Genomic DNA, 144,179 nt, shown 5'->3' with positions numbered 1-144,179 from the left:
AGTTACTGGCCTCAAAACCTTATAAGCAAATGCAAATAGAAATTCTATGTAAAGGAGAGCATCTATGGTGTGCAGATTTGCAGAGAATGCTGCAATGAACAACAGAGCTTTACACTTAGTGAAACTTTGTTAGTGAACGTGGATACCAATTCCATGTAAGAAAGAACATCTATGGTGCCCGGATTTGCAAACAATATCAGAATGATCACCAGGGGTGTTGTCAATAATTATCATTCTGTTAGTGCAACACACATACATAAATGCATGGATCTCACCATACCCAATAGAACTAAGACGCTCTTCTCAAAAAAAAGGAAGCCAATCTGGTGGTCTCCTGCCATAAACAAACTCTACAACAGAAGGAGAAAACTGATGCGGAATAAGGTGAAGTCCCAAGACTGGAAAAACTCCCTTATCAGCCTCAACAAAAAGCTGAGATCCCTCATCAAATCCTCTAAAGTTAGCTATGAAAACAGAACTGTAGCAGATAGTAAAGACAACCACAAGGCCTTCTATTGTTATGTAAAGAATCTCCATGGCAATACCCGTATTTGCTCTGAGCTACTGCACAATGGTACCTCCTATACCGAGCTAACAGATATTGCCAGTATACTGGCGGACAAATTCAGTGGCAACTTTACCCCTCTCTCCCCCAAAGGACCAATCACAATGCCAGTAGATTGCCAGGCAACCAGTATTACTGCTGCACAGGTTAAAACAGCACTGTCCAAGGCCAAGAATACAGCTTCTTTGGGACCTGACAATATCCCTGGCTGTGTTATACATAAACTACAGAGTGAACTGGCACCTCACCTGTGTGCTCTCTTCAATCACAGCCTCTCCTCAGACGTTGTCCCTACTGAATTGAACACTGTTACAGTCATCCCTCTCCACAAAGGAGGAGTGACTAAAGACCATGGGAGCTATCGCCCCATTAGCCTGATGAGCCTGATATAAATAAATAAAAATGCTGGCAGGCAGAGTTTCACAGGCACAAATCACTCAGGTGATGATAAACCAAAGGTGTATCATTACCTCAGTGATTTTGCCTGTGAAACTGCCTGCCAGCATTTTTATTTATTTAGTTTGTTTTGCTGCTTCTGTTGTTTTGATGAGCCTGATATGCAAAGCTATGAAACGCATCACCATGGACCTAATAAACAAGGATATAGGGACTCTCCAAACTCTGGATCCCACTCAGTTTGGTTTTGTGAAGGGTAGATCATGCCTGCTCAACTTGGTTGACTTCTTTAAGTCAGTCACCAGAGCTGCGGATGAAGGCAAGGTGGTTCTTACAGCCTACCTTGATTTAGCCAAGGCTTTTGATACCATTCCCCATTCAGGAATCATAGAAAAACTCACTAAGCTAGGCATCAATCCCTATATCACTAGGTGGGTTGCAAACTGCCTCACAGATAAAACCCACAGTGTGAAAGTAGCTGACTCCAAGTCAGACTGCTGACTAGTCATGAGTGGAGTCCCACAGGGTTCAGTCCTGGGTCCTCTCCTATTTGGTATCTACTTCTCTGAAGTCTAGGCCAACACAAAGGGACTCTGGCTGACAAAGTTCGCAGAAGATTGCAAGTTGGGAGCTATTAGTAACTCCCCAAGTGATGTCGACATCCTACAGAATGGCCTCACTGAGACCGACTGGTGTCAGAACCATGGCCTTAAGCTCAATGCCAAAAAGGTATAGTCATCCCCTTTGGGAAAAACCCAGTTCCCATGAATTACCACATTGATGGTATTCCACTGAACCCAGAAGGAGTTATAAGATATCTGGGAACACAGGCTGACAGCAACCTCTCTTTTGATCACCACATTGCCAGTGTGGTTAGAAAGTCCTTCTATGTGGCACATCTATTACTAAGGATTTTGCATCCAGGAAGAAAGAGGTCATTGTTTCCGTCTACTCTTCCCACATTAGACCAATCATAGAGTACAATGCCCCATTTGGCATGTACCTCATTAGACACCTGCAACAACTGGAAAGGCTGCAAAGGTACCTCACAAAAAGTATCCTAGGCCTTAAACACTTGTCCTATATGGACAGACTCAAAAAACTCCAACTATTCTCTTTCTCATATCGCCTACTTAGAGGCTATCTCTGCTTGACTTACAAAGCCATGTCTGACCAAGCTCTGTTAGAAATGCTACATCTAAAGAAATCCCAATCCCTCCACACCACACACTCCAGAGACCTCAACCTCATTACCACATTTAACAGAACATGCTGGAGGGACAGGTTCATAACAGACTTCCCATATATATCAAGCAGAGCACCTCGCTGACCCTCTTCAAGAGTGATGAGTGGATGGGAAGCAGAAAATTCACCACGGGGATAACTCCAGTGGATATACTAGACAAAGGCACTGGGAACTAAGGTTGGGTGGCACTATGCCAGAGTAATCCTATGGCTAGGCTTGTAAAGGCCCCAGGGCCATTAGCCTAGTACACACCTATGAACCTATGAACATCTGCACAGAGGCCAACTTAATTTGAGGAAAAATAACCAGTAATAACCAGTAATAGGGACATATTTGGCATAGATGTCATATAGGAATGTATTAGAATGTAACACTCATAACCTGTTAGAGCAACACATGTGGGCAAAGCCATAATAATGGGGGGATAAAGAGCCAGAATTAGGGACAGATTTTTAATATTGCACTGACAAACATAAGAAGTCGATTATATAGGTTGCACATTAGCATGACCTTTCTGAAGAGCATGAAGTTTGAAATTCAAATGTCAATCATCAGTTTCTGACTGCAGTCTGCAATGGCATGCCAATGATTTTCCAGGAAAAAATTGTTATGAGAAAAAGATCACAAATATAAGACAAAATCTGGACATTCTGCACAGATCAGGACATTTAAGAGGTATGCACTCAAATATATGTAATATTGAGTCACATCAGTCCAGAGATCATCCCAATGATATGACAGAAAGCCACATATTCTTTAAGGAAAACATCTGGACATCCTGGGAATAGCTGGACAGTTGAGAGGTATGAATGTGAAGTATATGGTCCAAACACAGTACAGGACAGTGTACTAAAGTGCAGAGTTTTGTGATACCCCATTTCTGGCATTCTGTAATGTGTAAATGAAATGTAACAGGACAGGGGACTGCCATGTAAAATGGTCACCCAGGGGAAGTGTGTGTATTGAATAGGGACACACAGATGAATTTTAAGAATGAACACAGGGAAAGAGGACAGGTGAAACTCCTGCAAGTATAACAGAGGAGGGCATGTCAATGGAAGATGGTTGTAGCAGCAACACCAACCATATATCTATATGATACAGTATGAACTGTACATTGCAAATGTGTCTATGACTGTCACATAAGGTGACATAACAATGGGGAGGATGTTTGTGTGAGATAAGCATCCTTACATGAATAATACAGACAACATCTATCAGAGATCTGACATATAATTTGGGTAGGATGCATATTGGGAAGCTGTGCAAAATGACATACCTGAATACGAGTGTACTCTTAGCAGAAGTCTCCAGGAAGATGGCCACAGGTAAAGGATCATGGCAAACATTACAAGAACCAACCAGAATTATGGACAATATCAGAATAATACCACCATGAATCCCATGCCTCTGACATAACATATGTGGTATGGAGTGATAAGAGATGAGTCTGCATACACACACATACACACACACACACACACACACACACACACACACACACACACACACACACACACACACACACACACACACACACACACACACACTTGATAACTATTATGACACAACTACACTTTATGAGGGCAACCACATACATTATCCTGGTACTGTAATGTCTGCAGGAGGTGTTAGGAGGGACACTGCTATATCTGTACATGACAGTATGGTCAATGCAGGCTACTTGCCTTATGTGCATGGCATATATAATCCACTCTGTCACAAATGATAGACATGCCATTAATATTGTCAAACACCTATATATGCAATGTGTGCATAAGCTAAACATGTAGCACACATGCATCTGGTGTAGCAACTTTCTAAGGCCAAGAACACTGCATCAGTGAGCCCAAACAATATCCCAGGATGCCATCTAAATAGCATGAAACATGACCTATCAAGCCGTCTGGAATTGCTACTTTACACTGTAGCCTCCAAACAGCCTTCATGCCTCATGAATAGAGAACAGCAACAGTCATCCCTCTGCACAAATGTGGTCCATCTACAGACCCTGGAAACTACAGACCCATAAGTCTCACTAGTCTTATATGTAAAGCCATGGAAAGAATTATCATGGAAATGATCCACAGTGGTATGGTAAACTTCCAGACACCGGACCCAACCCAGTTTGGTTTCGTCAAGAGTAGGACATGCCTAATTAACCTGGTGGACTTCTTTGAGAAGGTCACCCAAGTGATGGATGAGGACAAAATGGTTCACACTGCCTACCTTCACCTGGCCAAGACATTTGACACAATACCCCACTTGGGCATTGTTGACAAACTAAAGAGGTTAAGTACAAACCCTTATATCACCCAGTGAATAGCCAACTGCTCTCTGAAGTCAAGGCCAGTGTCGATGGTCTCTGGCTGATGACATTTCCAAATGATTGCAAATTAAGAGCTGTCATTGAATCCCACACTGAAACAAATGTTCTCCAGGAAGGGCTGTCACAGACAAACAACTAGTCTTAGAGCCATGGACTAAAACTAAATGGCAAGAAATGCGTAATAGTATTCATCAGAAATCATCTTCCCCCTGGTAACTATCATACTGACAACAAACCCATTAGAGTTGACTCAGTAGTTTTGGACACTCAGGTAATATAGCCTTTGACCATCACACGTCTACAGTAGTGAGGAAATCATTCTGCATTGTGCAACTTATAAACAAGGGCATGGCATCTAGGTCCAAGGAAGTCATTGTTCCACTGTGTTTTGCATTCATCAGACTTATCATTGAGTACAATGCCCCCTTTGGTATATACCTAATCAGGCATATCCAACAACTGGAACATACATGGAAGTTCCTCAATGAAAGAGTACAGGGCATAAATAAAATGTCCGATGTAGACTGTCTCATGGCCCTATCCCTGTATTCTGTCTCCTACAGGCTTTTGAGGGGAGATCTATGCCTGACATACAGGGCATTGTCAGACCCCACTCTGATGGACCACCTGCATATCCACAAATCAAACAGCACCAGAATTACCCATTCTAAAGATGTAAACCTTGTCTGTGATACAAATAGGACCTACTGGAGAGACAGGTATATATCCCAGAGACAACCCTATCTCTGGAACAGGCTCCCCATCCATGTGAAGCCAAGTTTCTCCCTAAATCAGTTCAAGTGCAACTTGGAAAATTGGATGGAGAACAGGAAATTCATCCCTGGTTTGGCACCCATGTCTCTAATGGACACAGGCAACCTGTAAATGGTTCATCTCCCAGGCCCTTCCTTATAAATGTTTAATCTCCCAACCCCCTGCTTACACTTATCAAGGGTATCAGAACTTCTCAGAGATTCGAGATGCATGGCTAGGCGTGCCTTGTGGTCATTAGCCTAATAAACACCTAAGAACCTATTGTTGTTACACACCATCAGGCAGTCATGTATGTTCCCCAGAAAGAATACCTAGGTAGGGCCAATAAGTGTGTGGTAGCACACTGTAAAATAGGTAGTACAATTCAGTTACACATCACTGGAAGATGTGAAGTATGGTGCATTGTACACATTTATTGATGTGATGAAGTCTGGGAACCATGAAGTTATTATGGTCCCTGATGTGCATGTCCTTCACATACCCAGTACTTGTGTTACATTCAAGGGAGTAGTCAGCACTGTGACCACAGGCTGGTGGATGTACCAGTTACCCTGTAACCCAGGACATAGGTCACATACCTATAGGTCTGATTATAGGGTGTGATGTCCACATTATACTTGGGTGGTGTGCCAGTTTCCTGATTCAACACATCCATCCATGTGTATTGTCAATACAGGTATTGTCATGGCTGTGGTAGCAGTCTCTGGTATGTGTTGATACTGTCTGTATTATAAAAATATCACAGTTGGAGTCAATGATTGCAGACAAGCTGTAGTCCTTCAGGCAACTGTTTGGACACAACATGTGCATGTCATCTGTAATGTCTATCACTGGCAGAAAAGGGTATAGCAGAAAGCCTTGATGTACTGACCTGATCACTGGACCTGAAATATCTGTCAAATCACACATTTCAACATAGTGAGATGCACGCATTTCATACACTGGTCTACCCATTTGGAGATATAGCTATTTATGCCCACATATGACAGTGTTAATTGAATACCACATTGTAACTTTTTGTCAAATGCCTTGACCTGTTCAAGTTCCACATGGTGATCCTGTCGTCATCATGCATGCCCTCAAAAACCTCTTTGAGGACATCTATCAGATGTAACAGACCTGATGTAACAGTAATAACTCACACACATCTGTTGCATACACTTGGAGTATCACTAGTGTACATGTAGAGGAGGTCTATGATGGTCTACATCACAGTCAAGGTGAGTCGTGATGTCTCTATTCATGCATGTATCAGGTGCTGTCCCCCCAACTCAGGTGGATACATGTTGATGTACACCATTGTATGGGAACATAGGCTGTGTGGAGGGTGTGTTGAACTGTGTGTTCAACCATATCTGAAAGGCGTATGTGCTAGGTCATGCCATAGGTGATCTGTGATGTTGTCACAGCACTTTGATTCCATATGATGGACCTGGAAGTTAAGGTAAGACAGGGCATATTGCTTATTGTGATCTGGTGTAGGGTTTTGACACAATCACACATGCAGGTATCATTGAGAAAAAACCCAAATTGCGCATTACACCTTACCTCAGTTGATGGGAACACAGTTGGCTCAGTGACAGAACATGTGAAAGTTGGTGAATCAACCTGTATCACTAGGGCTGTCACCACTAGCAAACCCCAGGGATCTGTGCTTGGCCCTTCACTGTTTAAATTGTATTTCTTGACAGTTCAGGATAAAATATATAGTCTTTGCCTTATCAAGTTTGCTGATTCTTGCATATTGTGTGCAATCAGTGAGTCCATCAATGGTGATAACATTGTACAGGAGGAGCTAACACGCACAACTGCATGGTGCATAGGCACATGATCTACAAATAAATGCAGAAATGTGCATTTGTAATGTCCATCTGAAAATTGGAGTTCCATGTTAATCACAGCATTGACAACAGTCTTGCAATGCAGAAAACTAGTGATGCAAGCACTGGGAATGCATGTAGATAACAATCTGAACTTCGACCACCAAGTCTCCACACTGGTATTGAATGTTGTGCACATTGTAAGTCATGCCATCATAGTCAAGTCTTAGAATTGTATGACAGCACTGTAGTTGAACCTCATCAGAACACTAAAAGAGTATAATGCTCTCTTTTGCATGTACCTTACCAGAGACATGCAGCAAATGGAGAGACCACAGGGCTTTTTCTGCAAGATAACACAGGGCCTACACACCATGCCATGATGTATGTGGATAGAGTGAAGGCCATGTCACTGTAAACTTTATTGTACAGGATTAAGTGGCTTCTGCCTGGCTCCCAGGCCAAGTCTCTGACCCTGCCCTGGTGGAAGTACTGCATATCCAAAAATGTGATATAGCTGATGACATAAGCAGTGTCTGTTGAGGAGAAGATGACAGTGTCCCACATGCTGGTATAAAATGTTCTTTACAATGTCAACAACAGCTCACACAAAACCACAAACACACACACACACACACACACACACACACACACACACACACACACACACACACACACACACACTTGACTGCATTGAGAACAGAGCTCCTACATATCTAAGCACACAGACAACAGAACACACTATATTATGCAAGTGCCACAGCACAAGTAACTGCAGTATACACACATCTGCTCTGCTGTCTAGACACACACACAAACGTACACCCAGTCAACTGCAGGGAGAACAGAACCCCTACCTATCTAAGGTATACAGACTGCAGAACACATACATAAAGTGGAAGAACTACTCATGCCAGAACACAAATGCCCAGAGATTCCTTCATTTTGTCAATGTAAATGATTTTGAACAGCTAGTCGATACCCCCAAAAGAGGTGACAATATTTTAGACTTGGTATTAACCAACATGAGTAACCACTGCATCATTCCTACAGTATCATCCTCCCTGGTGAGGTCTGACCATAAAGTGGTCACTTTCAAAGTCACCATCTTCCCAAACCCCCATCTAGCTAGGATAAAACAAAAAAAAAACCTTCTCCAAAGCTGATTATAACCTCCTGAGGGATGGTATAAACAGTTTCACAGCCCTCTCCCCCTCTATAGGAACTGACACCAATGTCCAAATCTACACCAAAGTGCTATACAAGCATTTGTATAGATGCATGGAATCAGGAATACCCAACAGGATGAAATCATACTCTGCAAGGAAGAGTAAACCTGTCTGGTGGACATCTGCAATAAATAAACTCAATAACAAAAGGAAACAAATTGCTGTCCAGGACCAAGAATGAGCAGGTGCCCAACTGGAAGAAATCTCTCCTTAGCCTGAATAAGAAAATAAGAGCACTAGTGACATCCTTCAAAGCAAATTTTGAGCCCAAATTGGCCACATCTACTAGAGACAATCATAAGGCCTTCTTTACATATGTCTGTAGTCTCAAAGAAACCATTCAGATCTGCTCAGAACTGATGTTTAAGGACACCACATACACAGAAGTCTTAGATATAGCCAACTTGCTGGCTGACAGATTCAGTGAAAACTTCACCCCCGCTGTCCCTCAATCAGTAAATCAGGACTTCCCCAGTTCCTCCTTCTTCTCCTTATCTCTAGAGAACAGGTCATCACTCCCCTCTCAAACACAAAAAAAAAACAGCCTCCATGGGACCCAATAACATCCCAGGCTGCATCCTACATGAACTCAGGCAGAAACTTGCAGCACCATTAGGCAACCTATTCAACCAAAGTTGGAGCACTGGCTTCATCCCAGCTGAGTGGAGGACAGCTACTGTCATCCCTCTGCAAAAAGGTGGACCATCCACTGATGCAGGAAATTATAGACCCATCAGCCTAACTAGCCTGATATGCAAGGCTTTGGAACGGATTATCATGGACCTCATTAAGGAGGACATTGGCAACCTCTAAACACTTGATCCCACTCAGTTTGGCTTTGTCAAGGGGAGGTCACGTCTGTTACATTTGGTCAACTTCTTTGAGACAGTCACCAAAGCCATGGACAAGGGGAAGATGGTGCACACCACTACCTTGACCTGGGTAAAGCCTTTGACACTATTCCACAGTTGGGCTTAATAGATAAACTCTCTCAACTAGGAATCAATCCATATGTTACCAGATGGGTAGTAAACTGGCTTATTGATAGAACCTACCTAGTCAAAATAGGGGAAGCCACCTCAAGTAGTAGACCTGAAATGAGCAGTGGTATACCCTAGGGATTGGTCTTGGGGCCTTTGTTATTTGGGATATACTTTTCTGAGCTGCAGGCCAAAACCAATGGGCTATGGCTGACCAGGTTTGCAGATGATTGCAAGCTGGGCACTGTCATCAATTCCCCCAGTGATGTAGACATCCTCCAAGAGGGTCTCACCCACCCAAATGACTGGTGCCAGAAACATGGCCTCAAGCTGAATACCAAAAATGCATCATCATCCCCTTTGGGGAGAGTGATGTCCCCACAAATTATCACATTAATAACAACATCCTAATCATGAAATCAATGCAACCTGACTTTTGACCACCATGTTGCTTCCGTTGTACAGAAAGCTTTCTACATGGCCCACCTTATATGTAACCATATCTAATCCAGGGACAAGGAGGTCATAATATCCCTGTATTCTTCCCTTATAAGGCCCATTATTGAGTACAATGCCCCTTTCAGCACGTATCCCACAAAGCACATGCAGCAGCTGGAAAGACCACAGATGTTCCTCACCAGGACAATCCAGGGTCTCAAACATCTATCCTACACAGATAAGCTAAAAGCCCTGTCCCTCTACTCAGTTTCATACAGGTTTCTCAGAGGTGACCTCTGTCTGGCATACAGAGCAATCTCAGACCCCACATTGATGGGACTGCTGCATATCTGCAAGTCAAGCTCCATTAGAGTAACCCACAGGTATGACTTTAAAGTGGTCTGTGACAGCAATAGGACTTGTTGGTGGTACAGATGTGTGCCCCAGAGACTCCCCCATCTGTGGAAAAGACTCACTGTCCATGTCAAGGATAGTACCTCACTATCCCTTTTTAAGTGTGACCTGGATAATTGGATGGGAAACAGAAAATATACCCTTAGGATTCCATCTGTGTCCCTGGCATCAGGTGCTGACTTGTGTAAACATGGGCTAAACTCTTGGCTAGGCTTATAAGGATCTCAGGGCCAATAGCCTAGTAACGTCCTATGATTCTATGAACACACCAGATTATGCAAGCTCCACAACTCAAGTGCAACTTGGAGTGTGTCAGACAACACTTTATAGCTGATGACATCAGAAGTGTTGGGTGAGGAGAAGATAACAGTATCCCACATGCTGGTGTAAAATGTTCTTTGTAATGTCAAGCAACAGTTGTCACACACATTTGACTGCAGTGAGAACAGAACCCCTTCTTGTCATAGTACACAGACTACAGAGTATAGTATGCTACTCAAGCACCATGGCAAACGTCTGTTTTATACAAGAGTGCATGTGAACTTATAGTAGATGACATCAGCAGGTCATGTGGTTGACAACAGGTTGTGAGGCCTTCATAGTCACATAGCTTCATATGTTAATTTAAGGCTACTAGCCTAATAATACTAGGGTCTTCAGAAGCCTATCTGTGTAAAAACACAAGTACCATTATTGAGCATAGTTCGATGTTTTTTTTAGCAAAGCAGGTTTGTGAGCAGTACCAACTGACCTTGTCCATGAGTGACATAAGTGCCATCCCAGAGGTGAATTTACAATCACCCAACCAGTAGTCAAGGTTGCACTTGAACAGGGTCAATGAAGAGCACTGTTTCACATGCAGTGGGAGCCTATTACTGAGGAGTGTGAATTATTGTGGGATATAGCTGTCTCCCCAGCATGTTCTGGTTATGTCACAGGCTAGGCTGAGAACCCTGGGGCAAATTATAGGTGTCCCATTTGAACTGCAGATGTCCATCATTTACAGAAGGGCAGGGTCTGAGACTGCTCTGCAGGGCAGCCATTGGTCACCTCTTAGCACCCTCCAGAATACCGAGTACAGAGACAGGTATGTCAGTCTTTCCACATATGTCATGTTTGGAGACATGGGAGTCTCCCAAGCACAACTGTGTGTTCACTCCAACTGCTGCAAGTATCTGTTGAGGTAAAGAGAGATTTGAGCATTGTACTCCTTTATTGGTGAGATAGGAGTAGAGTACAGCAGGGGTATGACTATACTGGTGCTGGATGTGATGTCCATATAAATAATGTGTGCAATGCAGATTGTGTGTGTCACCACTATGGGCACATAGTGATGAAAGTGTAGATTGCTATCAACATGTGTTCCCAAGTCTCACAACACTATGTTTGAGCATAGGGGTGTGCTATGTATATCATAATTAGCTGCCGTACATCATTGACAAAGGTGACAAAGAGTCATTGTATGCTTAAGGTTCAGTCCATGAGTTTGTCACCAATCAGCACTCTGTGATAGCACCTACTGTAATATGGTACCATAATAAGGGGACTTTATATATTTGCATCCAGTTAACAATCATGTTCAAACTTGGTAAACCACAGACCATCTACTGTTGATGGTGCTTCATTTGAAGGCCCAGGACATATCCTTGTGGTATTCCACTGTTGAGTGGGCTAGTGGTGGAGGTGCAGTCCCCAACTTTGAGTGTTTGTGTTTTGTTGTTGAGCCAGTTAGCTATCCATCTAGTACTGTATGGAACAATTCCCAGATGGGAGATTTTCACTATAAACCATGAATGGAGTATAGTGTCAAAGGCATTGGGTAACTCAACATAGGCAGTATGTCCTGTTATCCCTTATCCACATCTTTGGATCAGTATGCAAGAAACCCACAAATGTCAATAAGCAAAATCTACCATTGCCAAACACAAAATGGGTAGGGTCAAATGTGTTGAAGGTCACCTCTGTCCCTGTGGATATGGGTCAGGCTGATCATGCAGTAGCTGTGCAGATAATGCTTTTTAGGCATATGGGTCAGTAGTTGTAGTTCTGTATGTTACCAGATTGATATGCATCACATAGCACACATCATTTGATATCACATTTTGTAGTGTGGTTGATATACGTGTGGAAATGGTACTGTGACCTCAGGGTTGTAGTGCTGGGGGTGGTACCAACACATGGATATATTTTAAATATATGGCATTCAGTTAGATAGGGCCCTCAGTTTGTAATCTTTCTACATGTACTTTCATGTCATAAAAGGAAGTGGACAGTAAACAGCTGAAACACAGCTTAATATATATATTTCCATACGGTCAGAAGCAGCTGGTTTGCGTGATGGTTAGTAAAGTGTATACACGTGAAATACACCTGTTTTTACATTGCTAAGCACTGTGCAAATGTGAGCTGCATTGATAAAGGCTGATAGTTAGTACTGAGTCTGTGGAATACACCTGCTTATATTACTCTGTGGCAGTATGTGTTAACGCAGTGAGAAAGTAATGATATTTTTGTACTGGAAAATCATTAAAGAGAGAAGTTAGAAAATAATGATACAAATTGTAGTTTCTGACTTCACAACCATCACAAGATCAAAAATTGGCAGGACACAAAACAGGGAGAGTAACAAGAGGAATATATTCTTCTTTGTGCCATAGCAGTGACATACCTTTGTTCTCCACAAAAGAACAGTCCATTCTTGTTTGTGCCATAACTGTAACTCACCTTTCTCCCCCAATAAAGCATTCTATGCATGTTTGTGCCATCCAACCTGCCCTTCAGTTGTTGGCAAATGCATATCATATTATTATTACCAGTTAATACCCTCACACATTTTAAGGCCAATGATATAGAATGGCTTATACAATGCATGTGTTAGAGCACTGGTCAGATAACTGATGAATGACCAAGAAGCGCAGAAAGGTAAAACAGAGCTATATATTTGCAAGCAATAATCATAACAAGTTGTGTGATCACTAAGTGCACTACGTCCAAATGTAATAAAAGTACAAATAACAGTTTATGGTTTGATATCAGTGTACATTCTGTTGTAGTTGGTTGTGTGAAGAATGACTTCCATTATTTGCTGCAAAGCTGTTTGTGTGACAAAGCAGGATGAGGCACCCATCCTGTTTTCTTAAGGTACACTGGAGTAAGAGTTGAAATCCAGATCTATGCAGAAATATATCATGTAACATTTTCTACTGTGCATGTCATAGATACCTTTTCCTCATTGCAAGAATTCCTCCCTTTTTTAGTGGATAAGTAGACCACCTATTAAGCAGACAGTCAAAAATAAAAAACGGATACATTCAATCAATGCTATTGCCTGTGGCAGCAGTTTTAAGTGTAGGGCTAGAATAAAGATGGTATTGGGTTCTAGTACAGTCTGTGCAACCTTTGTTTTACTGTTGTGACACTGCAGTTTTTAGCAGTGAACTGAAACATGAACAGCTGTTATTTCAGCTCTCCTGTGGCAGCAGGTATTACTGTATGTTTGTCACGCACGGGTCTTGCATTCAAATATAGCATGTTACATACGCTTTTACTGTAGTTCCACTTTCCATTATAGTCACTCTCATTTATAACACTTTAAATAGTGTACATGACATTAATTACATGTACGAGGGCTGAGACACTAATATTGTGTCAGTTATTTATTTATTTATTTATTTATTTATTAATCTATGTATCATCACATTTATCATCGGATGAATGACTGGGGGTATACTGCATACTATATTCCTGTAAGTATATTTCTGGACTAGCAGGATATTTGAAAACACATATACACAACTGCCTGTACATCAATTAACCTTAAAATTGCATTGCTTGCTGCTGTTGTGCACTGCTTACCATTGCACAATGTGTTTGTGCGATGGTGCACAGTGCACAACAATTTCAAATAGTGTGCACACTCCCAGTAAATAAGATAGCTGGAACTGGTGGGAAACCATCTCCATCCATCCCTCTGATCCATGATATGATAGACATGGCAGGGGAGAGGGGGAATTTAGGGCTAGAAATGGGGTGTCCAGGGGTCAGTCCAGGATTTGTTGGACTCCTAGTAAACAAATGCCAGATGCAGCAGGGCCTTAAAAGTTAGAGATAGTGTGTTTGGTATTTTATACAGTTGTATCAAATTGTGCATGCATATTTCAACTGTAAAAGCAAGTATGCATGTATTAGTCTGTAGCACAAACCAAGAATACAATATTAGATTTTAGTCAGTGGTGATGGGTTCAAATACCACACTTTCCAATTATATAATGCTGTTAATTCTTCACTTATGTGTAACTTAAAGGTTTAAAGTAAAAGTCCTGCTGTAAACATTAATTGGTATAATTGTAATATGCATATGTGCAATATATGCACATGTAAAGCAGTACTTGCTGCAATCTGTATTACAGTGTCCATCTGTTAGGAGCTGATAGTCTTAAAAGTAATAGTTATCTGTTAGGGGGTGGTAGTCTTAAGAGTAAAGGTTAAGATACTTGAGTCAAATAAGTGTATTAATACATTGTATGTTACATATGAAGCTACTAATTTTATATTTCTTCCCTCTCACTCCAACCCTTATCTCTCTCTCTCTTTTTTATTTTCTTGTTTGTTTTATATAGGTTCATAGGTTCATATGTAGGTACTAGGCTATTGGCTCTAGGGCCTATATAAGCCTAGCCAAAAAGGTACCGTGGCTTTTGCCACCCAACTAAATTATTTTCCTGTGTCCCTGTCAAGCAGAGACCAATCCATCATCAAGATTTTTCTTGAAGAGTGCTAATGAGGAGCTTTGTTTGATATAGATAGGTAATTTATTCCAGAGTATGGGAAGTCTCTGGGACAGGAATCTTTCCCTCCAGCATGTTCTGTTTATTGTGGTGACAAGGTTTAGGTCCCTAGAGTGTGTAGCTCAGAGAGATTGGGATTTCTTTAAGTGGAGCATGTCCAACAGCTCTGGGTTTGACATAGCTTTGTATGTTAGGCAGAGATCGCCTCTGAGTAGGCGATATGCGATGGAGTAAGGCTGGAGTTTTTAAGAAGGTCTGTGTAGGGCATCTGTTTGTGGCTGGTATTCCTCTTTGTGAGGTATTTCTGTGGCATTTCTAGTTGTTGCAGATGTCTTGTGAGGTACATACCAAAGGAGGCGATGTACTCTGTAATGGGTCTAATGAGTGATGAGAAGAGGGGAACAATGACCTCTTTTTTTCCCGGATGAGAAACCTTATGTGATGAGGTGTGTCATGTGGAAGGATTTCCTGACTACTGTGGTAATGTGATTATCAAAGGAGAGACTACTGTTCGCCTGTGTCTCAAGGTCTCTTATCACACTTTCGGTGTTAAGTAGACTACCGCCTATGTGGTAGTTCATGGGTACAGAGTTTTTACCAAAAGGGATGACAATGCACTTTTTGGCATTGAGCTTGAGGCCATGGCTTTGACACCAGGCATCTGTCTCAGTGAGGCCCTTTTGTAGGATGGCCACATAGTTAGGAATTTTGATTATGGCTCCTAATTTGCAGCCATCTGCAAACTTCATTAGCCAAAGACCTTTTGTGTTACCCTGTACTTCTGAGAAGTATATACAAAACAGTAGAGCTCCCAGGACTGAACCCTGTGGTACTCTACTTGTCACTGGTCTGAGGTCATATTTGGAGTCTGCTACTTTCACAGTGTGGGTTCTGTCAGTGAGCCAGTTGGAAAACCCTCTTGTGACATAGGGATTTATATGTAGTTTAGTGAGTTTATCTATAATTCCAGAGTGGGGGATGGTGTCAAAAGTCTTGGCAAGATCGAGGTAGGCTGTGTGAACCACCTTACCCTCATCTACGGCTTTGGTGACCGCTTCAAAGAAGTCTATCAGGTTTAGGAGACATGATCTGCCTTTTACAAACCTGAACTGGGTGGGGTCCAGAGTTTGGAGATTACCAATGTCATTGTTTATAAGTTCCATGATGATATGCTCTATAGCCCTGTAGACCAGGCTCGTCAGGCTAATCGGGCAGTAGTTCCCAGGGTCCGTGGTGGCTCTCCCTTTGTGGAGTGGGATAACTGTCACTGTGCGCCATTCAGTGGGCACAAAGCCTGAGGTGAGGCTATGATTGAACATGGTACTTAGGTGGGGTGCCAGTTCGTTCTGTAGTTCGTATAGAACGCAGCCTGGGATGTTAACAGGTCCCATGGATGCTGTGTTCTTGGCTTTGGAGAGTGTGGTTTTTACCTGTGCAGCTGTGACTACAGTAACTTTGCATTCTTCTGGTATAGAGATGGGCCTTTTAGAGGGTGAGAGGGGAGTAAAGTTAGCACTGAACCTATCTGCCAGGATATTGGCAATATCAGTTGGTTCTGTATATTTAGTGCCATTTTGCTGTAACTCAGAGCAGATCTGAGTGTTGCCATTGAGGTTCTTGACATAGCTATAGAATCCTTTGTGGTTGTCTTTAGAATCAGTGGTGATTTTGTTTTCATAACTAGCTTTGTAGGATTTTATGAGGGATCTCAGCTTTTTACTGAGACTGACCAGGAAGTTACTCCAATCATGGGATTTTACTATTTTTTTGCAACAGTTTCTTTCTTCTGTTGTAGAGTTTGTTTATGGCAGGGGACCACCGGACTGGCTTCCTTTTTTTGGAGGATAGCATCTTGGTTCTGTTAGGGATTGCACGATCCATGCACTCGTGTAAGTGCTTATAAAGTGCATTTGTGTGGGATTCAGCAGTCATACCTCTATTATCCATCTGCATGGGTGTCGTGAAGTTTCCCACTTCTGTCTTAAGAAGCATGAAATTGGCTTTGGAGAAATTTTTTACAGTGGTTTCCCTAATGGGGGATGGGGGTAGGATGTGGATGTCTAGGGTGATTAGCTTGTGGTCGGATCTGACCAATGAGGAATTGACCTCTGGTGTGGAACAATGGTTGCCCATGTTGGTAATGACCAGTTCTAGGATATTCCTGCCCCTGGTTAGGGTGTGGATAAGTTGATCCAAGGCTTTGGAATTTATGAGTTCCAGAAAACATTGAGCAAAAGAGTTGGTACATGGGTAGTTTTCCCAGTTAATGGTGGGATAGTTGAAATCGCCCATTATTGGGGTATTAGGTTTTACACTAATATTTTCCAGTGTATCAAGAAATGAGGAGTGGGAGTCCTGGGGCATGGTGGAGGATCTGTAGCAAGCTACAATTTGGATTGTGGTCTTGCCCAGAGCTAGTTGCACTTGGATAATCTCGGATGCATTATGCTGAGCAATGTGCCTGGAGGTGTGGCTATCCTTAATGAATATGGACACACCTCCGCCTTTAGTGTTTCGATCCAGGTTAGGTGGTCAAAAGGTGTGGTAAGAATTATAGCCTGGTAATGCAGGGGTGCTCTCTGGAGCCTTGAACCAGATCTCTGTCATTGCACAGATGTTGATGTTCTCCATTTTAAGGAGTGCCTCGATTGAGTGCATTTTGAGGTTTAGATTTCTAGCATTGAGTAGCATTACCCTCAGATTTTGCTTGCTTGTACCTATTACAGTGGTGAGTTTGTCATTTAAACCTTGCCTAAAAAATGCACTATAGGAGTGGCAAGAACCTTAGCCAGTATCCGGAATCCCAAGGGCGGCAGGTGTAGGCCATCTCTTGCAAAGCATTGTGGTCTGTCGATCATGTCATCCCAGGCAGACAGATACTGGATCCCCTTAGAATGACACCAGTAGCTTAGCTAATTGTTGAAGTCAATCATTTTGCCCTTGTACTGCAGTATCATCTTGGGTGATGGCAGAATGCTACTCAGGGCTAGGGTCATACCTGACTGGGCTACAAGATCGGACAGCTCCTTCATGTCTTTTTTCATGTATCCAGGGAGGTACATTTCAGGTCATTCACACAAACGTGGACAATGACATAGTCATATTTGTACTTTTTGTGGAGTGACCTGAGTGCATGCGTTATGTGGAGGATCCCGGTACCGGACAGGCAGTTGACAGTAACTTTCTCCTTGTTTAGCCAGGTGAGTGGAACATCAGTGTGCCTGACTATAGAGTCACCTATGACTAGAGTTTTGGGTATGTTGTTATGTCTTATGGGCTGTGGTTGAGTGGCACACTGAGTTTGTGGGCTATGTGTCATTTGGGTTGTGTTGCGGGGTGGAGGTTGCTTGCGTTTCTGCTTTGGATGTCCTTGTTGCTTGGGCAGATTTTTATTGAGAGCCTCCATGAATGCAGGTGTGTGTTTTGTGTTTCTATGTGTGTGTTTTGGTGGTGTAGGTTTTGAGGGACTATGTGATGAGTGTGGTGTGGTACAAGTGTTTACCCTCTCCTCTTGACTGTCTAGTCTAGTCTTGGGTGAAGAGCGCTTTGCTTCCAGTTTGGCTGTATGAGTGCATCTCTCACAGGTTGTAGTATTGTGTGGTAGGAGGAGAGGGTTGTCTGTGTACATGAGGCAATTGCTGCATTGCCCCAATATGCCCAGATTCATCAGGTAGACAGGAGAAAACACCGGGAGCTGACTCTTAGACATGCCTGGATAGGTGCTTATTTATTAAGTACTAAAACCTGTTTTCCTCTAGACAAGCTAGAAAAGTTGAGTGCTGTAGTAATTTGTAGCTTATTTAGTGCTTACAATGAGTTCTGTACAAGTGCTGAGCTCAAATAAACAGATTTGAGTGCTAAAACTAAAAATCTGGCTAGTTCTAAGGGAAAATTTGAAGAGCAGACTTTATGGTGCTGGGAATAGTTTAACCCTAGCTAAGCGGCGGGGGCTCAGAAACTTACAAACAGTGTTGGATACAGCAAATCTGCATCTGGACTAGACTACTCACAGGAAAGGCAGGAAACAAGCTTTGAATTTTTTTTTTTTTGTAAAGTGGAAATGGAGTAAGGAGGAGGTGATATTATTATATGTCATCAGAATGTGTCCATATCATCCATGTGTACCACATCATAAAATACTCCACAAAACAGGGGGGGTAGGACTTCCCCACAGGATCTGCCTTCCCCCACTCCATCGACCTGGGCACCATTACAAGGCACATCTGGGAGCCAACCTGGCAGCACTACCTTTGCTGCCTCTGCACTACCTGCCACCTCAGGAGTGATTATAGTGCTGTTGCTGGCAATGATAAAGAAAGTGGTAGTGGAGAAGGCTCTGGAGGGTTGGAAGATGATGACTTTGTTTTCTTTTTGCGTTAAGTATGAGCTGTGAATCTGGTAGCTAAGATTCTGTTTCAGAAAAGGACTTTTTTTGTGATTTGCCACAGTTGTTGAAGTGTTGGAGCATGGCATATAAGGGTAGATTCATCTGTATACTGGATAATAGTTGCTAGTGGGCTAGCAGTATTTAGATTATTAGTGAAAATGCTGAACAGAAGTGGGCCAAGAGTTGTACCTTGTGGGACTCCTATTGTGACTGGGAGAAGGGTGGAGAGGCTATGTTGACATATTACTGCTTGCTGGCATTCGTTCAGGTAACTTTGGATCTACAGGACAGCAGAAGGATGTAGGTTCAGGTTAGAGAGAACATTTAACAGTTTGTGGTGTGAGACCATATTGAAGGCCTTGGACATGTATAAGAAGACTGCAGACATAATTTGCCCTTATTACAGAGTTTATTGATGGTATTGGAAAAGTTAAAGAGTGTGGTAACAGTGCTGAGGTGAGATCTGAAACTGTAGTGGGAGGTGGCAAGAAGGTTATTGGAGATGAAGTAGGGAATGAGTTGAGTATGAATACATCTTTCAAGGATTTTAGATAGAAGGGGTAAAATGGCAATAGGTCTGTAATTAGTGAGCTCTGTTGAACTGCCACCCTTGTGTATGGGGATAATATTTGCGATTTTCCATAGTTTTTGGAGATATTTTTCTGATCTGTTGATTAGAATTGATGCAGGGTAGGAAATAGCTTCTTTTATTTTTAATTATTCTGCAGATAGGTGGTCTGCTGCAATGGTGGTGGGTTTGTTTCTTTAGTAGTTTTTGTCTGTATTTTTTGTGGGTATAGGATGAAAGGAGAATGATGTACTATTTGGATTAGGGAAGTTGAGAGAGATATGTGAGTTGAGGTTCTTGTTAATTAGAGACAGTATACTTTCTGTGAATAACTTGTTAAATTCCTTTGCAATAGTACCAGATGGATTTGGAATACTGGGGGGAGGAGTTGTTATTTGGTCTGAATGAAGGATGGATTAAATTGTGCTCCAGAATTTTTGGGGGTTATGTTGGTGCTTTGACTGCAAGTTATTGTAGGAGTTCATCTTGTCTAGGTTAATCTGACATTTGGTCTTATTTCTAAGTTGTTGTAATGAGAGTCAGTTATTATGGGTTTTACAGGAATATCATAATTGCCCCATCTTATCTCTTTCCTTTAGGAGGGTCCTTGTGTCTTTGGAGAGCCATGGTGTATAGTTAGATTAACAGAGAATTGTTCTTGGGGGTGCTAACCTGTTAAGAATATTGAGAAAGGTATTATTGAAATATTCTTCTGCTGTATCAAGGGGCATGTGTTTCAGGATGGTCCCGTTGCACATTTTTAGGGTCTAGGGAGGTAAAGGTTTACTTACTATATATTTGGTAAAGCATGTTGTGTTTGATGAGATTAGAATGTTGCCTTAGTAGGTAGGTAGGTAGGCATATGGTCACTAAGACTGTCAGGCAGATACCCACAGTGTTGGTAGTAGTTAGGTTTATTGTTAAACATCCAATCTAGTGTAGATTGTTCATTTGATTTTTTTGTATCTATCCTGGTGGGTCCCTGGATAAGTTGGGCAAACTCAAATAGGTTAATGAAGTTTTTAGGGATGGCTGAATTGCAGGAGGACTTACACATTAAAGTTAATTATGATAGTTTCATGATCTATGGTGTTGGATATGGTTTAAAGGATAAGCTCAATAATAGAACAGTATTACCAGGTGGGATGTAGATGACTATAATGGTAATGTGTTTATTCTGGTTAAGTAGGAGCTTGGTTGATAAGATATCTATACTGCCTAGGTTGGGTACATTGAGATTCACTGGTACTGGTGAGAGGTTGCTCTTGTACATTATAGCCATAACCTCCACCTTTTCTTTCTTTCCTGTCTACTCTAAATAGGCTGAATCCAGTTGGGGTTATTTTATTGTCAGATATATGTGGCTTAAGCCAAGTCTCACTGAAGGCAGCTATGTCAAAAGAGTAGTGGGATAATGTTGCATGTAGTACTTGGATTTTGTTTACTATGCTTCTAAGGTTTAGGTTAAGGAGTAATATGGTTGAGCCTTTATGGAATAGATTGAATAATTTTCGTACTTATTGGTGTGTTATAGGGTGCTGTTTGGTCTGGGATTCGGATGTATATCACCACTAATTATGAGCCTAGAAGTGAAAGTAGCTAGAGTATGTAGTAGTTTGGATATATATTTATGTTGTTTGAAGAGAGATGGTTTGGAGTTTAGTTTTGGGTAGGTTAGTTTACAGATGGTTAGATTTTTTTTTGTAATATTTGTGATAGTTGGTGAGATTGGCAAATGAATGGACTTGGATGGTGTTGACTGAATAGAAATAGATTTGTGTTTGGTGAGGGGGGGAACTGGGTTAAGATGGTATGATGTTAGGCGGACAGTTATGGATAGTGTGGTGAGGGTGATTGCATATATTAAATGAGCTGTCATAATTAAATAGTATTAGAAAAAGACAGGAATATATTTGAATTTGTAGGGGGAGGTAGGATTTATTGTGGAGTACTCTTTTGTAAGAGGTGTATAACTAGTGTTAGAGATGTGAGTAGTTGTACTAGGAGGGTGTGTTAATTTGTGCTGATACTATTGTCTGGGTAAATGAATTAGCTGGGTATTCATATTGGTTGGCTGTTGGGAGTGGGAGTGGTTCAGGTAGAGTTAAATGTATGTGATTCTGGGGTGGGTGGAAATAGGGGTAGGGTAGAAGGGTAGTGTGGAGCCCGAGTGGAGCGAGGGCGGAATGAATCAGGCTGAGCCATGGACAATCGTGCCCCAGAAACAATTTATCTTACACATTTCAGTCAGGCACTTGTAAAATGTATTGCCGGTCTACTTCAGCAGGATGTTGCAGTCCTTAACAGAGTAATTTGAATAAACGCAAAAAGTAAGGGAAGGAAAGGAGATTGGCTTGTGACTGAGGGAAGCAAGTTCCATGAAAGCAGCTGAAACAGTGGATTAAACTTACCATGTTGGAGGAAAAGCTGTTGCTGAAGGGAGACGGGGGGATTCCAGTAGTGCGCTGTGTAGAATAAAGGATAAGCCAGTGTGTTACAGAATAACAGGAGGAAAGTAAAGTCATAAAACTTAAACATATACTGCAGTCTTCTAATTTATGAAGGTTTTATAATAAATTCGGCCATTTTTTGAGATGTGCAGTTGCAAGGTTCTTTAGAAGTGGAAGATACCACTTGTTGATAGATACTTTGTAACACTCACAATATACATGTGGGTGATTCAGGGGCTGGAACAGACAAAAAACACAGGAATTAAGTATTGCTAAAATATAATAGTGGTCATGACAAACAAAGAAAGAATAAATTATAGCAGTGTAACAGTTAATAATTGCAGCTAGAGACCAAGTGCAGTAAAATCCTTCTGTCACATTTATACCACAGACTCATGATATTTAAAAGCTGGTCTCCAGGTAGCTATATAACAGGAGAACTATCAGTATTGATACAGCAATGTACTAAAATTAAGGACTAGCACCCATGCACAGTCATTAATTTACATTTTTGATAAAGACTCCATTCGTTACTAGTCTTATCAAATTCTCCATTAATTTACCAATTACATTACAGTGGAAGTATTCAAAACACTTTGTAGCACAGGCCAAGTAATTTAAGCATTACAGCAGTGCCCAAGATGAGTATGTCATTCCAACAAGGCAAACAGCTGATAGGCTCATTAACAATCAGCACCACTTCATGTTACAGCTAAGCTGCTGCTCCAGTTTCATTAGAAATTCAGCTGCAGGCAGAGTTTTACAGTGGAAGCAAGATCTCTACTCAGTGAGAATTTCATGTTACAATTGTTATATCCTAGCAAGAACATGCTGTCTTAGGTACATACCTTAAAACTCCTTTTTAACAGTTCTGCTAACCAAGATACTATGCTATCAATACATAATAAGAAACCAAGGACTTACATTATTATAACACATTGCAAACACTACAAGAACACTACTGAAACACTGGTGATTAAACAGTGTTGTTAGGGCTAGTGAGATTTAAAAATGGTGTCGCTTGTGGCAAGGAAATTTAAAGTGTAGGTTGCTCTGCAAGTGGAGATTCTAGATAAGTGGGGCTAAGATAAGCAATTGGAAGAGACAGAATCAATTCTGAGGGAACATGGTTAAGACTACAATCTTTTAGAAAAAATGGTGGAAGAGAAAAATAGTGAAAGGGGACAGGGTAAAGTGATGCAAAATAAGAAAGATTAAGGCAGTGGAAGCTGAGATGCAGACGACTGTGTCTCAAAAACAATCTATCACACATCTTTCGGTCATGTACATGTAAAAGTTATTGCTAGCCTCCTTCAGTAGGATACTACAATCCTTAACAGAGTATTTTGGAGAAAAACAAAAAGTAAAGGAAGGAATAAGCTTGGGCTGTGACTTAAGGAAACAAGGTCCTGGATAGCAGCTGAGACAGTGGATTAAACCTAACAGGTTGGAGGAAAAGCCTTTGCTGAAGGGAGACGGGAATTCCAGTAGTGTGCTGTCTAGAATAACAGATAAGCCAGTGTGCTATAGAATAACACGAGGGAAGTAATGTCATAAAACTTAAACATACATTGCAGTCTTCTAATTTATGAGGGTTTTATAATAAATGCTGCCCTTTTCCTTGGGAGATATGCAGTTGCAAGGTTCTTTATAAGTGGAAGCTACCACTTGTAGCTAGGTACTTTGCAGCTCTCACAATATACACATGGGTGATTCAGGGCACTACAGTCTTCTAATTTATAAGGATTTTATAATAAATTCTTCCCTTTTCCTTGGGAGATGTGCATTCACAAGGTTCTTTATAAGTGGAAGCTACTTCTTGTGGCTAGGTACTTTGCAGTACTCACAACATATGCATGGATGATTAAGGAGATTATTAAAACACATTACAAGCACATTACTGAAACCCTAGTAACTAAACAATATTGGGGCTAGTAAAGATTTAAAAACATTTAAATCAATTTAAGAAAGAATTAATAATAATTTAAGAAAGCCTTAAAAACATGATATTCCCTAATGTACTAGCCATACTTAAGGTCTCCCTTTTGCCCATCTTGCAACGCCGCACAAACAAGATAAGCACAGCCAAACCTTCCATTCATTTCTCAGCTGCCCGTGATTGTGCTAAGCACCTCATAGCACAAACAATGGCCAAATATAATAAAATAATAATTAAAAACTAACAGAGAAAACACAATTTCCACATACATGAAGAGGAGGTTGGATGTTAATGAAACAGAAACTGTGAATTGTGCACTGTTTACTTGCATTTCCATATTTTGACAGACGTACATGTAACACTTTATAAGTCTAACCTGACAGACCTCCCTGATGTAAGCATTCACAGTTGCCATCCATACACTGAGGGAGTGGCTGCATGATGTAGCCAAGGATTTGAGATTCAGCAATTCTAATGAGTTCAGACCTCATTTGCATCTTCACCATGCTGGCAGCCCTGAATCTACACCTGAAGGCAAACGTGTAGCTAGGGAAACTGAAGGCAAGCCGAATTGTTTTTGTGTTGAGCACAGAAGAGAGGATATTACTTTGGGATATGTCTGCAAAGAGCAGTACTGATTTTAAATGATATGCCTGCATTTCATCAGCTACATATTGCATATGCTGACATGTAACTATGGATAGCCTGTTTAATGTTTTTTATACGTCTGCTTTTCTTACAATTGTGCTGTTCATTTGGGGGTGGGGGAGCAAAGCTGGATTTGTCTTATTGCATAAAAAAGTATTATGTTGGTATTGTTACTCTCCTTTTATTGCATCCAGCCTACTGTCACATGTTAAGGCTAGTTCTGTACAAATTTCATACAGTTTACTTTTTATTCTGTCCATGTAGATTCTTTTCTGTGACTGTATTCTGAACGTTTTGGAATTCAGAAGAAACACCAGCACAGAGTCTACTCGGGCACTTAATAGCTTGTTGAATAGCTCCAACATATTGCCTTCATTGATTAGTGTGCAGTCCAGCTGATTATGCAGGAATTAGCACGCCATGGCATTTACCTTGTTTGCATGGGGGTGTGTGCTGCTACACTGCGCTTATTAAATTTAAATGTTTCCATGCCCGTGTAGGCTTTATCGAATCCCATAGCTTATTTGTATTAGGATGATGAATAATTCATTTAGCTGCTGAATAAAAGTTATGCTGCATATTCATGTGTACTCAGATGATAAGCTTATTACTCTTTTCTTTAGTGAAATTATGAATGTCTTTTACTTACTGATTTATTTTTATTTTTGTTTCCTTTGGACATTGGAGTTTATATGTATGGCTGCATATGTTACATTTTCATTCATACTTCACTTACTTCCTCTTCTGTACATTTCATCATTTATTCTGTGTTAAAATAATTAGAATCTTATTTTGAAAAAGGATCAGTGCTGTTCCATCTTGCATGAGCACTTCTGTTAGATCTTGAAGTGTCCCTTTCAATGAGTATCTTATATTTTTGTAACAAATGCTCCATGGCACTGCTGTGATAACTTCTCTAATTAAATCCCTCTACAAGCAACCATGAAGACTGATTATGAAAGGAATCAAGCTACTTCTGTGAGAACAATGTCAACAAGTGTGCCATGTTGTACGTCGACACATTTTGTAAATAAAAACTTAGGTGCAGTTCCTTCTGTTTTTTTTTTTTTCACATGCAGTTTCTATGTACAAAATTTGCTTTCCATTCTTTAAACCATTTTGCATTGCATTGCCTAATTTTACTTTGGGTCATGACTATTCTAATTTATGTCATGATTAAAAGACAAATGAAATTAGGTTCTGAAGAGAGAATAATAGATTTTTTTCTGTGAAATGGAGTGAACATCTTCAATGCCTTATTGGAAGTTTAGACCTCTGATGTTATATCATGGAGGAGCTAATCTGAGGACTATGAGTGTAATTACACTTGCTGCAGTATAACACATTTCAACGTATGGAATGCTGTGAGTTATACAGAGTTATATCTAATGAATGGTGCTGTAGCAAACAAGCAACCCTGAATTATTAGGAACATTTATAGGGCACCTATAAAACATTATGAACCACAAGAATGACAACTAAATGAGATCATGTTATGCATACAACAGCGACAACAGACATATTTCTTCCCATTTTAATATAACCACAAAAACATCCTTAACAGTGAGACACTGCAAAAATATAAATCATAGTATTTCACTCAGTCTCTCACCCCCAAGCAATGGATGACTGCTTTATTCTTTGATGAGCTGATTAGCAATTTGTTTTCCAAACATGTTGTTTTGTATATGAACTCAGACTTGTACTTTGTCTTGCTTTAGCTCCCAATGCCATGTACCAACATTACTGTTTCATTAGTATATTAAAATAAAAATTCTAGGACATAAGCATACAGTACATTCCACTAAGGTAGACTAAGCTATGGGATGCAGTTGCTCTGTTCACCCTTTATGTTTAAATACACAGCATAGGTGTCTAGGAAAACTAAGCATTTAAGTATAGAGTAAGCTGCTTTTTGTAACAAGATTCCATTGTCAGAACAAGGGCTGTGCTAGATGGAGAGAAACACTCCTAATACAGTTTCTTTTCTACAGTTCTCTTGGTTTGTTTTCAGTTAGATCAAAGCAATATTTAAGCGGACCCAAGGCTTGAGGTTGTACTGCTTCTGAAATAGCACAGCATATTCCTTTAGATGCACAGTAAATTATGTGTGAAGAGCACACTGCGTGGTCTGAACAAAGGTACGCAGTGTAAAGGTCATTCTGTAGTAGACAGGCAGCAGGCTAGTGGGACCAGTCATGTGAACAGTTACTACATGGACATCCTTTTATGTCCTTAACAATGATACTCATTCAAGCTATACTTCCAAAGGTATGTAGCAGTGTCAGTAATGGCATAATTTACAGTATGAACAAACAATACCATTGTCTTATTCATAGATAACAGATATTGTAATTTAAGAATTTTATTTTAATTTAAGAATCTCTAAAATAAAGCATGACTCTGGAATACAACATATATATGTGTGTGTGTGTGTGTGTGTGTGTGTGTGTGTGTGTGTGTGTGTGTGTGTGTGTGAGTGTATGCATGTGTGTGTGTGTGTGTGTGTGTGTGTGTGTGTGTGTGTGTGTGTGTGTGTGCGCACGTGTGTGTGTGTGTGTGTGTGTGTGTGTGTGTGCGCGCATGTGTGTGTATCTGTGCGTGTGTGTATGTATCTCTGTGTGTGAGTTTATGTGTGAGAGAGAGAGACATGTATGTATGTGCATACCCATATTCATAGGAAATTTCAATTCATTCCACTGTAACAAATGATAGATCGCATTTAGCTACTTTTTTGGCTAATAAATTTGACATTATTGTAGAACAAGAAGTAAGGGTGACATATCTAAACATTTCAGATGCCATGAGGAAAAATATGCTTCTTCAGTCCTTGTTCTTAGCTGCTTGGTATGATACTTTCAGGTTTCCATGCTACTACAGCTTAGCCAGGTTGATTTACTTTTTGCATCAATTTCTATACATTAACACATGCCAGTCATTGGACCGACTTGGCTTTATTTTTATAATGTACAAATAAAAAGCAGTTTTATTTCAAAAGTTTTGAACCTATGGATGCCATTTGTCAGTACTGGAGTGCATCTTCAGCTTTAGAAACATTTGACAGGAAGACCTGTAACCCCTAAAGATAATCAACATGTGGTTGACTAAAGGCTCCTAGCAGGAATAATACTGCAGCAAACCAGGATGGCTTGTTTTTCCAAATTTAAAATGTAGATAAATGTTCATTGAGTGTGTACATACTTCCTTCAGACTTCACACTGTATATGAAATGTAACCATTTCTACTTTCAAGTGAACTGCAATCTAGATTCTTTCCTGTCAAAGTTGGCTGAGATGAAAATGTCCAGAGCTCTACAGCCAACACTTAAGCAAATGTGTGCTAGCTTTGCAGCTCAGTCAGTCATTTCTGAAATTCAAAACTCTTATTGCCTCACATTGGAAGGAATTGTGACCCTATACCACTGGTGATTCAAAAACGTCTCTCACTATCAGCAATTTATCATATACGATAACTACATTTCATGTTGAGACAATGCACCACAGTTGACTGCAGAACACTGATAATATCCTTGCAGTATGTGATTTTCCCTAGCACTCATTCCAAAAGTTGGAGTGCTTTAAAAAGTCCAGGATGTAATGCTTTGGTCAAAATGTTGCAGCAGTCAACATATGTGCATTATAAAATATTACACAGGATTGTACGTCATGACATTTTGCACATGGATTATGAATAACAAGGTGCACAACAGAAGGTGCTTTAAATAAACGGAGGTTTGATTTTATAGATACTTGATTACTATTTTCATTCAGTCCTCTGAGCATCCTACTGTGCACATCACCAGTAAGTGATCAAATGATTATCAAATGTTATTATCAAATTTACATTACCGTAGTTATATCTGAGAGCATACTGGGCTGCTAACACAAGGATATTATCTAACATGTTTTTCCAAGTTGTTGGTTCTAGCTCCTGCACAGCTGCCCTTTCTATGCTCTGCCTTCTTTGCTCTAGTGTTTGGTCTTAGTCATCTGAACCAACCTCATTCAGAATTCCATTAACCCTTCTGCCAAGGCATCCCTAGCATGCATTACTCTTTCCGTGAAGTAGTTTTGAATCATGAAGAGCCTGATTCTTCACTCTATAATATCTTCCCCTTCACCCAACATTGCCCTTCTCCTAATGTCACCTTCTCCTCCTAAAAACTCACATCTTTTCTATTCATTCTGTCATTCAAAATTAAAATGTTTGCACCTTAGCCTTTCTTGCAGCTCATGTCTTTCATTAATCCAATTCACCACACACAGTGCTCATTTTGCACTGTGTCTTCTGCTCATTAATAGTAACCAAAACTGGATACAGGATAAATATGTGTCATTACTAGGGTCCTCTAGTGTTAGAGGATTGTATGACACTTCTTCAGTTTGCACCTTTAGTTAGACATCCCAGCATCCTGATGACATTTGATAATATGTGTGTGCATTAATCCACATGACACATTCTAGAAAGCCAATAACCAGACTTTCTTCCACCCCTTAATTTTAGCTCACCTGTATTGTATCTGCGTCCCTGAACCTTCCCATCCCACAAACTAAATCACTTAATTTCATGTTGTTATCCTGTTTTTCTGCAGCTGCAATGTATTACCCCAGGCAGAGAGCTTCTAAGTAACCTTTCTAAGATTTGCTTTGCTGCATACGCCTACAACTGTTATTATATATCACATGCAAGAAGGGTTATAATCCTGCATTCCAGTCTTAGCCTTTTGAGTACTACAAAAGTCCTTTAAATGAATGGCTCAAGTTCTGAGCCTTGTGGTGCTGCTCTGGCCACAGTTATTGCATTACTGCTATAGTGCTGAATGTGGCATTCGTATCAAATTGTTTAACTAATTCAATAAAATATTTGTTTAGAACACAAGATAATAGAGAATAGCACTGACTTACATACATGACAGAATATGACCTCAGACATTATTCATAAAACAAATTTCCTTGTAATGAGTATTTTTTTTTAATTTAACGAAATGACACCTTTCAAAAAAGTACAGCAAATGAAGGGTTTAAACAAGGTATCTAAAATAACATAATCAAAAGCACTCCATAATAATATTTGTCAAAAACAAAAGTGTGCACAGATGGTATACAGAACTATAGGTAAGGTACTAGTTAGAACAGAATTCAGTGCTCTAACATCAGACAAGACATGCTTGCTTGAAACTTATTTTGCCCATATGGATTTATTTTCTTAGTTATCCATATTTGTTAATCAGGGTAGATCACTGATTCCCATGGGCTTATTTCAGGTTCAATTCAGGCATAAAGGAGCCTACACCGAAAGAAAAGAAAAAAAAAAGAAAAGAAAAAACTAATGTATATGTAAAGAGACACCCTGTGTGCAAAGGGATAGTGGCAGATAAAGGAAGAGTAAGTGAACTGTAATGTTATGTTTGGGGGTGTAGTAACGTTATGAGTGGCATTTGAGAAATGAAAATGAATAAGTAGTTAGAAAAGGGGAGCAGTCATAGTAGAAAAATGTAGTAGCAATATGGAAAGAAAGCTGAGTGCATAGTTGTATTCAGGTTGTATCATTGTTAAGAAAGTAATGTCATTTGGCCTCTAACCAAGTGATCTTTAAGAGATTTTCTGAAGTGCAGGTAACCCCTTGAATCCATGATGCCTGAAAGTTTGGCGTACCAAATGTTAGGACCTAAGAATGAATGCTATATGGAATATATGGACATGGACATGGTATAGTTGGGCCTGAGGTTGTAGGTTCTTTCCACAGTAGTGAATCTGAAAACCAAGTCTGAGAAGTCATTAAGGTTAAGAATTTTGAACAGGTGGGGGGCAGCAGGAGAGATCAACCCTTTGCTGTGTGGGGAGCATGTTAGTTTTTGTAAGAACTGTACAGGGGTGTTTGGTTGCAGAATCAAGGGTGATGAAGTACATTTTGCTGGAGAGGGATTGGTAACATTATAAGATCTTCTTTTGAGGCTGAAAAAAGGGCATATTGCAGTTGTGAAAGAATACCCTTTCATGTGGCTCTTCTTCCTGAAGGAGATAAAAGTGGGAGACTTTCCACACCAAGAAAAGTGTTTGATGTATTTCAATTTTTCTTTTTGGAGTATGCAGCTCGTAGTATAGGTCCTGGTCAAGCCAAGAGTCCTAGGTGCTTAGATGAGGGAGTAGTTTCTAATGGACCATTTTTACTGTCAATAATTTTTAAGTCTGTTGGATTAGATTTCAGTTTTTGTGAGGTACTAAAAAGAATTACTTTGGTTTTATTTGAATTGTGAAGAAATTTTCTGGAATTGACTCAGCTGAAAAGGGATAACAGGTCTTGTAAGAGTTATGATTTAATGGCTTCCCTGCAAGAGTTGGCACATAGGTGTCAATGTCATGTCATACATTAGGATTAGAAATTGGAAAATGTCTGAAGGAACTTTGTTAATGAATAAGGAGAATAGCAAGGATGACAGGACTGAGTCTTGGATGAGTCCTTTGAGAGATGGACTTCTGGTGATGGGGAAGAGCCCATTTCAGTTGGAGATGATAGGTGAATGTGGCTCATGATGAAATGTTAAAGGAAGAGATCTGGAAAAAGAGCTGCCAGAACTTACATATACCAGTAACAAAGAAAATGAAAAAAATGACAGATGAGAATAATATGAAAGGAAAATTAATGTTACTATGACATAGATTTAATAAACCAATGGAAAACATGATTATATAATAAAAGAGTCAAATAAACAGATAATTAAATGTTGACTGCTTCGGGAAATTTTGAGAACAGTACACTTTGTTAGATTGTTTGTTCATTTATTCAGTGGATGAAGCCAGTCCTTTAGTGAACATGTTCGCACATAAACACACACACACACACACACACACACACACACACACACACACACACACACACACACACACACACACACACACACACACACACACACACTTTCTCACTTATATGCACATCGCTTATATCTATGGGTAATTTACAGTTTTAGCAAGGCTTTAAAACACGAGGAGATGGAACCCCATTCAAAATCTACATGGACATGAAGGTCAAGCAGACTCCACACAGAAGTCATCTATGCAGAGAATCAAACTGGAGAATGAATTGCTATGGGACAAGTGCACTACATACATCAGAATCATTGACCTGAAGAAACAATAGGATGGTGCTATGAGTGTGAAATTATCTGCTTCACGTGTGTGTGAGTTATAGCTGTGTGGAACTTGTCAAACGTATTCCAAAAGGTAGCTTATTTAATGTTGGAGTGCTGTTTGGGGAGAAACGTGCAGATGTTTCAATAAAACATGCACAGAAAATGTCTAAAGGTTTGAAACATATAGCAGGCTATATGGTTCTTGGAGAAAACAATAATGTTGTCATTTGAAACAATTCAGATATGGTGAGTTTTGACGAATCCAAACAGCATTCAATGTAACTTATTTTATTAGATTTAACAAAGATTATGGCTAAACTGTCATATTGTCAAGGAGCCAGATGGTGAAGAAAGTCATGATACTGAATGATTTCTGAGTGAACTGATACCATTTTTCCCATTGAAGCAGAAAAGCAGTGTAGTGAGGAGCAATCTATGGACCCTGATATGGAACTGGACCTGGCAAAACATAAAATTGGTTGAGATTGACTATAAGACTGGAGAAGGAGTAGTTTGCAAATTTGGGAAGTGCCAGAGATGGTAGAGGGATTGAACCATGATGTGTACACGAAAACCAGGATGGCAACATAGACTAGTTTTCTAATATATTAAGTTCACATTATGAAATATTATCAACAACTTTTGGCAGCTTCAATTATAGCAGTTGAACATCCTATATTTTTTGTAGTACAGAATGAGAACTGAATGCTCAAAGTACAAGTAGCAACTCGGTTATGGAGGCCAGGTAAAATATGTTTGATAGATGGCACACATTATTTAAGTGGTTTGAGATACAAATTGTTGTATTTTGCCATCTTGATTTTTTTTTCCAGATGATGTGAGACTGTCTGTGGAATCACTGAATACATGACAGGGTGCTTGCAAATTTAAAGTTGAAGAAGTTGGTGACATAGAGTTAACTGTGGCAGATGATGAAGAGTAAAAAGTTGTTAGTGGATGAAAATGGACATTCAGTCAACCGAAAGCTTAAGTAGAACTCTCCAGAGTGTATGCATATGTGTATATATATATATATATATATATATATATATATATATGTATGTGTGTGTGTGTGTGTGTGTGTGTGTGTGTGTCTGTATGTGTTTCTGCAGATGGAACAATGCACTGTCAAGATGCTCTGATGATTGACAACCATTAAAATACCATTTAAGATATGCAGTTTAAATGGGTGGGAGTTTTTAAATGTACACACTGCAGTGACAAAATAACCTTGTTTAAGACTGAATGCAGTTTTTTTTTACTTTTAGATGTTTGATAATTACCTCATTTAATATAGGTGATTAAACTATTAAAAAGGTGAAGCCAAGCAAATTACTTTATGTTTATATCTATCTATCTATCTATCTATCTATCTATCTATCTATCTATCTATCTATCTATCTATCTATATATCTATCCATCTGTCTATAAGAGTATTATTATATTTGATTATGTTTATGTTTATCATCTATGTAACTTCACACTTATTTTATTTAGATGATCTGCTTGGTTATGAAGGAGCAGAGAGAAATTAATAGAGTATACAATGGATGATGATTGAAATTATTAATTTGATTGATACCAATATATATAATGAAAGAAAGGAGATGCAGCTGAAATTTGTTAAGAGGCACAAGGTTTGTTTAGATGTCTAGGAGGTGCTGCTAGATTAATAGAGGGAATGAGTCTAGCCTTATGCTTTTTAGATTTTTATCTAATAAAATTGACTCTGCTAAGCTGTTATTGTGGACCTTGAAAAGAATGGGTCCCCCATTAAATTTGACTTTACAGAGTTTTGTAATTGGTGTTTTTGGCCTCAGATGGGTCCATGTGAGCATATTGCCTTTTGCCCTGATCAGGGAGTCAAATTGCCTGCCTCCATTGGGGATGCATGAACCAGGACCTGCCTGGACAAAGAATTTGTAGCTAGTGCTCTGTGGATATTGGAATGGAAATGCAAATGGAGTGATACAGTTGCAGTTATAAAGAATAGTATGGAAATAGTACGTAAATTATATTGTGGCTGAAAGTGTTCAGAAACACTGAAAAAAAAGCTAAAGCTAAGTATTGAATGATACTAGACTTAATGCTTTCCAGTGGGCTAACTTGGCATAAAGTGTATTTAGTAATGGATTTTACTGGGCATCTAAGTGTAGTTGAATGAGAAAGTTAAAATAATACTAATTTTTACTCTAAATGAGTTCCCCATGACATTTGCTGATTTTATGAAACAGAAGGATTGCTATTTCAGGCTTCAGATGTTTTGACCCTATTAGCTTCTTCAATTGTTAGGGTCCTGCAATCTCCTGCCAAGACTGTGCCAAATGGTCTAGATCTTATATAGATGGGAACTGATGGCTAGTGACCATAAAGCTTTTCAGTGGAGTGGTATATGGGGTAAACTGGTTGTGATTGTACTGCACACTAAGAAACATTGTGGAGTGAATCTTTTAGCACTGCACACTGGAGTTGCAATAAGTAATGCTGATAGTGTGTGGAGTGAAAAGCTTTACAGAGGAAAGTCATCATGATCATCACCATCAACCCCTTTTCCCATTTTCTTCATGGGGTCAGGGTGCCTAAAATGTGAAAAGGGGGATGATGGGAAATTCAACTGGACTATATTTGTTAGTTGTTAGTGATTTTTTTTTCTGTTGTCTTATTGCAACAAAACAGGAAAAGAATATGTCCATGATATCTATTTATATTCCACTTGAATAACAATGGTGATTTTCCATGCTTGGGGGAAACAGGGAGCTTGGACATAATAGGTACTTATATAACTGTAAGTAGTGTAGCTAGTGTGATGCAAAGGAGGTAGCTACCTAGGGTGCAAGATGTTAGGGGGTGCTATTGGTAGATCCTGATTGGTCTTCAATGCAATACTGGCATTTAAGTACCAGTATTCCATTTGCAGTCTTAACTAAAATGCTTTAGCACTCCATGTGTGGCAAAATCTGTAGCAGCTGATTGCTGCAGTTTAAATGAAGAAAGATTTTTTTTCAGAAAGTCTAGTTCCCATACTTCAGAATTTAAGTGTTCTACGTCTTTATTTATGAACTGTTTCAGCAGTCAGAACAATTTAAAAAATAGAGAAGAGTTCCCCTAGGACTTCAAAACTGAAGTGTGACATCCAAGCATCTGAGGTGTGGACCTTTTTAGAAATGATTGAGTTGCCAGATTGGGTGATGGCACTAGTCAACAAAATAAGTAGCTACACCTCTGCCTGTGAGGAATTTCAGGAGTTTATGGCTATTATTGTTCTAGATCCTATTACCTCATGATCTCATGAACATTATTGAATCCTAATTTATTTAAGTTAACAGTAGCAGGTTTTTGTTTTTAATTTGTTGTTGCAACATTGAACCCTATTAAGTGGGCTGTGTATGTATGTTGGGTTATTAAGAAGTTTAAATTTAAGTTACCACGTACATGCTAATATTCCATTTGTCTTATTGTTATAGGAGAGCTGTCAATAAATCAGTTGTGTTTGATTTAAAAGGCTGGGGTTTGATGACTAGCCAAAATGCCTACTACTTGTTAAAATTTGTAAAATGCTAAGTCTGGAAATGTATGTTTACACAATAATCAGTTGGCATGACTTGTTATTCAGGCAACACTTTGTAAAACATGATGCTAGCACAGATTTGAAGTTAGAAGTGGAAGGATAAAATGATGCCTGAATTATTATGAGGTGCAACAGTCATTTTTTATGATTGTCAAAACTGGCAAGGAATTGTTAGCTGGATGTGAATCAATGTTTTGTTGAAAGATGAATAAAAATATGATAATCAAATAATCAATAACCCAAATAGATAGAAATACCACTTTTAATAAGATAATTTCAAAAGAAAATTAAGTAACTACATAATTTCTAGTCATATATGCAGAATCAATGTTTCCAATGCATTAATCATTATGGTTGTGCAATTTCTTACTGCAAAGCAGTTTGGTATTATCAGTTTGCGGTTTACTTAGAGGTGTAGCACTGTGAACAATGATTCACAAGGATGTTCTACTTTGCCCCATATCAAGGGGTCATCTTAATGTTGAACCTACTTGAAGCAGCAGCAGCAACAGCAATACTGTGCTTGTTAGAATTAAAACTTATTTCTTTCTCAATACTATGGGTGGCATTCATGTGTATTAGTCACTCTCGAAGAGGGCCTCTACACTTAGATGCAAATACAGCATCTGGAGTTTATTTGCACAGAACAAGTAAATGTAAAGGTGTTTTAAAAATCTGTCTACTTATGACAAATCCATAAAGTAGCAGAAGTTAATCATTAAGTATGTGCAAAGTACTACATGAAAACGTTAGTGTTCAAATGCTTTCATATGTTTTCAGATATTGTGGATGAACATGGCTATGAAGTAGTTAAAGCAAGCAGCACACAATGCAGCTTTTATTATAAAGTTCTTAAAAATATAAAGGGTTTTGTATATTTTATATTGGATATCCTTATGTGGACACCCTGCTTGTTTCTTTAAGGAGCAAAAAAGGGAAGATAGGAAAGATTTAAAAAGGGAAGGCATAACAAAGAGAGAAGAACAGAAGGGAAATATCAAGAGGTTTGTGCTGGAGGAGGTAGGAGAGGAGGGGTACTATTTTTCGGCTGGGGATTGATGATAGACTCCACTATTAGGAAAAATTTAGTAAAAAATGGGTAAGATGATGTAGGAGAGAGGAGGGATGTGAAGAGAAGTTGAGCTCAAGACAAATCTTGGTCCACAGAACCTCACGTGTTTCTGCTACTTGATGGTTTTGAAGTGGATAACTCCGATATTGAGGGGCAGTGAGTCTTCAACCTACTGAAGAACATCCTGGAATAGCTAAAGGTGTTATTGTACTAGATACTCCACCACATCCTCAACCTAGTCCTAAAGCCCACAGCCTGTGACACCAAACATTGTGAGAATGTTCCTGAAAGGTTAAAAGGTGAATGTTCTCTGAACGATGATGAATGCAGATGGGCTGCTCTTAAGGGTTCTGGACCTGTGGAAAAAGGAACAGTTGTGGTAGAGAAAGAAAATAAAGAAGGAAAAAGAATGCATAATTAAAATAAGACAAAGACAGAGGGATGGTAGAGAGGCAAACAACAAATGGAGACAATAAATTCAGTCATAATGTCATACATCACCATAATCTTAACACTTATTTTTTTATCTTCATTAAAACTTTATTAATATATAAAAAAAATTCTGGGAAATGATTCTAGAAATATTGGAACAATCATTACTTCGCTATGAAGTGATGGCAATTTTCACATTTGCCGTCTACTCATTCTAATGACATATGCAGGTTTAATATAAGAAGTGTTAGAGAATGGGCAACCTGTAGATTGTACCCTGACTGGAGAAAGAACATTCTAGTGCAGGGTGTTAATCTACAGGTAATGCCCACTGAAAAACAAGTCCACTTCTTCATGGCAGGATATCAAGCTGCCTTGGAGCTTGGACTGAAAAAAACCTAAAGGTCATCACTATTTTACACTCGCTAAGCAGCACTTTTGCTGTTTAGCGAGTGTAAGATAAAAAAGAAAAAAAAAGAAAAAAGCATGTGTTTGTATGTGTTTAGTTTGTGTGTGAGAGTGTATACATATATGACAGTAAGAGAGATCGATCAAGCTATTATTTTGCATTCACTAAGCAGTGTTTTTGCTGTTTAGCCAGTGCAAAAAGATAAATGAAAGAAAAAAGTGTGTGCAAGTGTTTCTGTCTGCATGTGTGAGTGAATGCATGCAAAAAAGCAGAAGAGACGGTCAGGGGTATTCAATAAACCCTACATGGTTATTTTCAACCATATGCCTGTAACGTTCAGTAAGCCCTGTGTAAAGCCACCTACTACTGCACAGACAAGGTAAACGCTGTGGCATGCTAATTACAGCATACGCAGCTTAATTGCATGCTAGTCAACCAATCTAACATGGTACAGCTATTCAAAAAGCTATAAAGCAACTATGTAGACTTTGTGCTGGTTTTCCCCTGCAAATTCCAAAAACTTTTGGAATACAGCCACAGAAAGGAGTCTACACAGAAAGAATGTTAGGGGCTGTTGCTGCTGCTGTAATTCATTTGTATGTGCTACAGGCTGAAGCTAATGCTACTGCTGCTGCTGCCAATAGGCCTAGAACAAGAAGTAGAAACGTTTTCAGGCCCTGGTTAACTTTTCACAACCTACATGATGTGGAAATTGTAGAGTGCAACAGGATGGGTAGGGACAAACTACAGGAAATCTACAATGTCTGCCATCCTTAACTCAGAGCCAGGGCCAACTGAGGGGAACCCATCCCAGTGGAGACAAAGGTATGTGTAGCACTTAGAATCTAAGCTAAATGTACCTTTCACAGACCAACAAGGGACATGGTGAGGATATCACAGGCATTAGCATCTAGGACCCTCCATCAATTCCTGAATGCTATGCTCCAACATGTCAGTGACCACATATATTTTCTCCATAGTCCTCAGGAGGGGGCCAGAAATATGCAGGAGTTCTACCCTGTAGCACACTACCTTGAAGTACTGGGTGCCATAGATTGCACACATATTAAGGCACCACAAAGGGAACAGAGTAGGCTCCACATAAATAGAAAGGGATGCCACTCTATAAACTGTCATGTGTAATGCCAAGGGAATCATTCTGAATGTGTGATGGCAACCCTGGCATTTATAATGAGTCATATAAATGGCACACCTCCCAACTGTACCAGATGTTTGCTAGGTGGGCTGTCCCACAGGGTCATTTACTGGGGGATGTAAGCTTTACTCTAGAACCATGGCTGATGACACCCATCAAAAATGCATACACACCCATGGAAGAATGCCATAATGAGGCACATGCTCAAACCAGAAATATCATAGACTGTGTGCTTGGGCTGCTATAGACACAGTTTTTGTGCCTAGATACATCTGTGGAGCCCTACAGTACAATCCATGGACATGTAGAGAAATATACACAGTATGTGCCATGCTACACAACATCATCCTGAGAAAACAACTTTGGCAGGATCAGCAAGGGTTTTCTTTTTTGAGAAGTCACTTAGTGAGACTGAGAATGCTGCATTCTGTCTTGGGCCTGACAACAAGAGGGACCATTTACCACATCATCTGCCTTGCTCTATTAAGTAAGTTATTAGGGGATAATATAATTCTCTCAGATTCAGTCAGGAATATAGTGAAGCTTAGTTTAGATATCATTTTTCTTTATTTGTCTGAGCATGTCCTTCAACGTTATTTTAAATTATTTCTGTGATTTGAACTCTGATGTCACTGTGAATACATACTTAGTATTTTCTTTTTCTTTTATTATTTATTATTAAAAACATTTAAACATTTCATTGTGGCTGTTCTTTGTAGAGATATTTAAGTTTTGAGAGTACTTTCATATTTATTTAGTGACACTGTGTGAGCCACTCCTAATAGCATTGCACTTGGTCAAACTACCATTTGTATTAATATTAATTTCAGTCAGTAAAATTGGACACCCTTTGTTAAGGGCCTTAAAGTAGCTGGCAAGAGGTTGTGGTGGCAGTGATAACTAACTTATAGTCTTGGCAAGAGGGAGCATAGCTATTAAACCTGTGCCAGCCTTTGCCAGGTGTGTGTGTGTGTGTGTGTGTGTGTGTGTGTGTGTGTGTGTGTGTGTGTGTGTGTGTGTGTGTGTGTGTGTGTGTGTGTGTGTGTGTGTGTGTGTGTGTGAGTGTGTTGAGAACTTGGCTTGGAACAGTAGCTAAAAACTCGACTCTATAGCTGTGCCAGTGTGGAATCAATCTTACTGGGGTTCTGGAGAAAGAGAGAGGAGCCATTCCTGGACTGACTGTGTTCCCTGTGTGCTCTTAAGGGAAATTGTGCTTGATTGTGCTTGATGCAGAGAGTTGCATCTGTAGATACTGTGTGTGTACCTGTTATCCTTCCAATAAACATTCCCCACAGGTGCCTGTGGTGAGGATTGAGGCTTCCTAATTACTGGCCCAGAGGTGGAGGGTTGTCACATATTGATTGGCAGTGGTAGGATATCTACTTCACATACTGGTGCACATCCCACCAGCAATGATAAGGTCACCACAGCCACAGGCAAATGAAGAGTAAGAGGGGGAACCACCAGCTGCCGTGTGTGTAGGCAGACATAGGTGCACTCAGTATGCACTTACATTGACTAAGAGAGAATGCATAGCACACTCACTCACCACCTAGGGAGCTAAAACCTTCCTCCAAACCACACACATATAATAATATTGAGGACAGGAAACTCACACAATCTTTACTTCCCCATGTATTGGATGTGTACTGCTTGCATCAGACAGAGTCAGACCTGAACTAAAACCATGTTGACTGCTGCATTTACTAGGTAAGTCTTGAACCTGGAGTGTATTGTGTAATAATTTGAAAGAGTAGCATATACTTGTATTTCACTAATTGGTACTATAAGCAAGAAAAGGGTGGAAGATTGTTACAGAAATGATCTAACATGTGACAGCAGAGACTTATGTGACACATGAGTCCAACAGTAAGTAGTAGGCCTCACACAACAAAAATTCACACAGTCATATCTCACAAAAGTACTATTGATCACTGCATGCTTTCAGTTTAGAAAGATACATTTGTACTAGAAAATCTTTAAAGCGAGAAGTTAGAAAGTAATGATACACATTTCAGTTTCTCACTTCACAGCCCTCACAAGATCATTAACAATAGAGTTGGGAAATGTTGATGCTGTCAACTGCCTAACTTTCTAAGTCCAGTATAAGTCAAAGGTAATATTATCAGTTCAACTCCACAAATATAGATATACTAAGCAGTAAGTCAGCTGTGCACCCTGAGCATCTAACACAAAGCTTATATATCACTGAATCCAAAAGATAAAAAGCAGAGATATAAAACAGTTATCATCGCTTGAGCAGGGTGTTGTGTGGAGTGCAGGAGGTGTAGGTTGCAACAAAAGGTTGGTGAGTGTGCATGAGTAAGAAGGATAAGCAGGCAGACATTTGAATAAATCAAGAAATGGCTAGTGAGACAAAGTGAGTTTTAAGCTGCACATCTGAATCATGTAACTTTGTGTGTGTTTTGTAGAGGTTTCCCAGGTGAAATTGTTTTCTGAGTGCCTTCATGAAAACAGCCAAGCTCTGGGCTGCCTCTACATCTTGGCATGTTGGACAGATGTGAGCCATGCATGGTAGAGGTGGCAATTCCTTGTTGTCATCCACGACCAAGAGAACTGGCTCTACCAGGAGGTGAACTGGCACATCCACACCCACAGTCAGATGCAGTGCTGCTACCTGAAAGTGACTGATGTCTGCTGGATGAGCTCTCTTCATGGAGTTGCCCAGGACCATAACCCCCTGACCTGCCACATCTGGGTGTGGACAGCACACTCACTGATGGAGCAGTGGATTCACTGCCACTATTAGAGCATGATTGCACAAGGCCACTTTGGCTAATAGCAGATTATGTGGCTGACCTATGCCCATGAGGATGCCGTTCCCTTCCCAGCAGATGTTCCATCACAGACAATGCTTGTTCCATGAAATACACTTGTGGTTGCATCACAGATATCCATTATTCCAATGTGTCATTCACTCTATCCATTCAGCATGGTAGAAGCAGTCATGCATGTCAGCCTGTGGACATCTACAATGCTGACCATTTGCCTGGAGCACATATGGGAACATCCCTGTGCCTCCATAATGGCCTTAAACATACATTGAGTGGAACAGGAACAGACAGCTGGCCCAGATGCAGGAATGACAGCAGGCCTCCTCGGAGCACCCCTATCAACTCTCCTGAGTGGCACCTCATCAACACTTTGGCTATGGCCAGCATCAACTGGCACTGAAGCCACAGTACACACACTTCCCTGATCAACGGCCTTGCCCTCCACATATGCAGTATCTGTGGGGTCACTGAAATGGGTAGGCATAGGCCTACAGGCTGCATCTGATGGAATTGCAGGAAATGGCTGTACGTCAACCTCAGTGTCAAATTCAGCCTCTGCATCCCCTGACTGTACCTGTGTTTAGGCACCACCATCATCAGAGTCTGCTGATATACTGACATCAGAAGACATTCAGCCCACACTTCCACTGTCATGATCACCTATGATAAGAAGCAACAAACACAGGAAAAAAATAATACCTACACTACTCTAGTCCAATATATGCTGACAAACTAACAATGGTGCCACTAATACAGACAGTACAGCAATGCACACAACAGGCCTGACATCAACAGCACAAACTAGAATATTTATTTAAATTACTCAACAGTACTTACATAAAAATGTCTGGCTTACCACTTGCAGGAGAGATTCTCCTCTGTAATCCAGATGGCCTATGAAGGCATTAAGCAAATGGTAAGGGAAACATCATCACAATTAGCAGTAACACAGCGGGTAATACTTTCACCCCTTTATATGTCCATTAACTATACTTTCAACAAGAATGTGGCTAACAGCTCCAATAACTGTAGCAATCTTCAACCCCCAAAATACAATTCATGTGACACAAAAGTAACTCTTCAACTGTTGAGATATAAAAGACTACCTGGAAGCTCCTCCTGGGATGTGCTGGCTATCCCTGAAGCTGCTGCAGCAACACCAGGGCATGTTGTACTGCACTTTCCTGGGAGATGTCTGGATCCCTGATATTGCCAGGAACTCTTCATTGGGTGTTAGTGGTGGTTCCATAGCAGGCCTTCCACAGTAACCATCTGGTCATGGCCCACTGCAGCTAATATCCTCCATACAGATGTGATCATGTCAGTTGTCCTATGGTGCACCTGCTCAAATGCCCTGTAGTGAAATCCCACAGCATTAACATCATCCACAATCAGACACCAGACGTGTGTTTTGAGTGCCATATCATGTTGCCTAAAGACAACATGATATGTTGGCTAAAGGCATCCACTGTGACCTGATTCTCAGCATCAGTGAATGTGGGTCTCCGCAGAGTGACACACCTCAGTGGGATACTCCTAGGTGTCCTAAAAGACAAAAGAAGGATAATACACATAAGTATCACAAAACTAAAAAAATAATGGTTCCCAGATGAAATAGAAAAGGTAGCCACTCAGTATTACCCACTGAAGAAACATAAAACAGTGTAGAGATGTAAAATACAAACAACAGACTGGATGCAAAACAAGGAGATAACAATATCCTTTTTCATGCCAGAACAGTGACTCAACTTTCCCACCCTCCAAAGAAAAGCACAGTCTATCCTTATTTATGCCATAGCAGTAATTCAGTTTTGCTCCCCTCCCAAAAGAACAGGCAAGTTACACATCTTGTTAACAAACCATCTTTCAAATGCTAAAACTGCTATCAAAGGAACGGCCCCTGAAACAGACCATTCCATTCTTACCTATTGGTAATTATGTATACCCGTGAAATGGCTTGACAAACATGCTCATGTTATCGGTACATTTCTAAGTAATGCATACAGATAAAAGTGTAAATGCCTTTGCTTCATATTTTTCTTAAACAAATCCCACCATATGCAGTACATTGCTGACAAAATGCAAGCATACCTTCTGAAGTTCAATAATCATCTACAAAGATATATCCCAAACAAATAGTGTATGTGCAGTCTTCCCAACATAAACAAGTATCCTCACCATCAGTTTGCCTAGCTACACAGTTGCCTTTTTCTGTGGTGTAGATTCAGGGATGCTAGCATGGTGAATATGCAAATAGATGTAAAGTCATTAGAATTGCTAAATCCCAAAGACTTGGGTTCATGTAGGAGATGTAAACATAGTGCAGGCACACCATGTTTGTTTTTAATGGAGCTTAGCTGTGAATGATTACTTGTTGGGAGAAGGAAAACACAACAGCACTGCAGGCTGCCTTATTACCATGAGATGTGTCAGGTTAGATCTACAAAGTGTTAGATGTAAGGGTGGAAATGTAAGTAAGCAACACACAACCTGCCCTTCATTTGTTGGCACCTGCATATGATATTAATTCCACTTAATACCATCACACATTTTAAGGAAATTTATATAGAATGGCTTACACATTGCATGTCTCAGATTACTGGTCAGATAACTGAAGAATGACCAACAAACACAGAAAGGTAAGACAGAAAGAGCTGTATATTTGCAAGAAAAAATGATAAAAGGTTGTGTGATCACTAAGTGCACTACATCCAAAAATAATGAATGTACAAATAACAGTTATATGGTTTGATATCACTGTAGATGCTGTTGCAGTTGGTTGTGTGCAGAGGGTTCCTGTTATTTAATCAACCATCCTAAATGTCGAGTCTTGGAAGATCAAACGGGGAAGTTCGAAAAATAGAAATATTGAAGCCAAGGAAATTTGAATTCTTTCCTAGGGAAAGAATTCAGTTGGCTGTTTCCGTGGCTTCAACATTTTCTGTACTGTGGTGTGAATGTTTTGGATTGGGTTAAAGTAAGTGTGTGAGTGTGACGGACGTTGGGGTTAGGGTGCGGGTAAGGTAAGTGTGCAAAAGTGATGGACATTAGGGTTAGGGTGCGGGTAAGGTAAGTGTGTGATAGTGATGGACTTTAGGGTTAGGGTGCGGGTAAGGTCAATGTGCGATAGTGACTGACTTTGGGGTTAGGGCACAGGTAAGGTAAGTGTGTGATAGTGACGGACTTTAGGGTTAGGGTGAGGGTAAGGTAAGTGTGCGATAGTGACGGACCTTAGGGTTAGGGCTTGGGTTAAGGTTAGTGCATAGATAGTTGTGTATGTAAGGTGTAGTGTAGGTTTATTAGGTGTTTGTTGTGCTTGTGTTGTGTGTGTATTTTTCGGAACAGCAAATTTTTTCCCTGGGAAAAAATTAGCTGTTCTGGGTTTTGTTGTTGTCATATTTCAAACTTCCAAATTCGAACATATGGTGTTCGAAATTTTGGAAGTTCGATTATATGACATAGACCCATGTGCAGAATGCATTCAGTTCTTTGCTGTAAATTGGTTTGTATGGCAAAGAGGAATAAGGCACTCATCCTGTGTTCTGAAGGTACATTGGAGGGAGAGTTCAAATCCAGATCTGTGTAGACATATTGCACGTGAGCCATCTTTTTCTTGTGTGTAAGTCATACATTGATTTTCCTCATTTCAACCACTTGCCTCTTTTTCTTTTTTTTCCTTTTCTGTTTTGTCAATTATTTATTTATTTATTTATTTATTTTTTGAGGGGAAAGTATTTGCATGATATGGTGTCTATTGCAACCAAGGGAACAGTGGAAATGAATGGCAGCTTTGGTTGTGCTTATCTCATGTGCACAAAGTGATGCTCTGCACAAACTGGACAACTGGACCACCCATGCAGTAGACAGGACCCAGATAGCCAAAAATAGAAACCAGATAAATTCACTGAATTATCTTGGGCACTGCACAAACCCAATAAGCAGTGTTGATTGGTGGCATCCATCTCATTTGTGTGAAGCATGGCACTACCCAAACTGGACAACTGGACCATGCAGGCAGTAGACTGGACCCATACATCCAAAAACAGAAACCGGATACAATCAATTAAGTCTGATGGGCACAATGCAAACCCGCTAAGAGGTGTTCTGCTGTAGTTAACACAGAGACCTTAAAAAAGATTAGTAAATTATGGAAGGTCATGTAACTAGACCTGAGGCAGCAGGTGTAATTGTAGGGCTGAATTACAGATGGTGCTGTGTTCTAGTACAGGGTGTGCAATAATTTTTAATGTGGTGACACTGCAGTTTATAGCAAAGAACTGAACAAGTGCTACTTCAACTGTCTTGTGGCAACAGGTTTAAGTGTAGGAGTGCCATACAAATCATCCTAGGTTCTGATACAGGATATTCCATACACTTTTACTGTTGTTCCACTTCCTATTATATTCACTGTCAGTCATAACATTTTAGATGTATGAGGGATGTCACATTATTTTTGTTTATTTATTTCTGTATTATCAGATTTATTATCAGATGGATGACTGAGAGTATACTGTGTAGCATATTTCTGTTAAGTATAATTCTGCTATCTGGACTTACATGGCCTTCACATTTGCCTAAGACACATACACAACTGTCTGTATGTCCAATAACCTAGTCAGGTCACACACATAGGTTCATAGGTTCATAGGTTCATAGGTTAGTACTAAGCTAACTGCCCTTGCGAGCCATTTTAAGCCTAGCCAATTATCGCTTGTGAGACTCAAACCCTGCACCTTGTGTTTGTAAGGCAAACATCTTAACCATTAGGCCACCCTCCCAACCCTTAAACATTTGTAAAGCATCACAGGTGTTGAACCCTGGACCATGCACACTATAGTTATGGGACTTACCACTAAGCCATCTAAGGTGTATACATGCAACAGAATATACTGTCATCTGCATTTATATATGATGCCTGACTATGCTTGAGCAGGACTTCTTCTGGGGCTAAGATGTAAAATCAACACTGTATAAGTAAATATTTTGTCCCTTATGCCTAGGTTTGAATCCCAACATGTAAAAATCAATTTTCTCATTCCTCACTGCTTGCCACTTCTGCTGTTCGCACACCATCATGCAAATGCATTGAGCAGTTGTGTACATTACATTAAATGCAATGACTCGAATTGGTGGAAAAGTATCAGTCTCCATTGCTCTAGAGCCACTGGTAGATAGAAATGGAAGGCATTAGTGGGGAAAGTGCCAGGTTGAGTGCACAGGAGTTGGGGTGTCAAGGAGTCCAGGATATTCACTGGACTCATAGTTAAGCACAACAGCCAAAGTCTCCTGCAGGGGGACTATTCTGGGTCCCAGTAGAAGTCTGAAGCATGGGATAGTTTAGCACAGGCTGCATCCAGAGCCACTGGTATCCCGCGCACTGGACAGCAATGTAGGCATCATTTCAATGACCTACATAGGAGGAAGAGGGATACTCTTGACCATTGGATTGAGGAATTTAGACTCAGGACATCCCACATCTATGTAAGTATCAACTCAAGAGAGTACTTGTAAGACTTAGAAAGCTGAATATAGGCAAGACTGCTATGCGTAATGATCTCCTGTTCTGTTCTGTTTTTTTCTCCAGCCACCATTCATAGAGAGTGCTATGTACAAGTCCGCGGGGTAGACTGGTGAGCCTGAGGGAATCAAGTGGTATATATATACAGCAGAAGAGTACTGTTATTGTAGCATTAATAGTTAAAGATAGCTTTTTAAGTATTTTACAGAATTGTATCAAATTGAACATGCATATGCCAACTGTAAAAGCCAAGCATGCATACATTAGTCTGTAGCACAAACCAATGTAAGAGTCCAATATTAGAATTTAGTGAGGGGTTGTGTGTTCAAATAGCACACTTCACTACTATGCAATACTTTTATTTCTTCAATAATATTTACATTAAATTAAAACCTCAGTACCAGTGGCACAAATGCCCTGCTGTAAACTATCAGTATAATTGGACATGCTATGTGCAATACATGCACATTGCAAGGATTACTTGCTGGAATCTGTAGTATACTGTGCATCTGTTAGGAGGTGGTAAACTTAAATATGTAAAAATTAAGATAACAGAGTTGTATAATTGTATTAATGCATTATATATCAAACATGAAGGTACTAATCTTATCTCTTTTTTCTCTCACCACAACCATTAGCTCTCTTTTTTATTTTCTTTACTTTTATTTTATTTCTAAAATATTTTTTATTTTATTTTATTTTATACATTTATTTTATTTTATTTTACAAATATTTAATGTTTTTTTTATTTTATTTAGTTTATTTTTTTATTTCCTTTTTTATTTTTATTTTGTGTCATCAAAATGTGTTCATGTCATCCATGTGTACCACATCACTAAAAGCTCCACAGCACAGCAATGTAGGCCTGCCCCATTAGATTAGCATACTCCCACTCCACTGGCTGAAGCACCAATTCCCAGTACATCTGGAACCCAACCTGGCAGTACTGCCTCTGCTGCTCCTGCACTACCTCCACTCTCAAGTAGTCCTGCCATGGAGTCTGGTCCAGAGGTACACTCTGGGACCAGTGGTGGAAGTGGTGATTTCATCATATGCAGCAAGCTCCCAGCAATGGTGTATAGTGGGGTGTGCTGCACTGTTGGTGCACACCTACAGTGGCTGGAGAGGCTGCTGTCCCTCATTTTTTCTAGTACTAGAAGGAGAAGATGTCATGGACTCAGCCATCAGTGGAGTGAGGTGACAGTGATGACAATCCACCTGGTGGGGACTTGAATCTGATTGTCAAGCAGCCTGATGACCATGGGCTCAGTATGTCTCGACCTTCACCCCAATCATGATGCCCCCCAATGTTTTGTGTCCATCACCATCCTTCTCTCTTGTCCTGTTTATCTTGTCTGTCTGAAATTGATTCCTCACCTATTCAACTTACTTGACCCAGACATACCTATGTCCCTACCCCAACATTCCTCTCTCTCTGAAATAAAAAATACATGAGAACCTGCCCCACAAAAACAATGTCCCATACATAGTTCTCCATTTCACAATTGTGTCGTCTTAACACACTTGATTTGGTCCAATTGGCTATACAACATGATTGTGTTGTGGTCACAACCAGTGGTGGCTGGTGACTTCAAATCAAAGGGGGCTTCAGGAGACAGCTAAATGGGTGGAGTCAATGGGAAGTGGTGTGGCCAACTAGAAAGGGGTAGAGCTATGCTCAAAATCACAAAAACTGGGACTTTAATTAAATACGCTGCCTGGGTGCCAAACTGTCATTATGAGAGTCCAATCAAGACAAAATGAAGTGGAGAAGAAAAAAAAAGATTTCAATGCATTGGCTACATGACAACATACTTACTATCCAAATGGAAACAAAAAGGTTGTGAGGCATGGAAAAATAAATTACTTTTTCAATACATTACTGGAATGCCAGTCAAAATCAAGAATAAAAAAAAAAAGAAGCACTCAACTCAAACCACTTCTCCTTGCACTGCAGTTCTAATTATAGTTTATATTCAGCTTTATAAAAGTACCAAGTAACATGCTGAAAATAGCAGTCTCTGTGATACCAATTACCCCCACTAGTAAAAATGTTTCTTATCCAAAAAAAGACCTGCTGCCGGACAACAATAATCTACTTGTTTCATGGGGGAAACATGATCAGAGTAAAAAATGAACAGCAAACAACAAACAAGCTCAAGATAAATTGCTTAAAGAATTACTGCATAGGTTATGGACCACACATGATAGATTGAAATTCTGTTTAGTTTATGTGTAAAGCCTGCAAAGATGACTGCAAGTGTCCAACAAATGTAATGAGCTTCTGAAAATACTATAATCCTGTCCTTTATTACAAATACTGTCATATGCATTTCAATACCTAAGGCTTATGCGTTATCTAGTTATGTAAATATTCTCTGCATGGCATCAACAAAAAGGCTTTCAATGTTCATAATTCTTTAACAGTATGCTTATTAAAACTTACTTGCATCTTACAATCTCAGACAGGCTTACCTGATGGTCATTAAAGCATTGCTACTTAAACACAGAGCAACAGGCACTGCAATAACATGCATTTTCTGAATAATAAGAAGCATAAATCAACAGTATAAAAATATGAAAGAAAACCAGAACATTCTGCAAAATCTAGGATAGATGAAAAGCCACTATAGGACTTATGTCTACCTTCGATAGGGGGATACTTTGCACACTTACACTACATAACTGCTCCTTGCCTTGCCTGGACACATTCAGAGTCACTACATGGGGGAGTGGGATGCAACAAGTAAGTCACAATTAGAAACGTCTCTGGCTGACAGTGATGGCCGTGACACCCTTGTCATACCTCTCAACCTCAGAGCAAGAAATCTGGAAAAGGCCATAAATAGAAGTGGGACAAAGGCCCAAAAATAAGGACAAATTTTAAACAGTGCTCTTATAAACTTAGAAAGACAATAGAATAAGAAGTTATGTACTTACCATAATGTTCCATGTTTGTTGTCCATCTCGCCTACATTCTTGCAGGTTGAGTTCAGAGCCGATCTCAGCTCGGAAATGACCAAATACTAAATCTCAAGGGCTTCCATTGGCTCGAGGCAAACCCCTATCCCATGATGCTCTAGCTCACATCCCCAGATCTTGTTTACAAGTGAGGTTTAGGCCAACCCAATCAGTATACCAGAAAAAAAAATTATAAATATATATATATACATATATATATATATATATATATATATATATATATATATATATATATATATATATATAACCAGACCCAAAAAGAAAGGTGCACGTATCCAAACTAGGTTAGGTGCAGGGAACCCAAAACAAAATAGAAAGTCCAAAATACTTCCAGCACTCTGCAAAAATACAAGGCCACACATGAGTTAAAGGCTTTATTTAGCCACGCAGTCTGCCCCACAGACCGGTTTTGCTTAACAAAGCATCATCAGTGTAATCACAACACGCAAGTACATCTGTTTTAAACACTTCTGCCCTTAAAGAGACAGTACAATTTATACACATACATACATGCCAAATCCTATAAATAGACTGCATATATACAAATATGAGCATTGCCAAAATCACATTCTAATTGAATGCCATTTGAGGTGAACCTAAAACCCAAATATTCATACATCCCTGTATTAATACATAACAACTGTTGTTTATATATACACACATGTATAAATATATAAAAAAATAAATAAATAAATAATAAATAAATCAATCAGCCCACAACACTTGTGTCAATATCACACAACACTAATCACAATTATGGCAAAAACACAAAATACACCTTAATTACCAAATCACATTCTTACAAACACTAGAATGATATAGCTCCATTTAATTAGAAAATACAAAAACCTACCCATGGTCATTAAGACCAGGCTTAAATAAAGCCCCTAAAATGACAATCCATCTACGTTCCTTAGTAGTCAAAATGTTATGTCGAGCAACCTCACTATTAACTGAGGTATTAATTTTATCAATCCCTATGAAAACAAAATGTGCCGTAGGATGTACTAAAATATGTTTATATAGGGCACTGCGGGTCCTTTTGCATTTTATATTGCTAATATGAAGGGCTATCCTTTGCTTTAATATGCAAGAGGTCTGTCCTACAAAAAATGCCCCACACTGGCATATAGCCATATAGACCACCCAGGAACTTGTACAAGTAACAAAACATTTTATGCCATATACTTTTCTAGTTATGATAGATGTAAATGATGCAGTTTTAGACATTAATTTACAATATTTACAATGACCACAATATGTACTGCCTTTAATCTTGGGTCCAACTTCCTCTATTGGACCAAGCCCTTTCTTGAAAGATGATAAATATTGTCCTATTTACTTACCCTTCCTGTACCCAAACTCACATTTAGAATTTAACAAGGTAGAAAAAAATGGATCTGTATATAAAATATTCCAATATTTAGATATAACTGGCTTAATTTTGGAAGTGTTACTAGCATAAGTAGTAATTGGGCAGACGCAGTGGATTATTGGCATTTGGAGGCTTTATACACATTTGAGTGGTTCACAGTTGCTTTTTACAATGGCGGTATGTCTGGATTTTAAATTGTTCATGGATAACTTGACTGCAGACAAAGATGATTTTTCTGTTTTTACTGGATCGCAAAAGGATGATGAATGCTCCACTATCATGGAGAATATGGACATGAAACAGCATTTTTGGCAGTTGGCAGATATTACTAAAAAGGTACGTTTGTTGGTTTGGCATAATAAATTATTAAAAGCTTATATACAAGCAAAGATAGTTCCGCAAGGTCTTAGGGTCCAGTTGGAGCCTGGATTGGGGAATGAAGATGCAGATTTTATGAAGAAGTGGCGTGGAGTACAGTTAGTAGCTTCTAATATGTTCATGGAGTTACTTATTGACTACTACGACAAACAGTTGCCAAATTTATTTGTCAAATTACAGGCCTGTCACGAACGTACCTTATCTTTTGAGGGTACTAATGAGTATCAACAAATGTATGTGCAGTTTATAACAGATATGGACAAATTTGATAAGGAGTTACAGGGTCGAAAAATGCGAAAGTATCAGAGGGACATTAATGACTTTAAAAATGATAAGGTATTTTCCTGGAAGAAAGAAAGGAAAGGTGTACACTTTGAAGCTGGCAAACAAAATAGACCTAAACGTAAACGAGTATGCTCTATTTTACGTCGACAACAAACTGTTTTTAGTGCATCAGAAGGTTAATCTTGTTATTCTAATACTGACACTGAACCCGGACAGGGTGATTTATTGTTGTCAGGATCACCAGTTTCTAAAAGAACTAAAACCCCTTTAGGAGGGGAGGTCGCAAACATCGGGGAAGACAAGATGGAACAAAGGTTTCGGGCCAGTTGGTAGGCCCTACAGATCCGGTTTCGTTTGCTCTAACAGCAGGCAGCCATGATGACCCTAGTTGTATTAACCAGATAGTGGTCAATTTGACACAGTATGCTTTTACACAAAGTGAATTAAAGCTGTTGAATAAAGGATTGAGTTATGTGCCTTCCTTTTTTGTGTCACAATATGATACTGTCAATGATATTAAACAATTCTGTAGAAATTTGAATTTAAAATATTATTTTGCCCATCAACCGGGAACATTCTCGGGTGATGATAATCCTGGCTTTAGGTTCAAAAAATCTAATTTTCAACCTGTGTATAATAATGTAGTTAGGACTTTTGAACAGTTGGTATTACATGAGTTACAAGTTAATCAGGCTGATATTTTTTGTTGTCCTTCGTATAATTTGACTTTGGAAGAACGTCATGCTTTAAAGTCTCTTGTCAACAATTATGATGTAGTTATTACTGGGGCAGATAAAGGAGGGGCGGTAGTGATTTGGGATAGGATGCAATATGAACAAGAGGTTAAAAGACAGTTAACAGACCCCATTTCTTATTGCCCCTTACCTATGGATCCTAGTGAAGGGTTCAAAACTGCTATTGACAAGTTTCTTTTAGAAGCAAAACAAAATAATGTTATCAGTGATGATATAGTACAACAGCTAACAGTGGAAAGTCCGACTTTTCAATATTTCTATTTAGTTCCCAAAATTCACAAAACACTGTATAATCCTCCGGGGAGGCCCATTGTGGCCGGTAGAGGTTCAGTAATTCAACCATTGTCTGAATATTTGGAATTTAAACTTAAACCTTTATTGCCCTTTATTAGAGCCAGAATTAGGGATACAAAGCAATTTTTGCAGCTTATGGAAGATTTGCAGCTCTCCACGGATTCCTTACTGGGAACTTTGGATGTACAATCCCTTTATACTAGCATTCCACACACAGGTGGTATAAAAGGGGTTCATTATTGGATGGTTGAATCTTGTCTATATTCTGAGATTGAGATGGAATTTTTATTATCCTTGTTAAAGTTGGTATTAGAGCATAATGCCTTCAAGTTTAATAATAATTGGTATTTACAGGTTAAAGGTACGGCGATGGGGGCTACTTTTGCCCCTATATATGCCGACCTGTTTATGGGATACTTGGAGGCATTATATATCTATAAGGAAGGATTTCCATATTCAGCACAGTTGGTTATGTGGCGATGTTATTTAGACGACTGTTGGGTAGTTTGGAATGGGAGTTTACAAGATTGGGAGGGTTTTAAGAGGTATTTGAATGCAAATGAGTATGGCATCACATTCATTGGGAAATTAGATATGTTTACGGTTGATTTTTTAGATGTCAATGTCACTAAAGTGCTTGATGGCACAGTAGTTACCTCGTTATATCGTAAACCATTTTCCAAAAATTCTATTCTCCATGCCCATAGTTGCCACCCTTCTCATACCATTAATAATATTCCAAAGGCACAGTTCCAAAGGATCAAGAGAGTTTGTTCAAACAGTAGGGAATATGAAACACATGAGATAGATTTAAAACATCGTTTTTGGCTCGAGGATATAAGAGAGGGGAAATTGAACAGGTTCAAAAATTGGTTAGAAATATGGATAGAGGGGAGTTGTTACAGGATAGAACGTGCCCCAGGAGTGGCCGGTCTAAGAGTGTGAGATTTATTACTACTTATGCTAGTAACACTTCCAAAATTAAGCAAGTTATATCTAAATATTGGAATATTTTATATACAGATCCATTTTTTTCTACCTTGTTAAATTCTAGATGTGAGTTTGGGTACAGGAAGGGTAAGTCAATAGGGCAATATTTATCATCTTTCAAGAAAGGGCTTGATCCAATAGAGGAAGTTGGACCCAAGATTAAAGGCAGTACATATTGTGGTCATTGTAAATATTGTAAATTAATGTCTAAAACTGCATCATTTACATCTATCAATACTAGAAAAGTATATGACATAAAATGTTTTGTTACTTGTACAAGTTCCTGGGTGGTCTATATGGCTATATGCCAGTGTGGGGCATTTTATGTAGGACAGACCTCTTGCATATTAAAGCAAAGGATAGCCCTTCATATTAGCGATATAAAATGCAAAAGGACCCGCAGTGCCCTATATAAACATATTTTAGTACATCCTAAGGCACATTTTGTTTTCGTAGGGATTGATAAAATTAATACCTCAGTTAAAAGTGAGGTTGCTCAACATAACATTTTGACTACTAAGGAACGTAGATGGATTGTCAATTTAGGGGCTTTATTTAAGCCTGGTCTTAATGACCATTGGTAGGTTTTTGTATTTTCTAATTAAATGGAGCTATATCATTCTAGTGTTTGTAAGAATGTGATTTGGTAATTAAGGTGTATTTTGTGTTTTTGCCATAATTGTGATTAGTGTTGTGTGATATTGACACAAGTGTTGTGGTGGGCTGATTTATTTATTTATTTGTTTATTTATTTATGTTTATATATTTATACATGTGTGTATATATAAACAACAGTTGTTGTTATGTATTAATACAGGGATGTATGAATATTTGGGTTTTAGGTTCACCTCAAATGGCATTCAATTAGAATGTGATTTTGGCAATGCTCATATTTGTATATATGCAGTCTATTTATAGGATTTGGCATGTATGTATGTGTATAAATTGTACTGTCTCTTTAAGGGCAGAAGTGTTTAAAACAGACGTACTTGCGTGTTGTGATTACACTGATGACGCTTTGTTAAGCGAAACCGGTCTGTGGGGCAGACTGTGTGGCTAAATAAAGCCTTTAACTCACGTGTGGCCTTGTATTTTTGCAGAGTGCTGTAAGTATTTTGGACTTTATATATATATATATATATATATATATATATATATATATATATATATATATATATATAAATATAAAAATATTATATATATATATATATATATATATATATATATATTTAAGTATATAGAGATTTTTGTCAGGAAACCAAAAGGAAAAACAGAGACTCCAAATCATCATAACTACGTACATAAGTAAAAAGTTGTCCACCAGTTCCTCCAGGAACACAGGATGGGGGCAGGAGGGAGGGACGCAAGAATGTAGGCGAGATGGACAACAAACATGGAACGTTATGGTAAGTACATAACTTCTTAATGTTATGTTGTCCTATCTTGCCGTAATTCTTGCAGGTTGGGACAGCATCCCTAGCACCTTTATCCCTGGTTGGCTTAGGAAAAAATACTCTTCAATACAGTGGGTTCAAAGGAATTCCTGTTCCGGGAGGCCACATCCACTTTGTAATGAGTGATGAAGGTATGAGGTCTCACCCAAGTGTCAGCTGCACAAATAGAATCAATAGGAAGTCTGGCCTGAAAAGTAATGGACATTGAGACTAATCTTGTGGAATGTCCTCTTATCTTCCCTGATAGTTGTTTATTATTCTTACTGTAAGAGAAGGAAATGCAATCAGTAAGCCACTTTGACAAAGTTACTTTGGAAACAGGCAATCCTCTCCTTTAATCTGAAAAGGACACAAAAAGCTGGTCAGATTTCCTGAGGTCCTTTGTCCTATGCAGGTAAAAATGTAACTGCCTATGTACATCCTACTGATGCAGTTTATATTCTGCCTTATCGTTGTAGTTCAGAAAAAATACCGGCAATTCAATGGATTGGTTTATATTATTCTCTGAACAGACTTTTGGGAGAAATGAGGGATTAGTTCTCAAGGATACCCTAGCCTTGTGAAAAATTATATAAGGGGTATGAACAGAAAGAGCTTGTAGTTCCATTACCCTTTGGGCAGAGGTTATGGCTACTAAAAAGAGAGTCTTCCATGACAAATACTTCAAATCACAAGATGATGTGGGCTCAAAGGGTGGTAAAATCAGCGAGGTTAGAATGAGATGCAGATCCCAAGGAACTGGGGGTTCTCTGATTGGGGGTCTGAGAAGAAAGGTACCTTTGAGGAAAGCTTTAAACAGTCTGAGACATAATAGGAACTCCAATTTCTCCAGTATGGAAATTAGAAATGGCTGCCAACTGAACTCTGATGGTAGCTGCTGTAGCTCCTTCATGAAAAAGTTTAGAAAGAAATTCTAGAATTGCAGTGATAGGAGTTGTAAATGGTTCTGTGTTCTGTCCCATAGCCCAGCATGAAAATCTCTTCCACTTACTGGAATAGAGTCTCCTCGTGGATGGTTTGTGGAACGAAGCAAGAATATGACTCACTGCAGGAGAAAGGGAGGAACACCTGGCTAAGCATGGAATTGGAGCAGCCATGCTGTCAACTTGAGGGTTTGGATAGATGGATGGAACTCCCCCAAAGAGTGGGTCAAGAGGTCTGGAGTTGAATCCAGAATCCAAGGTTCCTCCAGCAGATGGGTTCAAAGAAAGGGGAACCAAACTTGCCAAGGCCAGTAAGGAGCAATGAGGATCATAGTGCTTTTCGACGAGCTGGCTTTCTGCAGTACTTTGGGAATTAGAGGAAAAGGGGGAAAGGCATAGAGATGTCCCAGGGGGAATTGGAAACCAGTGCATCCATAGGTGACTTCCCTGGAGGGAGAATGAGGGCAAAATAGCTGCTGCATTTGTCATTCATGGATGTGGTGAAAAGGTTGCAGCAAGGCTTGCCCCATTTCTGGAAGATCTTTTCCAAAATCTCTGTCTTCAGGGACCACTTGTGAGGCAACAGAATAGCTCTGCTGAATTTGTTCATTATCACGTTGGATTTCCATGGAATGTACGTTGCTATCAGAAAGCATTGAGAAGCGATCACCCATTGCCAAACTCATTGTGCCTCCCAACATAAGTGGGCAAGATTTGGATCCTCCCTGCTTGTTTATATACCACACTACTGACATATTGTCTCTCAGAATGGCAACCGTCCCTGTGGGTAGACTCCTGAAAGGCCTGCAACGCATAAAGCATTGCTGTCATCTCCAGGACGTTGATGTGTAAGTGGCTTTTGTGTTCTTGCCATAGGCCTTGGACTGTCATCCCCAGATAATGCCCCCCCTCAATCTGGCTAGCATAAGTGGTCAGTACTACGTTTGGTTAGGGAAAGACAAGAGGGCGGCCCTGATACAACTGGTCTGTCTGCAGCCACCAAAGGAGATCCTTTTTGCAAGAGTCCGTGATGATAATCTGATGTGAAAGAGGAAGATCTTGCATTGAACACAGAGCAAATAGTAACCAATGCAGGACCCTCATGTGTAGCCATGCTAGGGGAACTAGAAGAATAGCTGCTGCCATTGTACCCAGAACTTGCAGTAGATATCTGGCCTGAACTTTCTTCTTTGATATCAAATTTCTGACTTGCTAATGAAGGGACTGGATTTTGTCTGGGGTGAGCTTTGCAGTCATATTTCTTGAATCCAATTCTCCACCTAAGAAGGTAATATGCTGAGACGGCGATAAGGCAGATTTTTTATAATTTACTCTGATTCCTAGTCCCGCTCAAAGTGACATTGTTTCATCTCTTGCCTGTAGTAGTAGATGCTTGGTGATGGCGGAGAGGAGCCAGTCATCTAGGTATGGAAACACCCAGAATCCCTGACATCTCAAGTGAGTCATGACCACTGCCATGCATTTGGTGAGCACACTGGGGGCTGCAGTGAGACCAAAGGGCAGGGCTTGAAATTGATAATGACTGTCTCCCAGCTGAAAGTGTAAATGTCTCCTGGATCACCTGTCCATCTTTTAATGGTAGTACACATCCTGGAGATCAATTGAGCACATCCAATCATCTTTCCCAATAAATGGGAATATTGACTTCAGATTGACCATCCAGAACTTTGATTTCTTCACTGCTTTGTTTAGCTTGGTGAGATCTAGAATAGATCTCCATTCCCCTGTCTTTTTTGGTACAAAAAGAATCTTGTATAAGTTCTGGACCCAATTTGGTCTGCAGGGACCTCTTGGATGACTTTTTTTTCTAGCAATGAGAAAATCTCTTATGTTGCATAGTCCTTTTGACCATGTGGGACATCTGGTAGGGAACGGTTTACCAGTGGGGAGAGGAAAATGGTATGTAATAGCCTCTGGATATAATTGTTTGTACCAATTCGTCTTGGGAAATTTCCTGCCAGGTGCATGGGTACAGTGACCGTCAACCCCCAACTGTTTCCAGAGAAGAGCAGGTGGGCCTCCCTTCAGGAGCACTGGAAGGGCCTGTCAGAGAACGTATCTTTATTGCCCTGATTCTGCGGACACCATCTGCTGTGAGGTTGGCATCTTCCATTATAACTTCCCCCTCTGCCCCTGGGGGAAGAGTCACCATGTGCATCAAAAAACATTTTGGGGACTTGCAGAACCACATCTTTCTACCCTTTTGACCATTGGATAAAGTCTAGACAGGGCAGAAAAATGGACTCCAATGGCAGACAAGGTTTTTCTGTCCTACTCACACCTGGTCAAAGTATCTTTCACCTTTGGTCCATAAAGGGATGAACCATCAAATGGGGTTTTGGGGAAGGAAGACTTAAAGGCTTTAGCAAAATTGCAAAGGCACACCCAGGAATGTCTCTTCAGGGAAATTCCTGTTGCAGCTACTCTGCTCACTCCATCAGCTGCATATGGAATCAGTCACATGGAGGAGTATACGATGGAATTCAGTGTAGAGAGCTGAGAGAACACTTTGTCCATGAACCTCAAAGCTATGGTACCCTGAAGGGTATCTCCAAGTTCTTTGAGGAGATCCCTTTGAAGTCAGTAAAATGGGTAAGGTAATTCAGTGACCAGAGGGTGAAGGCCACTCAAGAAAAAGTACTCTTTCCATATCTGTCCATGGTCCTGGATTCTTTGTTAGGAGGATGAACAGATGAAAAGTCTCTGGTAGCTCCTTCTTGGTGGCCGCCACCACCACCATCGCATCTACAGGGACACCCTTAGTCAAAAATTCCTTCTCTTAGACAACAGTGATAAATTTGTTAGGCTTCCTCAGAACAGGCTCCACTGTATCAGGCAATGTCCAGGCCTTACGAGATATGACGCCTAACAGCTGGTCAAATGGAGGAGTCACTCAGGAGGTGGAAGGGTGAGACCCAAAAGCCTCCAGGTATACCGATTCATCCTCTGAAGGGTTGGTGGGCTTCCAGCCACCCCTCTGTTTCAGGATCTCAAGGATGTCTGCAAAGGAGACATCCTCAGAGGGGGACCATGGGGACCCTTCTGACTCATCCAAATCAGTATCAGAAGTGACAGACTCAGGGGAATCTATGTGCTTCTTCTTGCACAGTCTCTTCTGAGGGACTTCCTCAGAGGGGTACTCCGGAGAAGTTTTGGAAGAGACAATGCCACCTGCAGGGGCTTTCTGAAGTTCTGAATCTCTGCACTTGGGTGGGGACGGTGGTGATGAGACAGACACGTGCACCTGGGAGGGATGAGAAGTTGGCTCTGAGAGCGGGGCTGTATGAGGAGACAGCACTCTCTCCATCAGTTCAAAGGCCTTCCTGCTCTGAGGAGACCATCCACTCTGAAGAGACAGAAGGCTAAATCTGAGGCAGAGAAGGTGGCTCCGAAACTGAGGTAGGAGCTGAGCTCAACCTAGCTGAGGCACCGAGGGTAGAGTCAGGTTGGATGACTGTCCATACAGTTCCCCTTCCCAGACCGGACTGGAGAGCATCGGCTCCTAGACTCTTCAACATCGGATGGAGCCAAGGACATCAGAGTCGAAGTCGGAACTGAAGATTCCAAAGGTGGTCTCGGTGCCGATGGTTCTGCTACTATCAGATCCAAACTCTCTGGGTCTGAAGATTCCAGAGTGATCGGAGGAGGAATTGATGAAGTAGGATTTGTACGGGATGGCTCTGATTCCTTTGGGTTCAGAGATAACAACATTTTTGCCAAAGCCAGTGTTCAAAGCAATCTGTTCACCACCTGCTCCACATCTTCATCAGATAAACTCCTGGAAGAACAGGTGGACAAAGAAGGGGATCTCCTTCTCTCCAGGATAGGAGATCTCAATGGGGATATCAGCTCCAATAAAGGAGACCAGCTCCTCGATACTTCTATCAGCTCCATGGACACTTTTGGTGCTGAAGAAGAAGTTCCAGGTCTTTTGGAATCGAGAGCCCTCTGCCCCGACAACATTATCTTTTTAGGTGGCTCCAAAACTGGAGCTGTTGTAGCCAGTCGTTTGGTTGACTTTGACTGGGTTGAAGAAGGGGGGGATGATTTGGAGCTTTAAGAGCTGTCTAAAGCTTCCTGAAATGGCCCTTTCAACAAACCTCTTGCCAGTAATTTATTTCTACACTCATGGAGTACCCTGCTACTGAACCTGTGACATTTGGTGCAGGGGTCCTTTAAGTGGATGGCACCGAGGCAATAAACAAAGCTCATGTGCCCATCTGTGAGAGACATCTTATGTGTGCATTTATTGCACTCTTTGAACCCTCACTAATTATGCTCCTTGGGTTCCCTTTCTCTATCCTTGTCTTTGGACATTATGTAATAAGCAGAAACAAGGTCAATACTATAGAAAAAAATGTTAAACTAACTATGCAAAAAACTACCTAAAGGAAACTACCTCTAAATCTTAGTATTTATTATTTTTATTTTTTTATATTTTTTCAGCAACAAGCAGAAAAAAGGAAAGGAAAGGAAGAATAAGAATTGTCTAACTTATACATATTCTGTTACAGAGACAGGACAAGGAAACACTGGGGAAGCAGCCCTCTAACTTAAACGGGCTGCAAGAACCCTCTAAGTTAAATGGAAATGCTCACCAGGTTTGGGAAGGGCTTTAACTACTAATTACTGCTACCTAACACAGATAACATGACAAACTAACTCTCTAGAGATAAAGGAGTAGAAGAAAAGAGTTTTAGAAAGATTAAGCAAACAGAAAACTATACTTAGCCAACAAACCAGTAGGAACACTTCTCGATCGCTTGAGTGGCAAATGAGACCTGGGGATGTACCTAGAGCATCATGGGATAGGAGTTAGCCTCAAGCCAGTGGAAGCTCTCAAGCTTTAGTATTCGGCCGAGTCAGAGCCGAGATTGGCTCTGAACCCACCCTATATAATTAAAGTGAGATAGGATAACATAACATTAGTAGGTCTTGCATTAGTATGAATTTTCTGAAGGGTATGAAATCTGAAACTCTAATGCCTGTCATTATTTTCTAACTTCAATCTTTAATGATTTGCCACTAATTTGCCAGAAAAACACAATTTTATAAAAAAAATGGACCAAAAATGTGATGCAAAAATATAAAATAGCCACACAATACAGCTGGGAACCTGTCAAAGAAGGGACACTTTTTAATATTAGTACTGTTAAGTTGCGCAGCTGACAAAATAAGAGAATATACATGCATTTCTAAAGTAAAAGTAATATGTAACTCTGATCATTACAATTATTTATTAATTGTAAACCCTCCATGTTTCTTCCAAAATTGCCATTTTGCAGAGGGGTTAGTAGGGGAGAGCAACATTTTGAGCCAAAATCAGGGACAGTTGAGAGGTTTGGATATACCTAATTCTATAAAGTGATTTATCTGTGCATACCTCTTAATCTCATAATGCAGGAAATTTGGACAAGGCCAAATATATTGGATAAACATAGACAGTTGATAGAATAACAGGTATTGTGTTAGCATGCATTTTTCTGAAGGGTATGAAGTCTTAGGTGACTTCATTCTTAAATGATTTGCCAGAAAACCACAAATTTTATGAGGAACAAACCAAAAATAGGAAGCAAAAATCTATTTATTCTGTGAAAATCTGGACAGTTGAGAGGTATAGTTCAGCCGGGAGAATTGTGAGGCAGAAATCCTACACGACGGACTTAGCTCCCTAGATGTGGACAATGAGTACCCCCCCAAAAAAAAAATGAAGATCTAAGAGAAGTGATTACTTCAATCTGGCTTTATTAGTTTCAGTAGCATTCAGACTCAATCAGTTAAAATATTCAGTAACAAAAGAAGTTTGTGCTTGTATACAGTTGATTTAACTGGTTTCTTATCGAACACATCCAACCAAGAACTGGGAGGGGGTGTACCTGAACTGATCAGATAATCAATAAACACCTTCCTGATTGCATTAAATTATATTCCTTCTATAATACAGTACACTTGTTAGAGGGCATTTTAAATGTATTGATTTGATCATTTTTTCCAGTAAACAAGGAAACAAAATGCATGCACCACTAATGACAAAACTGCCCAATTCAGAACATTTCCATCATAAAAGTCTACTCAAACTTCTATAATCCACCAGTATCAGTAAATATGTACAATCTCTGCAGAAGTAAATGTCATCTAAATAATTCCATATTAAAGAGATTTGTAACTAATGAAGAGATTGCTGCTAGCAAACAACTTTATATTTCATTGTTTCATCTAGAAAACATACTTGTTGCCCTTGAGGAATAAATTGCCTAATGTTACATTAAAAAAAATGATACGCTAGTAATATTGCAATAGGGAATGGATGACAAACTGATAACAGGTTCATAGTTACTAGGTATATCTGCCAAAAAGGACATTCTCAGGACTGCAGCATCCACCCCCTTTAAAAGTACAACACAGTATTGTATCAGCAATGCATCTGAATACTGTGGGAGTAGAACCCACAGCCTTCTGCATCAAAAGCAAGTATTCAACCTGTTATGCACTGCATAAGCAGCACTAGACATCTCTTCCCCTGAAGCTTTCAGCTGTTTGTAAAATGCACTTTACATGCAACTGTATCTCTCAACTTTGCAGCACAAGAAATATGGAAAAAGCCAAAATGTATTGTGGGGGACAAAAGCCCAAAATCCAGGGACACATTTTAAACATTGTTTGTATAATCTTTGAAAGTTGCTAGAATAAAATGTTGTGTTACCACCATGCATTTCACTGCTAAGACTTGAACCCAGGACCCTGTCTAGTACAGTCAGAGCAACATGCCACTATGCCAAATCAGCTGTTTCTTAAAAGAAGGGAAGACTGAAACTTAAATGGCTATCATTTAGTGAATTCAGGTCTCACCATAGCTCTCAACCTCTTAGAAAAAGGCAAAATATATTGGGGAGAGCCCATAAACCAGGGACACATTTTAAACATTGCTTGTATAATCATAGAAAGTTGCTAGAATAAAATATTGTGTTATTACCATGCATTTCACTGCCAAGTCTTGGCCTCAGGACCATGTGAACTACAGCTAGAGCAACATACCACTATGCCAAATCAGCTGTTTTGTGAAAGCTGGGAAGAGTGAAACTTAAATAGCTATCATTTAATGAATTAAGTTCTCACCATAGCTCTCAACCTCTTAGCACAAAACACCTGGACAAAGCCAATAACAGTGGTATACAGCTCCAAAACACATTTAGTGAATTCAGTTCTCACCATAGTTCTCATTCTCTTAGCACAAAAAACCTGGACAAAGCAAATAATGGATGAATGCAGCCCCCAAAATAGGGACAATTTTCAAATATTGATCTTATAAACAATTTTCAAATATTGATTTTATAAACTTAGAAAATTGCTAGAATAAAAGGTTAAGTCTGAAATTCAAATGCCTGTCATTCACTGATTACAAAAATCCAGAAAACCACAGATTTTATGAGGAACAGAACAGAACGAAAATATGAGGCAAAAATCTCAACAGTTTTCACAAGTGCTGGTGGGTAGGGAATTCAGTCTGTTGCTACCTGTACCCAAGGTACAGGGTTTGAGCCTGAGTAACTCTAGCCACCTGGTATATTTAATTGTGGCATTACACACACACACACACACACACACACACACACACACACACACACACACACACACACACACACACACACACCTCATTCCCTGAAAGACAGTACCTGTATATATTCCTTTGTAGCATCCTTTCCTTGCTGAGACAGTACCTCAGTATATTCTTTTCCTTGCCAAGACAGTACCTCAGTATATTCCTTCAGCAGTGGATAGAGTGCCAAATACAAATCCCCTTCAGTATATTCCTTCAGCAGCAGATGAAGCGCCAAATACAAATCCCCTTTCCTTCCTTCCTGGGAGCCAATCAGGAGTGGATGGAGTGCCAAATACAAATCCCCTTCAGTATATTCTTTCAGCTGTGGATGGAGAGCTAAATACAAATCCCCTTTCAATATGTTCCTTTCCTTACCGAGACAGTACCTCAGTATATTCCTTCAGCAGCAGATGCAGCGCCAAGTACAAATCCTCTTCAGTATATTCCTTCAGCAGCAGATGGAGCGCCAAATATAAATCCCCTTTCCTTCCTTCCCGGGAGCCAATCAGTGGACGTTGCAGTCTGATTTCTCATGTACATGACTGCAGACATTGCAGTCCAATCTCCTTCCAGTCTATGTGGTTATCAAACCGCATAGACCTCTGGAAATTTGTTGTACAGATGCCTCTCTTTGTAATCCGGAATGGTGAAATGGCAGTCCGGATGAGCATGCATGCACACTTCCGATCCAGACTGGTTAAACAGCAGTCCAGACAGAAACTCGCTGATCATGCATGCACATTTCTGGGACTCACAGCTATCTTCATTGTGTAGCTGGGGGAGGGGGGGCTGCAGTCCTTCAGTCCAATAGAACAAGCTGCTACTGGTCACCACTAATTCTGGAAGTGACAGTCCAAATTCAGTTAATATTTTGCACATATATTCAGGTTACACTGATAAAGAAATGGATAACTATGGTTCTTTCCTCCCACCCTCTTCCACATTCTTGTCATCATTTCCTTTTGTTCTTCCCCTTGCTTGCTCCCCATTTCACCACTTTCCTATCTACCCAATTTCACCACTTTAATCTGGTCAAAAAATAGAATCACACACAACATACAGAAGTTGCTTGAAAAGTAATGGCTCCCTTCACTTTTTGGTATATATGTTTGCGTGGAGGTGTCCATCACACACCAATGCACAGCAATAGTGAGCAGCAGCAAACTGCTGTGATTACCTCCATGAAATATCGCTTAACACTGCTGTGCTATGCCAACACACAGCAACACGTGTAATATAAAGAATTCATGCCATTGCATTATTACTATGTAATATAAAGTATTTACAAAGTATTAAATACACCTGAAGTCGAACCCAGTACCACCTGGACCCAAAAAAATGTAATATCAAATGTTGTGTGATATGCAATGCACATCAGTCTGATAACATGCAGAACTACAACTGCTGATGCTAGAGAATGAATCAGCATGGACCTTTTCCCCGGGACATACCTGCCCTACAACACACTTGACCTGACCCATTTTCTTTTTGTCATGGGTAGAGCTTGTTTATTGAACTTTGTGGATTTCTTTGATACTGATCCCAAAGATCTAAATGAGGGATAACAGGATATACCACCTATGTAGATTTATCCAAGGACTTTGAAACTTTCTCCCATTCATGTCTCATAGTAAAGATCTCCCATCTTGGAATTAGTCCATACAGTACTAGATGGATAGCTTAAACATACATTGAGTGGCACAGGAAGAGACAGCTGAACCAGATGCAGGAGGGACAGCAAGCCTCTTTCAAGCACCCAATCAACCCTCCTGGATGGCACCTCACCAACGCTTTGGCTATGGCCAGCATCAATAGGCACTGAAGCCACAGTAAACACATTTCCATGATCAATGGCATCATGATCCACCTGTCCAATATCTGTCGGGTCACCAGAATGGGTTGACTTAGGCCTACTGGCTGTATTATATTGAAATGGGAGGAAATGGCTATAGATCAACCTCAGTATCAGATTCAACCTCTGCATCCCCTGACTGTGCCTCTGTTTAGCCACCATCATCATCAGAGTCTGTTGATACACTGGCATCAGGAGGCATTAGGCCCACACTTCCACTGTCACGATCACCTATGATAAGAAGCAACAAACACATGAAAAAAATAATACCTGTACTACTCTAGTCCAATATATGCTAACACACTAACAGTGGTGCCACTATTACAGACAGTACAGCAATACAAACAACAGGCCTGACATCAACCGCACACACTAGAATATTTATTTATATTGCTCAGCAGTACTGACATACAAATGTTTCGCTTACCACCTGCAGGTGAGATTCTCATCTGTAATTCAGATGGTTCTTGAAGACATTAAACATATGGTAAGGGCAGCATCATTACAGTTAACAATAACACAAGGGGTAATACTTTCACCTCTTTACATGTCCATTAACTATACTTCCAACAAGAATGTGGCTAACAGCTCCAATAACTGTAGCAATCTTCAACCCCCAAAATAGAATTCATGTGATACAAAAGTAACTTATTGATTTCAATTGTTTTACTATTCAACAGTATTCAACTGCTAAGATACAAAAGCCTATGTGGAACCTCCTCCTGGGATGTGCTGGCTGTCCCTGAAGCTGCTGCACTGATACCAGGACATGCTGTACTGCACATTCCTGTGAGCTGTTTAGATCTCTGGTATTGGCCAGGAACTCTTTTTTGGTTCTTAGTGGTGGCTCCATAGCAGGCCTTCCCAGTAACCATTTGGTCATGGGCAGCTGCAGCTGCTCTCCTCCATGCAGATGTGATCATGTCAGTGGCTCTGATGTGCACCTGTTCATATGTCCTGCTATGGACACCCATAGTACTCACAGCATCCACAATCTGACACTAAGCTTGCATTCTGAGTGCCATATCACCCCATCCCCTTTCAAGCAGGAAGGCATTGTGTTGCCTAAAGGCATCCACTATGACCATATTCTCAACATCAGTGCAGGGGGGGGTCTCAGAGGAGTGACATGGTTGAGTGACATACTCCTAGGTGTCCTAAAAAACAAAAGAAGGATAATACACATAAGCATCACACAAATAGAAAATAACGGTTCCCAGATAAAACAGAAAAGGCAGCCACTCAGTATTACCCACTGGAGAAACATAAAACAGTGTAGAGATGTGAAATAGAAACAACAAGCTGGATGCAAAACAAGGAGATAACAATAGCAACATGTCCTTGTTTGTGCCAGAACAGTAACTTAGCTTTGCCACCTCCACCAAAAAAAAAAAAACATCTATCCTTGTTTATGCTATAACAATAACTCAGATTTGCTCCCCTCCCAAAAGAACAGGCAAATTACACATTTTACTAACAAACCATCTTTGAAATGTTAAAAGTGCTATCAAAGGAACTGTCCCTGAAATGGACCATTCCATTTTTCATATTGGCAATCATGTATACCTGTGAAATGGCTTGACAAACATGCTCATGTCATCAGTACACTTCTAACTAATGCATACAGATAAAAATGTAGAATCCTTTACTTCAGATTTTTTCAAATACATTCCAGCATATGCAGTATGTAGCTGACAAAATGTAAGAATACCTACTGAAGTTTAATAATCATCTGTACAAATGTATCCCAAAGACATAGCATATGTTCAGTCTTCCAAACATAAAGAAGTCTACTCACCATCTGTTAGCCTAGCTACACAGATGCCTTTATTATGGTGTAGATTCAGGGCTGCTAGCATAGTAAAGATACAAATGAGGTGCGAACACATTAGAATTGCTAGATCCCAAAGACTTGAATCCATGTAGGAGATGCAAACATAGTGCAGACACTCCCTCTGTGTTTTCTTTTAATGGATTACAGCTGTGAATGATTAGTTGTTGGGAGAAGAAAAACAGCACTGCAGGCTGCCTTATTTCCAATGGATGTGTCAGGTTAGATCTACAAAGTGTTAGATGTAAGGCTGGAAATGAAAATATGCAACACACAACCTGCCCTTCATTTGTTGGCAAATGCATATATTATTTCCAGTTAATATCCTCACCCATTTTAGGGCCAATACATACTGCATATCTCAAATTACTGGTCAGATAACTGAAGAATGACAAACACAGAAAGGTAAGACAGAAAGACAGAGCTGCATATTTTCAAGAAAAAAAATCATAAAAGTTTTTGTGATCACTAAGTGTACTACATTCAAAAATAATGCATTTACAAATAGCAGTAGTATGGTTTGATATCACTGTAGATGCTGTTGCAGTTGATTTTGTGCATAATGAGTTCATTTCATTGCTGCAAAGCAGTTTGTGTGGTAAAGAGGGATAAGGCACTCATCCTGTCTTCTGAAGGTGCATTATAATGAGAGTTCAAATCCAGATCTATGTAAACATATTAGATGAGCCATCTTTTTCTTTTGTGTATGTCATACATCGATTTTCCTCATTTCAACCACTTGCCCTGTGTTCTTTTTTCCTTTTCTATCTTTGTCAAAATTTTTTGGGGTGGAATATTTGCATGATGTGGCATGTAGAAAAATCACAGAAACAAAGGAAATCAATTGGCAAGTTTGGTTGTGCTTACCTCATTTGCACAAAGTGCTGCACTGCACAAACTGGATAACTGGACCACCAAAGCAGCAGACAGAACCCAGACAGCCAAAAATAAAAAACAGATATTCTCTTGGCCACTGCACAAACCCAATAAGCAGCATTGCACAGTGGCATCCATCTTGTTTGCATGAAATGCAGCACTGACCAAACTGGACAACTGGACAATACAGGCAGCAGACAGGACCCATAATGCCAACTATAGAACCCAGATACATTCAATTAACTCTGTTGGGCACCACACAAACCTGCTAAGAGATGTGCTGCGGTTAACACAGAGATATTAAGGCTGAGTAGTAAATTAGGGAATGTCATGTAACTAGCCCTGTGGCAGCAGGTGTAAGTGTAGGGCTGGAGTACAGATGGTTCTGGGTTCTAGTACAGGATGTGCAACCTTTTTTTACTGTGGTGACATTGCAGTTTATAGCAATGAACTGAAACAACAAGTGCTAGTTCAACTGTCTTGTAGCAATAGGTTTAAGTGTAGGAGTGGCATACAAATGGTTCTGGGTTCTGATACAGGATATTCCATACACTTTTACTGTTGTTACACTTTATTATATTTACTGTCAGTAATACTTTACATAGTGGAGCTGACATTATTTATATGTATGAGGGATCACAAACTATTATTGCTTTATGTATATATTTATTTATGTATATCAGATTTATTATCAGATATATGACTGAGGGTATACTGTGTAGTATATTTCTATTAAGTATAATTCTGCTATCTGGACTTACTTGTCCTTCACATTTGCCTAAGACACATACACAACTGCCTCTGTATCCAATAACCTTGTCAGGTCACACACATACATGTGTAACAACACATACTGTCGCCGAAATTTATATATGATGCCTGACTATGTCTGAGCAGCACTTCTTCTGGGGCAAAGATGAAAATCAACACTGTACAAGTAAATATTTTGTCCCTTATGCTTAGGTTTGAATCCCACAGTGTAAAAGCCAACTTTCTCATTCCTCACTGCTTGCTACTGCTGCTCTCCATACACCATCATGCAAATGCTTTGAGCAGTTGTGCATACTCCAGTAAATCCAATAACTGGAATTGGCAGGAAAGTATCAGTTTCCATTACTCTAGATCTGCTGGTAGATAAAATGGCAAGCATTAGTGGGGAAAGTGCCAGGTTTAGGGCACAGAGATGGGGTGTCCAGGAGCCCAGGATATTCACTGGACTTGCAGTGAAGGACCACAGTCAAAGTCTTCTGCAGGGGGACTGTTCTGGCTCCCAGTACAACTCTGAGGCATGGGATAGTTTAGCTAGGCTGTATCCAATGCCACTGGTATCCTGCACACTGGAGAGCAATGTAGGCATCATTTCAATGTCCTACATAGGAGGAAGAGGGATACTCTTGACTATTGGATTGAGAAATTTAGGACTGTGGACATCCCACATCTGTTTAAGTATCAACTCAAGAGAGTACTTGTAAGACTTAAAAAGCTGAATATAGGCAAGATTGATATGCATAATGGTCTCGTGTTCTGTTCTGTTTTTCATCAGCAGACAGTGATCGGGAGTGGTATGTCTAAGCCCATGGTGTAGAATGGTGAGACTGAGGTAAGCAAGTGGTATGCATACAGCAGAAGACTACTGTTATTATAGCATTAATAGTTAATTATAGCTTTTTAGGTATTTTATAGAAACTGTATCAAATTGATCATGTATTTGCCAACTGTAAAAGCAAGTATGCATACATTAGTCAATGTAATCAATTGTAAGAGTCCAATATTAGACTTTAGTGAGAGGTTGTGGGTTCAAATACCATACTTCACAACTATGCAATATTGTTATTTCCTCAACAATATTTGCATTAAATTAAAACCTCTATACCAGTGGCAAAAATGCCCTGCTGTAAACTATCTGTATAATTTAAACATGCATATGTGTAATAAGTGCACATTTCAAAGATTACTTGCTGCAGTCTGTAGTATACTGTGCATCTTTTAGGAGGTAGATTTAAATATGTAAAAATTAAGATAACAGAGTTGTATAATTGTATTAATGCATTGTATGTCACATACAAAGGTACTAATCTTTTTTTCTCTCACTCCAACCATTATCCCTCTTTTTTATTTTCTTTATTTTATTTTTAAAAATATTTTTATTTTATTTTATAAACATTTTTATTTTATTTGTATTTTATTCTATTTTTTATTTTATTTTATAAATATTTTATGTTATTTTTATTTAATTTATTACTTTTTTATTTTATTTTTTATTTTTATTTTGTGTAATCAAAATGTGTCCATGTCATCCATGTGTACAACATCACTAAATGCTCTACAGCACAGCAATGTAGGTCTGCCCCATTGGATCAGCCTGCCCCACTACACTGGCTGAAGCATCAATTACCAGCATGTCTAGGAGCCAACCTTAAAGCACTGACTCTGCTGCTGCTTCAAGTGGTCCTGTTTAATAGAATACTGTGGTCTCTCTCTGTTACTGCAATTAGTGGAGGTTATTGTGTTTCACTTCATTGATATTCAGTGTTAAACTCTTAGCCTAGAGGGTTTCTCTGTGTTTGTAAGTGAGTCACATATCTTTAAATTTATTATTGCTGAATACCTGAGTTGTTTGGCTTCTGCTGCATATCTACAATCAACTGCTTTACTAGCTGAGTTAAGTACAAACTTGCAGTGTTAAAGATTGTACTGCATTTCATTTTTCTGTCTATTTAATTGTTTCATTGAATATTGTGTCTGTGTCTCTCTGTAGTTATTTGTTTTTCTGTTTAATTGTTTCATAGAATACTGTGGTCTCTCTCTGTCTCTGCAATTAGTTTCTCATCCACCCTCCATGTTCTTGTTTTGGTATTAATCTTGGTGGGTTTGGAATTGCCCGCCCCTCCTGTAAATTTATGTTTGAACACTCCTCCTGGGTATATCTCATCTGCTCACTCAACCGAGTACAGTGAGATCATATTTTGACTTCATACACTCCTACTAGTCCCGCCAGTCTAGTGTCACTAGCTCACTCTACCTAATACAGAGAGAACATCTGTGAAGGGCAAGCCACTTAGGTCCTTCATTTTGAATTATCTTCTGTTTCTCCTTTCTCCCTTTCCACTTTTCAAAAAAAAAAAAATCTAAGCTTGTTTCCTGCCTTTCCTGTAACTAGTCTAGTCCAGATGCAGATTTGCTGTAACCAGGACTGTTTATAAGCTTCTGACCCCCCAAAGCCTTTCTGTGTTGGAGGGAAGCCTTCTAGCTTATCAGTGGGAGTGGTAAGCACTAGGTAGCCTATCTACAACAAGAGTAATTTCTGGCCCAGAAATTGTAGTTTATTGGCCGTCTGGACAGTTCTTCCATCTCTTTCAACTTTCTAGTTTAAAAGCATGCATTTGTGCTTGATTCCCAACTTTCCTGTAACTAATCTTGTCCAGATACAAAATTGCTCTATCCAGGATTGTTTGTAAGCTTCTGAGCCCCCAAAGCCAATCTGTGTTGGAGGGAAGCCTTCTAGCTTATCAGTGGGAGTGGTAAGCACTAGGTAGCCTATCTACCACAAGAGTGGTTTCTGGCCCAGGAATTGTAGTTTATTGGCCATTTGGGCAGTTTTTCCATCTCTTTCAACTTTCTGGTTTAAAAGCCTGCTTTTGTTTTTGTTTCCCACCTTTCCTTTACCTAGTCTAGACCAGATACAGATTTGCTGTATCCAGGACTGTTTGTAAGTTTCTGAGCCCCCCAAGCCTTTCTGATTTGGAGGGAAGCCTTCTAGCTTATCAGTGGGAGAGGTAAGCAGTAGGTAGCCTATCTACCACAAGAGTGGTTTCTGGCCCATAAATTGTAATTTAGTGATGATTTGGCACTTTCTCCATCACTTTCAACTTTCTGGTTTAAAAAGCCCATGTTTACGCTTGTTTCCCACCTTTCTTATAACTATCTAGTCCAGATACAGATTTGCTGTATCCAGGACTGCTTGTAAGCTTCTGAGCCCCCCACCCCCAAGCCCTTCTGTGTTGCAGGAAAGCCTTCTAGCTTATCAGTGGGAGTGGTAAGCACTAGGTAGCCTCTCTACCAAAGGAGTGGCTTCTGCCACAGAAATTGTAGTTTATTGGCCGTCTGGGCAGTTTTTTCATTTCTTTCAACTTTCTGGTTTAAAAGCTCGCGTTTGCACTTGTTTCCCACCTTTCCTGTAACTAGTCTAGTCCAGATACAGATTTGCTGTATCCAGGACTGTTTGTAAGCTTCTGAGCCCCCCAAGCCTTTCTGTGTTGGAGAGAAGCATTCTAACTTATCAGTGGTAGTGATAAGCACTAGGTAGCCTTTCTACCACAAGATCCAGGTACAGATTCTTAGTTTTAGCACTTACATTTGCTTATGTGTGCTCAGCACTTGTTCAGAACTTGTTGTTAGCACTAAATAAGCTACAAATTACTACAGCACTCAACCTTCCTTTTTACCTAGAGGAAAACAGTTTTTTTACTTACTTTCCTCACTTTTCTAGAGGAAAGTAGTTTTTATTCAGGCATGTCCAAGGGTCAGCTTCCAGTGTTCTTTCATGTCTATCTGATGAATCTGGGCATCTTGGGGCAATGTAGCAATTGCCTCATGTACACAGACAACATTCTCCTCCTACCACCAAATACCACAACCTGTGAGAGATGCACTTATCTAGCCAAACTGGAGGTAAAGCTCTCTCCAACCAAGACTGAACTTGACAGTCCAGAGGAGAAGGTAAACATGTGCACCACACCACACATATCACATAGTCCCATTAAACCTACACCACCAAAATCCACACATAGAAACACAAAAACGTTTGTGGAGGCTATCAGTAATAATCTGCTCAAGCAACAAAGACCTCCGCAGCAGAAACACAAGCAACCTCCACCCAACAACACAATCCAAATGACACATAGACCACAGACTCAGTGTGCCACTCAACTACAGCCCTTAAGGCAAAACAACGTGCCCAACACACTAGTCATAGGTGACTCTATAGTCGGGCACACTGATGTCCCACTCACCAGGCTAAACAAGGAAAAGGTTACTGTCAGCTGCCTGTAGGGTGCCAGGATCCGCCACATAAGCCACACACTAAGGTCACTCCACAACAAGTACAAATATGACTCTATCATTGTCCATGCTGTTGTGAATGACCTGAGATGTACCTCCCTGGACTACATGAAAAGAGATGTGGAAGAGCTCATGTGGAAGAGCTCTCCGATCTTGTAGCCTAGGCAGGTATGACCCTACCCCTGAGTAGCATCCTGCCATTGCCCAGAATGATACCGCAGTACAAGGACAAAATGATTGACTTTGACAAATGGCTAAGCTTCTGGTGTCATTCTATGGGGATCTAATATCTGTCTGCCTTGGACGACATGGTCAACAGACCACGATGCTTTGCCAGAGGTGGCCTGAACCTGTCACCCCTGGGATTCCAGATACTGGCTAAGACTCTTGCTGCCCCTATAGTGCCTTTTTTAGGCAAGGTTCCAATGACAAATTCACTACTGTAACAAGAACAGGCAAACGAAAACTGAGGGTAATGCTACTCAATGCTAGAAGTCTAAACCTCAAAATGCACTCCCTCAAGGCACTCCTTAAAATGGAGAACATCGATATCCGTGCAGTGACTGAGACCTGATTCAAGGCTCTAGAGAGAACCCCTGCATTACCAGGCTATAACTCATACCACACCTTTCGGCCACCTAACCTGGACTGAAACACCAAAGGTGGAGGCGTGTCCATATTCATTAAGGATATCCACACCTCCAGGCTAGTTGCTCAGAATAATGCATCCAAGGTTACCCAAGTGAAACTAACTCTGAGCAAACTGCAATCCAAATTGTAGCTAGATACAGATCCCCCACCATGCCCACGGATTCCCACTCCTCTTTTCTTGATATACTAGAAAATATTAGGGTTCAACCAAATGCCCTAATAATGGGCAATTTCAACTACCCCACCATTAACTGGGAAAACTACTCATGTATCAGCTCCTTCACTCAACGCGTTCTGAAATTCATAAATTCCAATGCTCTGGATCAACTTATCCACACACCCACCAGGGGCAACAATATCCTAGACCTAGTCATTACCAACATGAGTGACCAGTGTTCCATAACTGAAGTCAACTCCTTGTTGGTCAGATCCAACCATAAGCAATCACCCTAGATATCCACATCCCGTCCCAACCCCCCATTAAGGAGATCATGGTAAAGAATGCCTCCAAAGCCAACTTCATGCTTCTTAAGACAGAAGTGGTGAACTTCATGACACCCATGCAGATGGACAATACAGTTACGACTGCTGAATCCTACACAGATGCACTCTATAAGGACTTACACAAGTACATGGAGCATGCTATCCCAAATACAACCAAGATGCTATCCTCCAAAGAAGGAAGCCAGTCTGGTGGTTCCCTGCATTAACAAACTCTACAACAGAAGGAAGAAACTGTTGCAAAAGAGAGTAAAATCCCATGAGTGGAGGAGTTCCCTAGTCAACCTCAGTAAGAAGCTGAGATCCCTTATAAGATCCTCCAAAGCTAGCTACAATAACAAAATCACCACTGATTCTAAGGACAACCACAAAGCATTCTATAGCTATGTCAAGAATCTCAATGGCAACACCGAGATCTGCTCTGAGTTACAGCACAATGACATGAAAATTACAGAACCAACTGATATTGCCAATGTTCTGGCAGATAGGTTCAGTGCTAACTTTACCCCCTCTGACCCTCTAAAGGGCCCATATCTATACAGGAAGAATGCAGAGTCCCTGTAATCACAACTACTCAGGTAAAAGCTGCACTCTCTAAAGCCAAAAACACAGCATCCATGGGACCAAACAGCATCCAAGGCTGCGTTTTACATGAACTTCAGAACGAACTGGCTTCCCACCTAAGCACCATGTTAAGTCATAGTCTCACATCAGGCTTTGTGCCCACTGAATGGCGCACAGCAACAGTTATCCCAGTCTACAAAGGGGGAGCCACCACTGATCCCAGGAACTATCACCCTATTAGCCTGACGAGCCTGGTCTGTAAGGCCATGGACTGTAGCATCATGGAACTCATAAACAAAGACATTGGTAACATCCAAACTCTGGACCCCAGCCAGTTTGGGTTTGTGAAAGGCAGATCATGCCTCCTGAACCTGATCAACTTCTTTGAGGCAGTCACCAAAGCTGTAGACGAGGGTAAAGTGGTTCACACACCCGATCTTGACCTCGCCAAGGCTTTCAACACCATCCCCCATGCTGGAATTATAGCTAAACTCACTAAGCTATGTATAAATCCCTACGTCACAAGATGGGTTGCCTATTGGCTCACTGACAGAACCCACACTGTAAAAGTTGCACGCTCCAAATCTGACTTCAAACCAGTGACAAGTACAGTACCACAGGGTTCAGTCCTGGGACCTCTCCTGTTTGGTATCTACTTCTCTAAAGTACAGACTAACACAGAAAGCCTTTGGCTAATGAAGTTCACAGATGACTGCAAACTAGGAGCCATGGTTGAGTCCCCAAATGATGTGGACATCCTAGAGAAGGGCCTCACTAAGACAGATGCCTGGTGTCAGAGCCATGGCCTCAAGCTCAATGCCAAAAAGTGCATTGTGATCCCTTTTGGTAAAAACTCTGTACCCATGAACTACCACATAGGTGACAGTCTACTTAATGCTGAATGTGTGATAAGAGACATGGGGACCCAGGTGGACAGTAATCTCTCCTTTGATAATCACATCACCACAGTAGTCAGGAAATCCTTCTATGTGGCACACCTCATCACAAAAGGGTTCTCATCTAGGAAAAAAGAGGTTATTGTTCCCCTCTACTCGATACTCATTAGACTCATTATAGAGTACAATGCCCCTTTTGGAATGTACCTCACAAGACATCTGCAGCAGCTGGAAAGGCCACAGAAGTACCTCACAAAGAGGATTACTGGCCTCAAACAGATGCCGTATACTGACCGTCTCAAAAAACTCCAACTTTACTCCGTAGCTTATCACCTACTCCTAGGTGATCTCTGCCTAACATATAAAGCTATGTCAACCCCAGAGCTGTTAGACAAGCTACACCTAAAGAAATCAGAATTCCTCCGAGCTACATGCTCTCGGGACCTAAACCTTGTCACCACAATAAACAGGACATGCTGGAGGGATAGATTCCTGTCACAGAGACTTCTCATACTCTGGAACAAGCTACCCATCTATGTCAAGCAAAGTTCCTCATTAGCACTCTTCAAGAAAAATCTTGATGAGTGGATGGTAAATAGGAAATACACCCCGGGGATCACTTTGGTGGCTCTGCTTGACAGGGGCACAGGAAAATAACTTTCTTGGGTGGCGTAAGCCAGGGAACCTTGTTGGCTAGGTTTACTTAGGCCCTTGGGCTGATAGCCCAGTACCTACCTATGAACCTATGAACAGTCCTGGATACAGCAAATCTGTATCTGGACTAGACTAGTTACAGGAAAGACAGGAAACAAGCTTAGATTTTTTTTCTTTTTTTAGTAAAGTGGAAAGGGAGAAAGGAGGATCAGTAGATAATTCAAGGTTAAGAAACTAAGTGTGTTGGCCTTATCAGATGTTCTCTCTGTATTAGGTAGAATGGACTAATGACACTAGACAGGGAGGAGTGTCCCAGATTAAACTTACAGTAGGGGCAAGCAACTGCAAAGCCACTAAGTATAAGAACAGGATACCAATAGGGAGGGCGAGTGGGAAACTAAATCAGTTATATGATACATTCCTTGCCAGGAAATCAGAACAAACAAACACAAACAGATGTTTAATAAATGTAGAACATTTCCAGTTAATACCTCACACACAGTGAAACTAGCTAGAAAAGATTTACAAAGAATGTGACAGTAAAAACCTTATTTATAAGGCCATGTGAGGCAGACAATTTTAATACAACCATGCAGATTAGTGTATAGCTATAAAATACAGTAATAGCTATAAAATATAGTAAAAAGTATGCAGCAAACAATAAAAGTGTTATTAATAACTAGTAAAAATAAGCACCCTAGTTCTATAAATGACTAGTAAAAATAAGCACCCTGCCTTGGTGGTATGTCATATCCCTGATAGATCCCCTCTGCATTATTCGTGTAAGGATGCTTATCTCACACAGACATCCTCCCCATTATGTCACCTTGTGTTAGATAAAACAACATTTTCACTGTACAGTCCATACTATACTATATATATATATATATGTCACTGATGTTGCTGCTACAACCATCATCCATTGACATGCCCTCCTGTACATTAGGCTGTTTCACCTGACTTCTTTCTCTGTGTTCATTTCTACAATTCATCTATGTGCCTCTATTCAATACACACATTTCCCTTGAGTGTTCAGTTTAAATGGTAGTCCATTTCCCATTACAGATCATTTACACAGCTTCAGTACAGAATGCCAGGAATGAGATATCACAATACTCTGCACTGTAGATATACTATATTGTGTTGTGTTTGGACCATATACTTCACATTCCTACGTCTCAACCATCCAGATATTCTTAGGATGGCCAGATGTGTTCCTTATCAGATTTTTGGCTTTCATCCATATCACTGGGATGATCTCAGGACTGATGTGAGTCAATATTACATACATTGAGTTCATACATCTGAACTGTCCTGATTTGTGCAGAATGTCCAGTTTCTCATATTTTTGTTCATTTCCTGATAGCATGTTGGTTTTATCACAATTCATTGGCATGTCATTGCAGATTGAAGTCAGAAACTAATGACAGACATTTGAGTTTCAGACCTCATGCTGTTCAGAAAATTAATGCTACTGCACAACCTATTATTATCTCACCTTTCTAAGTTTTGAAGTGCAATATTAAAAATATGTCCTTATTTTGGGCCCTTTGTCCCCCCTTCATTTATGGCTTTGTCCAGATTTCTTGCAGTAAGAGGTTGTGAGGTAAGTTTGAGTTTCATTCTAACACATTTCTATGTGACATCTATGTCAAATATGTCCCTGTTTTTGGTTAATTGTCCTTGCATTATGTTGGCCTTTATGCAGATGTGTTGCACCAACAGTTTGACAGCTATTTGCAAAGCCCTGGTAATCACTGTGGCATTTCATGCAAATCTGCAGACTGTAGGTGTTCTGCTTTAAACAGAATTTCTATCTACATTTGCTTACATGGTTTCCTGGCCTGCAATACTTTTGCCAGCCATATAACCTTGTTTAGACAAGGCACATGGCATTAATATGCATTGCACTGTGGTGCGCACTGCTGCTTGCCATGCACAACTGCACATAAATATAAACTCCGTGTAGACTTTGCATGAAGCCTACACAGAATTTATTGAATCCCAGAGTGTATGTGCGTATGTGTGTGTGTGATTTTGTGTGTGTGTGTGTGTGTGTGTGTGTGTGTGTGTGTGTGTGTGTGTGTGTGTGTGTGTGTGTGTGACAGAGTGAGTCAGCTCAACCACTGACAAGAGCAGTAGTAAAGAGGTTTGCATATCTCTAGATCTTTTAGCTGCAGAAATCTGGATAAAGTCTACAATAAAGGGGGAACAAAGGCTCAAACATAGGAACGTATTTTAATTATTGCTGTTAAAAAATACAAACTTGCTTAAATAAAAGAATTTCTGTTAGCATGATGTTTCTGAAGGAAATAAAAGTCTGAAACTCAAAGTATGTCATTTAGTAACTCCAATCTCCAGTGACTGACAAACCAAGTGCTTTAGGAGTAAGGGAGCTAAAATTCAAGTAAATACCTAGATATTTTTAAGATGTTATATTTTGAATGTAAAATGCTTTCTCCAATACCTTTAACATGTAATAATGTAAGTTTGAAACATTAGGTGTAGGGACTATTTTACATAAAAAAAAATTATCTATATAGAATATAGTAATAAAACAATAAGTAAGAAAAACAACAATTTTACACACAACCCATTCTCTAAGCACAGTCATGCCCTCCAGGTTGTGTGTTATTGTGGAAATAATGCCATTCCACTGGTGTAGAGACCCTCCACCTGCAGCGTGAGGCCTTAGAACACCCTTGCATGGTATTCTTTATACAATAACACACACTCTGTTGGGAATTATTGCTTGCATAATACACTTGACATTTCTGACTGAAATGGGCTGTGCTGCAGTTGTGCACTGAAAGCATTCTACTTTTACTTGTGTATGAATTACTTTTGCACTTGTAATTACAAAATAAATAAGAAATATAAAAATATGTATTTGTTTCTTAAAATGTCTTTTAAGAAAATAAATGATTTATTTTGGCATCCCACAAGCACCGTAAGTCTTTTAAATCTCCTGTTCTCCTGATGTCAGTTATATGCAATCTCCTCTTTGGCTGTATGTTTTACAATATTTCTGAAATAATTATATTTGCTATTCAGCAAGGCATTGAAGTTACTCTTCTACTTGCTTAATATGTATGCTTACTTATTTTCACATCTCTACCGAGCGTTGCTATATGATTTCTTTTAAGCAGGAAAACAGCAAAGCACATAATTTCATACTTTGTTATAGACATTCTAACCAGTTGTAAAAAAAATTTCTATTGTAGTATTGTATATATTTTTATGTAGTTAATAGGTAGGTTTAGTATTCTTTTGTTTATGTTTTTTTATTTATTTATACATTATTTATCACTGTTATTTATAATTTTCTATATTTAATTAGCTGTCTTTTCTTTGCTGTTTTGTTTATGATCTTACATTTTGTATAACAAAATTTGACTAAATAAAATGTATTTTACAAAAAAAAGAATTTAATGCTTTCATTGTAACTAATTCATCTGTGCTAAACAGTATTCTTCTTCAGTGCAAGTTGCACTGCAAGAACTTCATGACTTCTGTCCAAGTATTACCTTTTTATGTCTCTGTCGAGTGTGTCTAATTCGGGCATGGGTACTTTATGCAACCATATTTTACAATTACTTTGTAGTTTCCACTTCTCATGACACCTTATATACTCTGCTTGCAGTTTTAAGCAATATAATGTGAATTTAATATAAGCAACAGGCTTTTACCTTCCCCTGGAAGTGTCAGAAGCTGTATACAGACACATACAAATGTAATAAATGAACAGAACTTATGATATCCTTTTAGTTCAACTTGTATTAAACTAAACATATTTACTTCTGCATGATGGATGCACTATAAATATTTTATGGTATGAGTGTTTTCATAATTTGTTGCTTAGTAAATGTAAGCATATAAAGGGATTTGGTAGAAATGCATACAAACTTATAATTAGTCTGACATAACATATGTGAAGTAGAGTGATAAGAGATTAGTCTGCACACACACACACACACACACACACACACACACACACACACACACACACACACACACACACACACACACTTGAACAACTATTATGATACATCCACACTCTGAGGATAACCACACAGGCTGTCCAGGCACATCTGCTGCAGGTGTTAGGAGGGACACTGCTGTACCTGTATGTGACAGTATGGGCAATACAGGCTAGTTGCCTTGTGTGCATGGCATATATATATATATATATATATATATATATATATATATATATATATATATATATATATATATCACAATCCACATTGTCACAAATGATATACATGACATTAATGTTGTCAAACATCTATGTATGTAGTGTGTGCATAAGCAGAACAGATAGCATACATGCATCTGGTGTAACAACTTGACTGGTGTTCTGCACCATCAGGCAGTCGTGTATATTCCACAGAAAGAATACCTACGTAAGGCCAACAAGCTTTGTCATAGCGCACAGTGACAAAGGTGGTACACTTCAGTTACACATCACAGGAAGATGTGTAGGGAGGTACATGAAGAAGGCTGCATTGTACACAGTTACTAGTGTAATGCAAGCTGGAAACCATGAAGGTATGATGGCGTCTGATGTGCATGTCCTTCACATACTGAGTGTTTGTGTTACATTCAAGGGATTAGTGGGGACTGAGACCACATGCTGGTGGAAGTTCCACTTACCATCTACCCCAACACACTGGTCACATACCTACTGGTCTGATTATAGGGAGGGATGTCCACATTATACTTCGGTGGTGTGTTTGTTTCCTAAATCAACAAATCCCCCCCATGTGTCTTGTCAGTGCAGGTGTTGTCATGGCTGTGGCAGGAGTTTTTGCTATGTGTTGATACTGTCTGTATTATACTAATATCACAGCTGGAGTCAATGATTGCCCACAATCTGTAGTCCTTCAGTCAGCTGTTTGGACACAGCATGTGTATGTCATCTGTGATGTCCATCACTTAACTAATGGACAGGAAAGGGCCAGGCAGATAGTCCTGATGTATGGACCTGATGACTGGACCTGAGATATAGGTCACATCATGCATTTCATCATAGTGAGATGCCACATATGTGATACACTGGTCTCCCATTTGGTGATATAGCTGTTTATGGCCAGATATAATAGTACTGATTGAATACCTCATTGTGGATTTGTGTCAGTTGCCTTTCCTGGTCTAGTTCCACACGATGATACTGTCATCATGCATGCCCCAAATGATCTCTTTGAGGATATTTATCAGATGTAACAGACATGAGGTATCATTTATAAATCAGATAGATTTATTACACACAGCAAGAATATTACTAGTGTAAGTGTAGAAGAGGTCTATGATGACATGTTGGTCCACCTTACAGGCAAGGAGAGTCAGGATGTTTCTATACATGCATGCATCAGGTGCTGTCCCCCCAACTCAAGTGTATGCATGTTGATGCACACCATTGTATGGAACATAGCCCATGTGGAGAGTGTCTTGAAGTGTGTATTCAACCATATCAGGAACATGTATGTACTGAGTCATGGAACAGGTGATCTGTGATGTTGTCACAACCCATTGATTCCATGTGCTAGGCCTGTATGAAGGTAAGATGGTGCATACTGCCTATCATGATCTGCCCTAGAGTTTGACACAATCTCCCACTCAGGTGTCATTGAGAAACCTTCTCAGCTGGGTAGTAACCCTTATGTCAGTTGATTGGTAACCAATTGGCTCACTGACAGAACACATACTGTAAATGTTGGAATCAACCTGCACCAGTAGGGCTGTCACTATTGGCAAACCACAGCAATCTGTGTTTGGCCCTTCACTGTTTGGACTCTATTTCTCAACAGTTGTGGGTAAAGTATATTGCCTTTGACTTACTAAGTTTGCTGGTTCTTGCATATTGGGTGCAATCATTAAGTCCACCAATGATGATAACATAGTACAGGAGGAGCTAATGCAGACAACTGAATGGGGACTAAGGCACATGAGCTACAAATAAATGTAGAAATGTGTGTTTGTTATGTTGTCCATCAGAAAAGGGGAATTTCATGTTAACCACAGCACTGACAACAGTCCTACTTTGAAAAAACCCAGTGACGCAAGGACTGGGAACACATGTAGATAGGAATCTGAATTTTGACCACCACATGTCCACACTGGCATTAAAAACCTATGTTGTGCACATCATAAGTCATGCCATCAAATTCAGATCTTAGGATTATATGACAGCACTGTAGTCAAAGTTTATCAGAACACTAATAGAGTATAATGCTGTCTTTTGCATGTACCTCACCAGACACATGAAGCAGCTAGAGAGACCATATTGCTTTCTCAGCAAGATACTACATGACCTACAAACCATACCATAATGTATATGGATAGATTAAAAGCCATGTCACTGTAATCTTCATTGTATTGGATGAGGTGACTTTTCTTGGCCTCCAGGCCAGTTTCTAAGCCTGCCTTGGTGGGAGTACTGCATACCCAAAATCCTGATATAGCTGATGATATCAGCAGTGTCTACTGAGAAGAATATGATAATAACAGTGCCCCACATTCTGGTTTAAATGGCTGTCTGTAACATCAAGCAATGCCTCTCACACACACATTCACACAGGCACGACTGTAGTGAGAATAAAACCTCTATCTATCCAAGTACACAGACTACATAACCAACTACTTTATGCAAGAGCCACATTTCAAGGCTGACTTGGAGTGTGTCAGACAGCACTTTATAGATGATGACATCAGCAGTGTCTCTTCAGTAGAATATAACAATGTCCCACATGGTGGTGTAAAATGCCCTTTGTAATGTCAAGCTGCAGATTACTAACACACACAGTTGACTGCAGAGAGAATAGAACTCCTACCTATCTAAGGTACACGGACTATAGAATACACACACACACACACACACACACACACACACACACACACACACACACACACACACACACACACACACACACACACACACACACACACACACACACTTGACTGCAGTGAGAATAGAACCCTTACTTATCTAAGGTAGACAGACTACAGCATTTTATGCAACCACCATGGCACAAGCCTGATTTTCACACAAGTGCAGGTAAAGTTATAGTAGATAAAAAACATAAAAAATGAGGAAGCACAGGAATCTGACGAGTTCCAACCTCACCGCCACAACTGTTGAAGAAAAAAATAAAAAATGAAAAGCAGAGAAACTATTGGCCTTAAAACTTCATTGATGAGCTCAGTCACAATAATTTCCAAAAATCATGAAGCCCAGGTAGTACTCCAAAGCAACAAGCCTTTATTTGTCGCAGGCAAGCAATCCTTAGTAACAAAAAAAATCATAACTATTTTAACAATGTTAAACATATCAGCTTTTATATTGTTAAACGTAGATGTGGAAAATATGCATATTGTTTAATCTTAAACCAGCCTATTCAAGGAAAACAATATAAACTGGGCTGTAAAAGTGCATTTTACAACAAGTACCCACACCCGTACAGTACTACTGATTAGATCAAACTAAATCCTAGTTAAGAAAAACACTACCTATTTGCAACCTACATTCCAAAATCAGGTATTAAGAAAGGCATAACATACACATAAAAAGACTTTTAACTAAAATCGCTTTCAGCTAACTAATGCAATAAAGCCTTTTATCAGGTCTGTGATAAGAATTAAAATCAAGAATAAACACATCGCTATCTAACAATAAATCTAATCTAGCTAGAACACTATAAATGTAAAAATACATCTGTCTAATAATATCTTATAGTAAATATCCTTCCATGAGTATTAGTGTGCATAAACAACTAATTATCAGTTCAGAAGAAAAATGACAATGCTTTCCAAAAAAAAAAAAAAAAAAACCTGTCATAACAGTTTTCATGTTTACAGCCCTAAAACATGTAAAAACATGTTTATACAATGAAAACTAGTGTAACAATTATACAAAAAATACAGAAAACTGTGGATGAAGTAAACTAGATGTAGTCTGGGACAAACTAAGTTGTCTTGGTCCCACAAATAAGAGGTAAAGGGGTGTGGGGAGGGTATAGAGGTAGAAATTAAGGTAGTGAGTTGGTGGTGCAGTAAAAACTAGCTTACGCCCAGATGACCTGTAGGTATCATGGATGCAGGTAGGCCTTGGATGGTGGGGAGAGAAGGGGTTAAGTTAGTTGGCTCAGTTCCCTCCTCTCCCTTTGGTGTTTTCCAGAGTGTTAATTTAATGTGGGGGATGGAGTCTGGGAATATAGGTTGAGCTTACTGGTAGGGAAGAGTGAAAGAATACATATATATATATATATATATATATATATATATATATATATATATATATATAGTGTTGATGTGAGTAGTGCTCGGCTTACCTGTGTGTTGTGGTGTTTCTCCGGTGGTCCGGTAGGCCTGGGGTTGAGGTGGGTGTTTCTCGGTGTCCTGGATTCACAGTTGAGGTCCTCCTGGTGGTCCTGTGGTGTCTCCGGTGGGGTGGTAGGGCCGGTCGTGGTGCTTGGGGTCATTGTGGTCATCCAGTGCTGCTGAGGTTGCTCCCTATCAGTTTGTGTGTCTCCGGGGATCCGTCGGGCTCATCATGCCTTTCCCAGTTGGGCCATGCAGTCGAGTGATATCCATGGGGGAGGCTGGGCCTGTTGTTACCTTCATTGGATAGTCGGCCATTGGTGCCATGCGGTCGGGGTAATATAAAAAAAAAAAAAAGGAAAAGTGTTTTCCCGGTGGTCATGGCAGGTGGTGGGGGTCCATTGTTGTAATCCCTGGTGGGTTCGTGGGCTGACCATGTCCGTTTCTGGGGAAATGGTTCTCCTGGTGGTCATGGTAGGTGGTAGCATTGGGGGGTAGTGGCAGATCATCTCCTCATTTTCCCTGGTGGGTTCATGGGCTGCCTTGTCCTGTCGGTTATCCCGGTGGTTGTGGTAGGCAGTGGGTCCATTGTTGTAGTCCAGCCTCATCTGCATTGGTGGGTAGTAATGGATTTTCTTTTCGTGCTTCCTTGTAGGTTCATGGGTTTACAACTGTCTTCTCCGGTCATTCCGTGCTTCAGGATGGCATCACGGTTGTTCGGTGCCCCTGCGTCCTGGTATTTGGTGGTGGTGGTGGTGGAATATCCTTTCCATCCTCCCTGGTGGCTTAGTGGTTAGCTTCTGCCATTCTTTCAGCGGTTGGGTCAGAGTGCCGGTTTGTGCATGCGCACTGCGGTCCTTGCCCGTTACCTCTCTGGATTGTCGTGCTGGGAGGAAAGGTAAGTGTTTTCAGGCTTGATTGTGTGAATTGTGATAGGATTGGGTGGCTTGTAGGTAGGGATACAGTTAGAGGGGCAGGATTAATTATTTAATTAATAATAATAATTATAATAATAATATATATATATATATATATAATATATATATATATATATATATTTTTTTGTTATAGATGGATATACATGGGGAGGTATATTAATAGGGGATATTCTAGGGTTAGGAAGGGGTTGCAAATGGTAGGAGGTGTGGCTGATGGGGTGGCTAAAAGGTGAAGTGTGTGCAGGCAGGGGCATATTTTAAGGTACGGGGGCAAGGCAATACTAGGGGTTGTGAGGGAGTAGGGCAGTCAGGCTTATAGAATAGTTTTAATATTGTGTTTCTCTTTTACAGATGGCTAAATTACCAGAGCTAAGGCAGAGATGGCAAGCTATTGTGGCCCAAGCAGAGGAGCTGTTCCAGGAGGAGGCAACATCGGAGGTGGTACAGGAACCTGAACAGACCCCGGGTCAGAAGAGGTGATGGACAGTGGTGAGAACCCCAGCTAGAGGGAAAAAGCAGCAGGTGTTGCAGCAAGTTGTAGCAGTAGATACACCGGTTCCCAGTATGTTGCAAGATGAAGTTGCAGGTAATGGTTTTACTACGGCAGTATTGTCGGGGGATCTAGGGGTTGAGGATTTTGGGGGGGGTGATAAAGGCTTGTCAGTTGGGGATCTCAGCACAGGGTGCCAGGTACCCGGTTAGAGATGCGACAGGGGGGTGTTTGGTTCTAGGAACAGTTCGGTCTTCAGCTCGGAGGTAGGCTCTGATTTTGGGCTGTGGCCTGGGGACTGGTTGGCTACTCAATCTTTAGGTCAGGGGACAGGAGCAGTTTTCCTGACTCCGCACATTCCGGGCGCTGTTAAGAAAAAAATTTTGGAAAGGAGAGTATGTGGATTTGTTTGAGCTGATTGATGCGGAAGGGGTCCAAATGCAAGTGGAAGCAGAGTCCTCTAATAGCAAGGACTTGTAGGCAGCTTTAGTGGCATTGGGATAGCAGAGGGTAGGTAAACTTTGCCCTAGGACATGGGATAATTGGGTGGTTGGCTTTATTTATTTTATGGCAGTGCAGCTGGAGAAGGATGGGTCTTTGGCCCTGCCACTTCTAGGCTATTTCATTACCATTCATGAGGCTCAATGGTTAAGGCCAGATAATGTGAGGCTTTGGTACGATCAGCGTTTCCACAAACGTAAGGCTGTGGACCAGTCACTTCGTTGGGAGGTCCGTCATCCAGATCTATGGTTGGCTACAATGATGGAAAGTTATGGTGGCTTTGACAGAAGGTTGAGTGGGGCGGAAACAGCGGGTGTGTGTTGGTCATTTAATAGTGGCTCCTGTTCATGGGTGGGGTGCAAATTTGCACACGTTTGTTCAAGATGTGGAGGGGGTCATTCGGCCATTGGCTGTGGTCGGCAAGACTTGTCCACCTGGAACTCTAATGTTATGGGTCATGAGGGTGGATTTGGTGGATAAGGCTTCTCGCAAGGCTTTCAACCAATCCAGGGGAGGGGTAATTTTCATGGGTCCCGGGGATTTGGACTTTAGAGGCAATAGAGAAAGGGGCGCCGTTCCCCATTAAGGTTGCAGTTCTCTGGGGTATGCTTCATAGGTTTCTGGGTCTGGCCATCAAAGAGGAGATAATACAAGGATTTCATAGGGGGTTTCCTATTAAGTCCACCATGGGAAGTGGTGGGGGGGGTTGTAAGAATTTACGATCTGAGCAATGTAAAGAGGACATCTTGGTGGTTTTACTGGAGAAAGAGTGTCGGGTGGCGTGGTTATTGGGTCCTTTTGACATTCCGCCTTTTGGTGCTTACAGGGTGTCACCTTTGGGGTTGGTGCCGAAGAAGTGAGAGGGGGAATTCAGAGTGATACATCACTTGTTGTATCTGGAAGGGAATTCAGTAAATGATTTTGTTGCAGAAGAGGAGGTTAGGGTGCATTATGCTTCCTTAGATGATGCAGTGAAAGTGATTAGGGAATTTAGGGAGTCATGGTTGGTTAAGGTCGACATTGAGTCGGCTTTTCGATTGTTGCCTATTAGGAGTGAGGATTGGCCACTACTGAGGATGCGAGTAGGAGATAAGTACTACTTCAATAAAGCTATGCCTATGGGTTGTTCAGTGGCATGTGCGACTTTTGAGAAGTTCAGTACAGTATTGCATTGGATTTGGCAGCAGAAAGTGGGAACTCAAAAGGCAGTGCATTATTTAGATGATTTTTTGTTGGTGAGCAAAGGAAGGGTAGGAGCACAGGAAGGGTTGTGGGAGTTTACGATTATGTGTGAGGAGTTAGGGGCACCATTGTCTCAGCATAAGATGGAGTGTCTGGCAAAAGCATTAGAATTTCTGGGATTAACAGTTGATGGGGAGCGGGGACTGTTTTGTTTACCCGAGAATAAAATAGAGAGGCTTAGGTCGGTGATATGTTTGGTGTTGGGTAAGGATAAGTTTTGGATTCATTCAGTTATGGAGTTGTTTGGGCTTTTGAATTTTGCCTGTCGAGAAGTGCACCCAGGGTGAGCTTTTTGCAGGTCAGTGGTGTATTTGCTGAAAGGGGGTCAGAGCAAACACCATTGGGTTAGGGTAACCCAACTGGTGCGGGAGGACTTGGTGTTGTGGAATGGGTTTTTGCAAAAATTTAATGGGATATCTTTTTGGCAGTCAGACTGGGTGGGGCAGGAGGAACTTAATTGTTTATTGATGCAGCTGGGGGTGCTGGCATGGGGGCCTATTTCGGGGGTCGGTGGTTTGCGGCTGAATGGCCTTGGGATTGGGAGGAGGTATGGAAGTGGGATGTGGCCTTTCTAGAGTTGATGCCTATATGGGCAGCCTCTGTAGTGTGGAAGGAGCAACTGAGGGTCAAATGTGTAGTTTTTCTCTCTGACAATATGGCTGTAGTGAGGGTATTGCAAAAAAAGATGACTAAGTCGGGTTTGTTATTGTTGGTATTACGTAAATTGGTTTTGCAGAGCCTCTTAATAAATTTTTCTTTTACAGGAGTGCATGTGCCTGGTGTAAGGAATGAGATTGCTGATAGCTTTTCCCGATTTCAGTTTTGCAGGCTTCGAGGGTTGGTTCCATGTGCAGAGGAGGTGTCAGAAATTCTGCCAGAGGAGGTGTGGAATCTTGGGTCGATGTAGCCAGGTGGTTGGTACAGCATTCCTGGCCCCTTCTAAGAGGAAGGCGTATGGTAGGGCTCTTTCTGATTTTAATCAGTTTATTTTACAGCTGCCAGGAGAGGAAGGGGTATGGTCGGAGCAATTACTACTGTGATATGTAACTTGTGCTTGGGGGTTAGGAAAGGCTTTGCAGATGGTTAAGGTGGGTTTGGCTGCAATTGGCATTTTTTCTAAGGTAGCGGGGTTGCAGTATTTCACTAAGTCTTGGACATTAGGGCGTATGTTGAGGGGTTGGGGGAGAGTGGTGGTGGAACATAGGGATATTTGATGGCCGCTTACGAGGGTTATATTGAAAGTTTTCTTGAAAGAGTTAGGTTTGTTGCAAAAGGGGTTGCTGGATTACTTTATGTGGGGTGCATTATGTACATGGTTATATTTTGGCACTTTCAGTATTTTGGAGTTGTTAGGCTCGTTATATTGGAAGGATGTCATTATAGGGGAGGGTGAAGTTACTATTGCATTAAGGAGGAGTAAGACAGATCAGTTGGGTAGGGGATGTCTGGTGGTGCTTAAAACTGACAAGAATCCTTGCCTTTGTCCAGTAATGTGGGCAAAAGAATTTATGAAGAGGTGGAAGGGGAGTGTGGATCAGTTGATTTTTTGTTCAGTGGATGGGAAGGTGGTGTCGAGTAGTAGATTCATAACTTTGGTGAGGAGTGTTTTACGTTGCATGGGATTTCCAGTGGAGAGGTTTGAGCTCACTCATTCAGGATAGGTAGGGCTTCAGATTTAGCTAGAGAGGGTATCCATTGAATTGATTAAAAGAGTGGGGAGGTGGTCTTCAAATGTATTTTTGTCTTATATTAGATAAGTTGTGGTCTGATTATTAATTTTTTCTTCTTTTCTTTTAGGGAAGCACATTATCATCTTGGGGCATTTGTACATCCACTGGGCAAAGAAGCGTACTTTAGTTAGGGATGATGGGGTAAATTTGGGTTTATCACATTTAGGGTGGTCAGTGACTTGGCATGGTGTTAGGGGTCTTAGGTGGGATGGGTTGTTGCATGAATTTGAGAGGACTAAATTGAAGGCGGGTTGTCCTTGTATACTAGTCATTCATTTAGGGGGCAATGATTTAGGCATTGTTTCTAAAAAACAATTAGTGGACATTATTCTGCAGGATTTGATGAGATTACAGGCATTGTACCCGTGTATGGAAACTGTGTGGTCAGAGTCGGTTTTTTGTTTGTGTTGGAGGGCTGCATATAGTTATAGGGCGATAAAAAGGGTCAGAAGGTGTGTTAATCAAAGGCTGGCTAGGCAATTAAGGATTTTGGGGATGCATACCATTGACCATAGAGATTTTGGGGATGGAAAGGAGTCTTGGTATCAAATGGATGGAGTACACCTTAATGATGTAGGACTGGATCTTTTTAATTTGCATCTGAAACTCTTTTTAGAGGATATGATTGTGGCCAGGGTTTTGGAGGGGGAACAGCCTGGGATCAGGCTGATGGTGGAGAATAGGGACAGGATTGTCCTCTTCTGTTCCCCCTCTAAAGAAGGTGGTTATTGGTTAATAGTTTGGTATGGAGGTGAGATGAGTAGGTATACTGCCTCTTTATGTGGGTGAGTAGGTACGCTGCCCCAGTGGAGGAGGCATCAGGGTGAGTAGGTACGCTACCCTGAGGTAAATTCGTCCAGGGTGAGTGGTGACACTGCCCTGAGATCATCGTTGCTGAGGAAGATAACTAATATTGGTTTTATGTGTATAAAGTTCATTGTATAATACAGTTTAATAAAGGTCGTCAAATGTGTTTATGTGTTTGGTGTGGTTATTTAAAGGGGGGATGGGATAAATGTAGTTTGGGACAAACTAAGTTGTCCCAGTCCCACGAATAATAGGTAAAGGGGTGTGGGGAGGATATAGAGGGTAGAAATTAAGGTGAGGATTGTAGTTGGATAGGATAGTGGGATTGTGGTGGTAAAAGGGTTAAGGCGAGAGGGAGATGTAAAAGGAAGTGAGGTAGGGGAAGGAGGGACTTCTGACAGGATTAAGTGTTAGGGATTAAAGGAAGTAGGCACATTTGGTGTGAGTTGGTGGCCCTCCCACCCTCCCTTTTTTGTATATGGATGGAAGATGTGGGCAATTTGAGGCGGAGAAGAGGGACATGATTGTCCTCTTCTGTTCCTCCTCTAAAGAAGGTGGTTATTGGTTAATGGTTTGGTATGGAGGTGAGGTGAGTAGGTACACTGCCTCTTTATGTGGGTGAGTAGGTATGCTGCCCCGGTGGAGGAGGTATCAGGGTGAGTTGGTATGCTGCCCTGAGGTAAATTCATCCAGGGTGAGTGGTGATGCTGCCCTGAGATCATCATTGCTGAGGACGATAAATAATGTTGGTTTTGTGTGTATAAAGTTCATTGTATAATACAGTTTAATAAGGGTCGTCAAATGTCTTTATGTGTTTGGTGTGGTTATTTAAAGGGGGGACGGGACAATAATGTATAAAAGTGTACAGGTGTTGCATGAGTGTGCATAAGCATCCACCAGTATGGTAAATGGGAGAATTATACCACTACTACATGGTAATAGCTGCATGAAAAAATGTGTATTTTAAATTCGCCATTTAATATTTGGTGTGATGCAATAAATCTAATCAAAGCAGAATTGAGGTTAAAATAACTAAACATATATACATTTAAACACATTTTACACATCATTTTTATTATTATTTAGTATACTTTTAGTCCATGAAAATATTTCCTCAAAAAATTTCCTAAAAAACTTTACAGATCATGTGGCAGCTTACTTAAATTCAATACACTCTTAACAGAGCAATAGTAGTTAAGTCCAGGTTTTCTGAATGCATTTAATTCCATCTGCAAGCATAATTCTTTTTTCTCCAAAACACCATTGATGTCTGCTTCAAGCTCATCCATCTCCACAAAGTCCAGAATGATACATTTAAAACCAGAATGTCTGGGGTGTCCCAATAAGTGTTTGGATAAGGTGTCCCTCTGGCAGTTACGTCTGATGTCAGAAAGATAACCTGAAATCCTCCTTTTCAGTTTATTCATAGTCTTACTCATAAAATGCAGGGCAGTCATATAGTAGATGACATCAGGAGGCCATGTGGGAGACAAGATTTTGGGTGGGCTGCATGAAATGGATGTGTAGGCATCTGCAAGAATCAAAATACTGTCAATGCATGGTATTGGAGCAATAACTGTGGGAAACACACATCTGCTCTTCTATCTACAAAGACGCACACACACACACACACACACACACACACACACACACACACACACACACACACACACACACACACACACACACACGTCCAGTTGACTGAAGTGAGAACAAAACCCCAACCTATCTAAGTACACAGACTACAGAAAACAGTACATTACACAAGTGCCATGGCACAAGTCTGCCTTTTACAAGATTGCAGCTGAACTTATAGTAGATGACATCAGCAGGCCATGTGAGAGACAAAATTTTGAGAGGCCTACATAAGCTTATAGCTTTTTATGTTCATAGGAGGCTACTAGCCTAATGGCCCTACAGTGTTTAGAAGCCTAGCTGTTTAAAAACACAAGTAACCTTATTGAGCATAGCTGGATGGTCATTGTTAGCAGAGTGATTTTGTGAGCAGCACCAAATGGCCCTGTCCATGAGGGACATGGGTGCCACCCTAGAGATGATTTTACAATCACCCAACCTCGACTACTGGTTGATTGTAAAATCAATCACCCAACCAGTAGTCAAGGTTGTGCTTGAACAGGGGCATTTAGGAACACTCCTTCACATGCAGTGGGGACCTATTACACAGGGCTGTGAGTCATTGGGGGCTATTTCTGTCTCCAAAGCATGTTCTGTTTATCTCACAGGCTAGGTTGAGAACACTGGACTAAGTTATTCTTGTCCCATTTGATTTGTAGATGTCCAGCATTTCCAGTAGGGCAGGGTTTGAGACTGCTCTTTATGGAAGGCATAAGTCACCTTTCAGCAGACTGCAAGATATTGAGTACAGTGACAGTTTTTTCAGTCTTTCCATGTATGTCATGTTTGGAGGCCCTGGAGTATTCCAGGCACAACCTTAAGTTTTCTCCACTTGCTGCAGGTGTCTGGTATAGTACAGACAGAAGGGAGCATTATACTCAATTAGTGGTCTGATAAGGGTAGAGTGGAGCAGAGGTATGACCACCCTGGTCTTTGATATGATGTCCATACGTATGATGTGCACAGTTCAGAATGTGAGTGTCACCACTATGGACACATAGTGATGAAACTGTAGATTGCTGTCAACATGTGTTCCTAAGTCTCACAACAAGGTGTTTGAGCTTAGAGGGGTTGCTATTTATATCATAATTAGCAGAGGTGCTTCATTGCCAAAGGGGACAATGAGACATTGTATGCTTCAAGGTTCAGTCTGTGAGTTTTGCACTAATCATTGTACGTGGCACCCCCTTCCATAAAATGTTACCTTCACTGGAGGACTCTATATTAGTGCATCCAGTTGCCAATCATCTGCAAACTTGGTAAACCACAGGCCATCTAACATTGCCTGTGCTTCAGGGAAGTAGTTTGCAAATAGTTGAGGGATCAGCACAGATACGTCTGTTATTCTAATGGTAAGCAGCCCCTTCCATAATATGTTACCATCACTGGGGGACTCTATATCAGTGTGTCCAGTTACCAGTCATCTGCAAACTTGGTAAACCACAGGCCATCTACCATTGCGGTGCTTCAGGGAAGTAGTTTGCAAATAGTGGAGGGTCCAGCACAGATACTTCTGTTATTCTAATGATAAGTGGCTACTGGTGGAGGTGCAGTCCCCAACTTTGAGAGTGTGTGTTATGTCAGTGAACCAGTTGCCTATTCTTCTACTACTATATGGTTTAATTCCCACATAGGCAATTTTCAGTATAACACATAAATGGTGGATATTGTCAAAGGGATTGGATAGCTCAATATAGGTGATATGTCTTGTTATCCCTCATCCAGGTCTTTGGGTCAGTATCCAAGAAGTCCACAGGTTCAATAAGCAAGATCTACCCTTGACAAAAACAAAATGGGTAGGGTCAAGTGTGTTGAAGGTAACCTATGTCCCTGAGGATATGGTCCATGCTGATTCCTTCCCTAGCCTTACAGATAAGGCTTTTAGGCATATGGGTTGATAGTTGCAGTTGTGCATGTTATCACATTGATATGCATTGCATGGCACACAACATTTGATATTACATTTTGTAATGTGGTTGACATATGTATGGAAAAAGTACTGAGAACCCAGAGTTGCAGTGCTTGGAGTGGTGCCAACACATGGATGTATTGTAAATATGTGACATATTGTTAGATACCACCCTCAGTTTGCAATGTTTCCACATGTAATTTCATGCCATATACAGGAAATGGACAGTAAATAGCAGTAATACAGGATAATGTGTACATTTCCATAGCGTGGTGAGCAAAGGGTTTGTGCAACAGTTAGCAGAGTGCCTATGCATACGAGATACACGTTTTGCTTAGCTAAGCAGCGCACAAATGCAAGCCGCATTTCTAAAGTCTGACAGTTAGTACTGAGTCTATGAAATACACCTGTTGCTTAACTGACTCTGTGACAACATGTGTTAATGCAGTGATACATTCCTTTTTTTTTGGGGGGGGGCAGATGGTACTGGGATCGAATCCTTTTCTCTCTTTCTTTTTTAATTTTTTTTCCTCTTCCAGTGTTTCATTACAAAGTGCTAATGCTATGACATGAATTGTTTATACGAGATGTGTTGCTGTGTGCTGGCATTGTGCAGAAGTGTTAAGCAGCATTGCACAAGGTCACCACACCTGTTTGCTGCCTCTCACCATTGGTGTGTGATGCGTACCTTCACTCAAACGTGGAGTCCAAAAAGTGAAGGAATCCATTGATTCTCCAGCAACTTATGAGTAGTGTGAGTGATTTTATTTTTTGACCAGATTAAAGGTGTTAAAATGGGGTAGATAGGAAAGTGGTGAAATTGGGAGCAAGCTGGGAGAAAACAAAGGGAAAGCAGTACAGGAATGTGCAGGAGGGAAGATAGGAAACAACCATAGCTATCTATTTCTTTAACTGTGTAATCTGAACATAGGTACAAAACATTAACTGAATTTGCGCTGCCACCTCCAGAAAGAGGGGTAACCACAACACAATCATGTTATATAACCAATTGCACCAAATCAAGTGTGCCAAGAAGACACGTGTGTGAAATGGACAGCTACATAGTTAAAGCTTTTTTTTTTTTTGGTGGACAGGTATCCATTTATTTTTTATCTCAGAGAGAGAGGAATGTTGGGGAAGGGACATAGGTATGCCTATGTCAGATAAGTTGGCTAGGTAAGGAAGCAATTGCAGACAGATAAGACAAACAAGACAAGAGACAGGGATGGTGATAGATACAAAGGTTGGGGGAACACCATGATTGGGGTTAGGTTGGGGCATCCCAAATCCACAGTCATCAAGCTGGGTGACAGTGAAAATTGAGTCCTCACCCACTGGACTGTCATCACTGTCACCTCACTCCGCCACTGGCTGGAGTGCTTGACATCTCCTTCTCCTCCTCCAATTATTATGCAAAATGAGGGACAGCAGCCTTTCTAGCCAGCATAGGCATGCACCAACAGAGTGGCGCACAATGCTACACACCATCCCTGGTAACTCAGAGCAGGTGATAAAATCACCACCTCTGCCACTGCTCCCAGTGCGGACCACTGGACCAGCCTCCAGGGCAAGACAACCAGAGGGTGCAGGTAGTGCAGGGCAGCAAAGGTGGTGCAGCCAGGTTGGCTCCCAGATGTGCTGGGCATCAGTGCTGGAACCAGTGGATGGGGAGTGAGGTGGATCCTGTGGGGCAGGACTACCCTGCTGTGCTAGGGAGCATTTAGTGATGTGGTACACATGAATGACATGGACACATTTTGATGACACATAAAATTAGAAAAAGAAATAAAAATAAAATAAAAATAAAGTAACATAAAAATAAAATAAAATATTCATAAAATACATTAAAATAAATAAAATGAAACAAAACTATTTTATTATAAATATTATGAAATAAAATAAAAACAAAATAAAAAAGAAAGATAAGGGTTGGAGTGAGAGAAAAAAGAGATAAGATTAGGACTTGCATATGTGATATACAATGCATTAATACAATTATTTGACTATTGTCTTAACTTTCACAAGACTACCACCTCCTAACAGATGCACACTATACTACAGATTGCAGAAAGTAATCCTTGACATGTGCATATATTGCACATGTGCATGTTCCAGTTATACAGATTACAGTTTTACAGCAGGGCATTTGTGCTACTGGTATAGAAGTTTTTACTTTAATTTAAATATTACTGAAAAATTAACAGTATTGTATAGTTGGGAAGTGTGATATTTAAACACACAACCTCTGACTGGTCTAATATTGCACTCTTGGTTTGCGTACAGACTAATGCATGCATATTTGCTTTTACAGTTGAGATATGCATGCTCAATTTGATACAACTGTATAAAATTCCAAAAAAAGCTAAATGTGTCATTTTTCTGTTCTTTTGAGGGAAAGCAAAGGTGAGTCACTGTTATGGCACAAAAAAGGGTAGAAGTCTCACCCAAGTGGTAGCTGCACAAATAGAATCAATATGAAGTCTGGCCTGAAAAGTAGAGGGCATTGCGACTGATCTTGTGGAATGTCCTCTTATCTTCCCTGGTAGTTGTTTATTATTCTTACTGTAAGAGAAGGAAATGCAATCAGTAAGCCACTTTGTCAAAGTTACTTTGGAAATTGGCAATCCTTTCCCTTTATCTAAAAAGGACACAAAAAGGTGGTCGGATTTCTTGAGGTCCTTTGTCCTATGCAGGTAAAAATGTAACTGCCTATGTACATCCAACTGATGCAGTTTATATTCTGCCTTGTCATTGCAGTTCAGAAAAAATACCGTCAATTCAATGGATTGGTTTATATTATTCTCTGAACACTTTTGGGAGAAATGAGGGATTAGTTCTCAAGGATACACTAGCCTTGTGAAAAATTATATAAGGGGTGTGAACAGAAAGAACTTGTAGTTCTGATACCATCCAAGCAGAAGTTATGGCTATTAAAAAGAGTCTTCCACGACAAACACTTCAAATCACAAGATGATGCAGGCACAAAGGTTGGTAAAATCAGCGAGGTTAGAATGAGATGCAGATCCCAAGGAACTGGGGGTTCTCTGATTGGGGGTCTGAGAAGAAAGGTACCTTTGAGGAAAGCTTTACACAGTCTAAGACATAATAGGAACTCCCATTTCTCCAGTATGGAAATTAGAAATGGCTGACAACTGAACTCTGATGGTAGCTGCTGTAGCTCCTTCATCAAAAAGTTTAGAAAGAAATTCTAGAATTGCAGTGATAGGAGTTGTAAATGGTTCTGTGTTCTGTCCCACAGCCCAGCATGAAAATCTCTTCCACTTATGGAATACATTCTCCTCGTGGATGGTTTGTGGAATGAGGCAAGAATATGACTCACTGCAGGAGAAAGGAGGTAACACCTGGCTAAGCGTGGAATTGGAGCAGCCATGCTGTCAACTTGAGGGTTCAGATAGATAGATGGAACTCCCCCAAAACGTGGGTCAAGAGGTCTGGAGTTGAATCTAGAATACAAGGTTCCTCCAGCAGATGGGTCCAAAGAAAGGGGAACAAAACTTGCCAAGGCCAGTAAGGAGCAATGAGGATCATAGCTTTTCAATGAGCTGACTTTCTGCAGTACTTTGGGAATTAGAGAAAAAAGGAGAAAGGCATAGAGAAGTCCAGGGGGCCAATCGTAAACCACTGCAACCCTGGGTGACTTCCCTGGAGGGGGAATGAGGCCAAAATAGTTGCTGCATTTGTCATTCATGGATGTGATGAAAAGGTCGCAGCAAGGCTTGCCCCATTTCTGGAAGATCTTTTCCACAATCTCTGTCTTCAGGGACCACTCATGAAGCAATAGAATAGTTCTGCTGAGTTTGTCTGTGATCACGTTGGATTTCCGTGGGATGTGTTTTGCTATCAGAAAGCGTTGAGAAGTGATCACTCATTGCCAAACTTGTTATGCCTCCCGACATAGTGGTCAAGATTTGGTTCGACCCTGCTTGTTTATATACCACACTACTGACATATTGTCTGTTTGAATTGCAGCCATCCCCTTGGGTAGAGTCCTGAAATGCCTGCAATGCATAAAGCACTGCTCTCATCTTCCGCTGGCTGATGTGTGGTTTCTATGCTTTCATGTTTTTTGCCCTGGACATCCCCACCATCCCCAGCCCCCCCCCCCGAAGCATCCGATCCGTGGTGGTCAGTACTGCATTCTGTTGGGAAAGACAAGAGGGCAACCCAATCTGATACTCTGGCCTGCAGCCTGCAAATTTTGCAATTTTGCAAGATGATGTGATCTGTGATGATAATCTGAAGTGAAAGAGAAAATAGTGACCACTGAGAGCAAATAATACCAATGCAGGACCCTCATGTGTAGCCGTGTTAGGGAATCTTAACCAGAACTTGCTATCTTTATCTGGCTTACCCAGAGATATCTTCTCTTATGATTCTGACTTTCTGACTTGTGACTTGAATTTTGACTTGCTGATTTTTTGACTTTATTTTTCTCTGGGGTAAGCTTTGCTATCATATTTTCATGAGTAAGAAGATGAGCAATGAATAAATTTTTTTTTTTTGATAAGGCAGATTCTTTTCTGGCACTAAGTGACATGCCTAGTCTGCTTGCAGTGAGTAGTAGATGCTTGGTGTGGCAGCAGTAGTAGAGTCATGGTGGTATGGAAGACCCCTGAACGTGACTACTGCCATGCATTTGGTGAACACTGTGGGGGCTGCAGTGAGACCAAAGGGCAGGGCTTGAAATTGATAATGACTGGCTCCCAGCCGAAAGCGTAAATGTCTCCTGGATCACCTGTCCATCTTTATATGGTATTACCCATCCTGGAGATCTATTGAGTGCATCCAATTGTCTTTCCTGATTAATGGGAATATTGACTGCAGAGTGACCATCCAGAACTTTGATTTTTTCACTGCTTTGTTTAGTTTGCTGAGATGTAGAATGGATCTCCAATCCCCTGTCTTTTTTGGTACTAAAAAGAATCTGGCATAAGTTCTGGATCCAATTTAGTCTGCAGGGACCTCTTGGATGACTTTTTTTTCTAGCAACAAGAAAATCTCTTATGTTGCATAGTCCTTTTGACCAGGTGGGATGTCTGGTAGTGAACAGTTTACCGGTAGGGGAATGGAAAATGATATGTAATAGCCTCTAGATATAATTGTTTGTACACATTCATCTTGGGAAACTTCCTGCCAGGTGCATGGGTACAGTGACAATCGACCCCCGACTGCCTCCAGAGAAGAGTAGGTGGGCCTCCTTTCAGGAGCGCTGGAAGGGCCTGCCGGAGAACGTATCACTGTCATCCTGATTCTGCAGATTCCCTCTGCTGCGAGGTTGGCATCTTCCATTATAACTACCCTCTCCCCTGGGGGAAGAGTCACCACATGCATCTGAAACACCTTTTGGGGAATTGCAGAACCACATCTTTCCACCCTTTTGACCTTTGGGATAAAGTCTAGACAGGGCAAAAAAATGGACTCCAACGACAGACAAGGTTTTTCTGTCCTGCTCACACCTGGTCAAAGTATCTTTCACCTTTGGTCCAAAAAGGAATGAACCATCAAATGGGGTGTTGGGGAAGGAAGACTTGAAGGGTTCGGCAAAATTGCAAAAGTGCATCCAGGAATGTCTCTTCAGGGAAATTCCTGCTGCAGCTGCTCTGCTCGCTCCATCAGCTGCATATGGAATCAGTCGCATGGAGAAATTTACGATGGAATTGAGGGTAGAGAGCTGAGAGGATACTTTGTCCACAAACCCCAAAGCTATGGTACCCTGAAGGGTATCTCCAAGTTCTTTGAGGAGATCCCTTTGAAGTCTAGTAAAATGGGTATGGTAATTCAGTGAACAGAGGGTGAAGGCCACTGAAGAAAAAGCACTCTTTCCATATCTGTCCATAGACCTAGATTCTTTGTTAGGAGGATAAAAAGATGAGGAGGTCTCCGAAAGCTCCTTCTTGGTGGCCGCTGCCACCACCATCACATCTACAGGGACATCCTTAGTCATAAATTCCTTCTCGGAGGGAGCAGTGATACATTTGTTAGGCTTCCTCAGAACAGTCTCCACTATATCAGATGATGTCCAGGCCTTACGAGATATGACGCCTAACAGCTGGTCAAATGGGAGAGTCACCCACGAGGTGGAAAGGCAAGAACCAAAAGCCTCCAGGTATATTGATTCATCCTCTGAAAGATTGGTGGGCTTCCAACCCCCCTCTGTTTCAGGATCTCAAGGATGTTCACAAAGGAGGCATCCTCAGAGGGGGACCGTGGGGACCCTTCTGACTCATTCAAATTGGTATCAGAACTGACAAACTCAGGGGAGTCTATATGCTTCCTCTTTCACAATCTCTTCCAAAGGACTTCCTCAGAAGGGTACTCCGGAGAAGTTTCGGAAGAGACAATGCCACCAGCAGGGGCTTCCTAAAGTTCTGAATCTCTGCGCTTGGGAGGGGCGGTGGTGATGAGACAAACACTGGCACCTGGGTGGGATGAAAAGTTGGCTCAGAGAGCGGGGCTGTCTGAGGAGACAGCACTCTCTCCATCAGTTCAAAGGCCTCCCTGCTCTGAGGAGACCCTCTGCTCTGGAGAGACAGAAGGCCAACTCTGAGGTGGAGCAGGTGGCTCCGAAATTGAGGTAGGAGCCAAGCTCATTCTAGCCGAGGTACCGAGGGGTAGAGTCAGATCAGATGACTGTCCGCACAGCTCCCCTCCCCGGACCAGACTGGAGAGCGTCGGCTCCTGGACTCTTTGACATCAGATGGAGCTGAGGACATCAGAGCCAAAGTCAGAACCAAGGATTCCAAACATGGTCTTGGCTCCAATGGTTCCACTACTATCAGATCCAAATTCTCTGGGTCTGAAGACTCCAGAGTGATCGGAGGAGGAATTGATGAAGTAGGCTTTGTATGGGATGGCTCTGATTCCTTTGGGTCGGGAGATGACAACATTTTTGCCAAGGCCAGTGTTCAAAGCAATCTCTTCACCACCCACTCCACATCTTCATCAGATAAACTCCTGGAAGAATGGGTGGACAAAGAAGGGGATCTCCTTCTCTCTAGGATAGGAGATCTCAATGTTGAGGATATCAGCTCCAATAAAGGAGACCGACTCCTAGATACTTCTGTCGGCTCCATGGACACTTTTTGGCACCAAAGAAGACATTCCGAGTCTATCAGAATTGAGAACCCTTGGTTCCGACAACATTATCTTTTTAGGTAGCTCCGAAACTGGAACTGTTGTAGCCGGTCGTTTGGTTGACTTTGACTGGGTTGAAGAAGGGGGGGATGATTTGGAGCTCTAAGAGCAGTTTAAAGCCTCTGAAAAGGCCCTTTCAACAAACCTCTTGCCAATAATTTATTTCTACACTCATGGAGCACCATGCTACTGAACCCATGACATATGGTGCTGGGGTCCTGTAAGTGGATGGCACTGAGGCAATAAACACAGCTCATGTGCCCATCTGTGAGAGACATCTTCTGTGTGCATTTATTGCACTTTTTGAACCCTTATTGCTTATGCTCATTGGATTCCCTTTCTCTATTCTTATCTTTAGACATTATGTAATAAGAAGAAACAAGGTCAACACTATAGAAACAAATGTTAAACTAACTATGCAAAAAACTACATAAGGGAAACTACCTCTAAAGCTTAGTATTAATTATTTTTATTTTTTATTTTTTATGTTTTTTCAGCAACAAGCAGAAAAAAAGGAAAGGAAAGGAAGAATAAGAATTTTCTAACTTAAATGGATTCTGTTACAGTGACAGGGCAAGAAAACACTGGGGAAACAGCCTTCTAACTTAAATGGGCTGCAAGAGCCCTCTAAGTTAAATGGAAACACTCACTGGTTTGGGAAGGGCTTTAACTATTAACTACCGCTACCTAACACAGATAACATGACAAACTTACACTCTAGAGATAAAAGAGTAGAAGAAAAGAGTTTTAGAAAGATTAAGCCAACAGAAAACTATACTTAGCCAACAAGCCAGCAGGAACACTTCTCGATTGCTTGAGTGGCAAACGAGACCTGAGGATGTGGCCTAGAGTATCATGGGATAGGGGTTAGCCTCAAGCCAGTAGATGCTCTCAAGCTTTAGTATTCAGCTGTGTTGGAGATGAGATTGGCTCCGAACCCAACATGCAAGAATTATAGCTGAGACATTACCTCAGTATATTCCTTTCCTTGCCAAGACAGTACCTCAGTATATTCCTTCAGCAATGGATGGAGCGCCAAATACAAATCCCCTTCAGTATATTCCTTCAGCAGGAGATGGAGCGCCAAATACAAATCCCCTTTCCTTCCTTCCCAGGAGCCAATCAAGAGTGGATCGAGTGCCAAATACAAATCCCCTTCAGTATATTCCTTCAGCTGTGGATGGAGAGCTAAATACAAATCCCCTTTCAATATATTCCTTTCCTTGCCAAGACAGTACCTTAGTATATTCCTTCAGCAGCAGATGCAGCACCAAGTACAAATCCTCTTCAGTATATTTCTTCAGCAGCGGATGAAGCGCCAAATATAAATCCCTTTTTCTTTCTTACCAGGAGCCAATCAGCAGTGAATGGAGTGCCAAATACAAATCCCCTTCAGTATATTCCTTCAGCAGTGGATGGAGCACCAAATACAAATCCCCCTCCCGTCCTTCCCGGGAGCCAATCAGTGGATGTTGTAGTCTGATTTCTCACGTATGTGACTGCAGACATTGCAGCCCAATCTCCTTCCAGTCTATGTGGTTATCAAACCGCATAGACCTCTGGACATTTGGTATACAGATGCCTCTCTTTGTAATCCAGACTGGTGAAATGGCAGTCTGGATGAGCACGTATGGGCAGTTCCGATCCGGACTGGTTAAACACCAGTCCAGATATGAACTCGCTGATCATACATGCACATTTCTGGGACTCGCAGCTATCTTCATTGTGTAGCTGGGGGGGGCTGCAGTCCTGCAGTCGAATAGCAAAAGCCACCACTTCCATGGGTGTGTGTGCATTTCTGATGGGTGTCATCAGCCACAGTTCCAGTGCATAGCCTGCATCCCCTAGTAAATGAGCTGTGGGATATCCCCCCTAGCAAACATCTGGTACAGTTGGGTGGTGTGCCAGATATGTGAGTCGTGGTAACTTCCAGGGTTGCCAGCACACACGTTCAAGAATAATTATTTGGCATTACACAAGACTTGGCAGTTGATAGAGTGGTAGCCCTTTCTGTTTATGTAGAGCCTCCCCTGTTCCCCTGGTGGTAACTTCATTTCTATATCTGTGCAATGTATGGCACCCAGTACTTCAGGGTAGTATGCTAAATGGTAGAATTCCTGCATATTTCTGTCCCTCTCCTCAGAACTATGGGAGAAATATATGTTGTCACTGGCATGTTGGAGCATAGCATTTAGGAACTGGAGTTGGATCCTGGATACTGATGCCTGTGATGCCCCCAGAATGTCCCCTGTTGGTCTCTGAAAGTTACCTGTAGCTAAGATTCTAAGGGATACACATACCTTTGTCTCCACTAGGATGGGTTACTCTTGGTTGGCTCTGTCTCTGAGTTGAAGATGGCAGAGGTCACCGAGTTCCTGTAGTGTGTTCCTGTCCACCCTGTAGTGCTCTACAATTTCCACATCATGCAGGTTGTGAAAAGTTAAATGGGACCTGAAAACTCTTCTCTTTCTCAGCCTAGGCCTATTAATAGCAGCAGCATTGGCTTCAGCCTGTAGCACATACAAATGAATTGAAGCAACAGCCCCTAACATTCTATCCATGTAGACTACTTTCCATTGCTGAATTCAAAAAGTTTTGGAATTCACAGGAAAAAAAAAGCACTGAGTCTATACTGATGCTTTATAACTTGTTGAATAGCTCCACCATGTTTAATTGGTTGATTAGCATGTAATTTAGCTGCTTATGCTGTAATTAGCATACCACGTTGTTTACCTTGTTTTCATTGGGGTATGAGCCTCTACACAGCGATTACTGAATCTAAATTTCATTGCTACCATTTAGGGTTTATTGAATCCCCCTGATAGATGTTTTTAAGGAATACATTTACATTTCATTTCCATGGTGAATAACATTCTGATGTGCAATCATTACTTTTAAAGTTGTTTACATTTGTTTCTGCTTCTGTGCTTTACTATTGCTATTTTTAATTGAACAGCAAATCTGAATGCCATGCATTGATCACTTCTTGCATAAGTAAAAATCTCCTTTGTTTTCTTTTTTTTTTCTGTATAAATAAATCTTTCTGTGTGCATCATTATGAAGTTATATTAAATCTTGGGTGATTTGAGGTGATGAGGTATGACAGAGTATGTGGGATTGGCATGGATTATGCTTCATGATTATGCAAACTATTTCCCTTTTCTAATGATAGGGACATTAGAGAATTACTAGGGTTGTTTGCCCATTCACTGGGACTGCTGGTGACTGCTGTCGACTCCTTCACCTTCCACAGCATGTTCACAGCTACTCATGGCATTTGTTATCTTACATGCTTGTATATTACTGCAATTCATAGAGATAAGCATGAAGAAGCATAAATTGCACACATGACCCCAAATTTACATGAATAAATTTACGACTGCCATACTGACTTGCTATCACTAAAGATAGGAGACAAATGGTTTAGGAAACCATGAGCTTTCTCAAGTTGGGAATAAATAGTAAAATGTTGGAAATTATTAGCAAACAGTTCATATTGATTTTAAATTACAATATTTACTTGAAGACTTCTATTTTATTAGCCTAACAGTCAGATGCAGATGACTCATGTCGATATTGATTAAATGATTGTCATTTATGAATGAAAATTCGTGACAGCAAAACTGGAAATGTATGTTGAACTAGTCACAATGGCAGTGTGAAAGATATTTTGGAAATTCATTTTGGTGGCATTTAGTGATTATGCTACATAGGATATGAGTACATAATTTTTAGTCACTAAAGTCTGGTGTTGTGTCATGATACATACTACTTTACTGAGGGATATCGGAGTGTCATTCTTGAATGGAAAATTATATTATAAATAGAGGAAGTGTTGGGAAGTGGAAGGTAGTAGAAATAGTTGGAGGGAGCAAACACAACAGATTTCATGCTGGCTGTGTCAACTTTCATCTAAATGTAGAATAAACTCTCATTCGAGGTCATGATCCCACAGTACTATGATATCAGTGTCTGTAGCATCACCTGTATCAAGCTGGTCATGACATCGCAGCAAGTTAAGCTGACTTTGACCTACTGTGATTCAGGCTAGACATTTCAGGTACCTACAATTTGACTACTACACAGAAATGTCAATGTATAACTTGAAAGGCAATGAGTTATTTAAAAGAAAAGGCAGAATATGTGAGCATAGAATGTAACCCAGTATTAAGACATTTTACATCTCAATGTATTTCATTTCAATAATGGATTTTTTTACTATTAAAGGAAATATCCAGAAGACAACTGCATGTCATAACATTCGGACTGCACATATTTACACCATTAATGATCTATCCATTATCAAAGGTAGAGCTGACAATTTCTGAGAATATAAAACCGGTACTACACACCATTTAGAGAAACACTCCTAAGAAAACAAAAAAAATTACATCCATATCCTGCCATGTATTTTGGCACATCACCCTCACACTACACAAATGATGATGTGTCTAAAGACACAGCTTATTCTCTATGACAAAATGAAATAATCTGATATCCAGTATCTTATCAGAGAGCAGTAATACATTTCAAATATAAACAGTTAAAATTCAGTAAACATTGCATAAAAGAAAGAGCATGTGATACATGTTCCATTCAAGTGCAAGGCATGAACCCATGCTAAATACTGAAATGCCGCCTTTTATTAAATATACCACTTCAGAAGATTTAGTATGTGCATACTTAGGTTATACCACCTAAGCAGAATGTATTGTGCATACCCTTTTTAATTTTAATTATTTATTTTATGATGCCTTATGACATCACTGAACAGGTGTCAGTGAGCAATCAGGCATGAATAATATAAGTATCTGTTCTGAAAGAAAATATTTAAAGATAAAAGGGACTGTCTGATGAACAGTGGCAGTAGACCATGCACTACACTGCACAACCCAGATATCACTGCATGCATCATTCACACTATATGTGTTTATAACAAGAAAGGAAACACGAACTTGAATGTCATGGTCCATAGTTCTGGACTAGACAGCACCTCTGTACCTGCATAGTTGCATGCTGTGCATGGGGTTATATTTTGGAAGTTAGAAATGTAATTAAATTACAGTTGGGTAAGTTAATCTTGCTATAACTATAGATGTTTGAATGATCACTGCTGCAGTAGCTTTAACTGTATGGGTTATGTCCTGCCAAGAATATAATGGACAAACAACTTCCAAAGCTTCAGGACAACTTTCACACAGCTAAAATGTCAAGCAGCTTCAGCTGAGCTGAGTAAAAGACAAGTATGGATGTGAAGACCTTCAGAGCTTTCATGCCAGCAGAGAGATGGAGGCTGAGTCCTGAAAAGACAATGCTAACAACAGCAAAAATAAATGTGTACACCCTAGCATAAAAAAAAAACCCAAAAAACAAGGGGTTGGAGGGAGAGTGTAGCTACTGCAGCAGTCATCATTTGAACATCTACTGTTATGGTAACTTCATCTTATGCAACTGTACTATTTTCTTCATATTGATCACTGCTGTAGTAGTCTTATCTATATGGGTAGATTATCATATTTTACTATAGTTGGGAGGTGAAAGAGGATGGATCTAGGAGCCCCATGAGAATGGTCCTAGCAAAGCTTGATCTAGACATAGAAAAGGAATCTAGCTTATAGAGATTTGTAAAAGTATGTACACAGGATCAAGTAGCAGCTTCTAGAATAATTCTAGAGTCCAACCATTTTCAAAAGCCACAAATGAAGCCTAGTCTCTGCCTGAAATATATTTGTTATGGTGAGTACAACACAAGATGATAGCATTAGACAACCATTTGAAAAGAGTCTAGTTTTTCACAGGTTGTCCCTTCTTACCTTCACAAGAAATGAACAACTGATCTTAATATCTAAAAGACAGCTCTGTCAAGACAGCACCTGTGTTGTCTGTGGACATCCAGTGTATGGCGTATCCTTTCTCCCTCAGTTTTAGGTTCAGGAAAGAAAATGGGGAGATGGATAGTGAGGCTTAAAGTAAACTTGGTTACCACTTTAGGCATAAAATAAGGATTAGTTCTCAAAGAAACCCTGTCCCTTTGGAAAGTGAGATAGAACTAAAACACAGATACCTTTCTTGCAGGCATCAGAGCAATCAGTAAAACAGTTTTCCATGTTAAGAACTTTAAGTCAGCCAGATTAAGTGGCTCAAATGAAGAAAGTGTTGGCTTCTTTAAAACAAAAGTAAGATCCCTAGGGGGGACCACCAGTTTTTTAGAAGGCTTCTTATGCAAAACCCCATTGAAGAAATTTTTGATGCGAGACTGCACTGAAAGAGGAGGATCCATGGGTGGACTTGCTAAAATGGCTGATAAATTAACCTTGACAGAGGAATAAGAAAGGCAATAGAATAAAAGCTCACACATGTATTCTAAAATCAGAGAACAACTAGCCCTGAATGGGTGCTGGTTATGTTGTCGTCATCAGCTAGAAAACTTTTTCCATTTGCTAATATATAATTTTCTAGTAGCAGACTTTCTTTCCTACATTAGTACTGGTTAGACTTCCTCAGGAAACAGATGCCTAAAAGGAATTAAGACCCTATAATCCAGGCAGTCAATTAAAGATGATCAATGTGGGGGTGTATCAAACACTCCTAGCTTTGTATGAGTAGATTAAATATATGAGCAGGCTTGTGGTAATAGTCCTTGGCCATTTCCCAAAGCAGGGAGAACCACAATTGCCTGGCACAGAAGGAAGTCACCAAAATGATCTTGTGGGATTCTTTCTGAATCTTCAGAAGTACCCTGGATGTTAGTGGAAAGGGTGAAAAAGCAGAAAAGAACATTCTTGTCCAAAGAAAAGAAAAGGCATCAGTCTTCCAGACCTTTTTGCATGTGGTTTTGGAATAGAATTTTGCCAGTTGATTATTCAGAAAGGAGGCATTGAGGTTTACTTGATGAATCCCCCCACAGATGGATCAAATCTTGGAAGACCCCCTCATCTAGTTTCCATTTTTGAGCACCTACCCTGGTCCTGCTCAGCTTATTTGCCACAGTTTTATTCTAAAGGAATGTATGATGCCTGTAGAGTGAAACTGTGATGCAAAGCTACATCTCAAGCTAACATGGCTAATCTGAAAAGGGGTATGACCTGGTTACCCATTGCTTGTTGATGTACCACATAACTGTGGTATTGTTTGTAACCACTTACATAGGTCCTGGTGACCAAATATGGTTCAGAGAATTGAGTGTTTGATTTGCTTCATATTTATGTGCTTGTGTTTGTCCTTGGTGTGCCACACCCCCCACACTTTTATCCCTCCAGACACTGCACCCCAAGCAAAGTCTGAAGCATCTATAGCAACTGACTTCTTTGGAACATGAAGTGAGGGTGGGGGAAACATTGATTTAAGGATATATGTCATCTCCACTAAAATATCTCTGTTCTGCCAATCTGCAGCACTGGGATCTTTATTTTATTTTTATTTTATTTATTTTATTTAAATTTGTTGACCAGGAGTGTCCGACTGGACGTAGGTCCATTTTCAGCGGAGGCCCGGGGAGAAAAGCTCCACAGTAAAATAAACAGACAGTAGTTACATTGGATTACATAGCGATTAATAATTTAACATAGCAATTACTTACAACATATTTACAGATGAAGAACATAGTACATCAGTAGACAACTAGAATCTTTATCTGTGAAGTACATAACAGACATTAACAAATGTTACAATGAGAAGTTCCTGCTGTATAATAAGTACTAGGCTTATGAGCATCTGAGCTTGCTATAATCAAGGTAGTTAGTGGAGTGGAAAGAAAGGTAGTGGTTGGATGGCGTGGATGATATTAGAGTGGGAGTTGCAATGGCATAGCCAGCATGTTTTTTGGTGCACTTTTAGTAAAGTTTTGAAGTGGGTGCATGATGGTACGGAGGTAATTGTGGGTGGGAGTGAGTTCCATAATTTGGCTATGGCACAAGAGAATAGTGCTTCACCAGCAGAGTTATTGGCTTTAGTGATCTGCAAGTGATTTTTGTTGCTGGATCTTAGTGGTCTGGTGGTGCGATAGGGTTGGAGTAGATTCTGGAGGGATAGGACATTTAGTGGATGGTTTACTAGTTTGTGGGCAAGTGAGAGTTGATACCACTGAAGGAGGTGAGGGAGTTCAAGCCAGCCCAGTTCAGCAAGTGAGAGACAGTGTTGACTATGGTAGAATGCCCCTGTGGCGAATTTGGCGATTTTGTTGTAGCAGGTCTCTAGCTTGTTTAGATCACATTGCCTTAGGTTGGTATATATTGGAGAGGCATAAAGTAGGGTGGAGATAAGGTGGGAATTTGCTATTGAAATCTTTGCTGCTTTGGTGAGAAATTGCTTATTTCTGTATAACGCTCCTAGTTTTTTGTGGACTTTTTTTATGGTCATGGATATGTGAATATCAAATTTTAGTTTATTGTCTATTTCCACTCCTAGCAATTTGGTGTGTTCAGTTGGGTATATAGTGGTGTTGTCTTTTGCTGTGATGTTAAAGTGAGAGTTGTTTTGAGTATGTTTGGTGGGTTGGAAGATGAGTAGTTTAGTTTTGTTTGGGTTGAGTATTAATTGGGCATCGGATAACCATGTTCCAACAGAGGAAAAGGCTTCCTGTGTGACTTTTTGCAGTTTGGGTAGGGACTGGGCTGAGCAGATGATGGTCGAGTCATCTGCGTATTGTATGAGTGTGCCATGTTTAGTGGCAGAGGCTAGATTATTGGTGTAAACAGAAAAGAGTAGTGGTCCAAGGATGGATCCTTGGGGAACCCCTATGGAGACAGGTAGTTGGGGAGATATATAATTCTGCCATACAACGGATTGTTGGCGGTCAGACAGGTAACTCTGAAACCAGTTGGTGACTGATTGTGAGAAGGATAGTTTATTGAGGACAGAGATAAGTTGTTTGTGTGGGAACATGTCAAATGCTTTAGATAGGTCTAGGAAAGTAGCAGAGGAGAGATAGCCATTGTTTTTATGCTGAAGGATAGTGTTAGTAAAGGAGTAAGGCAGTGGTGGTGCTATGGTTTGTTTGGAAACCATGCTGAGTACTGGAAAGGAGGTTGTTAGTAAGGAGGTAGTCTGAGACCTGAGAGTGTATGCATCTCTCTAGTATTTTGGAGAGTGGAGAGAGAATAGCTATGGGGCGGTAATTGGTTAGTTCTGCGGGGGATCCGCCTTTGTGGAGGGGAATTATATGTGATACTTTCCACAGCGTGGGAACGTAACTTTCTGACAGAGATCGGTTAATCAAGATAGATACTGGGTAGGCCAGAGCATCAGCTGCAATTTGTAGGTATTCACTTGGGAGGTTGTCTGCTGCTAATTTGGTGAGCTTAAGTTTAGTTAAGTGTTTTTTTATGTTGGAGGTAGGTACAGGAGAAAAAGAGAAGGCAATGGGGAGATTACTAGTTGAAGGTGTGGGTTGGAGGGGAAGGGAGTTGTGTTGTTTAGCTAGTGATAGTATGGTTTGTGTGAAGTGTGTGTTGAATGAGGTAACAATATTTTCTGAGGAGTGAGGGATGTTAGGAGGAGGGGTACTGACTTTACCTGGGTGGAGGGTGGAGTTTATGGAGGACCAGAATTGTTTGGGGCTATGTTTTGAGGAGTCTAGGGCGGACTGGTAGTATTGGAATTTGTCCTGTTTTATTAGCTTTTTGACTCTATTGCGTAGTTCTAGGAATTTATGTCTAGCTGAGGGGGTTTTGGTTTTGCGCCAGTGCTCCCAGGCTTTATCCCTGTTTTTCATTTCTGACTTTGTGGTTTTCTGTAGCCATGGTGTGGGGGGGAAGTTGTGCTTTGGTTCTGGAAAATCTTATGGGGGCATGGTAATTAAGGATGTTCAGGAAGGCAGTATTAAAAAATTCAACTGTGTCATCTAGACTGAGGTACTTTAGAGGATGCCAGTTACATTCTTTGAGGGATGAGATGAATGTGAGTGGGTTAAAGTTTAGTTTTTTACGTATTTGACGGTAGATGACAGGTTTAGCTTGGTATAGGTATTTTTTGAGTAGGAATGTTGGGGAGTAATCACTGAGGCTATCTGATAAGCTGCTTGTTATATATGACTGGGGGCTCTTACTGACTAGTATCCAATCCAGGGTAGTGTGCTTGCTGGAGTTTTTATTTATCCTGGTTGGTGACTGGACTAGTTGGGTGAAGCCATGAAGGTGTACATGATGGGTTGGATTGTTGCCAGAACAGGATTGCCAGTCAATATTGAAATCACCTAAGATGATAGTTTCTTGGGGGAGATGGTGGGTAGACCAGCTGAGGAGGTTTTCTAGTGGAGGAATGTTTTGTCCAAGTGGGAAGTAGCATCCAATTATGTTGATGGTTTTGTTTTGGTTAATTTTGAGGTTGGTATATATTATTTCTTCATTATCTGAATATCTGGATCTGATTATCTGAGGATCTGAAAGATAAAGGGTGTTGATGTTGGGACCAAAGAGATTTTAGATACCACTTTATCTTTTTCACGTGGAGTCTTGCTAGGGATTTCATGAGACTCATATAAGCCATGACACACACAAAATCTTATGCTATTCCCTTGCAGTGACTGAAGTCTGAGTGGAAAACGTTGGAAATAGATCTAGATAAAGATGTATTTTAAGAAAAGCTCTTTGAACTGAGATGCCTAGTTGACATCCCAGGAACATAATTATGTGTGAGGGAGTCAAGAAAGATTTTTAGATATTTTCTTGGAATCCCAGTTTGTGCAGGAGATTTCTCGCCCAAGAGAGGTATGCCTGACACCTTGTAAAAGACTCTGCATAGATAAGCAAGTCATATAAATAAGGACAAATATGGGTATCCTGTAGCCTGCAATGAGCTATAATTGGAGCTAGACACTTTGTGAGCACTCTTGGTGTAGCTGATAGTCCAAAGAATAAGACAGAGGACTGATAATGTAATCCAGCCACACAAAACCTTTAGAAACATCTTTTTTATTTTATTTATTTATTTTATTTTACATTGTTAAGCAGGAAATTCTGACTGGACTAGGTCCATTTACAGCAGAGGCCTGGGGAGAAAAGCTCCACATTGTTAAGCAAGAGAAAAATATTTTTATACAGAGTAGTACAACAAACATGTACATTATACATCAAAGCGATCAGATATTCACATTAAAAATACAAGCAGACAAGACACTTCTCAGCAGTCAGAGAAGTTACAAACAGTAGGGATTAGGACCTACTTACAGCCTCAGCTAATGGCTGTTAGGGTTTCAGTCCCATAGACGATTACAGTGACTAGCTTGGTATTGGTGAATGGATGGCTGTTAGAGTTTTAGTCCCATAGAGGATTACAGTGACTAACTTGGTATTGGTGAATGGATGGCAGTTAGAGTTTTAGTCCCATAGAGGATTACAGTGACTAACTTGGTATTGGTTAATGGGTATGAGGAGGAAAAGGTAGGAAAGCTAGGAAAGGTATTGGTGAATGGATGGCTGTTAGGGTTTTAGTCCATTAGATGATTGCAGTGACTAACTTGGTATTGGTGAATGGATAGCTGTTAGCGTTTTAGTCCCATAGAGGATTACAGTGACTAACTTGGTATTGGTGAATGGATGGCTGTTAGAGTTTTAGTCCCATAGAGGATTACAGTGACTAACTTGGTATTGGTTAATGGGTATGAGGAGGAAAAGGTAGGAAAGCTAGGAAAGGTATTGGTGAATGGATAGCTGTTAGGGTTTTAGTCCATTACAGGATTACAGTGACTAACTTGGTATTGGTGAATGGATGGCTGTTAGGGTTTTAGTCCCATAGAGGATTACAGTTACTAACTTGGTATTGGTGAATGGATGGCTGTTAGAGTTTTAGTCCCATAGAGGATTACAGTGACTAACTTGGTATTGGTTAATGGGTGTGAGGAGGAAAAGGTAGGAAAGCTAGGAAAGGTATTGGTGAATGGATAGCTGTTAGGGTTTTAGTCCATTACAGGATTACAGTGACTAACTTGGTATTGGTGAATGGATGGCTGTTAGGGTTTTAGTCCCATAGAGGATTACAGTTACTAACTTGGTATTGGTGAATGGATGGCTGTTAGAGTTTTAGTCCCATAGAGGATTACAGTGACTAACTTGGTATTGGTTAATGGGTGTGAGGAGGAAAAGGTAGGAAAGCTAGGAAAGGTATTGGTGAATGGATGGCTGTTAGGGTTTTAGTCCCATAGAGGATTACAGTGACTAACTTGGTATTGGTGAATGGATGGCTGTTAAAGTTTTAGTCCCATAGAGGATTACAGTGACTAACTTGGTATTGGTTAATGAGTATGAGGAGGAAAAGGTAGAAAAGCTAGGAAAGGTATTGGTGAATGGATGGCTGTTAGGGTTTTAGTCCCATAGAGGATTACAGTGACTAACTTGGTATTGGTGAATGGATGGCTGTTAGGGTTTTAGTCCCATAGAGGATTACAGTGACTAACTTGGTATTGGTGAATGGATGGCTGTTAGAGATTTAGTCCCATAGAGGATTACAGTGACTAACTTGGTATTGGTTAATGGGTATGAGGAGGAAAAGGTAGGAAAGCTTAAGTTTAAGTAATACAAGGACACAGCCAGGTATTCATCAGATGTGATTAAAGGGAGTTTTTAAGTGTGAGGTGGTGGAGGCAGTGGTCAGCGAAGATGGAATGCAATTCCAGTTTCTAGCAATGGTGTGAGAACATAGCGCTTTTCCTGCAGTATTATTTGCTCTAGTGATACAGAGGAGAGATTTGTCACTAGATCAGAGAGGGCGATTTGCTGTGTAGTGGGTAAGTAGTTGGGTTAGCGATGGGGTTTTATCAGGGTATTTAAGAATATTGTAGACAGTAACTAGCTGGTGGTACTTATGTAGCTGAGGTAGTTCTAGCCAATTTAGGTCCCTTAGAGCAACACAGTGATGTGTTCTGAAGGCAGTGATTCTGGGCTAGGGTGACTCTTGCTTGGTCTGAAAGAAAGTTTTTGAGCCTATATAATGTGGCCATTTTTTTGTGAACCTTTTTGATGGTTTGTGAGATGTGGACATTGAAGTGAAGATTATTATCAGTTTCAATGCCAAGAAGTTTGGTATGGTCAGAAGGGGAAATGGTAGTGCCATTTTTAGAGGTGATGGTGAAGGAGAGGGGAGCAGGTTTTGATTTGTTAGGGGTAAATAGTAGTAATTTAGTCTTATTGGGGTTTAGGATGAGTTGGATATCAGAAATTCATTTGTTTACAGAGTTAAAGGTTTCCTGGGTGAGTTGTTGCAGAATGGCTGGAGATGGGGCTGTGCAGATTAAAGCTGATTTGTCTGCATATTGAATAAGTGTGGCATGCTGGGTTGAGCTATGTAGATTATTGGTAAAGATAGAAAAGAGAAGTGGGCCCAGTATTGAGCCTTGTGGGACACCTATGGTGGTAGGAAGTTGAGGGGACAGTACACATTGCCATTGTACAGATTGTTGCCTGTCAGATAGGTAGTTTTTAAACCAGGCTATAGTAGATGGGACAAAGGATAGCAAGGCTAGAGAATCTAGCAGGATGGTGTGTGAGACCATGTCAAATGCTTTGGAGAGATCCAAAAAATGGCAGATGTAAAGTTATTTTTGTTCCTGTGTTGGTTAACTAGATTAGTTAAAGAGAGAAGAGCAGTGGTTGTGCTAGGATGTGGGCAGAAGCTGGCTGGAGTAGTGGTTTTGTCATCTAAAGTCTGAATGACCAGGGATGTGATGATAAGCATCTTGTAAGTCTAGTGATATCAAAAAACTTGAAAGAGAAAGAAGATGTGACAAGATGTATAGTGTCATAATTTTGAATTTGGGCACTATCACAAACAGATTTAGAAAAGAATGAACCAGAATTGGTCTCGAAGTATTTTCTTCCTTTGGCACTAAGAACATCCTTGAATAAAACCTCTTCCCCATCTGGTAAGGAGGAAGTGGTTCTATCACTCCTTTGGAGAGTGTGTAATGAAGAACAGGTAGAAATGAAAAAGTCTGAGCTGTAGGATATGGAATGACCCTTGGAAAGGAACAATTTTCTCTCGTTGCCATCTGTGACCTTGATGAATGATTTTCAGAACCCATTTGCCTGCAACAATGTTGCCAATGAGAAAACATTCTCATAGGATCACAGGATCTCAGAAAGTTACTAGGCTATTGGCCCTGAGTCTCTAACAAGCCTAGCCAAGAATTTAGCCCATGTTCCAACAAGTCAGCACCCTATGTCACTGTCCAGCAGGGACACAGGTGGAATCCCAGGGGAGTATTTTCTGTTCCCTATACAGTTATCCAAGTTGCACTTAAAAAGGTTTAATGAGGTACTCTGCTTTAAGTGGAGAGGGAGTCTATTCCACAAAAAGGGGAGCTGGGACACAAATCTGTCCTGCCAACAAGTCCAATTGATGTCACAGACCAGGTTGAGGTTGCACGTGTGGGTTCCTCGAGTGGAGCTTGACTTGCGGATATGCAGCAGTCCCATCAGGTTGGGGTCTGAGATTGCTTTGTATGCCAGACAGAGGTCACCTCTGCTGAGTCTGCAGGATAATGAGTAGAGGGACAGGGCCTTTAGCCTATCTGTGTAGGGAAGATGATTGAGGCCCTGGATTCTCTGGATGAGGAACTTCTGTGGTCTCGTCTCCCCCAGCTGATGCATGTACTTTGTGAAGGGTAGGGAGGGTGGCCTAATGGTTAAGGTGTTTGCTTTACAAACACAAGGTGCAGGGTTTGAGTCTCACAAGGGATGATTGGCTAGGCTTAAAATGGCTCACAAGGGCAGTTAGCTTAGTACTAATCTATGAACCTATGAACCTATGAAAGGGGTATTGTACTCATTAATGGGTCTTATAAGGGAAGAATACAGGGATGTTATGACTGCCTTGTCCCTGGATGACATACCTTTACTAATGTGGTGGGCCATGTAGAAAGCTTTCTGTACAATGGAGGCTTTATGGTGGACAAAAGTCAGTTTGCTATCAACCTGAGTGCCTAAGTCCCTCATGACTGATTGCATGCTTAGTACCTTATTATCAGTGTGATAATATGTGGGGATGCCAATCTCCCTAAAAGGGATGATGCCATGTTTCTGGCACCAGTCATTTGTTTTTGTGAGACCCTCTTGGAGGAAGTCCACATCCCTAGGGGAATTGATGACAGCGCCCACCTTGCAGTCATCTGCAAACTTGGTCAGCTATAGCCCACTAGATTTGGCATGCACCTCTGAGAAGTATATCCCAAACAGCAGAGGCCCCAAGACCGATCCCTAGGGTACACCGCTTGTTACGGGTCTACTACTTGAGGTGGCTTCCCCTATTTTGACTAGGTGTGTTCTATCAGTGAACCAGTTTGCTACCCATCTGGTAACATATGGATTTATGTCCAGTTGAGAGAGTTTATCTATTATACCTGAGAGGGGAATAGTATCAAAGGCTTTGGCCACTTCAAGGTAGGTGGTCTTCCCCTCATCTATGGCCTTTGTGACTGTCTCAAAGAAGTCAACCAAATTTAACAGGCATGAACTTCCCTTGACAAAACCAAACTGTGTGGGATCAAATGTCTGGAGGTTGCCAATGTCCTTGTTAATGAGGTCCATGATAATTCGCTCCATGGCCTTGCAGATCAGGCTAGTTAGGCTAATGGGTCTATAATTTCCTGGATCAGTGGATGCTCCACCTTTGTGCAAAGGGATGACAGTAGCTGCCCTCCACTCAGCTGGGACAAAGCCGGTACTCAGGCTTTGGTTGAATAGGGTTCTGTAAGACAAAATGGATCAGGATGGGAGGGTATCACGAGGTGTCTTGAATACTCATTAACATTTGTTGGACTGTCCTTGGATTTGGGGTATTTGAGACTTTTTGGAGCCCACCCCCCCTTGCCATTTCTACTAAAATGCCTGTTTACCTGAATTCTTTTGAAGTTGTTTAATCTGTTATTATTTATTTATTTATTTTTTTGCCAAAACTGGACGAGAAGAAAATTCCTTGGACAATTTAGAAAAAGGAGAGATAAACAATCTTAGAGATTCCCTGGATCAGCTTGCTCCTTTGATCATATGTTGCAGCAGAGGCGCCAAACACTAAATCTCCATCAAAGGGAACATTTATTTAAAATCTCATTTTTTTTTTACATCTGGGAGGTTCTGAGAATGCATCCAAACAAACTTCCTTAAAATAGTACTTATAACCATAGACATGGAAGAACTGTTAATGGAGTTATACATTGCAGACTAGAGACAGTCTAGTAAATAACATCACTCTTAGACTTAAAATAACTTTTCTGAAGAGGAATGTAATAAAACATTAACAGAATTTAAGAAAATGTAAGTTTTTTTTCCCCAGAGGGGACTTATCCACACAGTAAAGTAAAGCACAATCTGACTGTCAATCCTGAAAAGTCTCAGAGGAGTGTACTCTTTGGAAGCAGAAAAACTCTTAAGGGCTTCATGCCCAAACCTGCCTCAAGTTGCTTGACACTTTGGGTGTGCGGAAGTTGGCCTGAAGCTTTGGAAGCTGGCCGGCTGTTCTATCCTTTATAACTCATATAACTAAGGCTACTGCAGTAGTGATCACTATGAAGAACATCTCCATAATTCTACTGTAGACTTTTTCTAACCTTGGCAAAGTAATAAGAAAAGTCTCTACTTTCCGATGGTGGGCTCTCTCATAGTGTTATAATGCTACATTTGAATTTCACATCTCAGTATACCTCGCAACCTCTTAAAGCAAAAAATCTGGACAAAGCCTAAAATGATGAAGGGACAAATAATAACAGATTTTAAATGTTGCTCTTACAAACTGAGAAAGATTATAGAATAATAGGTTTTGCATTCACAAGAATTTTCTGAAAGATGTGGAGTCTTAAACTCAAATGTTTGTCATTTCATGACTTCAATCCTCAGCTATTTGCCAGAAAAGTACAGATTTTAGGATGAACACACCAAAAATATGAGGCAAAAGTCTGGAAATTCTGTGAAAATCTGTACAGTTGAGAGGTATGCAATCTCAGCCTTATAGTGTTCCCATTTTTCACTATTTCTTCCACATCATCTATTCCAGTTCTTCTTTCATAGCACCTTGTGATTGCAATAGTGCTATTTTTTCTAATCTGTATCTTAATTCACTTTTTCATTTACTTATTATTTATTCATATAGTATAGGCTTACTAGTTTATTTATTTTGTTTCTGCACCAAAGACTTTAGACTTCCAGTTGAAATGAGTTCCTGGGGTTTATATGAAGATTTTAATCCCCCATTGTTTGTTTGAGGACAGGAAGTATGATCTTTGGAACTGTGAAAAGTCAAGTGCAGTTATGGAGAAATATATTTGAAACAGATCTATCTTGCAAAATCCCTTTTTCTCTGAAGTATAGTATTCTCAGACACAGTATGTATAAATAGCAGAGAAATGGGGGTGCAAGTAGCTTGTTCCTTGCAGAATACTTCAAATGTGTAACAGTAACTTGCACACTTCAATGTTACATTTCCTGAATCACATTTAAATTATATTACTTTTGACACTCTTGCTATTGAGTCTCAAACTTCTAATAAAGCACTTTTGTTTTGAGTATTCATAAAACAGCACTATAAAACCCTGTACAGCAGATGTTGTAGCACATAATTTTGCAAGATAAATTTATAACACTTAATTTTATTGTGAATTAAAGAATATATTATAATTTCTTCATAACTCTTCACTATGAATGCTAACACTTTTTTGATCAAACAAATGTACAACTGATGAAAGGCATTTTGTTCTCATTTTGCAGCAGTGTTTCTATACTCTATGAGAAATTTAACACAATGTGATGTCATCTGAAGAAAAAAAAATCTTTTATGCCTTGTAAAAAGATTTTACTGACTAAAGTTATGAAACTTCCCAATAAAAACATTATGCTATTTCTTGGTAATACTATTGAAAAATATCAAACATTGTGTTGCCATGTTTAATTAGGCAAATAGAGCTTGTTAACCCTGGGTAGGATTCCACAATGTCTTACACCAATCTACTCAAAACTCTTCTGGGTAAATAAAGGGACAGTGTAGCAAACAGTATTTACATGCCATTAGCAAAGGAATAGTAATATGGACAAGGTAGAATTTATCCAATGAACAATGCAGTGTATCCTACCTTTGCTGATATCATGATTATATGTACATCTGCACAAGTGGGGATTCCACAAATTCTTGCACTCTTGTACTCCAGAGGGTTTGGAGTAATTAAATTGGCAATGTAACAAACAGTGCTCAAGTGTGATATGCACATAAATTATAATACTGACATGCTAGTTTTCATCCAATGCACTAATGCACTAATGCAGTGTATTGACTTTGCTTAATTTACGGTTATGTATACATGTACAAACAACCCCCTCCACTCTCCCTCCACATGCACACACATTAATATATTAACAAGAGAAAACATGCTCCAACTGAGCCACTATTCAGCAACTATATATATATATATATATATATATATATATATATATACACACACACACACACACACACACACACACACACACACACACACACACACACACACACACACACACACACACACACACACACACATATGGAACAAAAAAATATTAGGCTTTGCCTCCATTTGAAGTAAGTGATAATGATAATATGCAGGAGTGAGACAGTTGGTCCTTGTGGCCCTGGACCTTGGTCACACTAGGACCATGAATGGCAGCAGCACTTGATGAATGGACAGACAACAAGGGGCATTGTCACTTTTAGGGAGGGCAGGTAGATACCTAAACAGAGTCTATGTTTAATAGCTCTCAATCTCCTTCTAAATGGTGTTACCACATAGTGCTATGGCCTCCTAGTACTGTTTCTAGCCATCTTATATGAGCAAGTGATAGCTACTGGTCTCAAGCTCCTCATACACCCAGCTGTTGACCACAACACAGAGGAGTTAATCATCAGAGTTATGTTGATTAACTTGTTACCAAGCAGAGGATATCTTAGAAGCGACACATACCCATGGACATTCAATTCATGTAACTTCTGTGAATTTGGGAAATCAGGAATATGTATGTGATACAAGATCTGGCACCAGACTGAGTTTAATTGCAGAAACACAGAATTTACAGGTATGTGTAGAATTTCACAAATAGTTTAGAGTACTGTGAGATATGGTCATGCCTGGATCCACATAAGGCTGTTATCTGTTAGCAAGTCATAGTCTTAGCAGTATGAGCACAAACGTATACAATATTAAACAGTGTACAGTGTAAAGCAGTGTGCAACAGCAAGTCAGGAGTCATTCAACACATTCACATACCACTCCTGAGGAATACCAAAAGGTATGCTACCTCTTATCACATAATGTCATGAGAGACTTTGCCTTGTTAATAAAATATAGTTATATGAGTAGGGAACTAGAAAAACAGCATTCACAGTTATAGTTAATATTCTATACAATTACCCGAGAGTACTTGTTGCATACTTGCAGAAAAGTTTGCCTGATTACACAACAGTAAAAATGTGATACATAATTACTGACAACAGTGGCATACACAGGTAATATAAAATTAAATTTAAACCCTGCTGGGCCATAGTCTTGTAGTTTAATTCACAGCTGTGGCAGGACTGTGTACTATTGCCAGATATGAGCCCTGGTCATTTATTACTGCATTTTCTAAACAGTTTTACTGGTAAATTTCTGCATAGTCTGGTGCCTTAAACTGTAGTAGAAGGTCAAGAGTGGCAGAATTGTCAACGCCCCAGTTTGTGCTTCAGTGGTTTTATATTCTGCGTACCATTAACCTGCTTAAAGTTGCATTCTGTTTCTGTCCCATCTCCCACTAACACATTAAGCTAATGTTTCTGAAATAATTCTGATAGTGGCTTTATTTAATTGGATGCCTGTCTAGCTAGCCTGGTTGTTCTTTGATTTTTTTGCCAACTCTTCAACCTTTGGCTGCATTGGTTTTATAAGGCTGTGTCTCTGGCTTCCACACCTTATAGTAATCTGATTTCCAAAGTCCCTCCCTCCTTCTTTCATTACTATTTACTGTTGTATAAGCTATTTATGTACTCCTCCCGCTTATTGTTTTCCATAGATCATGATACTGAGTACCCATCCAGAAAACCAGCATTGCTCTTGAGTACACCTCCTTTACTATGTATGTTTTACTTGTATCCAGTGCCATCCAGAAAAGGTTCAGTACCTTTATTACTAAATTGCACCTTCTTATTTTGAGTGATCTCTACTGTTTTCTGCTTTTATTTATGCATTTCACTGTATTTTAAAAAAAAAATAATAATGCTGTTCCTCTCACTGTCACTGCTGTAAGACTATTTTGAAATCACATTGAGTAAGGGATTTCTAGATAGCTGTTTAATTGGGTTGTGGTAGCAGTGCACTTGTGGGTCTGTTCTACTGTGTTTTTACATTAGGACTGTGTTTATTCATCCTGTGATAGGAGGTGTTTGCCTAATCTAGCTGAGTTGGGAAATATACCAAAGGACTCAGTGTAATCATTTTGTTGACTAGAAAGCTGACTAGTTAGTTTTCTGTTTTTTTGGGGGGTTTTTTGCTATAAATTGTGCACATTTTCCTGTGTTAGCAGTGCCCTATATAGTAGCAAAACCCTAGAAAGCAATTTTTTTTTCCGGTGGAACATTCCATAAAATTGTACTCTGTAAAGCAGCAATACAGAGGAAATAACTTTCATGCCAACAAGCTTAGAGCAGCTAGTTGGGTGTCAAATGGAAATACCTACAGATTTAATAGAATTCCGTATTATGTAAACATTAACATTAGTAGACTTTATTAATGTTTAGCATAATCTGTCCCAAAAAAGCACCCTTATTAGTCTACAGCAACAAAGTACCCTTAATAGCCTTCTAACTCCAATAAAACACCTCCATGTGACTGACCAGTCAAAGGAATGGACAGTAGGGATGCACAATTTCCTAGCTTCTCTTCAGCCAGCTTGGTGGTTATGGGCATCTTGAGACGATGTAGCAACTGCATCATGTTTACTGGCAACCACTTAATCTTTAAAAAGCAGACAGAATTTGAGAGATGTATTTGCACAATGATACTAGAGGCTAAGCTTTCACATACAAGCACACATCAGGTTGTCAAAACCACGCACACAACACCCTTCTCACATAGCATCAGCACACACATAGACTAAGAGAAGAGAGATATTTTCAAGCTTTCAGACAATGTCAGGCTGGTATAAGCCTAGCATTGAGCAGCATATTACCATCACCAAGGATGATGCTACAATATGAGTAAAAAAACAATTCATGTCAACAACTGTCTGTCTTTCGGGTATCATTCTAAGGGGCTCCAATATTTGTCAGCTTCGGAGGACATGGTTAATAGACCACATTGCTTTGCCAAGGATGGTCTGCACTTTTCCCCTCTAGAATTTCAAATGCTGGCTAACATTTTATCCACCCTTGTAGTGCCTATTTTAGGCAATGTCAAATTGCCAAACCTACTGACATAGCAAAATCAACTCAATTAAATATCAAGGTGTTACTGCTCAGTGCCAGGAGCCTAAGTAAAATTCTACAATCCCTCCAAGCCCTCCTTAGACTTAAGAATATAAACAACTGTGCAGTTACTAAGGTATGGTTAAAAGCAGCAGTGAGTACCCAGCAGTGCAAGGTTTCAATTCCTCCTACACTTTTAGGCCAGTAGCTACACAGACAAGGGCTAAAGAAAGAGGTGTCTCAATATACATCAATGACAAGTATACCCCTAGGGTGGTCAAACAAGATGATGTGCTGGAAAGAAAACACTGTACCATATCTTAGCCAGCTATAGGTCACACTTCTTGTCCCAAGCAGATCACAATGTATACCTGGACCTACTGGAGACACTTATCATCCAACCATCCAAGCTAACACTACTCATGGGAGACTTTAATTATCCCTGTATAGACTGGGAATCCTACTTGGCTTCAAATCTAAAAGCATAGAGATTCCTGGATTCATAAATGCAAACACCCTTGACTAAATAGTGAATATGCCTACTAGAGGCTTCAACATACTGGACCTCATGCTCAAAAATATGAGAGAACGCTGAACCTCCCCAATGTCTCATCCTCCCTAGTAAGGTCCAACCATAAAGATCCCTCCTTTGAAATAAAAAATCAACTCCATAATCCTGATAAAACCAGTAACAGTTAGGAACTATTCCTAGGCAAATTACCTTTTATTAAGTGATGTTGTTGTATCTTTCGGCTTTTCCTGGTTAAGGGTTGCCACAGTGGAACTCCAGTCCGCTAATGATTGGCAGTAGATTTTTACGTGCTGAGTTGCCAGCCCTGATGCACAACCTTCAACGAAGGTACACCCATTCACGCATGTCTCCACACAGAAGACGCTTTCGCTGAGAATTGAACAGGACAAGGTCTTACTGTGAGGCGACAACGCTACCGCAGCACCACCACCTTTTATTAAGTGATGATTTTACAAAATTCAGTGTCACTTCAAATTCTGAGAACACAGCAGCCTATGCTGAATTGCTCTCAGAAACTCTGTACAACCATGTCAATGGCTGCATACAAGCTGTTATACCTACCACAAGTAAGTCCAGGCTTATCCCTAAAAATAAACCACCCTGGTGACATCCCAAATTAAACAGGATATACAACAAAAGGAAGCAAATTATAGTAAAAATCAGGAAGGGTAATACCCATAAAGTTAAAAATTTTCTCATCAAACTAAATAGACAACTAAGAGGGCTAATGAGGTCTAGCAAAACCAACTTTGAGGTTAAGATAGCCTCCCATATGAAAGATAACTATAAGGCCTCCTTCAGCTATTCAGAAACCTCAAGGGCATCACACATCAATGTGCTGAACTGGTGGTTAATGGTGCCACATTCCCCAAGCCTAGCAATATAGTGAAAATGTTAGCAAACAAATTAATTTCCAAATTTATTCCCCTCTCAGCCCTAACCATCTCCCCAAAAATACCCTCAGACATAATCACTCCAACTATAACTAAGGAGAAAGTACTGGCTTTGCTCACTAAAACCATGAGCATGGCCTCAGTGGGCCCTGACAACATCCCGGGATGCCTCCTGAACAGTCTAAAATACAACTTCTCTGGACCCATGGAGTCATTATTTAACTATAGTCATAAAACAGGCTTTGGGCTGCTTTGGTGGTGCAGCGGTTAGAATTGTCGCCTCACGGCAAGAGGTTCTCTGGTTCGATCCTTGGCTGTGGTGCCTTCTTTGTGGAGCCTGCATGTCCTCCCTGTGGTCACGTGGGTTTCCTCCAGGTGCTCCGGTTTCCTCCCACATCCCAAAGACATGCTGTAGGTGGATTGGACACTCTACATTGGCCCTAGGTGTGAGTGCATGCATGTGTGTGCTTTTGTGGAGGATTGGGTGCTGGGCTGGCAACTTGACACTGTAAAACTCCACTGCCAATCATGACCGGACAGGTGATTCGCTGTGGCGACCCCTAACCGGGAAAAAGCTGAAAGAAGAAGTCATAAAACAGGCTTTTTGCTACATCAATGGAATACTGCAATGGTGATACCCCTTCCTGAGGGACGACTTTCAACAGATCCTGGAAACTACAGACCCATTAGTCTTACTAGTCTTGTTTGTAAATCCATGGAAAGAATTATCATGGAAATTATCAACAAGGACAAAGGAAACCTCCAGACACTGGATCCATCCTAGTTTGGTATTGTCAAAAGAAGGTCATGCTTACAGAATCTGGTGAACTTCTTTAAAAAGATCACTAAGGCAAAGGATGAGGGGAAAACTGTCCATACTGTCTACATATATCTGGCTAAAGCATTCAATAAAATACCCCATTCAAGCATTGTCACAAAAATGATGGAACTAGGTATAAACTCCTTTATAACACACTGGATAGCTAGTCGGCTCACTGATAGGACCCAAGAGGTTAGAATCGGTGAGGCCACCTCCACAAAGAAGTCGGTCACCAGTGGAGTCCTCCAAGGCTCTGTGCTACACCCACTCTTTGGCATCCACTTCTTGAATGTCAAAGCCAATGTCAAAGGCTTATAGCTAACCAAGCTTGCAGATGACTGTAAACTGGGAACAGTCATTTAATCTCCTCAAGACAAAAACACCCAAGTAGGTCTAACAAAGAAAAGTGCTTGGTGTCAAAGTCATGGTTTAAAACTCAATACTAAGAAATGCATTATAGTACTTTTTGGAAAGCTGGCCAGTTTGGGTAATCACTTCATCAATAAAATGCCCCTAAAGCTGATTCACTAGCAAAGGATCTGGGAAATCACGTAGATACCAACCTAGTCTTCAACCAACATGTGCCCAAGGTAGTAAGAAAATCCTCCTCAACTTTTAAGCAAGGGCATGGCATCTAGATCAAGGAAGGTCATCATACCACTGTACTTAGCCCTCATCAGACCCATCACAGAGTACAATGCCCCCTTTGGAATGTACCTGACAAGACACATTTAGCAACTGGAACTCCAGAAAGACTCCTTGCAAAAAGAATACTGGGAGTAAACTCGATGTCCTACACTGATCACCTCAAAGCCCTCTCTCTTTGCTTGGTATTAACACAGACTTCTGACAGGTGATCTATGTCTCACATACAAGGCATCCCTGGACTCTGTATTGATGAACCTTTTACACATCTGCAAAACAAAGAGCTCAGAACTTCTAGATTAAATTTTGCTTGTGACATAAATAAGACATGTTGGAGAAAAATATATCTTTCTCAGAGAATTCCCATTCTCTGGAACAGGTTCCCTATCTATGTGAAGCAAAGTTTCTCCATATCCCTATTTAAGTGCAACTTGGGCCAATGGATAGGCAATCGGAAATTCACTCCTGGTCTGGAACCTATGTCTCCAATGGACAGAGGTAGCCAGTAAACCACCTCTATATAAATAAAATGTGTGGGTCACATTTGGGTTGGATGTCTAGACTTATAAGGACCCTACTGGAAGTTAGCCTAGTATACACCTATGAACCTAATAAATCTACCTTATTTCTACATTGGCCATTTGTATATCTTGCCAGAGTGATGTTTAACAGCTGTGAATAAACATGCAACAGATGACTGCAGAGACCTTCATATGCCAAATATCATACATGGAAAACCTTAAATTGGCAATAAAATTATGCTTAGTAAGGAATATGTCAAAGACAAAAGCTAATGCTGAAGACTGCCATGACATCGTGGACTAAACTCCATGCTATAAATCAATTTGCTCTTCCTGTTATAACTTACAGCTTTTGTATGTCTGCTTAGACCCAAACAGCACTGAATTGGACAAGAAAAGAAAACTATTTCATGCTTACAATAATATAAAAAGACAGTGCATATCAAGATTATTTATCCCGCTGAAAGAGGTGTGTCTCCTCAAAAATGATTATATGATAGGTCTGCAGCTGCAGGACTGCATGGATATTTGCTGATCTCAACAAATCAAAACATTGTAAAAGCTATAAAGCATTAAGAGAAGAAATCTCACATGGCAGAAGTATTTCAGAAAGGATTGAGAATGGAAATCAAACCAGAAGTAGATAAAAATCAGATAGCAACTGATGGTGTTAACAACAAAAGACAACATACAAACAAAAGGACTAGAAGAGTTATTTATTTATAGCAATAACCCACGCCTGGGTCTGGGTAATGCTGGATTTACCCATGGTTGGCGTGGTTCGCCCTCGGGACCAAACAAAGCCAACTGTGGGTAAATCCAGCATTACCCACACCCAGAAGTGGGTTATTGCTATTATACAATGACATTATTTAAGAAAATAATTACTTTTCTTAAATAATGGCATTGTATAATGCCTCCTTGCTGCCCTTCCACAGCTGTCTGGTATTCCGCAGAAGTTCTGATGTACTGCGCATGCCTACGCAGTACATCAGAGCTGTGGGCAAAAGCAACGGAGAAAGCAAGATCTCCATTTCTTTTTACTGTTTTGCTATGTTAAATGGGTTTAACATAGCGAGACAGCTTTAAAAAAAGCAACGGAGAATCTCCGTTGCTTATTTTAAAGCTGTCTCGCTATGTTAAACCCATTTAACATAGCGAGACAGGTTTAAAAAAAAAAGCAATGGAGAAAGCAAGATCTCCGTTGCTTTTTACACACTGTGTCGCTATGTTAAAGGAGTTTAACATAGCGAGACAGCTTTAAAAAAAGCAACAGAGATCTCTGTTTCTTTTTTTAAACCTGTGTCGCTATGTTAAACTCCTTTAACATAGCGAGACAGTGTTTTAAAAAAGACTTATACTAATGGAAAAAGTCCGGGCGACCGGACCTTTTTCCATTAGTATAAGTCGATTTACAATGTGCACGCTGGCCAATCAGTGTGCACATTTTGGAATATTAATGGGGGGGTCATGGTATAATATTTTTTATTTGATTTTACATTTGTTGACTGGGATAGTCCGACTGGATACATGTCCATTTTCAGTGGAGGCCCAGGGAGAAAAGCTCCAAACTTACAAACAGATAAAGACAAGCAAGTTACAGTATATGCACTCATATTGTATTAACATACAAGTTACAGACTCACATTTCAAGCTTATGAAGAATACAGTTTATATACAGAAATATATACAACTATGTTACAGTTTCTCTTATCAAACCTATAGGTGCAGCTTATATACAGAGTATCTGCAAATATATTATAGTTTCTCATTTCAAACCTTTTAGTGTAAGAGGTTAGTTACTATGAATAAGAAATTGCAGGGATATGAAAGTAGATGACGCTTTAGTCAGGGTTAGAACAAGGACATAACCAGTGAGTTTTAAAATACTGGGTTAGTTGTTTTTGAACTGATTAAGGGAGAGGTTCAGAGCAAGGTCAGATGGGAGCAAATTCCAGGTTTTGCCTACTGAATTTGCAAACAAAGATTCTCCAGATATGTTGTTAGCTTTAACAGACTGAACCAAAAGTTTTTATGGAGGAAAGAAGAGGCCTAGCGTTTTTGTAGGGATGGATAATGTTTTTAAGGGAGGGCATTTTTTCTGGATGGTTATTAACCTTGAATGCTACAGTAAGTTGATTAAATTGAATTAGCCTGGGGAGTTCTAGCCAACCTAAGAGGTGTAGGTTTTGACAATGGTGTGTCCTTTAGGAAGTTCCTGTGGCAAACCTGGCAATTTGATTGTAGCAGCTAGAGAGTTTGCTGAGATCAGTTTTGTTCAAGTTAGTGAGTATTGGTGATGCATAGAGTAGAGTTGAAAGCAGATGGGCAATGGTAGTCCTTGCTACAGGGGTGAGAAAGGGTTTGTTTTTGTATAGGGAGCCAAGTTTTTTATTAATGGTTTTAATACTTTGGTTTACATGCATATCAATTTTGAGGTTGTTGTCTATTATAACACCCAGGAGTTTGGTATACATATCTGGTGAGATTATGGTCCCATTGTTAGATGTTATTGTAAATGAAGGTTGAAAGGATGTGCGAGTAGGGGAGAAGAGCAATAGCTTTGTTTTATTAGGGTTTAATATCAGCTGTTGATTAGAGATCCAGTTCTCCACTGTATTAAAGGTTTTCTGGGTTAAACTAAGGAGATATGTAGGGATAAAGGCTGAGAAGATCAGGGTGGAGTCATCGGCATATTGTATACAGGTTGCATCTGGGATTACAGTGTGGAGGTCATTGATAAAGAGGGAAAAAAGAAGGGGACCTAATATGGAGCCATGATGGACACCAAGGGTAATGGGGAGAAGGGTGGAGAGTTTGTCCTGCCAAAGGACAGCCTGCTGTCTTCCACTAAGATAAGATTGAAACCATTGTATAGCATGGTTGTTTAAGGATATTTTATTTAGGTTAAGTAAAAGTAGCTGATGGTTAACCATGTCAAAGGCCTTAGAAAGATTGAGAAACAGGGCAGAAGATAGTTTGTTGTTACGGTTGGAATATACGACATTAGAAAAGGAGAGGAGGGCTGAGATGGTACTGTGCTGTGGTCTAAATACATGCTGGGAGTTGGCCAGAAGATTATTTTGAATAAGGTAGTGTAAGAGTTGTTTATGGATACACTTTTCCATAATTTTAGCCAGATGTGAAATGATAGCTACTGGTCTATAGTTTGGCAGTTCAATGGAGCTGCCACCTTTATGGCATGGTATGACATAGGATATTTTCCAGATAGAGGGTATTGAGGCTTCAGTTATGGTTCTGTTTATCAAAATAGTGACAGGGTATGCTATGACATCAGCAGCTTTTTGCAGGTAGTCTGCAGGGAGTAGGTCAGCTGAAAGAGTGGTTGGTTTGAGTTTTTTAATTAGGGCTCTAATGAGTGAAGTCAGAAATTTTTGGAAGCTAAAGGAAAGATTGTCACTGGGTTTAAGAGGTTCAGTGTTAAGACAAGTGGGTTTAAGTTTGCTAACAAAGGCCTGGATGGTTTATGTGAAGAAACTGTTGAAGGTGTTGGCAATGGACTCTGGCAATTTTTGGGTAGGGGCTGAGGGGTTTGGAGTAGTGGATTGCCCTGGGTGGAGGAGTTTGTTAATATCAGCCCAGAACCTCTGTGGCTTGTTGTGGTGTTTCTGCTGTAGATGGCAGAAATATTTTATTTGTCTAGTAATATGGATTTTTTTGTATCATTCCTATATTGTTGAAATTTGAGTTGATTTTGTGGGGCTTTAGAGGTGTGCCAGGTGTTCCAGGCATTATTTCTTTGGATGATCTTTAGTTTGATTTCTTTACTGAGCCAGGGGGCAACTTTTGTTTTAATTCTAATAGAGCGTGCAGGTGCATTGTTTTCAAGGATGGCCAGGAATGTGTTATTAAAGTGTGTTACTGCCTCATCTAGCAGTAGTTGTTTAGAATTGACTAATTGCATAATTTAAGTTCTTCTAGAAATGTATTAAGGTTGAAGTTTTTGATATTTCTTATTGTTTTATATGTGGGTAGATGTGGTCATTCAAATTTATGCCTAATAGTGTACGTTAAGAAATGATCACTTAGATCTTCAGGGAGAGTACATGATTTGTACATGTGGTAGGGGCTATTAATTAGTATCCAGTCCAGGATACTTTCTTTATTGTTAGGCTTGCTGATCCTAGTACTGGAGGTTATAGTTTGTGTAAATCCATGTGGGTTTATGTGGCTGGTCGGGGTGTCTGCAGAGCAGGTATTGCAATCTATATTGGGGTCCCCCAGAACAATGGTCTCTTGGAGGTAGGAATTGAATAGCCAGTAGAAGATCTCTTCTAGGGTCCCTGAGTTATTACTGGGGGGAATGTAGACACATACTATGTTTATACATTTTTTATTTATTTGTAGTTTGGAAATCATAATTTCTGCTTTGTTAAATATAAGTGGTTGAAGGTTGTCTAGAGTAACATTTGGGTAGTTTTATAGAGAACAGCAACCCCTCACCCTTTCCTGGTAGTGTGATCTAGCCTGAGTATATTATACCCTGGAGGTAGAATTTCATTATCTGGTGTAGTTGGTTTTAACCTGGTAGTGTGATCTAGCCTGAGTATATTATACCCTGGAGGTAGAATTTCATTATCTGGTATAGTTGGTTTTCACCATGTTTCAGTGAGACAAAGTATGTCTGGGGGAGTAGGTTGTCAGGAGGGCATGGAGATTGTGAACCTTATTGTTGATGCTTCTAATGTTTAAGTGGCAGGTCAATAGTGAGTTTGGGGGTCTATTTAGGCTTTGTCTTATGACTGGGCTTTTATGATAAGAAAAGTAGGAAAGCCCCTGCCTGTACGGCAACTGCAAGGTCTCAAATTAAACTTTTTCATGAACTGTTATGATTAGAGTAGGTGTTGTCTAGGGATGGTGGCCTAGGGTTGGGGTGGATTTCCCCATCAATAGTAAGGGTGTGGGGCAAACTAGCTTTGAGCTTTATAAATTTATTTATCAGCTTTTGGTAGTATTTAGGTTTAGTGTTAACATATCTGGGTATAACAGGGTGGGTGTTAGCAGGGGTAAAGGAGTTGGTGTTGATGGACATGAATGAATGGGCAGAATGATTTGAGAAGATTGGGATGGTAGCAAGGTGTTTGAGATGGTTGAATCCTATAAGGGATTGGTTTTCATAGATGGTGAGAGAATAAAGGGTGACAAGTAAAGGTAGGGTGTGGAGCAGAGGTGGTATTTTAAAAGACTTGGTAAGTATTAGAGACATAATGGCAAGAATATACTCCTGGTAGGTAGGCAACCTAGGTGTAATAGTAGGTGGGGAGATAGTGGTAGGGGTGGGTTATAAATGAATTCCTATTAATGGTTGGTGAAGGAGGAGGGGTGTGTCTGAGAGGTTATAAATTTAGAGGTACTGGGGGTGGGTGGGAATAGGGGGCAGGGAGAGTGCAAAGCAAGCCCAGAGGGTGAGCAGAGTGGGGCTTAACCACACCAGAGGAATCCTCAGAGCCTGTGATTATAAAGTACGAGGCTTTTTTCTTGCTCTTGTACTTGCTTTAAATTCTAATCTATGTTCTGTTGTCTGCATACATGTTGGCATACAAAATCAACAGAAAATGTGGAAGAAATGGACAAATGTAGGGTCTGTAAAACAGAACTAGAAAACATTACACATCTTCCTATTGCAATAAGCTCATGGTTGAGGGTCTGTATACTTAAATGTACAATAATTATTACTGAATAATAGGGCAAGACAATTGCACTGGGGATTGTGTAAACACTGCAGTACAGAAGTAGTTGAGAAGCACTGGAAACATGAACAACAAAAAATTATTGGCAGTGATAAGGTATGAATTACATGGAATCACCCAACACCAAAAGTTTGGAAAATATATGCAAGAAAATCAGGTCTTGTAGTAAAAAAAGCACATTAATCATTTAAATGGCTATCCCCAATCATTGGAGTGTCTTTCATACATAGACAAAAAGTTAGAAGTACCAAGATTTGCAAACAGAAACTAGAGTGATGTGAAATAAAGAGATCCAAACAATTCCAATAGTACTACGAGTAACAGAACTAATAAAAAATTATTTACAGTCATGCTTAACTAAGCCACCAATACATTTATCCCCATATGAACTGCAGAAGGAAGCAATTTGGAGTACATTGCAGGTGCTTAGCAGAGCACTGTTTGCAAACAACAAAGACTGATGTAATACTAATTTCATGAGCTTTAATCATTCCCTGACTTAAGACTGGGATCCATTCCTGTCACAGTAGAAGAAACTCAAAACATTTGGAGAAATTTAAAAAAAGGATATAGCATGTATTATAGAAAAAGTGAAGCTTTTATTCTCTGTCATACGTAGCCTCCTTTTTGCCTTTTTAACGTAAGTTGTTTTGGCTGTCAGTTTCCATTTGGACCTCCTATATCTCAATACAGAGATGTAATACAGACGTTGTCAGCTATAGTTTGGACCAGATTCTGTAAAGCTCATGGTATCTGGTGCATTTTGCTGATAACAGCACAAAACTTACAAATAATGTACTATGTAAATGTATCACAAGAAACTCAGAAGAGTTCAGTAGCAATGACACACTAGACAAATCCACACGTAATCATAAAGTAATGAGAAATGGGTGTCCCAGTGCATTGTACATTAACAAAGTTATGGAAAGATGATCACAATTCACGCATCCTGAGAGTTACACAGATGTATATAAAACATAATCTGTCCAGTAAGGGTTAAGGACAACTACAGAATATTATTGTAAGCTGTATGGCATTCATAACATATTTGTCACAAATTTGCCCAGAAATATTACAGACAGCTACAGGTGTTTCCATAATTCATTCATTAACCAAAAAATACCTGTTTCAAAGCTCCAGTGCCCTTTGTATACATTTCATCAGAAATCTTTGCAGTAAGCTTAGAGACAACTATGGATATCTCTTTAAGACATACAATAGTAAAATCTGCACTTATGGATTCTGATGGAATCTGTATATTTTCTAATAAAAACAATTAAATGCAAAGAGCAATCACGGCCACATTGGCAGAGCAAACATTTGCTAACAGTGGGTTCAGGTCTTGTGTAGGGAACACAAGTAATGCACACACCAAAAGAAAGTGGGTGATAGAAAAGAAGATGTGGGGTATGGGTTTAGAAGATGGACACACAAGAGGGATGTTAGAATAGGAAAGTCTGAGGGGAAAGGCAGAGGAGCATGGGCAATTGTTTTGGTGGAATAGCACCCATTTGTTTTTTTAAGAATAGACAGAAAGGTAAAAATTGGGGTTGGGGAGGAGAAGAACATCAAAGCAGTATACCCATTGAACACATATCACAATACAAGACAGACAAAAGTTGAAAAAAACAGTAAGGACAGGTAAGTTGCACAGATGGCACACTGCACAACATGGGCAATGGAAAGGTGTCAAACAGGGTGGGGATGCATACTAGCCATGATTAAATGCATAAAAACATATCTATCTATACACTTTCATGTTACAACATGTTGCAAACTGTGTGGCAATCATATCTGGATGTGAATGAACAATGGTAGATGTGTGTTAAAGAGCAACAAACTAGGATCACATTACAAATTGGGCAATTAAACACATGCAAATGTTAGTAAAGCCAGCAGTAAAGGTGGAAATCCACAATTTTATTTAAATAATAAAAATGACATAACATGGTAGAGGGAAATAAGCCCAACTACCTTCCCCAAACTGGTTTCAGCTGTAATAGCCTTCTTCAGTGAGTAAACATGAGCAACCAAAAATACAGTCATGTATATATAACACATAAAGCAGTTCATTGGTGCATTATAATTGGTCATTAAGCCCAGGTGGAAATAGAGCTCCTAGCTTGATAATCCATTTACGTTCCTTGAAATTAAGTATATCATGCCATCCTGATTTGTCCCTACATCTACCCACAATACAATCTATAACAGTAAAATAAAAAGATGCAGTATTGTGTTTGCACACGTTTATACAAAGCATTGGTAGAACGTTTGTTCCTAATGTCACTGAGATGCTCCCCAATTTTTAGATGAAAAGGTCTAGATGTTTGTCCCACATAGAATGAGGAGCATGAACAAGTGACCAAATAAACTACCCATTCTGTGCTGCAGTTAGCCCAAAAATTAATATTAAAAACCACTGATGTGTTACATCTACTAAATTCCCTTGTTTTCTGAACCCTAGCACAGTGAGTGCAATGTCCACATGGCGTACAACCTATCAATAGGTCACCTGTAAGTGTACGTTGAGAGGGAACCGTAGAACTAGGTCCCAACCTCTTGTAATGACTAAAAAGGGAACCTAATGTACGTCCTCTCCTGAATGAGAAAGGGCATCTGTCACCAAAAAATGGGTGTAATCTCTCCTCGGCCATAAGTATGTTCCAATGTCTGTTGATAATATTCATAAACCCCCATGTATTGCATCCATATGTGGTCACCAAACGAACCAAAGGGTTGGAAAATCATTTTGGTTTATCCTTGTATTGTAAAAGCTTAGTTCTGTCTTGAGTGGAAGCCCAGTGGCAAGCTGTGCTGATTGTCCCTGGTTGGTAACCCCTCTCATGAAAACGTATCAAATCATCCCTGGTATCTTCAAATGATTCCTGGCTGGAACAAATCCTTTTTACCCAGAGGAATTGTGATTTGGGGATATTCCAGATGATATGTTGGGGGTGGACATTGGTGGCATGCAAAAATGAGTTGTACTTGGGGAATTTCCTATAAACTCATGTAGCTAAAGTGTCGTCAGGATTCCTGCTAACTTCAACATCGAGAAAAACAATCTTCGATTTATGGAAGTTCAGTTTAAATTCAATTCCCCATTTGTTATCATTGAGATAACCAATAAACTCATGTAAATATGTGTCAACTGACCTCCACACCACCCAACAATCATCACAATATCGCCGCCAAATATCTATTTCCTCAATGTATAAATTATGACTGGAGTCATAAATTAATACCTCCTCAATATAGGCCATAAATAGGTCTGCATAAATGGGTGCAAATGATGCACCCATTGCTGTACCCTTGACCTCCAAAAACATTGGTCCTGGAAGTAGAATACATTGCTAGTAAGAACATACTCAGCCAGGCATAATAAAAAAGTATTAAAGCCTGGTTGGTATAAACCAGATCTTCCCAACCAAAACTCCTAAGCCAGTAAACCTGCCCAGTGTGGAATATTCATATAGAGAGAGGCTACATCCAATGTACACATAAGCCAATGTGGTTCCAATTGCATGTCAGATATAATATCAAGAAACTGTGATGTGTCTTGAGTTCTGGCCCATACCATAGATAATAGTGGTTTAAGATGTGTTAAGTATTCAGAAAGTGGTTCAGTAATGGATCCCCGCCCTGATACTATGGGTCTACCAGGAGGACATCTGGCATCCTTATGTATTTTGGGTAGTAGATAGAAATACTGTTTACTCGGGGATGAAACCAACAACTGATGCCTAACAGAATCAATAATAATTCCCTCTTCTTTGGCTTGAGTCAAAAAAGAATCAATGTTGGTCTTGAAATGATTAGTTGGATCCAAGGGCATAGCCATATGATACTTGTTGTCCACAAGTTGTCTTAATGCTTCTTCATTATAATTGACCCAGTCTTGAACCACTATTGCACCACCCTTATCTGCTGGTACAATAAAAATCTCCTTGTTATTCCTAAGATCTTCTATACATTATACCTCCTCCTTGGAAAGATTACTATAAGAATACTGAAACTCCCTAAGGTTACAATGTAAATCTTTTAAGACATTGGCCTGAAAAATAGATACTGTATGGGTATACCAAAGGTGGAGTAAAAGTAGAGCTTTTAAATTTAAACTCTGGAACTTCCTGGGTGGTGTCATTTTCAAAAAACATTTTAAGATTCAACAAATGACAGAAATTAACCACATCCTGTGCTAGGGTATATTCTGGAACAAAAAAGCCGGGGACAAAATTAAGGCCTTTGTTTAAAACTTTAATTTCCAAATCAGAGAGGTGTACAGAGGAAATGTTATGTACATTCATATAGTCAACTAGTGTTCGATCATCAGTTGTAACAGACTCTCCAAACCTTCTACCGGTCTGACATTTTTTGTGCTTCCTCCCCCCTCATCTGGACCTGAACCCAAAGGGTGTGACAAACTCTTTCTCTTGGGATCAGGTGAGGCATCTATGTGGTTCCCCTCCCCTTCAGTATTAGAAGAAGTCTCATCCCCTGATGTGTAGCTCAATGACTCCGAGTTTCATTTTAAAATAGTTTTGGGTCTTTTTCTCTTGGGGGCAAAGGACTTATTGCCTGGAAGCCTAAAAGTGACATTTCCAGGCATTTCAAAAGGTTTGCCTCTGCCATAATCCCCTACATCTCTTGAAACTTCTTGAGTTTCTTGGCCTTTAAAACTTGTTCAAGCTTAAGTAACTCTGTGGGTAACTGATTGACCCGAGAGGAAAAAGACTCTGTTGATTCAAATCTGTTGACCTCCATACAAAGTGTTTCAACCTCCTGAATCCCTTGTTTGACAGCCCGTTCATAAAAACTCGCTAGGGCATCTACAAATCCCATAGAATCAGATTGTTGAATCTGCGTCCATTCATCAGTTAACTGTTCATCAATATTATGTACTAAGGGCTGTACTTTCACCCTAAGACTCCATGGTGTAATCTTTTTGAGTTGATAAGCCTTGAACAGGCTTAAATGCCAAGCATTCCAGGACCAATGTTTTTGGCAGGTCAAGGGTACAGCAATGGGTGCATCATTTGCACCCATTTATGCAGACCTATTTATGGCCTATATTGAGGAGGTATTAATTTATGACTCCAGTCATAATTTATACATTGAGGAAATGGATATTTGGCGGCGATATCTTGATGATTGTTGGGTGGTGTGGAGGTTGGATGACACATATTTACATGAGTTTATTGGTTATCTCAATGATAACAAATGCGGAATTGAATTTAAACTGAACTTCCATAAATCGAAGACTGTTTTAATCGATGTTGAAGTTAGCAGGAATCCTGATGACACTTTAGCTACATGAGTTTATAGGAATTTCCCTGAGTACAACTCATATTTGCATGCCACCAGCTTCCACCCCCAACATATCATCCGGAATATCCCCAAATCACAATTCCATTGGATAAAAAGGATTTGTTCCAGCCAGGAATCATTTGAAGATACCAGGGATGATTTGACACAATGTTTTCGTGAGAGGGGTTACCAACCAGGGACAATCAGCACAGCTTGCCACTGGGCTTCCACTCAAGACAGAACTAAGCTTTTACAATACAAGGATAAACCAAAATGTTTTTCCAACCCTTTGGTTCGTCTGGTGACCACATATGGATGCAATACACGGGGGTTTATGAATTATCAACAGACACTGGAACATACTTATGGCCAAGGAAAGATTACACCCATTTATGTGTGACAGATGCTCTTTTTCATTCAGGAGAGGACGTACATTAGATTCTCTTTTTAGTCATTACAAGAGGGTGGGACCTAGTTCTACAGTTCCCACTCAACATACACTTACAGGTGGCCCATTGATAGGTTGTACTCCATGTGGACATTGCACTCACTGTTCTAGGGTTCAGAACACAAGGGAATTTAGTAGTCGTAACACATCAGTGATTTTTAATATTAATTTTTGGGCTAATTGGTAGTTTATTTGTTCACTTGTTCATGCTCCTCATTCTATGTGGTTAAAACATCTAGACCTTTTTGTCTTAGAATTGGGGAGCATCTCAGTGACATTAGGAACAAATGTTCTACCAATGCTTTGTATAAACATGTGGGAAACACAATACTGCATCTTTTTATTTTACTGTTATAGATTGCATTGTGGGTAGATGTAGGGACAAATCAGGATGACATGATATACTTAATTTCAAGGAACATAAATGGATTATCAAGCTAGGAGCTCTATTTTCACCTGGGCTTAATGACCAATTATAATGCACCAATGAACTGCTTTATGTGTTATATATACATGACTGTATTTTTGGTTGCTCATGTTTACTCACTGAAGAAGGCTATTACAGCCGAAACCGGTTTGGGGCAGGTAGTTGGGCTTATTTCCCTCTACCTTGTTATGTAATTTTTATTATTTAAATAAAATTGTGGATTTCCACCTTTACTGCTGGCTTTACTAACGTTTGGATTTGTTATTTTCTGAGCTGTGCAGCAGCCATACGTGCATCGCGCAATTATTTGGTCTTCAATTAAACACATGTCCCAGTACTCTGTCAGTACTGCAAGTGTAAGCCAAGCGACATCACAGATGAGCAAATGTAGGTCTAACAATGCTAGATAACACCAGCAGAGGACAGAACCAGACCTACAGCTATGCATGTGAAAGACAAACAAACAAACACACAAGCACAGTACCAAACAGAAGTACTGTAGAAAAGCAAAATGACTGCTACGTACACAAGTATGTCCATACAACCCAAGCAAATATGTAATAGAATGTCCATATGTTGCACACATATGCCATATCAAAAGTAACAGACAGGTATAGATGTGTATGTATGACTGCCAGTGGCATAAATGGAATGTATATGAAATCAAGGCCAATACACAGACACACACACACACACACACACACACACACACACACACACACACACACACACACATATACACACACACACACCAATGAGATGTAAGAATATTTACAAAAATATAACTCTACAGCTTAATAAAGATAGCAGGTTGTACACATGGATGTCAAGAAAGTACAGTGGTTAACACACAAGTATAATGAGAATGAGGATGTATTACAAGCAGTAGCCAGTGACTTGTGTGATCATGTCCTGCATCATATAATGGCCATACAGTTGCCACATGTTAACCATGTCAAACTTAATACATGGCAATGGTAAATAATTGCGACAAATGCAAATATATCTGCAAAATATAACAGGGAAATATGTAAGTGGAAGGGAGGTGGACTACCTGTGTCCACATCAGGGAAAAGCAGTACAAGGTAAGTTGAAACACTGAAAATGTATGTGTACTGCACATAGGGTGCTGTAGAAGTCAAAACAAAATACAATCAACCACATAGAAAATGCATGTCACATGGGAAGAATGATTTCTAATGTCCACAAAACTGGCCATGTTTGAAACACACATACATAGTAATTTGCAATCATGTAACATCAACATGCATAGGTATGTAAGCTAAGAATTTCAAGCACATACACATATACTGTCATGCAAACGGTGAATAAACAGCTGCAGATATATGTCACATAAGATGTAAGTCAGTGAATGCTCACATATCAAAGGTACAATTGTTTGCCAGTATGGATCCAAATATGTTTACATACATGTACAATCAGTTAACATGTACAACTATTTCTAGAAGGTGTGAAATTATGTGAATAAGTAATGGATGTGAAAGCTTAAGATATATCATACACAATGCAATGTACTGTTAAAGAATAAATTATATGTTCCACTGTGTACAGATTGCTGCTACATTGCTGTTTGATGCAGTCAGAAAATGAGGACTGCATATACCTGTATATGATCCAATATGGCATTAGTATTGCCAACCCACTGCACATACCACATCATGTAGTTGACAATTGTCATCCAAAACACATGGGGAATGACATGTCCTTCTGCTGTACATACATAATATGAGATTACACAATTCCAAGCAATACCATAGTGGTAATGATGAACTATGGACAACATATGTTGTCTGTCATTTGCCCTAGTAAAAAACACATGTTTACACACTACGTCTTGCAGCACTAGCTGCAGGTTAACTCACAATGCATGGACAACTGAATGTGGTAGGAAAGTGTAATGTGTTAATGTGTGTCATCCACACATTGAAACAGAAGTAAATGTCACATGACAAAAGCACATAAGGATGACAGCTACATGGTATGCATGCACAAGATTGCATATATAGTTCAAGTCAATTACATGTCAAGCAGCTTGTTGGAAGCATAACACAAATGGAGCCCACAGACAATACTTATGGACTGGAGGGTCCAGGCTGATGGGGATGAGACTCCCAAATCACCTCACAAACTATCACCCTGAATGAATCACACATAGCCTGTGCCACATCCTGAATGAATGTCCTCATCGTGTCTCTCATCTGTGTTCGGTATATACCTATCGTAACCTCCCAGATCTCCTCCTGATAATCATCTTGATTCTTGTCATGTCATCATCTCTTCCAGGCTGCCAGCATGATGGCCGAGGCAGGTGCATGTCCAGTTTTCTCTTTATTATTGTCATCATCATTGGAAGACTCTGTCAATGGCCTGGCATACACTTGTCATATTCACCTGAGAGGAGAACATCCAAAGTTCCTATGCCTTGTCAAGATCAATTACAAAACACAACAAAAAAGAAAAGTATACGTCTATCATGCAGTATATTCCCATGAAGAGAACAGCTGAACTTTATATGACAATGATGAAAATTTACATATGGACTGACATACTTCTATTATGGACAGAAGTAGTTTATAAATACCTAGCCCTCAATGTCCTACTCATAAACAAGATATCAGTATTCTTTAGTGAAAATCTCTGTTGGCTTAGACACACACAGCCAGGGTCATGAGCATTGGAAAAATGTATGAATGTTCAAATCTACAGACTGCACTGTTTGCATATAATGATTTATATAAACAACCACAAAGTGTCATTGTTAAAATGAGGAGACAGTGATATGACAATATTATGGACTATAGGCAAGCAATATGACAAACATCTGAGCCAGACAGCATGATAACTGGCTGAACACACATACCAATCTAATAAATACAACAGTAACAAATGTTTTATATGTTCAATCACCACAGCTTGTGACATGACAATTTTGTATGTGTACAAATGTATACATTATCTACCAAAAATTAGTACCAGCCAGTAGCCTGTAAAATGCAAACATCATGATGATGCTTGCTGAGTAGGAACTGCTGCAAATAATATTTTACAAGTGTCAGTAAACCTGGGCTAGAACTGTGTTTTAACAAAAAGACCCAAGGTGTTGTAGGCAGATACAATACTACTGCTGAACTGTGCTGATTATGAACTGATACAAAGAAATGTCTATTTGCACAAGTGTTAGTAAACCTAGACTAGAACTGTGTCTTAAACAAAAGCATCCAAGCTGTTGTAAACAGATGCAATACCAATGGTAAACTGAAGGGCATGCCATACAATATACAAACTGAACTACAAACATTGGCACAGCAGACCCCCATTCAGTCTGAGGCAGATTATGCACAAAGATTAGTCGTTAAAAAACACAACCACAGATAAAGTTATATCAAAGCATTCATGATCAGCAGCACCCAAAGTACTCAGACTTAAATGCAAAACATTCACATGAAAATATGTGTGACAGATACAACAACTCAATTGTTATTCAAGTTGTGGAATACAATTCAAAACCTGTGTGTTGAAACACTGGCTTAATCCTACAAGATGTTTCAACATTTTTTTATTTAAATTGCAGTTTTAAGTCCAGCTATAGTGTGCTAATCTCACTTACTTTACTGATGCATGATGGGCATTCCAGCATTCTAATCAATACACTTTACTGTGAAAAATACAGACCTCCTGTAAACAGGATTAGATGCATTTCATATTATAAAACAGAAAAGGTAATCTCCCTCTGCTGTTCTATATGCCTGTGTATCTGCTCGATACACAGAGCTCGGCTCCTGATCCAATTTTCCTCACCTGAGAACAGAAAAGAAAAATCATACATGATGTATTCTTCAAATAACTGTGATATACATTGCTTGTATCAGTTTCTGGACAATTTATTAATGAAGAACATTAGATAATCACATACACATTTTCAGTTATACACAGGTTTTAACATCTTTGAGCACAGATTGGTTTACAATGCACTTGAAGGTTTGAATGACATGTCCTCCAAACACTAACCTTGAGAGTTACCTGCCTAGTCAAGCCATTGTAACTGAAAATGCATCTGCAGTGAATGACTTGGTTTCATCACATAACCTGGATGGGGGATATAGGTTTCATGACATAACCTGGATAGGGGATATTATACTAATATGGACCCTGGATTAGGATTTCAAAATATGATGTGCTGGTTATGTAGGTAAAGAGTTTGAAAAACTTCATTCATGTCAGCACTGTATTCAGAAACATTAACAGTAACAAAATTCATCCATTCTTCAGATATTGGGACAATGTCATGTAGCATAGAGCTTCTATGAACAGAAACATGGACAGAGTAAGGTATCTGATAGAAAAGATAATCTGGTGGCACATTTATCAATACTATAGACTTTAATTAAAACATTGTTAAAATGCAAATTACACTTTCGCTATAAAATAGCTTATTCAGGAATACATCAGCAGAAAATCAAATACTTCTTTATATAGTTAATAAAACCATCACGTGACCATCTTGTTAATTAGTAATGAATTAAGTATTAGTTAGTGTCTCTTACGGATATCTAAGAGGAGATCTTATTCAGGTATATATAGCATTTAGAGACAACTACCTCTGGGAATGTTTGGGATTATCAAAACGTACTAGTGAATCATCAGGCAAGCTATGTAGAAGCTTCTATAGGAATGAGATATGTACTAATTGGTTCTCTGACAAAGTAGCTGATGCATGGAACAGACTACCAAATTACATTGAAGCAAGAACTATTTAGATATTTTTAAGAACAGCCTGGGCATTTATTATGAGAACACGTGTTTTGGTATATTGGCAGGCTAGAAGGGCATTAATGTCCATGCTTGAAATATTTGTATGTTTGCATGTATGTATTTGTACATATATATAGATATAGATATAGATATAGATATAGATAGATACTGAGAAAGAAATTAAACATCCATTAAAAAGACACAATTTTATTTCAAAGTTTATGGCACCGGAGACACTAGAAACTTAGTATACATGGCTCTGTGCTAGCAGTAGCAGTGTGAAGCATTTTATATATGGAAAACCAATGGAAGGTTAAAAGAGCATATAAGTGACCACATGTCTGAAATACATTAATTAACATGGTGGTCACATGATGGCTTTATTGATTTTCTACTGATGTTTGCTTGAAGAAGCTATTTTATAGTGAAAATATAACTTGCATTTTAACAGTGTTTAATTAAAATCTATATTATTGGTACACGTGGCGCAAGATTATCTTTTCTCTTTTTATTGTTCATTTTATAGAGAAGCTTATTCATGTGGCGTAACTATTTTTTTTTTAATTAAGGTGTTTGTTAGGGCAATGATATTCCTTGGCAAAGTGTCCATCACTAAGCAAATACATACATCTTCCCTGTTCTGCATTTCAACTGTAAGTCTGCACTTCCCACTCCCTCAAAAGATGAGGCTGATGGTGTTCTTGAATTGCATGTAATATTTAATGATAAAACCGAACTTGATAACAGTTTTCAAAGTATACAATATTTAAAAATGCACTACCAGACATTTAACAGTCTGTAGCAAGCTTTACAGACCATGCTTTTAAAAAGCTTATGTTAATGGACTATTGCAGATTATGAATATGTTCATAGGAATTCACTGAGTACCAAGTTATTCACAACTGTGCTCAAAATATACAATAATATCAATAACTGAAATACACTTCTCTAAAGAAATGTTATGGGTGAAGTAAACCACAATAATAGTTTCAGATAT

The sequence above is a fragment of the Protopterus annectens genome, chromosome 2.part2, assembly GCF_019279795.1.
Source record: "Protopterus annectens isolate FY-2018-M chromosome 2.part2, PAN1.0, whole genome shotgun sequence".
NCBI classification, from domain to species: domain Eukaryota; kingdom Metazoa; phylum Chordata; order Ceratodontiformes; family Protopteridae; genus Protopterus; species Protopterus annectens.
The sequence above is the reverse complement of the archived record's forward strand: the minus strand, read 5'-3'. Positions refer to the sequence as shown.